Consider the following 114,389-nt stretch of genomic DNA (forward strand, 5'->3'; position numbering starts at 1 on the left):
TGCTGGAGTTAACTCTCGTAGCTGGTTGGAAACGTTCATGACAGTGTTTCCTAATCTTTAATTTTGTATTAATACGAAATCATATTGGAGGTATTGCCTCCTCGGCAGCCACCCTCCGCAGACACATTTTACGTGTCGGTTGGCCTTCCTCTTCTAAGTTGCGGCTGTCTGTAACTTTTCTGTAGCCCAAGTATTCCCATACCAGCGATTTTGCTTTCTATGATGGGGAAAAAAGTTCTGGAGTTTCATCTCCTCCAGCTATTGTGTAGCTCTGCTGACTCACTGACACTGAGCAACAATCGGTGGGGGAGGTTTGAGCCCTGCAGGTGCAAGCGAGGGATTACTCCATGCATTTTTGGAACATAAAAAATAGCTAATACCTTGGTGACGGTATGATTACAAATTTTTGCGGTTTCGCAACTTTGGCGTTTTCATACCACGGTATACCTTGAAACCAGTAATCGGCACATGCCTAGTGGCATCCAATCATCTTTCTTCTGTGACTTTAAATGTGTTTGGACCTCTAGCCCTATCAAAGGCAGCCAATGAGTTAACTAAAGTGCTATGTCCTTAAAGTAACCCCCCAAAACCATCATCTGCTTCTACTAAGTATGCTGTCTTTGCTGCTTTGCCCTACCTACAGTAAAGTAGATCACTTTTACGGTTTTATTTGACAATTCCATTGGAATCCAACAGTGCAAATATTACACTTGTCAGTAGCATTTCTTTGCGAATTCTAAACAGAAGGGTATAAAGGATTTAAAATCACATTTTTGTAATGCTCTAATACTGTACTGTCTTATTGTCTGAAAGACAACTTTTACATTGAGCACCCTGATAAAAAATTTCTAATGTTCCCCTGTTTATATGCATCATTATAAACTATTTACCTTTTGGGGACTAATATTGTAGGAGAAATCGCAGGCAAATTAAAGTGTAAAATGTAAAAGTACTGATGTTTTATTAGTCCTCAAAGGGCAAATGAAAAGACGGAGCTTTTGTTACTGTATAAGCCTTTATTTGTAAAAAGTCTGTTGTTTGAATGATAACCCTTTTTTAATACCACATACTTGAACACCTTGTATTTGTAAAAAAAACACATTTTGTTCAAACACCTTAAAAAGCTGATTGACACCATAACATTAATTTGCACTGACAACAAAAGGAAACCAAAATACAATATCATACCACACAAATGTTGATTTCCATGGGTACCGATACTCCAAATGAAACCAAACATCTCATTAAACAACTGAAATAAGCGCCCCATTGTGAACAGAAACAAAAAAATGCAGTTTTTCTTTCAGTGCAGTTATAGCAGATGAATTACATTTTCCTTCTCATGGTGAAACAACAACAAGAATAACAATTCATAACAAATGTAACAAATACAACAAATAATAAATTAACACAGGAATGAAGCAAATCATTTTCTAATGTTTAGTCCAAAAAATGTAGGGGCTCGTTTGGTTGATTGTGTATGTGTGTGTGAGTGCGGGTGTAGGCGTGGGCGTGTGTGAGTGCGTATGCGTGCATGTGTTTTGCCAATTTCTATCAACAGTGTTGAAGTGGTCGCTTGTGAACTGGTCTCCCGGCTCCAGCAAGTGTCACAGAGGGAGCCACTGTGATGTGCAACCGGGAAGCTTCTGGCAAGTGTTGCCATAAAGCAATCAACAACACACCATAATAAGCAAAGGCAGCTCCTTACAGGGAAACACACTGTGCAATCACATGGCTTAAGTTGGACGCTACAGGTGGAGCATCCTTTACATCCTTTGTAGCTGAAGGGTGACTGAAGTTATGAGCATGCTGAACCTGATCAAACCACCATTCCAAATTGTGGTTTACTTTGTACAACAAGCAGGAGTACTATGTATTCAAATGAATTGCAACATGTACATTCCATGTTTACATTTGATCTTATTTATATGTTTTTATTAAGAAAGGTTTGTTGAACAAGATTTACTAGAGCTGGCTGTAAAACAAGTGCAATTTGAGCATGTAAACACTGGATTCTTCTTAGTCCGCCTGTGGTGATGAATCAAATGATGCAGGGAAAAAAATGAGGACTAGGTCAAGAAAATAAACCTTCTAAGAGGTCAAGTCATGCACAACAAAATTGTGGTGTACACAAAATAATGAATGCACCAACTGAAGTTCTTCCAACAGTGAGAAGTCTGCATGTCAGCCTTGGTCTGGGCTTTGGTGGATGAAATTTTCCTGCTTTATTTCTAGTCGTGCTGGTTTTAAAGGGTACTCTCAGCTGATTATGAGTGGATGATTGCAATCCATTAAGAAAACTTTTTTTGTTTTTGTTTTTAATGTGTTCTTAATATAACCCCTTGACACCTCATTAAAAAATTAGATATAAAAACCTTTCACTTGTGAGTAATGAAGCATAGACTTAATAATGTATTGACGGGTCAGATCGGTCATGCGCTGCGCCTCGCATTCAAGTAGGGGGCCGCCCACATCAAGAGGAACTATTCACAGACACGAGCATGCAGCGATCTAATGCCGGATTTTTGTTGATAAAGTACGAAAGCTGTACCGCATACACACAGGAAGGATTGTCTCAGGAGTGATTTGTTCGAGGATTCAAGGTAGTTATTATATAATATTTTTCGTACCATACATTGCATTTTGAAATGTGGGGGAAAAAATCAATGGGAGAAATTAGCCACTACTGCATTGGCATCTTAGTTCACAATATTTACGTAAAATAAATGCTCACTCCACATTTTTTTGTTTTGTTTTGTTTTTAACCAAGAATCGAGACTGTTTACATCCATATCTATAAAGAATTCGGGGATTTAAGTATTTTTTTTCACAAGAATTTTCACCGGAAAAGCTCTGTTTACACCAGGCGGTTGCGAGCTACATTCACTAACAGACTAGCATTGTACTTCTACATGCTTACGTAAAATAAATGCTAACTGCATGTTTTTTTTTTTTTTTTGCTTTTAACCAAGAGTCAAGACTGTTTATGTCCATATCTATAAAGAATTCGGGGATTTAAGCATTTCTTCACAAAAATTTTCACCAGAAAAGCTCTGTTTACATCAGATGGCCGCTAGCTACATTTACTTACAGACTAACATTGTACTTTGACATATTTACGTAAAATAAATGCTAACTGCGCGTTTGTTGTTGTAGTTGATTTTAACCAAGAATCGAGACTGTTTTATATCTATAAAGAATTCAAGGTTTTAAGGATTTATTCAAAAGAATTTTCAACGAAAAAAGCTTTTGTCTGTGATTCCACTCGGTCAGCTTTGACGGCCTCGCCAACAATGCAGGCCCCCTATTGATCGGCCCCGCGTCCCATCAATACATTGTGAAGTCTATGGCTGAAGTTGAGAGTTAATTTACTCATTCAATGCCATTGACAGAGATAGACATCAAATATAATTTTCAATTTCAACTAGAATGACTGGCATCAAGTGGTCACGTTTCACTGCCATTGACAGCGATAGATGGCGAAAATACATCATAAACTAATGTATAAATAAATCTAATCTGAAATGTCACTAATTCGTGGCAATAGGCATCAAGGGGTTAATTGCATTTTTTAACTTTTTGGTGTGTTAAAGGTCCTAGCCCAGGGTCCTATTTTCATATGCCATCTAAATCTAGACCAGTGCAAGTCTGTACCAAGTCAAGGACTGTTTTGGAACAGAACAGATTTGGTAATTTCGTGGACAGGCTTGCAATTTGGAAAAAGGGCAGGGAAACCTTGGCAACAATTAGCAGGCTTCTTCACGTTCCCTTCAAAACCAATTGTCCTCTTTCTGACGCATGACGAAACCGGTTTGCTCGGTGGAAAGTTGACGCGAACTTGCTATGCAGAAATCAGAAATGAAATGGACCGCGTGATTTGCATCATGATGACTGCCTAGAATCTTACCATTAAACCTATATCTTCATAGATATCATTAATATGAACAGTGTAATGTGTGTTCCTGAGAGAGAACTACACTAACCGCCTCGTTTGTCGTAGCGTGTCTTTTCCACGAGTACAGTACCTGCGTTTAATGGTATAACCTGATTTATACATTTTTAAAAAATCGTCAATGTAACAATTGCGTCATTTTTGACATGACAACATTATTCTAGTTATTTTCTTTGTGGCCTCAATTGTGAAAACTGATCTTTACAGGACTCATTACTACATTGGAAATACTGTAGCTCAATATATTAACTTCTGCACATGTTAAGTTCTATTGTTGGCGAGGGAGCAGCTGCACTACAACTTGGCTACGTACCTTGCTCAAGGGCACACATGACAGCTATTTTTTTTTCTTTTTGAGGAACAGGAAAGAACATCCCACTCGCCTTCTTAAGGCATATCCTGCTCCTCTAGCCTCTATAAGCCAGCTTGGCCATAATGCCCTTTGTTTTCTAAAAAATATATACTGTACATATTTATGTATAAATTAAAAAAAAAGTGATTCAGTGATTAGTTAATGGTTGAGGTAAACACTGCAAGTACACTGTGCTGAAATTTCCTGTAAATCCCACACTTTTTTCTGATGTGGTGGCTAGGGCCAAGTACAAATAGAAAATTTCATTCAAGTTGACGCCATCCCATTTGCTGACAGTGAGCCAAAGCCTTAATTCAACATCCGCTTTGCACTTGGGAGGTAGGGGAAAAGGCTAACCTCAACAGTCTCCACAAACTCCATCACTGTGAGAGGACTTGTTGAATTCTCCATTATTTTGTCAACACTTGACTTTTTTCTTTTTTTTTTTTTGCAGAAGTTTGCCAATGCTAGAGAAGCTGTCCATGCCATTAGCAGTGAGGCTAGTTGGTATTTACGAACTGCCATGTTTTTGTTCATGCATTAAGAAATATTAAGTGAAAGATATCATATGTACAGCACAATTCACATGTAATTACACATATACACTAGAGGCAAGAAAAATTCACATTGAACTCAGATCAGCACCCCCCCCCCCCCACGCACACACACACCTTGAACACATGTTAAATGAAACGTACTGTATAAGCTCTCTCTTGTATAATCACAAGTATTAATAGCTAATCATCAAACATAAGGTTCTCACAGCTTTTAGGATGAATGTGCTAACTCTGCACCCGGAAAGCCAAGACAGGTGAATATCATGTGAAGCATGCAAGGGCTGCTTTTGTTAATGTAAAGGAGAGTGGAACAGTTGATACTTGAGTTATTTTTAAATACAAACACAAATACTTTTCTTCTTACATTGCATCTGTAGAGAGAACTGAACTGTGATGTAAACTGTGCCTACAGAGCTCAGTCACACTAGCAACATGGTCACCTGAAAGAATTTACATGGTTGTGCATGCCTGTAATGATTATGTTAAATTTGACATATGCTAGGAAAAATGTTTATCTTATTTGCTGCTTGAACAAAAATGATCAATATATTATGTTGGGCATTAATTCTATTATTATAATCATTAATGACATTATGTTAGATAAAACACATGTTTTTAAGAGTGGGAATTTCTTACGGGAGACTTTCAAGTTACCCTCTCTTCAAAATGCAGTCTTTACAATTAGTACAAAAATAAAAAAAAATAAAAAAAATTAATCTATATATTATGTTGGGCATTAATTCAATTATTATAATCATTAATGACATTATGTTAGATAAAACACATTTTTTAAGAGTGGGAATTTCTTACGGGAGACTTTCAAGTTACACTCTTTTCAAAATGCAGTTTTTACAATTAGTATGGTTTACAAGATGAATATATCAGCATAAAGCACCATGAAAGCAAGAATAGTGTTAGTCTACAAACTCCTCACAAATCACTTTTTTGTTATTGTTTGCCATCCGGTATTTTATTTTGGGAACTTCCTCTGCATGCATCTGCTCTTGGGGGATATCTTAAAAAATAAATAAATAAAAATTGTAAATATATATATATTTTAAGGGCTTAAAACTATAGTACTATCATAATTCGCGTTATTTTTTAATCTTCCGTCTCCAATCTTTGTCTTGTCTCTCTATGTTTGTTCCATATGTCTCCTGAAATATCATTCTAAAACACTACATGGAATCAAGTATTGAGCGATACCTCTTCATCTACCCTCAGGTGCAACATCAGTGACCTCTGACCTCACAAATGTTCTTCTGATTGAAGGGACACACTTCGACATAGCGTATTAAGTCCTTCGAGATGAAGTGAAAAAGGGGAATGATTCCATATGTTACATAGATTTCATGTCCTGCGGGTGTAATATCAAAGTGTTGCAATGCCTTTGTCCATAAAATAGTGTTTAGTGGGTCTAATGCTCCTACAGATGCAATTGAAGGAGATGATAATTTTCTGCTACATAGTCCAGGCCCTCTAGATGTTTCACCCCTGTTTAAATGTCTTTTGTGGGGACAGAGCACAGCAGACATTAATGAATATTTTCCACTCTGAATCAAAATCAGAGGCTACATTTTGCATTTAAAGAGCAGAACAAAACAATACAGGACAAGGTTTGACTCATTTCAATTTGAGGAAAAATAACTATTCGAATCACGCTCAGTATTATACTTGTGGGTTTGTATGTTTAGCTTCGAAATGTTTTATCCATCTGTCATGTCTGTGAGACTTCCAGTTATGCTGTTCAACAAAACATTCAATACTGAAAAGATGCTTAACTAACAAACCATGAAAACTACATAAAACTCTGGCCTGAAACGTCAACTCTGTCGAATATAAAAACATACCTGGAACATATTTACTGTGGGTCTGTTCCGACGAATCACAAAAAGCAACACATCAGTCCCTTACAGTCTGCCCCTGCACCATTTCCTTTTTCGCTAACACAAAGCAGGATATGGCGTCAATTTACGCTGCATCTATAGAGCATGTAACTCAATCAACAAGAGGAACTAAAACAGTACAAATATACTCTCATGGTAATACCTAATGATAAAATGTACACAATGTTATTTTTCTCCAAACAATCAAAATGAGTAATGTAAAACTGTAACTTTGATCTCAAATGCCCTAGCTTTAGAACATTTTCCAACACTCTGAAATCACAGTATTTTCCAAGACAAATCCTATCTACAATAATTAGCACTTGTTATAAACCATTAAGGATAGCGGCGCCCTCCCATCACCTGAAAATTGAAGTTTGCCTTGACTCTGGTGCACAAAAGTGGCGGTCAAACATCATGTGATTAATGTCTGATCAAGAGAACGCTACCACTTCAAATAAATGTAAAGTGAAAAAAAAAACAAGTGAGGAAAAACACATATTTCCAAACAAGGTTGCTGTACATGGTGGAACCAACCACAGATTTTCGTGCACTTTGTATCCAAGGGCTACATGGGGAGAGAAAATCGGGAGATGGGGGAGGTGTTCAAGGACCTTGCTCAGCTGATGCTGCCGCTGATTTCATGAGCTGCAGATTGCAATGAGAATCAATAAAAAGTCAATGGGGGCATTTTCTCTCCCTTAAGAGCCCACGTTTCTTTTTTTCCCCCCTCTTCATTTTCCCACTTTTTGTAGCAAAAATATCATGCAGTCTGTAGTTCCAAAAATCCCTGCGGGGATCTTTTTTTTTTTTTTTTTGTTCATTTGTTTGTTTCAGGAGGCAAAAGGAACTCAAAGCCTTGAAATGCTTCTCACATTTTTTCCCCCAAAACATTCAAGTCATCCTATTAATACTTTGTACAGAAAAGTCCTTCAGGTTTCGCGTGTGTATATATAAATATAATATACTGTATAGAAATATGCATATACATATGTTCAACCTGTATGTGTATACATATTTTGGAACTGTATCAAAGCCAATTTAATGTGCTCTCAAAATATGGCCCATAATTCCTAATGGGATGCACATCAATTCACATAGTACAACCAGTAGATTAGGTTGAAAAATCCAAAAGTGATAGGGAATATGACCCGGGACCACTTGTCAATGGTGCTTACATCTGACAGGTTTGGGATTTTCAACTTGAGCTTGGATGAGCGCCGCCGTAGTCGGCAGTTGGCCCGGCTCCTCATAGCGCTCCGATCCAGCGAATGGTGACTAAAGCCATCTCGAGGCGTCATGGGCTTCCTGAATTGGACCCCAGAGCTGTCGAAGGACATGACGGAATTCCGAGAGTCACTAACGCTGCTTCCCACGTCGGACGGCATCACCTCGTTGTTCATTTCCAAAGTGGTGAGGAGAATGTTGCCGTACGCGTCCACCTGGGGTTAGAGGCCGAGAGACAAAAGCATCAATGTGGGCAGTTGTCAAAGAAGATGGCAAAACATCCAATCATTATTAAACTCCACAAAATTCCGCACCCTGGCACCCATATTGGTAGGGAATTATATTTTTAGCATGCCAAAAAATAGGTTCGCATTAAGACATACACAGATGGAGTCAAACACTGATTCCAAAAAAGTTGGCATATCAGAGGTGAAATCAGTAGTATGTAAACGAACACACCAATATGGCTGTTTACAGTAGTTCTTAGCATAACAGGATGTGGTCTTGAATGAAGACCAAATTGGGGTAAGTGGGTTAAATCCTCTTCAACATGTAATTTTGAGTACAGTCAGGAAATATTGACTTTAGAATTTAAAAACAAACAACAACAAAAAACATTAAAAATATACAGTGCTGGCCAAAAGTATTGTCACCCCTTCAATTTTATCAGATAATGCTCAACTTCTCCCAGAAAATGATTGCAATTACAAATGCTTTGGTGGTAATATCTTCATTTTTTTTGCTTGCAATGAAGAATCACAAAAGAGAATGGGAAAAAAATTAAATCATTATCATTTTACACAAAACTTAAAAAATGGGCCGGAGAAATGTATTGGCACCTTTTAAAAAATAATGTGATGCTTCTCTAATTTGCGTAATTAACAGCACCTGTTACTTGCCTGCAGCACATAACAGGTGGTGGCAATAACTGAATCACACTTGCAGCCAGTTAAAATGGATTAAAGTTGACTCAACCGCTGTCTGCGTCATCATGTGTACCACACTGAGCATGGAGAAAAGAAAGAAGACCAAAGAACTGTCTGAAAACTTGAGAAGCAAAATTGTGAGGAAGCATGAGCAATCTCAAGGCTACAAGTCCATGTCCAAAGACCTGAATGTTCTTGTGTCTACAGTGCACAGTGTCATCAATAAGTGTAAAGCCCATGGCACTGAGGCTAACCTCCCTAGATGTGGACGGAATATAAATATTGACTAGAGATTTCAACAAAAGATTACGCAGATGGTGGATAAAGAACCTCGACTAACATCCAAACAAGTTCAAGCTGTCCTGCAGTACGAGGGTACAACTGTGTCAACCTGTACTATCCGTCGCCGTCTGAATGAGTTAGCCAAAACTTACCTGAGAAAGCCAAAAACGCTTTGGAAGAATGTTCTCTGGTCAGATGAGACAAAAGTAGAGCTTTTTGAGAAAAGGCATCAACATAGAGTTTACAGGAAACAATAAAGCCTTCAAGGAAATGAACACAGTCCCCACAGTCAACCATGGCAGAGGTTCCCTGGTGTTTTGGGGTTGCTTTGCTTCTCCTAGCACTGGACTGCTTGACCGTGTGCATGGCATTATGAAGTCTGAAGACTACCAACAAATTTTGCAGCATAATGTAGGGCCCAATGTGAGAAAGCTGGGTCTCCCTCAGAGGTCATGGGTCTTCCAGCAGGACAATGGCCCAAAACACACTCCAGAAAGCACTAGAAAATTGTTTAAGAGAAAGCACTGGAGACTTCTAAAGTGGGCAGAAATGAGTCCAGACCTGAATTCCATAGAACACCTGTGGAGAGATCTGAAAATTGCAGTTTGGAGCGGGCACCCTTCAAATCTCACACACACCATATAATTGTTTGCATTAGTCTAACACATTCATCCAACTATAGTTTAGGCAGACTTCACTCCATGCCCTTGTACACAGTAAAGTGAATCACCTTATCAGGGCTCATGAGGGGGAAATGGAAAAATGGTACCGTTTCTCAAAGGCACCGTCTAACTGTTTGCATTACTCTAACACACGTAATACAATCAATCAGGGAATAGTATTATTTTTCATATGTACTAAATAAATAAAAAATAAAATAAATAAATAATAAAAAAATTAATAAATAGCACACCATAGATTAATGAAAAGAAGCAGAATAGATACACAACGCCATCTTATCACAGAAGCCCAACACGTGCGTCACGAGCAAGATTGACGCACCAACTATCGCAATCAGTTCTCCTGGCCACTCCAAGGACAAAGAGCAGGGCGCTCTATTCTAAAACAAGTAGCGTCCCGACCAGCCAGGATAACAAAGTTGATAGCGGGCGCTTGGGACGTCAAGACCAGCGTTGGTCGGTGTGGCAACCACGTCCCGTCCACGCACGAACCTAAACCGCCCAAAACCGGCCACAGAGGGATGATCCCGAAACAACACCAAGCCACACCTTCGGCCCGGCCCACTCCACCGCAGCCTTCAAAAACACTGGACACTGAGATAACAAACAGATTTTGCAGCTCGGAAACATTTCCTATGTAGCCTTGTTTTGGATTTAGCATTGTTCCTCTGTCATCTGTTTTTGCCTTGTTTTTGACCATTGTCGACGAATAAATTGTCAACCTGTTTTCGGTGAGCCTTCTTCAAAGTTTTGGAACACCGAGTCAGTACAAAGGGGTAACACAAGAGGTGAACGCGTGGAATTTCAGCCCTCCCGGTTGACTCACGGAAGCGGTAAGCAGCGGAGCACCATTTCCGTTCGGCTGTCGCCGTTTCCGTGCAGCTTGTCCGGGGGGGGCGAATTCCTTCAGTCTAAAGGTTATGCTACCAAGTATTAGGCTGAGGGTGCCAATACTTTTGTCCAGCCCATTTTGGGAGTTTTGTGTAAAATGATAATGCTTTTTTTTTCATTCTCTCTTTGTGTTTTTTCATTGCAAGCAAAATAAATGAAGGTATTACTACCCAAGCATTTATAATTGCAATATTTTTCTGCGAGAAATTGAGCATTATCTGACAGAATTGCAGGGGTGCCAATACTTTTGGCCAGCACTGTATATTTTTTCAATAGACACATTGTATTTGAAAAGTATAGGTATTTTCACACTTTATATGGCAGCTGACTATTCTGGAATCAGTTTGGCAATTAAACAACTTGAAGCAAAAGAATGATAGTGAGAGATGGCCTACAGCTTATATGATTTCTAAATACATGTACCCCAACTTTTCTTTGTTCCTCGAGATACAGATTTCTTCGCTGTGTAAATGACCTGAAGGTGTTGGTTTGAAACGGCACGGAAATGGAGTCCTTGCAATGTGAAAGAAAAATGAAGAGAACATTAAAACGACTATCAAATACTGGCAAATAGGCACATTTTCATTTGATTACACAATGCATTCATGACAGAAAAGCTTAGCATTAGTACTTAGACACAAAAAACAGGAGGCGTCATTCAGTCTAACCATTCCAGCTGAAATTTGGTCAATAGAACTAAGCCTTATCATGATGTATTTTGTCAAGTATGTTAACTACAAGGTAGCAAGTTGAGAATGAATGAAGCCAACAGTGACAACCACCTAAATAAGAAATGAGAATGTTTATACCACCGTCGGGCTCAATGAATAGCTATCTCAGTGAAAAGGGGCGCTGCTCGATAAAAAGCAATCAGTGCTTGAGAGAAAAGCAATGGATGATGGTTGGTGAATTGGCTGTGGTGGCAACACTGTGCTTCGACAAGAATACTGTCATTAGCAACATAAAAACAGTAGCTTTCACAATTATTCAAATATACTTTTTTTTTCAACTTAAAGTCTGACTGACGTAGTAAAGTCAAATCTAAGTGAGGCAGCAGATAGAGATGCGAACCTGTTCCCTCAGGCGCTTCTCTTCGTATCGTGTGCGCTCATTGTTGACTTTATTCAGCCTTTCATTGATTTTCTTCTGTTGTGCCGGGCCTCGGCCAAAGAACACATAATTTACAAAGGCATATTCCAGCAGGGCCAGGAACACAAACACAAAACAGCCCATGAGGTAGACGTCGATGGCTTTCACGTAGGGGATCTTTGGGAGAGTCTCCCTAAGGTGGGTGTTAATTGTTGTCATGGTGAGCACCGTTGTCACACCTGAATGCAACATGCAGAAAAATCAGTGTAAATGACATTTTTATTTAATCATACCCTCAGTCGTATAAAGTTCCAGTAGATAATTGGCAGGGTAAAATTAGTATTGCACCAATACCAATACTAGTATCGGAAGGGACCATGGTATGGCACTTAAATGCAGGTATCAGCATCTGCCAGTACCAAGAAATAATTCGCCAATGCTGTGCAATATGTACTCTTCAATATTTAGTTTCTAACAGCCGGTCGCCCTTCCCAAGATGGCCGCCAGTTATAAGCGCTGCTTTGAAATAAGCAGCGTTTATTGCCCTTCCCAAGATGGCCAACGATTACAAACACCGCAGAAGAAGAAGAAAGCCTAGGTAAGTTTTTAGTCTTGTAGGTGTTGCTGAATATGCTCTACAGCAATCATATTTTTGATGTATGGCCTATATTATATATTTTTTTTCAACCGCTGTGCCGCGGCACACTACTGTGCTGTGGTGTAGTGTCTGGTGTGCTGTGGAAAATCATCCACTTTCACCTAATTGATGTAAAATTGTTTTTGGAAAATGAATCCGCAAATGCGCAAAATTTGATGTCTTTGCTGTCCAGTGGCCAGTAATCATGCAATATTCTTCCATATCAGTAGGTGTCAATTGGTTAGAGTGACCAGACGTCCTGTTTTGCCCGGACATGTCCACTTTTTACATCCTGTTCTGGGTGTCCGGCGGGGTTTTATAAATTAATGAAAATGTCTGTTTTTTTGACTGACGATTTGCACAGAATACTACGGTACTGTCAGGCCTGTGATGTTTTCCCAAAGAACCTGCTCAGTTGTTAAGACTTGTGTTCAATACGTATTTAATCAAATTCTCATGTACCTAAAAGTGTAATTACCGTATTGTCCGGAATATAAGACGGTGTTGTTTTGCATTGAAATAAGACTGAAAAAGAGAGGGTCGTCTTATATTCGCGTTCTGGATATTATACCCATTCATGACGCTAGATGGCGCCAGATATCATTGAAGCAATGTTCTGTCATGACAGATCTCCGCTACTCTCCCCATTCACGACGCTAGATGGCGTCTTATATCATTAAGGCGATATTTTATTGCAATGTTTTTCCCTTTTCAGATTTGTTTCAAGACTACAGTTCCAGTTAGACTTCACTTTGATGGTTAATGCAGTTATTGCAATTTTGTTGTTTTATCACAATAGATTGGTTTATTTACATTTCAAAAACCAGAAGCCATTCTTTTACGAATGTGATTGCACTTTAGTTTACATATTTAAATGTTCAGATATTAAGATTTCAATGAGGCAAAATAACATGCTTTTTCTCTCAATTATATTGTTATAATTATTTGTTTCAGATGTACTGTAATTATTTTCTGTATAAAAATTAAATTGGTGTTCAAAAAGTCAAAAATGCCTTCAATTTTCTTTAGATACAAATTTGCGCATGCGTGTGCAGTCACAGACTGGATTTATCGTGGCGTCAACTGTCAATTCTTATTCACAAACAAATCTTTGTCATGACAGGAGCTCACAAGCTATTTTATGTACACTTGCTTAACTTACATTTCAGCAACTGTTTACTTCAGTCGGAGATTTGTACTGGTGTGATCTGTAAAATCCCGTTTGGTGTAGCACCGTTACGCTGCCGATGATTGTAAACTTTTAAGTGAGGTAAGCCGTGCTAGGCGTTATGGGATATGTAGTTTTGAAGTGCTGCGTTTGGAAACAAGCTGGTTGAATTGGTTTCCTGTTTATTTCGGTTATTGTTTGCGTATAATCTAGAACATTGAATGAGAATAATAATTGCGTGGAAATAACAATTGGTCAATGACAATTGTAGTGGTAGTCTTGAGGCTATGGTTTAAATTTACATTATTTCACTGTAAAGAGAAATGATTATTTTGTTAAAGCTGGATTTTCTACAGAAGAGGTATTATTTAAAATATTGTTTCAGATTATTTATTTGTACAGTAAGAATTGAAAAGACAGCTATTATTTTTTTCAAGGATTTGCCAATACAGAAGAGGTCATTAAAAAAAAAAAAAAAATCACTATTTAATTCCAGTGTTTTTTTGCGTTATTATTTTAGGAATAAAAAAGCCTGTTAGGTAACCTCTACGAATTGGAATTTGTGTTTTTGGTTATATAGCTATTATTTTTTTAATAAAATTGAATTTTTGTATCAAGACGGAGGAGGCACACTTTAAATATATTAAAGTGATAAGGCATCTTTGAGTGAACTTCAAGTAAATTGAGTATATCGAGGCCGGGCCGGGTGTCCTCTTTTTTGGAAATCAAAATATGTTCACCCTACAATAGGTAGCTAATCACTTTGTTTATTGATGCGTAAGAGATAGAGTGGCATTGGGGCTAGCGGTAGCAGCTAGCTAGCGAAACTGTAACGGTGACAGCGATGGTAAAGGTTTTTTAAAAGGAAAGAAGCTAACTTAGAACTGGAAAAAAATAATTGAAAATTGGTCAAAAGGAAACGAGAATCTCAGAGAGTCTGGTCTAAGGCAATAAGTGAAAGCATTGGGATTTACGCTAGAATGTGAAGAAGAACTGAACATAGCGTGAACAAGCCACACTGAGTGAGTAGGAATACGATTATATAATGTTTTTCTTTGTGTTTGTTTGTTCTCTTTTCAATGCATGACTTTATATTGTATTGTCAGTATTGTCTACAGAAATTCATTTTTACATTTTTTGCTGGTGGCTTGCCTTGGGATTTTTTAGAATAAAAAAGAGGCTCAAGAAGGGTTAAAAAGACTGGCCTATACTTTAAATGTTGGATATTCAAGTGAGTATTTAGTAATTTCGTATGAAAAGGGAAAAAAAATGTTTAAAAAAAATAAATTAAAAAAATGTGATATCAGCTGATACGACACAGCCGGGTAGCAAAATCGGTATCGGTGCAACACTAGGTAAAATTTCCTTCTTACTTGCAGTATAAAACTGACTTTTTTAACTTATTGCCTGCCATTGACAATGATAGACATCCAATCAAATTAAACTGGCACAATGAATGCTCATCTTTCAGTGCCATTGACGGCGGTAGACATCCAATTCAGGGACGAGGGGGCGGATGCACGAATGTTCATTTCGGCGAAATGAACAAGGCGAAATGGATTGGACGTGTAATGCTGTCAATGGCAGCCAATTAGGTAATACAGTGGTATGAAAAATTATCTGAACCTTTTGTAATTTCTCACATTTCTGCATAAAATCACCATCAAATGTGATCTAATCTTTGTCAACATCACACAGATGTAAAAACAGTGTCTGCTTTAACTAAAACCCAAACATTTATAGATTTTCATATTTTAATAAGGATAGCATGCAAACAATAACAGAAGGGGGAAAAATATAAGTAAGTGAACCCTCTTCCAAAGGAGACTTATAGAGCAATTGAAACCAAAATTTACCAAAAAAATTAAGTCAGGTGTGTGCCCAATCACTGATGAGTGGTTTAAAGCTGCCATGTTTACTATAAAACACACACCTGGTGGGAATTGTCTTGATGAGAAGCACTGTCTGATGTGCATCATTACTTGGTCAAAACAGCTGTCTGAAGACCTGTGATCATGGATTGTTGATTTGTATAAAGCTGGGAAAGGATACAAAACCAGCTCTAAAAGTCTGGATGCACATCATTCGACAGTCAGAGAAGTTTTCTACAAATGGAGAAAGTTTGGCACTGTTCTCTCCCAAGGAGTGGCCGACCACCAAAAATGACGCCTAGAGTTCAGTGACTGCTAAAGACGAACAGAAATCCCTGGCACTTCATAGGAGGATTCCACGGAGGAAGCCACTGCTGTCTAAAAAAAATTTGTTGCTCGTTTAATGTTAGCAAAAAGGCACTTAAACACTCCACAGAGGTTTTGGCAAAATATTTTGTGGACTGATGAAACCAAATTTGAATTGTTTGGGAGTAACACAAAACATCATGTGTGGAGGAAAAATGGAACCGCTCACCAACATCAACATCTCATCCCCACCTGAGAAGCATGGTGGAGGAAGCTTCATGATTTAGGGCTGTTTTCTGTCTCAGGGCCTGGACAACTTGCAATCATTAATGGAAAAATAAATTCAAAAGTTTATCTGGTTGTTTTTTTGCAGAAAAACCTGTGGCCATCTGTCATACAGTTGAAGCTAAAAAGAAGATGGATGCTGCAACAAGACAATAATCCAAAACAAAGAAGTAAATCAACTTCAGAATGGTTTCAGAAGAACATAATACAAGCTCTGGAGTGGCCAAGTCAAAGTCCAGACTTGAACCCCATTGAGTTGCTGTGCCATGACCTAAAGACAGTGATTCATGCCAGACATCCCAGGAATCTGACTGAACTACAGCAGTTTTGTAGAGAAGAATGGGCCAAGATTAGTCCTGATCAATGTACCAGACTGATCTGCAGCTACAGGAAGCGTCTGGTTGAAGTTATTGCTGCCAAAGGTGATTAAAAGTGATGGTTTACTTACTTATTTTTCCTCCTTCTGTCATTGTTTGCATACTATCATGTTTAAAATATGAAAACCTATAAATGTTTTGGTGATTTTAGTTAAAACAGACACTGTTTTTTCATCTGTGTGATTTTGACAAAGATCACATTTGATGGTGATTTTATGCAGACATGTGAGAAATTCCAAAAGGTTCAGATTTTTCATACCACTGTATATGAAATTTCATGCATTTAAATGTACTATAATGCATGTAAATTAACTCATTGACTACCATTGATGATAATAGACGTCAAATCCATTAGAAGTGGGAGGGTGGCTGGGAATTAATGAATGTTCAATCGCTGCCACCCTCCTACTTCAAAGGGATTAGACGTCTACTAGTGATGAACTCATTTAATTTTGCAATCACTCAATTACAGCCAATGAGTTAAAACGGAAATATGTTGAATACAAATAATATAGCAAGTTAGAAATTTGTAATAATTGCCAGTGTGGCAATGTGGTTCTTCTAGAGGTGTACATTATCATACATATGGATGTACAATAACTTACCCAGGGCCACCCGAGCTGCAGAGGCATCATAATTGATCCAGAAGGAGACCCAGGATAAAATGGTGATCAAGATAGAGGGCATATATGTCTGCAAGATGAAATAGCCAATGTTCCTCTTAATCCTGAAACTTAGCGAAAGCCTCGGATAAGAACCTGTAAGCAGAAACAACGAAATGGATAAGATCAGGGAAGAGTGAGAAGCGGAAAAAGGGGAAAGTGTTAAGAGCTCCCAACTCTGAACTTGACAACGTGCAGGGTAGTCATTTCTCCGTTTGTTCAGATGGAGCACTTAATTTCCCCAAAGCGATGGATTCCTTTCCAGGGACAAGTTCGATTCCAATTAAACATGGCACAAAGTCGCAAACACGGCAGATTTTTCTGCAAGCCCCTATCTCAGCAGGCCGCTCCAGCATCCCTCTGAGACTTGTCACAGTGAGCTGCTCGCTGTTTCCCTCTCGCTCCCTCTGTCCTCTAAACATTACTGAAAGGCCATTTTAAAAGGTGATTGCAATGCATGGCTGCAAACTAAAGGACAAAATACATGCTTCTAAGGATGTGTAGTGTGTTTGGTCATTTTAGCGAATATTTCGCTGAGAAAAGTCAAATACTTCTGCCACTATTTATTTATTTATTTTTTTTATCACAGTTAGATTTAAACAAGCAGGCACATAAAAATGCTGATGCAAAAAGCAATAAAAGCAACCAGGCAAGAACTCTCTGCTTCAGCTATATTGACTTATTTATAGTTTGCAAACTCAAAAGATTACTCTAAATATAGTTAGATCCGACACTAAACTCTATCTATGGTTTTACTGCAAAATTTTACTTCAGAAAAGCATTGATATAAGCATAAAGGATTCAACTAAAAGAAAAAAAAATGCTTGCATGAGTAGCTCACAGTGACGGATGACCTCATCATTTTCAGATTGGTGTAAATCTTTTAAGGAATCAATAGTTTTTGCATATGTACTTCATCAAATGGGAGACAAACACACAAGCATCACCCAAGAACATCTGAGATTAATTCTGGCAATTAATGCTCATGGATTTCACTTAACTAAAAATACGAGTACTGTATTTTAAACCTACTTTTGTCTCCTTTTCAGTGCCGATAGGTTATCTACGGTGCAATTCAATAGGAATAAGCATAATATGCCTCCCCCAACTGGTTTATTTAATAGATCAAAATAACACTGCTTAAAAACAAACAATTTAGCAATAGTAAATGCAGAGTACTAATAGATAAAGATGCACCGATACCAATACCAGTATAGGCTTGGGGTGGGGGTGGGGTGGGGGGGGGGGGGTGATCCAGCACTAAAATGGTGGTATTGTTATTGGCAAGTACCAACAAATAGGGCACCGATACCATTTAGCAGTCCAGTATTATAACACTTGCCCGCAGCCTTCTTTCTCCTGATGCTCACTACACTCTGTTGTGTGATCACACGTGCATCACTTTGCATGCCAAGCAGCTATCGCTATTGACCTGCTCCAGACCAATGACAGCGGGCCAATAGCCGCTCTTAACCAATGCTGGGGCAGCTTTTTCATATGGAAATACAAACATATACAAGCTGAAACTAGGAGAGGAAAATGTTGGCGGTCTGGAAATATTTCAGCATAGAATCTCCAAGTACAATGGCTGCATGCAAGACTTGTGGCCTGAAAGTTTTGAAAAGTGGAGTTAAATCGCCAGTTTTAATACCTCGAACCTGATAAAACATTTGAAGACGAAACATGTGAACGAACACAAAGAGTTTGAGGCTGCAATGGCAGGTCTGCTATCCAGAGGAATGGGGCTGGACCGGAGCAAAAATCCCTGATAAGTTCACTTCGTCTACTTTACTTTTATTGTCTTTTACTGAAAGAAATGCTGCAGTAATTTGAGACCTGTTTCAAAAGTAGGGTTGCCACCTTTCAGATATAGAAATAAAGGATGCCCCCGTTGCGCCCAAAGCCGTACAGGCGACAAAAAAAGGGACAAACTCCCAAACTCCTAAAATGCATAGACATGTATCTATTTATATTAGGGCTGTCAAAATGGTCACGTTAACGGGCGTTAATTAATTTTTTAAATTAATCACGTTGAAATATTTGACGCAATTAATGCAGATGCCCCGCTCAGAGAGATTTAAATGACAGTACACAGTGAAACGCTCACTTGTTGAGTTTTATGGAGTTTTGCTGCCCTCTGCTGGCGCTTGGGTGCGACTGATTTTATAGGCTTCAGCAACCATGAGCATTGTGTAAGTACTTATTGACATCAACAATGGCGGGCTACTAGTTTATTTTTTGATTGAAAATTTAACAAATTTTATTAAAACAAAAACATTAAGAGGGGTTTTAATATAAAATTTCTATAACTTGTACTAACATTTTTCTTTTAAGAACTACAAGTCTTTCTATCCATGGATCGCTTTAATAGAATGTTAATAATGTTAATGCCATCTTGTTGATTTATTGTTATAATAAACAAATAGTCCTTATGTACCGTATGTTGAACGTATATATCCATCTTGTGTCTTATCTTTCCATTCCAACATAATAATTTATAATATGGCATATTTTATAGATGGTTTGAATTGCGATTAATTGCGATTAATTACAATTAATTAATTTTTAAGCTGTAATTAACTTGATTAAAAATTTTAATCGTTTGACAGCCCTAATTTATATATATATATATATATATATATATATATATATATATATATATATATATATATATATGTATTCCGTATCGGTTCAATACGAAACACAACTTTTAATTCCCAATTCGGAACAATTCCTTATTTCAAAGGACGGGTGGCAAGCCTATTCAAAAGTGCTGTAGAAGTAATCAAAGTAAGCTAAGCTAAGTGGCTAAGTGTGTGTATGTCAGAGAGAGAGTCTCACTCGTGCGCTGTATGCATTTGTAGCTATAGATCGAGTTATGTTGCTGCTGGTGCACAAAGAGAGAGGCTATTACAGAGACAGGATCCTGTGGTCAATTATTATTACTTATAATTTCATGAAAACTGCACTGTTTGGCCTTTGAGAGCCAAAACTCAGGGTTTAAAAATGTTTATTCAGTTCATTCATTGTAGTTTTACTTTGTTACTGTTGGGCTGGTATTATAGCCTACATGTTTTAATTTCACGAATTTAGCACTAATTTGGCATTTGAGAGCCAAAAGTCTATTTAACTTTTGTCACCCATACCAGATATGGAATAAAAAGTTCGACTGGATTCACTTTGTATTAGTCTTTTTCCTGTTTCACAATGGTAACCAGCAGCCTGACAAAACCTCGATAGCAATGATTTCACATACAAGTATGTAGCTCTTCATTTATATATATATATAACGAAGTGGTATCAGTATCGGCCATTACTGCACAGCCAAGTATCGGTATCAGGGCACAAAAATGGTATTGGTGCAACACTACTAATAGATTTAATGAGTAAAAATCAGAGGTGGGTAGAGTAGCCAAAATTTTTACTCAACTAAGAGTAGCGTTACTTCAAAATAATATTACAAGTAAAAGTAGTCATCCAAAAAAATGTACTCAAGTATAGGTAAAAAAGTATCTGGTAGAAAGTAATGAGTAGCTTTGTGAGTAACTGCTTACAGTGTGATATTTTTTTCAAATGGTATGTTTTTTTAAGTACAAAATCATCTGTATGAACTGCTAGTAATATACTCCATTATAACCTATTACATTACCATATTAGTCCGGAAAAAAATTAATAGATAAATCATTCAAATCCTTTGTATGTGGGAAAAATACAAAGAAAATATAATTAATCTATAAGTGTAGACAAAATGAACTCATTACAACTATGAACAAAAATCATCAGATTTAAACTAGAAACATTGCCCATCCATAGCACAAGTGTGCTCTTTAGCCGAGAAAAAAAAAATCCTACCATATTTTGAAAACAGATCCATCGGTGTCAAATAAATCGCTGCCAAATTAAAACTTTGAGAACGTTTCAAACAAATCCGCGCTTTCAAGTAATGTTGACTCTATGTCAAATCGTTTAATTTTTACAGCGCATTAAAGACGCCATGTGATTGAACAGGTTATATGACTTAATGCGAGTGTATCATTATATCTAATTAGTATAATGGAGCCATGTGAATATTGCTGTGATATATTGGTGAAACTGGTAGAGCCACTGTCGACATCTCAGGCAAAAATAAAGTCAAAATGAAGAATTAAGAGGGAAAATGTAACAACTAGTGTAGCCCTAAGTAGCGGAGTAAGAGTAGCATTTCTTCAGAAATCTACTCAAGTAAAAAAGAAAAAAGTATGGCTTGGTAAAACTACCCCTGAAAGTACAAAAACTTACTCAAGTAAATGTAACAGAGTAAATGTAATGCGTTACTACCCACCTCTGGTAAAAATATTGTCAGAAAAATAATTTGGTAGAGATGGAGGATAGTGTAGTTCCTCCCTTGCGTTTAGTCAACATGCAGGTAAACCATGCTTTGTGAGGGCCTAACCAATATTTGTCTATTCATATTTCAACTTTAGGAGGGTCAAGCTAGGTGTGGGGAATAAATCAATTTTATGAATTATTTTGGGTTTGCGGATGATAAAAAATAGTGAATTAATCTTTTCTATGTTGTTTGTTGCCAAAATGGTAATGAAGCAAACAATTTATCAACAGATTACTCCATAATAAAGACTTTGTTTCTTTTTTAAAGTTATTACTTTGTATTTTGGGGGCTGACATCACAAATAGGGGGAGAAAAAAAATGTACTGCACTTTCTTTACATTCTATTTTTCAAACCCTTCATAAGGCAAGTGACTGTTTTTGGAAATTAAAAAAAAAAACAAAACACACTTTGGGTCACGTATGTCACAATATTAAAATTTGCTATTCATATGTGGCCTACAAAAAAATGATGTCCACATACTGTATGTCGACGCCAGACCACAATTATAATTGTTATTTTTGTTCCAGTTTTTCAAACAAGGCAGCCCATCTATACACTTACAATATTTAACTCCTCAGTGTGAGTTGCCTTTTTTTGCCACCTCGGCTGAACGCTTAGCCTCATAAAGAACTGGTGTCCAGACCAGCTGTGAATCCTCAGGTTTCAGTGCCATTGACGGATGTCCAATTCGTTTTGATTGGCAGACTCTCAGTCACAACGCATTAGACATCTAGCTCATACGGAGAGTTTGAGGCAGGTGGGGCAGTGTGTTTCATTGCTGACATTGCGTTTCGGCCTCATCAACATATTTTGGCCCCCCTCCCACAAAAGTCAAACTCCGCCTATGTTCTAGCGCCATCAGTGGCAGCTAATCAGTTCAATGCGTGCCATATAAAACGGTTAAAGCAAAAATATTTGCAAGTGATCAAACCTCTACATTTGCCATTTTTACTTTTGTGAACATGGTGTACAATTTTCATCAAAGCTGTTAATGGCTTACCTGTCGTGAACCTTACTTCCTTGGACACCAAGCGGATGTCCACGATGGAGAACTGAGGTAACTCTAACTTATCGACACCCGTCACAGCGCTGTCCCCTCCTTGCCAGAAGAACACAATGTCATCTGTGGTGTATCCATCTATCACATGATCCAAGAAGAAAATGGAAAACAAAAACACATGCTCAAGAAATAACCGTGAAATTTAACAATGTATCTCATGAAATGTGCACTGTACTGATAACTACTGGAGGTTCCTCTGATAAATGATGCACTCTGGTCTAACCTGATTTACTTCTGGGCAGATCCCTTGACTTTTATAAACCATTACACTGAGCAACCATACTACATCCCAGAATTACTTCATTGAGACATTTGTTATTACCGCACAAGCCCAAAATCTGTGCAAAACATACTGTCTGCTGTAGTTACTCACACTGGAACTAGAACAGACATACTGTATTTGGCATCCACCCACACATTAACCACACACTCCACCACATAGTTTGTTGCTAGTCAACATTGCTTATTTCCTCATGGATGAGTGCAAAACTCTTCTCATAGTATTGAATGACATGTAGAAGCAACCTTTGCAAGACCTTGCATGCATGTGCTTTTGTGTTTGTTAACCCATTATGGGGCACTCATTGGCGGCCATTGACAGCGCTAGTCATCAAATCCAATTTGAGTCAAAATGGATTGGAGGTCTAGCCCTGTTAATGCCACTGAAAGACAATTCTCACAGCTTAAATTAATAAGAGGTATGTCGTTGTTAATAGCAAGCAATAAGTTCATAGTAAATATTTGTTTTATATTTTTTCATTAAAATACTTTTGGCCAGCAGTGTGCATGAACTGTTGTTATAACGATACTCTACAATAACCCATTGCAGAAATGCAAAAAAAAAAAAAAAAAAAAAATCATTTAATTCTGGCAAGAGAAAAAAAAAAGAAATGAAGCATTGTTTGTCCAAAGAGCATAAGTGCCCTCTAGTGGAGAAAATAGTTCCTAGTTTGACTAGTGAATACTTCCTTCACAGTTACTATTATAAAATTAAAAGGATCAAATCTCCGGTTTTCCGTGGTCATTCGGTTCCAAATAAAGAGAGAGGTTTAAATCCGCGCTTTCGATTCATGTTGAGGGCTGCGCTCTATGTTAAATGCTTCATTTATTACGGGTCTTTAAAGGCGCCACGTGATTGAACAGGCTGGCGTGATCATAGAAGAACAAGCTTGTGTCAGATTGGTGTAATGGAGTCATGTGATTATTGTTGCGACGTCTCATTGGTGAACTTGGTAGAACTACTCTTGGCATAGCTGGCAAAAAAAATAATAAATCTTATACGTAGAATAAAAAGGAAAAATGTAATGACTTGTGTAGCCCAAAGTAGTGGCGCAAGAGTAGAGTTGTTTTCTTCACAAATGTACTCAAAGTAAAAAAGTATGTCTTAAAAAAACTACTCTTAGAAGTACATTTTTCTCAAAACGTTACTCAAGTAAATGTAACGGATACATTTAACATGTTACTACCCACCTTTGGTGTTTATATATGTGCATTAAATATGTCTTTAATACATTCTCGATGTATACGTGATGTTGTAAGATTCCAAATCCCAAGACCGTCCCTGAATGTAAACACGGATTGCACATATGATATTTGAACATTTTTTGTCGCAGGCAGTAACGTTTCTACTGTTAAAAAACGCAAACCTCCGGTTATTAATGTACACATGATGACGCATCAAACGCAGAATTCGAAAATCTTCACTTTGGTCACATTTTTTAAAAACTCTCGTTTTTAATGCCAAAAATGTGCTTCTACGTGTGGATGATAGGCCAAACCATAGAAAAAGTTTTTTGGGGGAAATACCCTGCTCCATGTAGACAAGGTCTCAGAGTGCTTCACTTTAATACCTTCCAATTGTTTAAAAAAAATGTATATATTTTAATATTATATCAAATATTAATCGCACTCCAACAGTCACACGGGAAACATACATCACTTCATCAGCCCTTTAGTATCCTAGCGGAACAAGAAATGTACTATATCAAGTTTGAATGAAAATAAGTGGTCTTAGGTTTGAGGTTTGTTCTTTTTTCCAAATTATGTGTCTGCAGACCGTCCTGGATTGGAACAAAAACACTTTGCTTTTCATACAGGATGGTCAACCATCCCCATTCTGTGACACCCTTTCCTGCCTACCAACCAGCATGAATATTCATCAGCATGTGTCAGTTGGCAGTTCTGCACATTTTCAGCTTGAAGTGCAATCAAAAGTGATCACAGTTGTAGATTTATGTCCGTGGGCAATATGCATTCACTGCAGCCTGGTCTCTCAGTGCAGTTTCACTATATTTTACCTTCTACTAGCGACATACAGACTCGGTAACATTAAATTCAGCTAGGGACTTTTGAGTCAATAGTATTCAATCTCTCTCTGGATGGAAGTTGCTTCATCAATCAAGCTGACAAAAGTGCACTATCAACAATCGCACTGAAATCCCAGTAAGCATAGGTATGGACATAATCCTGGAATGTTTTAATTCATGACATATCTACATTTTGTACATCCCAAGGCTAAAGAACAGTCAACAAGAACAACAAATATGGGTCATATTGAGCTAGTAGAGTGATTGATATCTTCATCAATCTTTACAAGATTGATAAAATATACACATTTATTATAATCTTGGCATGTGGATTGATTCATATGTCCAGTGAATGTAAAATGGATAGAGGCATGGCGTTTGACCGTTATAGCATTGATCCACAAATGCGAAATAAAAAGCAATAATGTCAGATCTAAATCCTGGAAACATTCTCTCAATTCAACATCATTCCATTCAGACACAATAAAAATCACCACTATTGGTAGTGTAATGCACGCTAAGAACAAACTATAGTGTACCATACTGTATATTGATTTTTTCCCTTCTTCTTCATGCATCTATATCAGGTTCAAAATGGGACAAAATCTACGTACTATAATCACCACTTACTACTTGTACAATAGGTACATTTTTTGCCAAAGGTTGGAGAATTTTTTGTAAGTATTTGGGTGTGTGTGGTGTACGTAAACAAAGACTGTATAAACTTCAGCATTGTGGGCAGACTGTTGTGTTATCTTGCATCTTAGACTGAAGGTACATTGCTTTTTTTTCTTTGCATACATTGGCATTTACCAACTAGAAGTGTAAACAGACGACATATACTGTGTAGTGGTTTAGTTTGCAATAATGGAAAACATGCCATCATTCATAAGTACAGTATGATGGTTTCCGTAGCAGTATTTTTCTGGCATTAACTGGCATTAACTTACAGCTTTCAATTTCCAAAGTGCAGTTCTGTTCATCAAGAGGGTATCTCCTCAGGTCCATCATACAAGCAGCAGTGGTGGTTATTCTGCGGGGTAAAGGAGAGAAAACAAATTTTGAAAAGGTTTGCTAGATTTGTCTACAAATATGAGTACAAGTCTTATATACATTACTGCAAACTAAAGATGTCCCGATCGATCGGGTCCGATCACGTCATTGTCAAAGTATCGCAATCTGCAAAAAAATGTCGGACATGCCTTTTTTTTAATATATATATATATATATTTTATTTAAATCGTTTTCTAATTGTATTTAACGTTACAGACAAAATGTCTTACACTCATCCAGAGTAGTTCTGGCTTAAAATAGGGCTATCAAATTTATTGCGTTAACGGCGGTAATTATTTTTTTTTAATTAATCACGTTGAATAATTAACGCATGCGCTGCACAACCCACTCACGCATTGTCGCGTTCAATCTATAAAGACGCCGTTTTACCTATAGATAGCGCTAAAAGGCAGCGTATAATGAGTAGAGAGCATTTTGACAGCCTTTGGAGCCATTTGTTGTGGCTAAAGCCTTACAATACCTCTCTCAGCAATTAAAAATAACGTGGGAGGCAATGTGGGGAAGACAGGTAGCAGTTGATCATTTTCTTAACGCCCTATGTTCTTTCCCAACGCAGAGAAGATATATCAATTGGTGCCCCTACGCACAGTCATGGTTGCACTTCCCATCATGCATTTGGGCAGAAGTTAAATGGCTGCAGAATCATTTACTGACAGCTCAACAAATACACTAGATGGCAATATTTAGTCACAATATACAAAGTCACATTTATCCTTTAAGAATTACAAGTCTTTCTATCCGTGGATCCCTCTCACAGAAAGAATGTTAATAATGTAAATGCCATCTCGAGGATTTATTGTCATAATAAACAAAAACAGTACTTATGTACTGTATGTTGAATGTATATATTCGTCCGAGTTTTATTCATTTTGTTCTTAATGCATTGCTAAAATGTATATGATCGGGAAAAATTATCGGGAATGATTGGAATTGAATCGGGAGCACAAAAAAAAAGCAATCGGATTGGGAAATATCGGGATCGGCAGATACTCAAACTAAAACGATCGTTATCGGATCGGGAGCAAAAAAACATGATCGGAACAACCCTGCTACAAACCCTAGCAAAAAGTATGGAATCACCTGTCTCAGAAGAGCACTCACTCAGATATTTTATTATGTAGAAGAAAATCAGATAAAAAGCTTGAAAAAATTGTGAACAGTTGAAAAGTGCGACTCTTTAGCATTCAGAAACACTAAAAGAAATAAATAAAAAGCATTGTGGTGGTCAGTAAATGTTAATTTTATAGAGCAAGTGCAGAGAAATATATATGGAGTCACTCCATTCTGGGGAAAACAATATGAAATCATGAGAAACAAACAAAGAAATAACAATCAAAATACTTCTCTAGTATTTAGTAGCACTGTTGCATGATGCACTGTCATCTTGGAAAATAACATATTTTCAATTGAAGGGATAAGAACGCTGTCTAAAATTTCAGTGTAGACTTGTGCATTTATTGAAGATTTAACCACAGCCATCTCCCCAGTGCCTTTGCCTGACATGCAGCCCCATATCATCAAGGACTAATTTTGATGTCTTTTTCAGGCAGTAATCATTGTAAATCTCACTGGAACAGCACCAAACCAAAGTTCCAGTATCATCACCTTTTCAAGAGTCAAGAATCTGCATTGGACAAGGTGTCAAGGGTCAAGAATTTGCATTGGAATCTGGAATCTGCATGCTTGTCCGATAAATTTAAGGCCCATGCTCAACTGCAAATACTTTCACACACCCACACAATTTCTAAGTAGAGTTGTCTGTTAATGACTTTTTAACCAATAACTGATATCCTGATGTTGTCAACTCGAAAAATCTGATACCAATATGAAACAAATACCAGTATATGCAGTCATGGACGAAACATATTATGGCTAATTGTATTGTGATTCCCCACTGGATACTTAAATTGTCAGGAATGCGGGCAGGCAGGTTGTGAGGACCCAAATGCAGGGAAACGAAAAAGGCAGCGAGGCAGGTGGCAGTGAACTCAAAGAACGTTTTAATAATAACTAACAAAAATCACAAAGTACAAACAAAAGGACTGTGGATCAAAAGGCAATGTTCCAACAAAACTTACTTAAACGGAGGGACAGGTACACTGGGGCTTGGACGGGACTTGACTTCAACGTTGACAAAGACACTGACATTGACAATGACGCAACAAGGAATGAAGAGAAACTGGGAGCTTATATACACACACGCAGACAAGGGGTAACGAGACAACGAGAAACAGGTGAGCACAGGAGGATGCAAGTTCAGAGATAAACTAGAAGGCACAACAGGTGAAATTAATAGGCAATCACGGGGACACACAAGGAGGAAACCAACACAAAACCTAACATAAATAATGATAAATGTAACAACTTCAAGGTTTTCCAGTAAACATTCTGTGTAAAATAAGGAAACAACTTCAACAAAAGTTATAGAAAATGTGCCTTTATTGCTCCACTATATTTATTGTTGGAATCAAAATAGTGCAGACATCAGTTTTTTGGATCAAGTGCAAGTGCAAAATGCCACTAAGGCACTGCCATATCACATATGGCTCAGACAGTGCTTCTGGCTCAAAATAACAACAAAGCCACTCAGCTTCAGTACAGTGAATGAGGTATGTAATTAGTTTGTAATTCATTATTTTTAAAAATCATTTATTGCTAATTTAATTTTTGCACCACGAATGCTTATTGTATGCACACATAACAAATCCCAAACATCTTAGTTTAGAGACATTTAATGGTCAATAAGCATAACTGCTGGGCTAGGCTGTGACCAGCCCCTGAACAAAGGCAGATGCTCAACTACAACTCTAACAAACTACCGGTAGCTAAAAAAAAGTTTCTTTAACTGTCAAATTTACACAATTTTTAAAGCCTCGCATATTTAGTTTAATGCTTTATAATGCTTTTGAAGGCCTGAATTTTGACAAAATCCATTTAATGATTTTTAATGCTTTCTAATGACCTACATAAACCCTGGCTTTACTCTTCACTTTCACTCATTGGCCCTAGGAAGCAGTTCAAGGTTCAGTGTCTTGCACAAGGATTGTGGGCAGACAGAGCTGGCATCAAAACTGACCGTAGGATTACATGAAGACCTGCTTTCGCAACTTTTTTTGTGATGGAGTTGTGTCAAAAATATGGTTTGCTATCGTTGTAGTATTTAATGAAACTTTTAAATAATGTGCAGGAGGTTAAAATCCACTTTAAATGTAGCTTGGTCATATGTTGAATGTAAAAAGTTTTAAACCACTAGTGAAAACGCAATGATTTTGTGATTAATAATTATGTTAAACTCATTGGCTGCGATTGACGGGGATAAACATCCGTTCCACGTGAAGTGGGAGGGTAAGCGGCAAATGACAAACGATCATTGGCTGCCACCCTCTCAGTTCAAATGGATTTGAGGTCAACTAGTGAGAATGAAGCTGAACAGAGAAGTGAGAGTATTTTCAAGCCTAAGCCATGAGCACATCTTGTTGTTTGAGATTGATGCAATGTAGAAATAGGACTAAATCGAGACCCAAGCATCGATGCTGATGATATCAGGAGGCGAGAGAAGAAGCCTAGTACAGGAAATGTGTGTGACCGGTGTGCGATATCTATTATTCACAATGACACTGAGCTGCATTCTGCTGCACAAGCATTCTGCTGCTCAAACTGCATTTGTTACCACTCTGTTGTGGTACACCTCCCTGCTGCCTTCACAGCACTCCTCCGCTGACTGCATACAGTGGGGCGACACACTGCTGATTCACTGCGAGAGGAGATAACATCAGGCCTAATTACATAAATCTGAGAGGTCACTTGGCAATTAAACTTCCCATGTACAAAGTTGCAAAAAAAGCAACATTGCCATTTATAACATAGGTTACTTTTAGTGTGCTTAAAGAAGCTATAGTGGATGCAGCAACACAACCAGAGCAACTGAAACCAAGCATGGTAAGCAGTAATGCTGACAATTTATTGTTTTAAAATTGACAATTTGATTTCAGACAAGTGTTTTTTGTATTATTTTGTTTTTTGTTTTTTTGTTTTTTTACAGTGGATGTAGTATTCTGTAATGGAAAGCTGCATTTAAGGCCTGGGAAATTAATCGATTTTATGAATTGATCGAGTTTTCTTTTTGTTTTTTATGTTGTTGCCAAAAAGGAAATCTAGCAACCAATTTTTAACAGATTATTTCATGAGAAAGTTACTACAGTTGTACCTCAACATACAAATTTAATTTGTTCCAGGACGTTGTTTGTAAGTCGAAAAGGATTTTCCCATAAGAATACATTATAATTCCATTAATTTGTTCCACAGCCCCAAAACCAACACTAAATCCTTAATAGATACTGCTCTTACTATTGCAAATAGCAATTACAAAGAGCAAAACAAATAAATTATGAATACAAATCAGAATAATAATAATGATATGAAAATAATAATAATAATAATAATAGTACCTGTATTAATGTAACGAATCAGGTTCTAATGTGGCAGACTTTTTTTGCTGTACCTGAACGCTCCACGGAGCTCACGTGACGGTGAGCAAGAGAGCGCGGTTATATTTTACTTTGTGTATTGATGCTGGCGTTAGTGTCGCACAAGTTGATGGAATAAATGATTAGAAACCTGAGGAAGCTGGCGATTTCTTTGGCGTTGTTACCGTAATAAGAATTGTCACCTTGACTTATATAGACTGGCAAACGGAGGAGGACCGCCGGCCGAGATCGACATTCTACAGCTGTATTGTGGACCCAGTTCATGGATGCACAGACCATGCTTATATTTTGCTATCATTTACATCTTCATTTCAATGGTAAGCGTCACCTTTTCTCCACCTGCCCTAACCTTTTTGGATCCAATGTTGATTTCTCTCATCAGAAAATCAGCCGTCCATCCGTCTTCTGGCAAAACAAAGAAATTGCGGCGCTGTCAAAATCGTCGTATTTCGAGTATGTCGTCGAATGTAGAAACAAATGGCGAGTCAAATTTTACGTCGGATGTCGAAAAGATCTTGTGTCGAAACGATCGTATGTCGATGTACCACTGTATTTTGTATTTGGAGGCCGACAGCACAAATAAGAAGAGAATAAAATATTAAAACTTAACTTTTGCAATCAAATTAAATCCTTTCGTTCAACAGTTTACATTTTTGAAAACCCTTTAGAGGGCAAGCTACTATTTTTGGTAATTAATATGTCCACAATACAGTATTAATATTTGGTATAATAGTGTTGCCTACATGACTCAAAATGTGATGTCCACATACCGTATGTGGATGCCAAATCTCATTTATAATTATTTTGTTTGTAAAAAATAATAAGCATTAATTATATATATGAAAAAACAGAATAAACATATTTTAGGGGTAAATGAAATAATGAATTGAAAATGAAAAAAATAAATTAATATTTTTTTTTACTAAAAAAATAAAGAAATTAAAAGGATTTAAAACCAGAAATTTAATCTGGTTATAGCCCTGAATAACACTATTTGACAATCCCCCTTTTGATCCATCTTTTGTCAAATTTCATAGTATTTAGACATAGACACAGATGGCACCAGACTTCCAATGTATGTGCAGTTATACTCATCAAACAGATCCATTTATTGTATTGTTTCTGGTGTGGAGGTGGACTCCAGACAAGGAAGACAGTGTCAGATGCATGAGCAACACTTCTGACACCTACACAGTCTGCTGATGCAGCTTACTTGCTGAGGGAATAGTGGAATATATGCAGCCACCTCATAAGAACTTCAATAAAAAATTACAGGAAAAAAAAACAACATGACGTGAAAACAGAAAAACAATAGTAATTCTGCCTAGTTTTGCATGCTAGAACACATATACATTACACGGTAGAGGTTGACTGATATATGGACCTCTTTCCAATATCGATTGACCAGCCGATTAACCCAAAAAAATAAGGCTGATAAAAAGGATTTTGATCAGGAATCTGTGTGGGCAACTGTGGCCGCCCGACTGGCAGTGACTGACCCCGGAAAGACCTGCAGCAGCTTGAAGGCAGGCTGCTACAGGAAGCTTCAGCCTCGCCTGTTTTGTAAATATTGTAAGATTTGTGTTTTGCATGAGAGAATATGCAATGTGGCTTTAGCCTCTTAAGGTGTTTACTGAGTGATCCTTACACTCTAAATGTAACTCGTAGCATTAGCTTGGCATTCGCGTTAGCATTAGCTTGAGCATGGCACGCATTCTCTCAAACGCACTCTCACTTGTTTTCGTCTTGTCGTGATGTCCTGGTGGGTTTAATTATTTGAAAATAATGTACTGTTCCTGCTGAGTGTGTATACTGTAATTTTTGGACTATATGCCGAGCGGCCAATTTGTTGATTTATTTGGGTTAATAGGTAATACTTAATTTGACAGTGTCGTCATAAGACCGTCATAATTGTGACATGACACTATCATGGGCATTACTGAATGCTTATGACAGACATCATTAAGTGTCATCCGGCAAATCATGTCACCAACTCCATTTATGTCCAGCTCTGATCCAAATAACACTAAATGACGTCTTTTATAAACATTCATTAATGCTAAAGAGGCAGCAATGGTTAGCACGTCCGCCTCACAGTTCAAGGGTTCAATCCCGGGCTTCGGCCTTCCTGTGTGGAGTTTGCATGTTCACCCTGTGGCACCCTGCCTACTGCCCGTAGTTAGCTGGGATAGGTTCCAGCACCTCCTCGCCCCTCGTGAGGAAAAGCGGCATGGAAAATGAATGAATGAATGAATAATGCTAATGACAACGTCATGTCATAATTGTGATTGTCTAATGACAGTCTTATGGCGCCACTGTCAAATAAAGTGTTACCAAATACCATAACTAGCAATTATTGAAACAACTGGAACAGTAACTGAAGAAATAAGCATAGAACATGAATTTTGATGGTTATTTACATCAGTAGCGCTGCAATTCATGCTAGGAGGCATGTTGGACAATAACAGTGTTGACTGCAGGTGGCAGCAAAGGTTGACTGTCTCCCCCAAGGGAGCAGTGATGGCCAAATAAAGCTTATTGAAGCAATGACGCTTTGCTGCCAATTGGTTCAAAGCTTCATAGTGGTTCATTGGGTCTTATAATAGTCATATGATGCCGCTGTCAAATAAAGTGTTAGCGGTTAATATCTTTTAGTGTAAATATCTCATAATACAGTTAGGACGGCTGTGGTTTATAGTCCAGTGTGGCTTATCTATGAACAAATGTCGATTTCGTGTCAAATTTGGTGGATGGCAACTTATAGTCAGGTGCGCCTTATAGTGCGAAAATTACGGTAATCATAAGAAGATGTGCTGCGTTTGTTGGTTTGGCAGCACTAGACTGAATTTAAGTCTCAGGTCATTTGTGTACATTTGAAGCTGTTGAAGCAATTTTAAGAAAGAAATTTTACAATTTTCTACGTGCTTTGAAAAAAAAAAAAGTATATCGGCCTCAAATATCTGCTTACAAAATCGGCTCTGGATATCGGCACTCGGCTGAAAATTTTTTTAGATATCGGCATCAACTTTTGAAAATCGTATTTCGCTCGACCTCTAGTACATCGTTCAGTAAATTGTAAACATGTGTAATGTATCGTTGCTGCAATGCAATTGAAAGAGGAACACTAGGAAGAGAAAGCGGAATAAATACAATGGGGTAATATAGTTAACCTTCAAAAAGGCTGCCTATATATAACAGATAAACATAGTAGATAGGGAAAAAAAAATATACAAAATGGATAAGGTCAATTTTGCATTATAATTAGTCACACCATTTGAATATATTATATAAAGTGGATTTTCTTGTTTATGCACTACTCCTAAATGTCTTGTTATGGTGGGCGAAAAAATGGTCCTGCGGACAGATTCAAGGTCTTGATGCAATCTGTTAGTAACCATTATGCACAGAGTGATAATAACAAACAAGCACCTCTGCAGATGTTCAGAGGAAGAGCTAATGCCAGAATTCGTATCAACAAGATTCCCCTTTCTTGCAGCACACAATCAGTGGATGTGCAAGTGCAGGTGTAATCCCATTTTCTTCTGGCTCACATCCAATCTTCTCGGCTCATGATGGTACTTTTATGGCTCCAATGGAACCTTGCGTACCCTGAGTGGTGCAGGTGGGAATCTTAATTCAGATTACGAAGCAATGGGTTTTGGGGGCATTTTATCAGGATCTTGTTCCATTTTCCGCTTGCTTTATTTTAGACACAGAGTACAACGGGAATTCGAGTGGGATTAAGGCAAGGCTCACCTTTGAAATAGCGAGTCATGTATGTAGTAATGAAGTGGAACTGGAATTTGTTGTAGTGTCACAGCAAAGCTCAAGCCTTTAGCCAAAACTTAAATTTCCTGTCTGTTTTGTATTTTTTGGTGATTCTGAAATGCAAATGTTATTCCTAAATTATACCTACTGACATGTTCGTGTTTGTCTTGCTTTGGGTTTATTGTGTTAAACAAGCTAAGCTTTGGTTGTGAAATTGATTAGCTTTTTACAGACCTCTTCGGGCAGAATTGCTCGCAATTTAAGAAGCAATTCATTTACTTTTGCTTTGAGGCTTACATATTCAAGACAGTGACAACTAGAATAGTCCGGGGATGTACGAAGACTTGATATATCTTGGGGCTCATTTAATGTTTGGTCCTGATCAGAGGTGGGTGATAACACGTTACATTTACTCCGTTGCATTTACTTAAGTAAATTTTTGAGAAAAATGCACTTCTTTGAGTAGTTTTCCGAAGCCATACTGTTTACTTTTACTTGAGAAGATTTGTGAAGAAGAAACGCTACTCTTACGCCGCTACTTTGGGCTACACTAGTCGTTACATGTTTCCTCTTCATCCTATATATTAGATTTTACTTTATTTTTTGCCAGAGACGCTAATAGTGGCTCAACCAGTTTCACCAATGAGACCTTGCAACAATAATCACATGACTTCCTTATGCCAAATAGACTCAAGCTTGCCGTTCTATGATCACGCCATTCTGTTCAATCATGTGGCGTCTTTAAAAAAAACTACAAACTATATTTTACATTGAGTCCTGCCGTGAACATGACTCGAAAGCGTGGATTTTACACTATCTCCTAGTTTTATTTCACATCGATTGACCACAGAAAACAAGAGATATGACCCTTTTAGTTTCATATTAAAAAAATTGTTTTCTCCACTAAAGGGCACTCATGCTCTTTGGACTAATGCTTCATTTCTGTAGATTTTTTTTCCTTGCCGGAATTCAATGATTGTTTTTTTTTTTTTTTTTTGTATTTCTTTGGCTTAATGTGGTTATGTAATAGGTTATAGTACAGTACAATAAATTACCGTTGTCTAAAAAAAAAAAAAAAAAAAAAAAAAATCAAACATCATGAGCAGCTACTCACAGTGTTACTCATTACTTTAGTATTCTTTTCACCAAATACTTTTTTTACTTGTACTTGAGTACATTCTTTGGATGACTCTTTTTACTTTAACTTGAGAAATATTTTGAAGTAACGCTACTTCTATTTGAGTAAAATGTTTGGCTACTCTGCCTCTGGTCCTGATATACAGTGGCATGAAAAAGTATCTGAACCATTTAGAATTTCTCACATTTCTGCATAAAATCACCATCAAATGTGATCTGATCGTTGTAAAAATCACACAGCTGAAAAACAGTGTCTACTTTAACTAAAACGACCCAAACATTTATAGGTTTTCATATTTTGATGGGGATAGTATACAAACAATGACAGAAGGGGGAAAGATAAGTACCGTAAATGAACCATCACATTTAATGTTTTGTGGCTTCAACCAGACATTTCCTCTAGTTGCAGATCAGTCTGGCACATCGATCAGGACAAATCTTGGCCCATTCTTCTCTACAGAACTGCTATAGTTCAGTCAGATTCCTGGGATGTCTGGCATTAATCGCTGTCTTTAGGTCATGCCACAGCAACTCAATGGGGTTCATGTCTGGACTTTTACTTAGTCACTCCAGAACATGTACTTTGTTCATCTGAAACCATTCTGAAGTTGATTTACTTCTATGTTTTGGATCATTGTCTTGTTGCAGCATCCATCCTCTTTTTAGCTTCAACTGTTCCTGCAAAACATACTGATAAACCTTTGAATTCATTCTTCCATTATCGATTGCAAGTTGTCCAGGCCCTGAGGAAGCAAAACAGCACCAAATCATGATGCTCCCTCCACCATGCTTCACATTGGGGATGAGGTGTTGATGTTGGTGAGCTGTTCCATTTTTCCTCCACACATGACGTTGTGTTTTACTCCCAAACAATTCAACTTTTGTTTCCTCAGTCCACAAAATATTTTGCTAAATCTTCTGTGGAGTGTCCAAGTGCCTTTTTGCAAACATTAAACAAGCAGCAATGTTTTTTTTTTTTTAGACAGCAGTGGCTTCCTCCGTGGAGTCCTCCCATGAAAACCATTCTTGGCCATAGTTTTAGATAAAGTTTAAGTGTGCACAGAGATATTGGACTGTGCCAGTGATTTCTGTAAGTCTTTAGCAGACACTCTAGGGTTCTTTTCTACCTCTCTGAGTATTCTGTGCTGAACTCTTGGCGTCATCTTTAGTGGACAGCCACTCTTTTTGAGAGAAGGAACAGTGCCAAATTCTCTTCATAGGTAGACAACTTCTCTGACTGTCGATTGAGGAACATCCAGACTTTTAGAGATGGTTTTGTATCCGTTCCCAGCTTTATACAAATCAACAATTTGATCACAGGTCTTCAGACAGCTCTTTTGACCAAGCAATGATGCACATCAGACAATGCTTCTCATCAAGACAATTCTTACCAGGTGTGTGTTTTATAGTGGACATGGCAGCTTTAAACCACTCATCAGTGATTGGGCACGCACCAGACTTAAAATGTTTGGTAAAGAATTGGTTTCAATTGCTGTTTAAAGAGCATACGACAGGAGAAAAAATGTTTTAAATAGCATTATTTTGTGAATTAGAACCATATTTTGAGAGGATTCGACTATATACAACAATTTAGCAAAGCGCAGATGACGAGAAATGAGTTTTTTTAATCTGCCGGTTAGCCACGCCTACCTTTATAGGGCTCTAGCGTCCCCAAAAGGTGGATGACGTCAGCGGGAGACTGGGCTCAATCGGTTTTACTATTCAGCCCGTTGAGGGGGAACTAGTCACAACGAGGAAAACGCGACGAAGAGAGCTGCAAAATGTCATTGTTTCTCTCTTTACTTCAATATTTTTACAGGATATTCTTTTTGTCCAAGTATTTTCCCCAATTGCTAAATAAATGGCATGGTCATGACAAATAACAGTCTTGTGCTGAATGGAATATGAAATAATAAAAATGCACTTATTCAGGACGACATGGCAAAATTACTCCATAATGGTCAAAACTGACTTCACCTTTACTGTCGCACCTCCCAAACGATATTTTATGACGCCTAAATCGGACATATGTCATTTCCCGGCACAACACCGGCTTCGGAGAATGTAAACAAACCAAAAGGCATGACAGTTAGCCGACATGCTAACCCGAACCGAGTGATGTTTCAAAGTCTTCGAAGCGGAAAATCACACATAAATAGCCTGGATTTACTGACATGACGACTGGGTTGTCGATTGTCTTTGCGGATCGGCAAACCGCCCGGCGGAGAGCAATTTACATTTCGTTCCCTGGAGGAGGGTGGCTGCAGTTGTTGTGCAGCTAAAGTGCTGCTAATGTGCATGAGGAAAGCTTTTTACATGCCTATCAATGATCAAACGTAAGTAGTCCTTTATTTAAAGAAAGTTTGTAGTGTTTACTTTGTAATCGCTGTATTCGTATTTGAGATAATACAAAACAAGATGTTTACTCACTTCCTCGTAAATCCAATGGTCCCACAGTAGTAGGGCTTGTTTTGGCCAATATCCACGGTGAATGGGAACCTTTTGAAACTCCAAAATGGCGCACATGCCTCTCCCTCATACAGCAAGATTTTTCTGTAGCCGTTTGGCTGGCGTGATGCGAAAAACAAACGCAATAATCTGCAAAATCAGCTGAATCCTTAGCCCTCGTACACAACAGTACGGCCGTATAGTGAAGAGGATGCCTTCATCCGTACACGTCACAGCGCCCTCCTCCTCAATGCAAGACTGAAGCCGGAAGTCACTCATTTTCGTGGCGAGGGATTAAAAAAACTAAATATATATAGCGATCGCTTCCACACACATCCAAGCGGTCCATATCATTCAGGAGCATGTATTATGAAATAAACATGCTTTTTCATGTCACATGCACTTTCAGTGTCCTTAGGCAGAGGGTTCACTCACTTATTTCTCCCCCTCCTGTCATTGTTTGCATGCTATCCTCATTAAAATATGAAAACCTATGAATGTTTGTTGTTTTAGGTAACGCAGACACTGTATTTTCATCTGTGTGATTTTGACAAAGATCAGATCACATTTGATGGTGCTTTTATGCAGAAATGTCAGAGAGGTTCATATACTTTTTCATACCGCCACAGATGAGATTTGACTTCCTTGGTCTCTGCAAATAAACCTAAAGGTGGCCAATGAGTTAATGATTGCTTCAAAAGAATAAATAAAAAAACAAAAAAAATGTAAATTTTCGAGCATGATCCGCCACAGCAATGGCATTTTTATTTTTTTGTTTTTAAGATGGGACGTTTATAGCCTTCTAAAGAGTCATAAAAAGGAAAAAAAAGAAACTTTTTCCTATTCCATCTCTTTCTTTGTCAGAATAAATTCAGTAATTCGGGGCGTCTACACACTGATTGTCACATTAATAATTCATCCCTTCTTGTGATCCAAACCTTGTCACTGCCATTTTATTCATAGAACAAAACAATATTTCCAGAGTCCTTCACTCCTTTGCAGCGCTTTCATTTTAGAGACCCGTGGAAAAAACACAAAAAAGCTTGTGAATTAATTCAGATTTTGATGGAACCTAATGACACTGTTAGTTTTAGCATCCCAAAATGGATCTTAGATTTGTTTATCTGTGCATTTTTACCGTTTACTCACTTTTCAGGATGATTGTAAAAATAGAAAATTATGTTTTCATTCACCACTTTTCGTTCCGCAGCACATCATGCATCAGACATCATGATCATAGCGTTTTTTTTTTTGTTTTTTTTTAGTTTATGTCTGTTTGTTACCTCAGCCCGTACAAGACGGTGCCATCGGGGTGCAGTCGGATCATCCGATTTTTTACTGTCACTCCATGTAGAAAGGATTTCTTGTCATTAAGGAAGTAGGTGTCTGGGAGCCAAAGCTGATCTGCGACACGGTTATCCAGTGTCAAGTTCAGGTTGAGCTCACCATAGGCCAAACGTTTATCTCGCCAACTTTGCTGGAAATACATTGTGATGGTATAGTCCTGGAAAATGAAAATAGAAAAAAATACATTTATGAGTATGCCTGCTTCACCCAAACAACAAACTACGAGTTTTCCCGTTCCAAAATTCCGGCATATTTGCCAAGCTTAATGCACTTATAAAATGATTCACTCGGGAGCCTTCACAGCTCCACGGCCATTTAATGTCCTCCATGTCTTCAAAACAGGTGCCATTGATGACTCCCTTGAGTTCGGGAAGGATAAATAAAATCACACAGAGCCAGGTTGGGTGAGTAGGGAGGTGGCTGCACCACACCAATATGTTCTTCTCAGCTAGGAACAGTGCGCAGGCGTGTTGTCATGGTGAAGCAGCCTTGACTTGTCCTGCCACAACTCTCAACTCTCTTCGTGCACTGAACAAAGCAAACGTGATCTCTTTGTAGAAATGCTAGTTCATGGTCTGGTTCACAAACTGTCGTAAGGGTAAACTCGTAGTTTTTATTTTGAGTTGAAAATATGACATATACTGACATCAATCTTTGGACTTTGTGGACACACATTTTACATACAGGGTGTTTCATTCAGAAGAAATGCTAGAGATATTAGTAGTGATTGAGGACAGCTGGAAATAAATATGAGTTGGTAGATCAGAGGCATATCTGTGCATCATTCTAGAAATCAACAAACTACATAGGTATTTTGTACCCAACATAAACTAAACAATTACTGATTTAGCATGTTTATTAAAAGTATCTATCACAATAAGGCATTATACATATAAAAGATAAATGTATACTACTGGAGAGTTGTCCGATAATGGCTTTCCCAACGATATCCCGATATTGTCCAACTACAAAAATCTGATATGGTTATCAAACCAATACCGATATATGCGGTCGAGGACTTAATATATTCATTACTTTTCAATTATTTGTTCTTCATTTAATTGTTGCACCATGAATGCAAATGGTCTGCTCACGTAAGAAATCCCAAGCATCTTAGTTTGGAAACAGCTAATGGTCAGTAAGCATAACTGCTGCGCTAAACTGTGACCAGCCCTTGTACAAAGTCAGAAGACTTCTACATTCACTTTGAAGGTAACATGCATATTGGCCTAAAACCCATACTGAAAAACCAATGTTGATATTATCCAACATCATTTTGAAATGCTTTTCTCGGCCGATATTATCGGCTACCTGATAATATCGGACAACTCTACTAGTACAGTGGATAATTTGAGTGTGCCATAGGTCAGATTATTATCCATGAGATAATAATAAAACTTGATGTGACACAACTCAGCTTTATACGCTCGTGCCAAAGGGCTTCAGAGAACGCAAAAAATCAAGTACTAATGCAACTTCAATACAATTTGAAGGCAACATGTACCATGTTCCCTCAGTTAGAGACTCACCATGTTTACTTCTGAGATGGAGTCGATGCTGGCTATGTTGATGCTCATCCCAACAATGACTGGAGCACCTGAGGAAACAAAGAAGCAACCATTATAACTAAAAAAGCTGGAAAAACTGTACAGTGCAATGTAAAAACAAATAATAGCGAGATGATCTCTGTACTCCGTCTTTTGTGTGCATTCATTGTTCAATTTGGACAATTGATTTAACTCATTGGCTGCCATTGACGATGCTCAACGTCCAGTCGATTTGAGGTGGGAGGGATTCCACCCGCTTAAATGGATTGGACGTCTAGGGATAAACTTTAAAAAATAAAAAAATAAATCACAGCAGAAGGATTAAAAGAGCCAGATTATTCGACATCCATATAGAAAAATAAGAGATAAATTACTCTGTGGCTCATGGAACAATGTAAAAACTACAGGTCGACCAACGTGGGATTTTCGAATGCCGATGCTGATACCGATATCTAAAAAAATTTCTAGCCGATTGCCGATATCCAAAGCCAGTTTTGGAAGCCGATATTTGAGTCCGATATACTTTTTTTTTTTTTTTTTTAAAGCACGTGTATTATGAAAGGCAGTTTTTTAAACAAAATGCTTCAACAGTTTCAAATATGCAATGATGACCTGAGACTTAAAGGTTTAATTTGGACTAGTACCACCAAACAAACGAACACAGCACTTCTTTTTATGATTATACACACTCAGCAAGAACAATTAAAAAAATAAATAAATAAAAATAATGAAACCCTCCAAGACGTCAAAACGAGATGTAAACAAGTGAGAGTATGAGAGGATGCTTGCCATGCTAAAGCTAAAGCTTACACGAATGCTACACCTACTGTACGCAGCGAGTTACAATTAAAGTGTAGGGATCACTCAGTAAAACACCTTATAAGGCTAAAACAACATTGCATATTCGCTCACGCAAGATTACAAAAAAAAAAATCTGACAATATTTACAAAATAGGCAAGCCTAAAGCTTCCTATGGCAGGGTCCTTCCGGAGTCCTACCATAAGTCAGCGGCGGCCACAATTGCCCACACAGATGCCTGATCAAAAGCCTTTTTTATCCGCTTAATCGGTTTATCGGCCAATGGCCAATGTTAGAAAAAAGTCCAAATATCGGCCAGCCGATATATGGGTTGACCTCTAGTAAACACATGCAGTCATCCATGCAGAATCAAACATATGGTACAAATGTATGTAAAGCAGCAGCAAGAACAAACTATGCCTCATTTACATGATTGCAGTACATCTTGTAAACAGATATGCAGAGCAATTTGCTTACGTGTACTGTAAACACTTAAGCCCTTTTAAATATTCAGACAACTTGTTTTTTCACTCTGAGCGTGCAATGAACTTGCAAGAAAGCAACTGTAGCTGACAATGATGCTATGTGCTCAACACTGTCGCAGTCATCAACATCATCAAGATAAAACGTGTGTTAGGTATTTTAGTGAGAAACATGAAGTCAATGCATATTATTTGCTTTTCTGGACCACATAAAATGATGTGGTGGACTTCATAAGGTCCAAGGCCTTGAATCTGACACATACAGTATGGTCGAGACAAAATATTTGTTTGTTTGACTGCTGTATTGGACATTCCTAACTTATTGGCAACCATTGACATTACCGCAATGTCCAATATATTTTGACTGGGGTTCAAATTAGTGCCAGAGAAGTTTTGTGTTCGCCCAAAATTGAGTCTGCGAAAGTAATTTTTGTTCTTGCAAAATTATTTTTTGTGTGCGAAAATATTTTTTAAGCTTGCAAATTTTTTATTTTTATTTTTTGCCAACACTAATTTGTGAGTGCGCAAAATTTTTTGCAAGTGTAACATTTTTTTTTCTTTGCCAATGCAATTTAATATATATATATATATATATATATATATATATATATATATATATGTATATATGTATATACATATTTTATTTTTTTTTACAAATTGTGCCCACCATGTCAAAACAGTGCCAAAGAGAGCCAAAAGAACATGGCTTATTAGCTACCTAGTCAGCCTAAGGCTGTACGGGGCATGGTGTGCCCCAAAAAATGTTTTCTCAAACAAAAAATAAATTTTTGCAAGCACAAAAAAATTATTTTTGGAAACTTTTAAGAGCGCAAATTAATTTTACCAACGTAGGTTAACATGAATTGTCTGTAGCTCTAATTTGGCTTTATAGCCCCCCATTTAAATTGGATTGGACGTCTAGCACCGTCAAGGTCAGTGAAACATGATCGCATAATGCCAGCCAGTTCAACTGGTTTTGATGTCCATCACAGTCAATAGTAGGGAATGACTTTACATTGAACTTGATCCAACTACTAATGTGGAATTTTTCCCAAACCTCTGTCAATCTTTGCAAAACAAAAATAATCGCACTCTAATAAATTACTAGGGACCTCTAATTTGTTTGGATTGGTGTTAGTTGTAAAGTCCTGACATGTTGTCTCATGTCCTATATTCCTATTTTCTCCAGGGGCCTCAGTCCTTCCAGTTATGAATGCCCTGAATCTTTGTCAAATTCCCTGACCCATCTCTTTGCAACCATGAAGGAAAAGGGAGAGGAAAGTAGAGCCATTTTCCATTGCACTTTGTGAAGGCAACCAGTAACCGTTTTCCCCAGAGATGTCAAAGTACATTTATTCGTTAGATGAAGAGGAAGCGAGAAAGCAAAGTCTCACTCTCTGCATATTTTGATGGCGCTTTGGAGGAACTGATTCACGCTTTGCTAGTACAGCTTTTTCAAAATATGCCTGCGCTTCACTTGTGGCTCGAAGGTCAGCTTGTTTTGAAAAACGTCAACAAATACATATGTAATACAATTACCAACTGTAATGATTCATACTAGTAATCTGAAATATTTGTTTTAGAGTTGATAGGCCCTCAAAACAAATGTTGGCTGCAAAGAAGGAGCACTATGTTAGGTTAGATGGAAATGCCAGTAGGATTACAATGTCGTTTCCAGACTAAGTCAATATGTATATTCAAAATCAATCACTTTGATTAAGGAGCAAGACGTTAACTTCATCTGTTACCTCGACATTGTAATCACCAAAATAGCCCTCAACCACAAGTGATCAATTCAAAGCCAAATGGTAATTATCTAATTGATCTCAATATAAAATGGAATACAGGTACTTTCACTATGATGACAGCTGTAATTTGTTTTTGTAAAAACCCGGGACACACTTCATTAAAGGTCAGACTGATGATGTTTTGATGTAAACACTGAAACAAATTTAAAGAAGTCTAACTTAATTAACCCAGAAGTCTCTCTTCTCAACAGATTTCAAGAAATAAACAAAATGCCTATTTAGGAACATTGATAAAGTGGTTATCTTTTAATATAAAATAATATTGTGTTTATTGCACTTTTTTTTGGTTTATACAGCTCCTCTAACCTCTAGCCAATTCAATTCAACGTGCAGCAAGGCAGAAAAGCAACTATGAATGTTCATCCACCCCTCCCAGTCAAAATGGATTAGACATCTAGTGCCGTCAGTGACAGCCAGTGAGTGCCCTGTAAAGGATTAAAAAATAATAAAGTAAAATAATAATTTGTGCATGAAAGGGTTATTTTGAAATCATGATAATTGACATGACAACCTCTATTTTTCTCATCAAAACATGCAAACAAAAGTGGAAACTTTTCAGAATGAAAAGTCACTCGTCCCTCTGTCTGTATGTCTGTTGTGGAATGTTCTGAAGTAAAAGTACTTTGTTTTTGTACTTAAAGGGGAAGTTCAGAATTTCTTAAATTAGGCTTAATCTTCGAGTTAGCGGGGGTTTAATTAGTCGGTGGAGTTGATTTCAACAAATTTCGTGCAGTTTCTCAGTTATTTGTTCGTTTCAAGGCTCAGGGGTGGCTAAGCTAGCGTGAGTCAATGGTACCATTTTAGCATGCTAATAAAACACAAGATATGCACGCATGAGAACCACCAATGACCCATGCAACCAAGTGTTGGCTATGTTTTTAGGATAAAGTTATTAAAATGTACCCATACATATCAATAATTGAAGTATGAACAGCAACATTTGTTATCCAGGAAATAGTCTGCAGAGCGGAATGATATTTTTTCCACCTGTGTGTTTATGTCATAACCACAGTTTACATTGTTCTTCTTTGTTCATAGAGAATTTGTGGAAACTTTCCTTTGCCCATTTCTTGTGTTTCCACAGCCTCTAAATGAACATTTCACCATCTTGCCGTTCTTCAGTCAAGACACAGTAGACTGATGCTGCATTCGAAGATGGTGGGAAGAAGGAATTTTCTAACCTCCAACCAGGAAAAATATAATCGGAACGCCACTCGAACTTGGAGGCCCTAGTCGGGAAAAAACAAAAAAAGTACCCCAACTTCTCGAATTGCTTCAATCTGACGTCACGCGACAAAATGGCGCTGCCCGTCGAAAAGCAGACCGTCAATAGTAAAACTAAGGAAGGCAGTTCACAGAGTGTGCTATTTACCTTAGCCGTCGTTTTTCCTCCACTATTTGATCGCTTACGAGAAGGCAGGTTGGCTGGAAGTCAAAATGTCTTTTGATGGCCAAAATAAAACCCAATTTGTCACGATCAGCCATCTTGCTGTTTACATTCACTTGGAATGCTTTGACGTCGCAACTGGTACCATCTGAGTGGGATAAGTCCGACTTCCCAGCTTCTTCAAATGCAGCATGAGCACGAGTGGCCGAAGCCCTACTCTCTATTGTGGTCGGATTACACATCTGAAAAAAAAATAGTCCTGCAGAATAAAATGAATTACGGCAGTTTGGTGTGACATTGTTTTGGTCCCATGGATTTTTGGAACAATGAACTGCATTTTGAATTTATTTGACTATGTTAGTTCTGTTAATATTGTTTTTTTATTGACATGCTAATATGGGAACATTGACTCGCGCTAGCTTAGCCATTCCAGAGTCCTGAAACTGACAAGTAACTGACAAACTGCACTAAATTTGTTTTAAATCAACTCCACCAACTAATTAAACACCAGCTAACTCGAAGATTAAGCCTAATGTAAAAAATTCTGAACTTCCGTTTTAAGTACATTTTTGTGTATCTGTACTCTACTTGAGTACAAATATGAAGTGGTTCCTTTTACTCTTACTTCAATTTTTACAGCATGTGCGTATCTGTACTCTTACTCCACTACTTTTCAAATTGTCGCCTCCATTACACGTCACTTTTGTTTTTTGTTTATCTTCATTGTGAATTGATAGTTTCGTTTTCATGCCTAACTGCTAAGCCCTGTGCAGCTAATTGAGCACCAGGGGTAGCAACACGAGTACAAGCAAGATTAGGCAGGTGAACAAGTTATTGAGTAACAACGAGCAGCATGCCTTCAGATGGGTGGGTGATGCACAGTCTTGTACAGTTGGTGGGGTTATGCACTAGACTAGAGCATGAATTATTTCGGGAAATCCTGCGGGTCACGGGACGGGAATAATAATCAACGGGAGCGGTAACACCTAAATTGATGATGATGATTTTCACCTGTGTTAAAAAACCTAGAGGACCGAAGTGTTCATTTTTGCAGTTTTATTTTTGTGGCCCAACACTGTCTCGACTGGCGTTGGCACGTCAAAAATACTAATCATTCCAATATACCAAGTTTCCAACACTTCGACTTCCGGTTCCATCGACTTCCATCGGTTAAACTGGAGGAGGAAGGTGCAAGTTATTAGAAAACTTCTTGAGAGTGAAAAGCGACGGTGCCAGTAAAAAATAAGTGTCGTGTAAAAAATTTGTGGGTCTAGTAGTAGTGACTTGGGGACGAATCTCAATTCGATTGTAAACTGCATCAAACATAGTAATCTAAAAAAAAACCCAATCCATTTACTTTCCTAATGACCAACTTTAAGGTGTTAAAAAAACCGGTAGTGGGAATAATTTTGGCAGGACGGGACTGGGAGTAGTTCTACAGGAGTGGGACGGGAAGAGATTTACTTTTTGACTCAACCAACTCAACAATTGGGATGGAATGAGAGTTTTTCTCTGGGTGAAGGAAGGAACGGGTGTGAAAATCCACTCCCAATTCATGCTCTAGTATTCACCTGGTAGTTGCTTGCAATCCGCCATTAAGCTAAATTTTGAGCTTGTTAAGCTTCTGTTTACAATTTGGTCAATTGTATTGTTTTTTTTTTCCATTCTGCACAGTTCTGAATAAAATTGAGCAGTTTTTTTTCTGAATTTTCTGGTTCTTTCTTTCCATATTGGCTCCGATCTCATATACAGGTAGTCTCTGGTTTACGAACGAGTTCCTTCTTTGCACTGGCGTTGTAACACGTATTTACGCGTAAGTCAGCATTGACCCTTTAAATGCCTCAAAACACCCTTTAAATTAAAAAAATATATATACTGTATAAATCCCAAGACATATATTATACGTCATTGTAGTCCTTGCCAAGATGTTGGAGCTAAATCCTAGCTAGACAGTGAGCAAAGCTCCGAAATTACGATGTCAGACTTCCGTGTGGTTTGCTGACTTTATTAAGCTGCTCATGATATCGACACTTGCAGAATGAAACTGAAAAAAAAATGAAATTAAATCAGTGCCATCTTCAATAACAGCAATTCCCAAATTTGGGTTTGCAAGTAGCTGCTGATACAGCAATAACAAACGATTAGCATGTATCAGTTAGCGTCCGCGCATCATCAAAAACAATCTCATAAACTCGCCCCAAGTATTCGACAATAATTAAAAAACAGTACAACAATAAAGAGTACAAAAGGGGTTAAATACAGCCGTCGCCTCTGGATGCTTCACAAGCAACAAATGTGCGCGCAGGCTTTCACCTCTTCATTCGGCTGCTTCCTCGTGTGCGTGTGCCGTCACTTCTGTGTGTGGGTCGGGCGAGTGTGTTAATGCTCTCATGTGCAAAAGTACAACCTGCTCTACGCTTCCTGGTGTAAAGTAAACTACTTGTAAAGTAAATTCTAAAGCAAGCACTTTTGTGCTTTTACTTCAGTACTTCATCCACCACTGCTCTATATACAGTATGATTTAACTAAAACGAGCATGTCAGGCAGAACAACTCTGCGGGCCGTTTTTTTGCTTGCGGGCCGTCCGTTTCACCCCACTGTATACTACACTATACAAATGACTTTATAGCCCCAATTGCGTGCTGGCCTGTTGTCATATACAGTGGGGCAAATAAGTATTTAGTCAACCACCAATTGTGCAAGTTCTCCTACTTGAAAAAATTAGAGAGGCCTGTAATTGTCAACATGGGTAAACCTCAACCATGAGAGAGGAAAAAAACAGAAAATCACATTGTTTGATTTTTAAAGAATTTATTTCAAAATTAGAGTGGAAAATAAGTATTTGATCACCTACAAACAAGCAAGATTTCTGGCTGTCAAAGTGGTCTAACTTCTTCTAATGAGGTCTCACGAGGCTCCACTCGTTACCTGTCTTAATGGCACCTGTTTTAACTCAATATCAGTATAAAAGACACCTGTCCACCTGTCAGTCCCACTCCAAACTCCACTATGGCCAAGACCAAAGAGCTGTCGAAGGACACCAGAGACAAAATTGTAGACATGCACCAGGCTGGGAAGACTGAATCTGCAATAGGTAAAACGCTTGGTTTAACGAAATCAACTGTGGGAGCAATTATTAGAAAATGGAAGACCTACAAGACCACTGATAATCTTCCTCGATCTGGGGCTCCATGCAAGAGCTCACCCCGTGGCGTCAAAATGATAACAAGAACGGTGAGCAAAAATCCCAGAACCACACGGGGGACCTAGTGAATGACCTACAGAGAGCTGGGACAGTAACACAATGCGCCGCCATGGACTCAAATCCTGCACTGCCAGACGTGTCCCCCTGCTGAAGAAAGTACACGTCCAGGCCCGTCTGCATTTGGATGATCCAGAAGAGGACTGGGAGAATGTGTTATGGCCAGATGAAACCAAAATACAACTTTTTGGTAGTAACACAGGTTCTCGTGTTTGGAGGAGAAAGAATACTGAATTGCATCCGAAGAACACCATACTCACTATGAAGCATGGGGTTGGAAACATCAAGCTTTGGGGCTATTTTTATGCAAAGGGACCAGGACAACTGATCTGTGTAAAGGAAAGAATGAATGGGGCCATGTATCGAAAGATTTTGAGTGAAAATCTCCTTCCATCAGCAAGGGTATTGAATATGAGACGTGGCTGGATCTTTCAGCATGACAATGATCCCAAACACAGCCAGGGCAACAAAGGAGTGGCTTCGTGAGATGCATTTCAAGGTCCTGCCGTGGCCTAGCCAGTCTCCAGATGTCAACTCTATAGAAAATCTTTGGAGGGAGTTGAAAGTTTGTGTTGCCCAATGACAGCCCCAAAACATCACTGCTCTAGAGGAGATCTGCATGGAGGAATGGGCCAAAATACCAGCTACAGTGTGTGAAAAGCTTGTGAAGAGTTACAGAAAACGTTTGGCCTCAGTTTTTGCCAACTAAGGGTACATAACAAGATGAGACATAACAACATATTGAGATGAACTTTTGGTATTGACCAAATACTTATTTTCCACCATGATTTGTAAATAAATTCTTTAAAAATCAAACAATGTTGTTTTTTTTTTTTTCCCCACATTCTGTCTCTCATGACTGAGGTTTACCCATGTTGACAATTACAGGCCTCTCTTATATTTTCAAGTGGGAGAACTTGCACAATTAGTAGTTGACTAAATATTTATTTGCCCCACGGTATATGTATAATTGCATGTGACATACACACACATATTACCAGCTCAGAATCCCCCCAAGGAAAAAAAGGAGGGAAAATCACAATTTTAAAAAACGCACAAATGTACGCAATAGTCATGAAAAGTGTCCACACATGCAACGTCAGCCCAATTGTGATAAGTGCTGTCACGAGTTGTCGATAGTTGCTAATGTGGTTCCCGTTAGTCTGTCAAATAGTGAGTGTTGCTCATTTGGCTTCCAACCAGCTGGACACTAGATGCTTTTATCATGGACAGGCAGTATTGGCCAAGCACCCACAATACAAAATACGAATCATTGTGGGGATGTTTTGCAAAGCAAAGCTCCTCACATTTAAAATTCATATTTTTTTTCTGTCCACTTTTTTGTTGTGCTGCACACCCACATGCTTGGACAGATTCACAACTTCCAACCACAAGGGTTTCAGAAATTTGCACAGGCTGTCCTCCAAAATCAAGAGGAAGTGACCTGCAAGTGGCCAACATTTTTTACCATTTACCATTTTTCTTTATCCGAGTCACATAATTTACATATAAAAAATTCAGGGAATCTATGCGCACAAAAGTTGTATGCAATTTTTCTAGCTGTCCCATTAATTTGCATTGGGGAAAAAATGCAAATTATACAACCTATCATAAGAGAGGGGTGCTTGAAGTCACTCGCAGCAAGGGGTACTGAGGATGTTTTTAGTTTTTCCCATAAAAAAGCAGGTATTTCGGTCCAAATTTGTCATGCTTGCACGTTTTCTCCATACAAGGCGTGCACAATAGCAGTACACACACATGCTGGATAGTTTACGTACTACTACTAGGCTACTACCGTATTTTTCGGACTATAAGTCGCAGTTTTTTTCATAGTTTGGCTGGGGTTGCGACTTATACTCTGGAGCGACTTATGTGTGAAATTATTAACACATTATTATATCAATTTACATCTTATTTTGGTGTTTAGGAGTGACACTGATGGTTTGGTAAACTTGTTAGCATGTTCTTTATGCTGCAGTTATTGAATAACCCCTAATAGCTCTGTTACATTAACATAGCGGCCATGTTTGCATTTCGTTGGTAATGCATCATGTAACATTATCATACTGTACACTTATTCAGCATGTTGTTCTCTATTGTATTTTTATTTTAAATTGCCTTTCAAGATGACATATCTATTCTATGTGTTGGATTTTATCAAGTAAATTTCCCCCAAAAATGCGATTTATACTCCGGTGCGACTTATATGTTTTATCCTCTTCATTGGGCATTTTACTGCTGGTGCGACTTATACTCAGGTGCGACTTATAGTCCGAAAAATACGGTACAAAGACAGTGTTCTATTTCACCTACAGTGTGTGTTGGAGTTTTTGTATTGGAAATAAAAGTGCCCACGTATTATAAAGCAAATCCCTGCAGCTAGATGGCGCAATGACACACGAACACATTAGAAAAAGAGCCAATAAGCCTGGGTTTAACACACACGTTTCACAACACTAAAATAAATTGCACACAAATTGTCATGTGCTGTCATTTTTTTGTTCTCAATTGTTCTTTGTGACATGTTTGTGTTCTCAGTTGTTCTTTGTGACGCATAAAGGAGGACACTGTCATTGTGACGCATTCCGAGCGCACTCTATTTAGGGATGCCTGCGCCTATCAGCTTTTGTCGGACGATTCTGTGATGAACAGCAAGCAGTTTATGTGGATCTCCACTGTCTCCATCCTGCAAAATCAGATGATCCACCAGGGGCGTCCGTTGAGGGGCGGGGGGTTCTGTCATGTGCTGTCATGTTTTTGTTCTCAGTTGTTCTTTGTGACATGTGTTCTCAGTTGTTGTCGTGTGCTGTCATGTTTTTGTTCTCAATTGTTCTCTGTGACATGTTTGTGTTCTCAGTTGTTCTTTGTGACACATTAAGGAGCACACTGTCTTTGTGACGCATTAGGAGCACACTCTATTTAAGGACGCCTGTGCCCATCAGGTTCGTCGGGCAATTGCCCTGTTTACCGCGGTGTTTGCCCTCATCATCATGCTCGCCAATGTTTCCTCCGGTTGTATCCTACTTTGATCATTTGCTTTTTTGTGCTCTATTTTCTATTGGACTTTGTTAAATTTGCATACTGTTTGGCATGCTTCCTTTATTGCGCTTTTTATTAAATACAAACCTCTTCACTATTTCTGGTCTCTGAGTCTGTGTTTGACATCCACATAAACGGCTTGCAGTTCATCACACGAATATCCAACAGTGTGCCATGTTAACGCCTCCTCTGTCCACAGTTGACTTTTCCATTCGATTCCATCCATCCATCCATCCACCCACCCATCCATCCATCCATCCATCCATCCATCCATCCATCCATCCATCCATCCATCCATCCACCCACCCATCCATCCATCCATCCATCCATCCATCCATCCATCCATCCATCCATCCATCAACGTGGCCCAGTACAAAGCAAGGTGTCAGGTGGTGTTCTTAACAAACAAAAAACAACAGCTTTTTCAACATATATATTTAATCCCCAAAGTTAAGCACGCCATTGTTTCAGTATATTTTATTTATTTATAGGAGTGATTGAGTATTTGTTCATTTGCCCTTCCCAGTCAAATTGGTTGGACGTCTAGCGCCGTCAATGGCATCCAATGAGTTTGGACGTCTGACTTGAGTGGCCAAGTCAAGGCATGGTTTTGGTTCAGGTTAACAGTGTTCATTCAAGCCTTGTGTAACACGATAAGGCTGCCATTTGGATAATTACAGGCTTTATCAGTTGTCAAGGGAGTCGAGTGCTAGTCTGCCAGGGAGTGTTTGGATGAAAGAGCAGCACAGGTTTGTTTGAATCCTTCATCAGACTACTAACGTTAAACTCGACGCCATGAAACAGAAAATGTTGGTGCTCATGGAAAAAAGATAGCTGGCAAGCCAAAAGCGTGTCGAGTGAAACCACCCTGCTGGTATAATTTATTTTGTTTTTGATTCAACATTTTGGGCTATCAAGGTGCATGCTTTTAAAAATTGCTAACACATTTGCCATTCGTGGGATGGAGATTTTAAGTGCACTACTGTCTGAAAACAACAATAATAACAATCATGAGTCACACACAGGAATATAGCCACCAGAGGTCAATTGATTTTCCTCAGTGCACGCTTAAATGGAAGTCCGAAAAATGAAAAGAAAAAAAAAGAAAAGAAAGAAAGAAGTGGAATTTTCCTAGATACGGTCTCCAATGGTAACCATCGACACCATTGTAATCATTGAATGCTTCCTCGCCGAGGTCCTTCCTGTCATAATACTCACATGCAAATGCCTACTCATTTGAATATGCAAAGAAAGATTTATTTTAACAAACTGCATTTTAAAATGAGAATCATGGCCTCTACATTTTTGCTTCTTGTAAAGCCTACTGAAAATACATTTGATGGACGCCAAAGAAAACATGAGTCTTCCTCTTATAAAAAAAAAAACAAGAAAGAAAAAAAACTCAGAAAATAAACCTATTGCCTAGCAACAGAGGGCTCCATAGCAACTGTGCAGCATTTTTCCTACAGTGTTGCGAGAGAAGCATGATTTATCCAGGAGAGTGTGTTTTTTTGCTTTTGTTTTCAATGCCGACTGCACGTTATGAAACCCTTTCCGCAAGAATCGAACCAATAAAACAAGATCTTGCGCCAAATTCTTCCCCCACATTTAATACAGTGTTTCGCATCAATTATTTCTGCCTCAGCAGAGAGAAGCAAGAAAAGAATGGCAGGAAAGCAATTGATATAGCTCACGCTGTTGAACACTGATTGTGATTCAGCAAAGCTGACGTTTGAAATCAACAGCTTCTTTTGTACCACAATTTGCGGTATTGTGTTTCCGTCCTAACTCTTTCAGTGCCATTGAAGATGACAGACGTCCAATTGTTTGGCGTCCAGTCATAGTTTGAGATTTATTCAAATAAAGATCAGTCCATTTCATTCTTTTGTCCTAATCTAACCATGATTCCTATTAGTGCTGAGTGATATTGGGGAAAAAATCTGTCAGTATGTGGGTCATCTTATAACACATTATCGATATGTCACGTTATTTGATTCAACATTTATGAGAGATCTGCCCCTCATTTACTTTATTTTTGAATAGACAAACTGACCTGCCGTAAATGTTCAATGTATTTAGTAGTGCTGAAACCTAAACCTATCCAGTGTAAACAAAAGCAGCACAGTAATATATATATACAGTGGTCTGACAAAGTATCTGAACCTTTTGGAATTTCTTACATTTCTGCATAAAATCACCATCAAATGTTATCCGATTTTTGTCAAAATCACAGATGTAAAAAAAAAAAAAAAGTGCCTGATTTAACTAAAACCACCCAAACATTTATAGGTTTTCATATTTTAATGAGGATAGCAACAATGGCAAAAGAGGGAAAAATAAGTAAGTGAAGCCTAAGGAGACTTAAAGAGCAATTGAAACCAATTTTTACCAAACAGTTCAAGTCAGGTGTGTGCCCAATCACTGATGAGTGGTTTAAAGTTGCCTTGCCCACTATAAAACACACACCTGGTAAGAATTGTCTTAACGAGAAGCATTGTCTGATGTGCATCATTGTTCGGTCAAAAGAGCTGTCTGAAGGCCTACAATCAAGGATTGTTGATTTGTATAGAGCTGGGAAAGGATACAAAATGATCGATCAACAGTCAGAGAAGTTGTCTACAAATGGAGAGAGCGTGGCACTGTTGCTTCTCTCCCAAGGAGTGGCCGTCCACCAAAAATGACGCCAAAGGTTAAGCGCAGAATACTTAGAGAGGTAAAAAAAGATCCCTAGAGTGACTGTTAAAGACTTACAGAAATCACAGGCACAGTCCAATATCTCTGTGCACACATCAACTAGATGTAAAACTATGGCCAAGAAGGGTTTTCATGGGAGGACTCCACAGAGGAATCTGTGCATCATGATTTGGGGCTGTTTTGCTAATTCAAAAGTTTATCAGAATGTTTCGCAGGAAAACCTAAGGCCGTCAGTCAAAGAGTTGAAGCTAAAAAGAGAAAGATGGATGCTGCATGCTGCAACAAGACAATGATCCAAAACACAGAAGTAAATCAACTTCAGAATGGTTTCAGAAGAACAAAATATATGTTCTAGAGTGGCCAAGTCAAAAGTCCAGACTTGAACCCTATTGAAATGCTATGGCCTGACCTAAAGACAGCGATTCATGCCAGACATCCCAGGAATCTGACTGAACTACAGCAGTTTTGTAGAGAAGAATGGGCCAAGATTAGTCCTGATCGATGTGCCAGACTGATCTGCAGCTACAGGATGCGTCTGGTTGAAGTGATTGCTGCCAAGGGGGGGCACAACATATTAAATGTGATGGTTTACTTACTTATTTTTCCCCATTCTGTCATTGTTTGCATATTATCTTCATTAACATATGAAAACCTATAATTCTTTGAGTGGTTTTAGTTAAAGCAGACATTGTTTTTTCATCTGTGTGATTTTGACAGAGATCAAATCACGTTTGATGTTGATTTTTAGCAGAAATGTGAGAAATTCCAAAAGGTTCAGATACTTTTCATATCATTGTATTATTGCTCAACTACAAAGATATATGATAATTTACTAATACTTGTACCTAGTGGTTTTGACTTTTAATATTGCTTAAATTAAGTTAGCATTATATAATTAATTCATTGGCTGTTATTGATGACGAGAGACGTCCTCTACTGGGAGTACATTTTTAATGAACATTTGTTCATTCGCCCCCTCCCAGTCCAAATGGATTTGATTTCTATCTCTGTCAATGGCACTACAGGAAGAGCATGTGTTGCTATTTTTTTCCAATGTCATCCATGCATTACTTACGCACGGATGGGTTAGGGATAACTATTGAATGGAGATAGGGACATTTTGAAGCATATTGGCACCAGTGTAGCAACTGGACGCCCTCAGCTGGCCAAAATGTGCTCTACTGGAACAGGTCTATTTATGGCGATAGACATGACGCTAGAAAGTTTTATCTCGTTTTGGCGATACATATCGTCATGTTGTACAGTACTAATTCCTATTCGTCTTGATGCTTTAAGAAATGCATTCATTAAATTTTCTTTATCTATGTTTGCTTGCTCAGATTACAATTTCCTCACGAGGCCAACATAAACTGAGAGTGACAACATTCACACCCACTGGCAAATTTCCACCTGACTTAACCCAAGTCTTCCCAAATGTAAAGGGAAAAAAACCCTCAACATGTAGGCTACCATGTAACATGTACATGTCACATCAATTTCAGCGGTACATAGCCACGCACCACGCCATGCCGCCCTCGAGAACATTTTGTAATTCGGCCTCAAAGATGAAGTCATCTGCCAAATATTTTAAGATGCAGCACACACATGGCCATAGCTCTCCCAAGAGGGATTATGTAGGCAGTGGCACCATAAGGAAATTTTTGCTTTAGGCAGGAGGATGAATTGTCTTTGCTTTTACAGTACTGTAGTACATAGAGAACTTAACTGTTTTAATAGCTTATTCTTATCTTTTCTAGCATAAACTGTACTAAAAGTACTAAAAGAGCCTGTCTTTATTAACATCTCTATGGAGTCGCATATACTGTAGTATTAATAAAACATTGAAATCAGACCTTTCACGCTTTTCACTTGATTAATATATGACTCGAAGGTGGCTAAGTAATGGCAGTATAAAAAATAAAAAAAATCACAAGACTTGTATGACTGTCACGGCCCTGTCACAATGTTTCTATGGCCACACATGATAATTTACAGTGCACCTTAATGCAACACTGCACAAGATATGACAACAGCAATGTCTTCATGCTTAAAATAATACATTTTTAATCACTAGGAGCCATGTACAGTGCATAGCAAAAGATGCAGTAAGAAGTTTCTATTACTGCAGCTGCTGCACTGTGTTGGACAGAAGTGAAGATGCTGCATACTGCTGCAGCCAGTCTGGTGAAGAAATACTGGTGAATAAAGGGAAATCATTACAGCAGCTCTGACATAGGGAACAGAAAGAGCCAGAACAGAAGGCAAAAGAAAATGATGAGGTAAAGCAAGAGAGCAGAGGCAGTATATCACCACCAGTCAAAAAGACAGGGGATAAGTAAAGGTGGCCTCATCTTATCGTCCTTTCCTGTCACAAAACTCAGCGCTGATGAATGAAACCTACTAAGAGAATCTGCTAAAAAGCTACATAATATGAACATTCTTTCATGCTTGCATACACTGATTTTGTCATTGAATTATGAAACACTGCAGATATTGCCCGGGGACTTTCCAACTCATAAATCAACGTCCCACTGGAAGCTTTAATAACACACCTCGACTGCTAAAGGATCATTAAAAAGTTTATCAAGTTAGTACTTTAGCAATTTAAACAAAACACTCAACTTACTGTATGCATGTTGGACAAATAGCCATGTAGAAAGTCACCAGAAACTTTGCAGAACTTTGCACCCCTTTGGGTATACTTCATCTGTAATGTGTACCCACAATATGCTACACTAACCGTTGTTTAACAAAATTGATTTGCTGCTCTTACAATTTTATGACCATATCCGAAATCTATTTTTGTGTATATGGTTAATGTTGTCGTTGTGGTTTCTACAGTACTCTTGGGTATATGGTTGTACAGACTGGATAATTAAACTCGCACACTTGGCTATTTAAGGTAACCAACATATTGTAACCCGTGATATTCAATATTAACTGCGGTCCAGTGGTTGGGGATCGCTACTGTACTGTAAGTGTTAAATGTCAAAAGTCTTCAACAAAGGAGACAAGTCATTATGACACAACGCAACCTTTGCCAATTTTAAATTGAGGGATATGCCTGGTATGCGACGATACTTATTTTAATGTTAATGTATCCTGAACCTATTTGAAAACACTTTGGCTAAAAAAGTGTGTCAGCAATGAAGTACAGTTTAGTGATTTCCCGATCACACATGTTTGCATGAGAGTCTGAGTTACCTGATTTTGAGGATGTACAGATGTTGAGTCCCGATCCGATACTTCAGAAATGTACTAAAGAAGAATATATATATATATATATATATATATATATATATATATATATATATATATTTGCAATATGTTGCTTGTATCCATTAAAGGGGAAGTTTAAAATTTTTGACAATAGGCTTAATCTTCGAGTAAGAAGTGGGTTCAATTAGGCATGTGGACTTGATTTCAACAAATTCCATGCGGTTTGTCAGTTACCGTATTTTTTGGACTATAAGTCGCACCTGAGTATAAGTCGCACCGGCTATAAAATACACAATGAAGAGGAAAAAAAAACATAAGTCGTACCGGAGTATAAGTCGCATTTTGGGGGGAAATTTACTTGATAAAATCCAACACGTAGAACAGATATGTCATCTTGAAAGGCAATTTAAAATAAAAATACAATAGAAAACAACATGCTGAATTCATGTACAGTATGATAATGCTGCGTGATTTATGAACCACAAAATGCGAACGTGGCCGGTTTGTTAACGTAACATCGCTATGAAGAGTTATTCAGATAACTATAGCTTAAAGACTATGCTGAGAAGTTTACTAAACCATCAGTGTCACTCCAAAACACCGAAATAACATGTGAAATTATATAATAATGTGTTAATAATTTCACACATAAGTCGCTCCAGAGTATAAGTCACACCCCAACCAAACTGAAAAAAACTGCTAATTATAGTCTGAAAAATATGGTATTTGTTAATTTCAGGGCTCGTGAGTGGACAAGTTAGCATGAGTCAATAGTGCCTCCTTAGCATGCCAATAAAAAAACTATATTAACATATAGAATATAGTCAAATAAATTCAAAATGCTTTGTTCGAAATAACCTTGCGGCCAAAACAATGGCACACCAAACTGCCGTAATTAATTTCATTATGCGGGACCATTTTTTTAGATGCGTAATGCGACCAGAGTAGAGAGAAGTGCTTCGCCCACTCGTGCCCATTTTACTGGGGAGTCCCTTTTGTTCCCACTTAAAAATTCAGCGGTGAAAAAAACGAAGTGATATCACTCCGCCCTGCTGGCCTAGACAGCCTGTTCCCTGCAGAGCTGATGGATTACAAATGTTGCTGTACATACTTTAATTATTGGCATGAAATGGTAAGTTTGAATAACTTTTTCCTGAAATCATAGCCAACACAAATAAGTGCATGGTTCATCGGTGATTCTCATGTGTGCACATGTTTTTTATTCGAATGCTAAGCAGGCACCATTAACTCGCGCTGGCTTAACCACTCCGGTGCCATGAAAGTAACAAATAACTAATAAACTGCAAGGGATTTGTTGAAATAAACTCCACCGACAAAATAAACCCCTTATAACTCGAAGATGAAGCCTTATGTTAAAAATTCAGAACTTCCCCTTTTACTCAGTGATCCCCATCCACCGGGCCATTGACCGGTATCGGTCCGTGGCGCATTAGCTACCGGGCTGCAAATAGATAATAAGTAATTTAACGACCGCAAATCTGGCCTGTGCCTCTTGACTAATCGAAGTGGAGATTTACGAACATTGCCCTCTAGTGGTTGGGCACCATACTGGGGTGTTTGCACACCTATAGCAGCCCAGCCTCAGTCAATGTAAACCACGGTGTCAAACTGGTCCTCAAACGACCAACCTGGTGTCTTACATGTGTAATCAGTTAATTGCAGTCAGGTGCTGCTTGTTTTAGCAGGCACCTCATTGGTTGAACTGTCTGTGCTGGATCTGTTGGAACAAAGACCAGGACCCACTGAGGCCCTTTATGGAATCGGTTTGACACCCCTGATGTAAACAGTAACGCTAGCTCATGTTGGCTATGTGCTTCTGGCGGTGAAGTCTTTGGACAGCTTTTTTTATGGGGAAAAGGCCACCTGCTGAGACAGGAGTGGAGCCCACAACCAAGTCAATTCTGCATGATATGTGTCTAAAAGCTAGCAAATGAGGCAACAAAAGCGAATAGACTGAGAGCATCAAACCTCTGTCAGGAAATGCTGGGCAGGCAGGTGTGTGTGGACCCAAACGCAGGAAACAAAAATGCAAGGCAGGAGGCAGATGGCGATGAACTCAAAAAACGTTTTAATAATATCTAACAAAAACACAAAGTACAACCAAAACCACTGGGGATCAAAAGGGCAAGATTCAAACTAAACTTACTTAAATCGGAGGGACGGATACACGAGGGCTTGGACAGGATCTTGGCTTTTACACGGACATGGACGCTGACATTGACATAGACAATGACGCAACAAGGAGTGACAAGAAACTGGGTCATTATATACGCAGACAAGGGGTAACGAGACGAGGAACAGCTGGGTAACACAGGTGGATGCAGATTGCAGGATACACTGGGAAAACACACACAGGTGAGAGCAATGGGTAATCACAGGGACAAGTCACACTAGGAGAAACCAACACAAAACCTAACAACCTCATGGCGAACCATATTGCTAAAGCCAAGAAACCTTTCACAATTGGAGAAGAACTTATTATGCCTGCAACCAAGGATATTTGCCGTCATGTTTTAGGAGAAGCCAGGCTGCTTCAGTGTATGGTGAGTTATATTTTCTTAATGTTAGTTTTCAGCCCTGTCGTGTTATTTTATATTTACTATATTGTCTGCCACACATTGCCAGTCCGTGAAAAAAAGGGCCCACATCACACCGGTCTGTGGTGCAAAAAAGTTTGGGAACCATTGCCTTAACTCATTCACTGCCACGGATGTTCTAGACATCAAATCCATTTCAACTGGGAAGAGTGGCATTGAGTGACCATGTTTCATTGCCAATGATGGCGATAGACGATCAAACAAACGCTACCAACCCTCCCATTCAAAATGGAATGGACATCTAGTGCCGTCAATGGCAGCCAATGACTTAATACTTAAAAAGCAATACATTTCATACATGTATCAGTTCGGGGGACTTCCCTACTACAATTTATGATTTATTTACATGGATTCAATTATTCATTCAGTCAATGATAATGCTATGCATGTCCCTTCAATAATCTAAAAGATTTTTTTTTTTTTGCATGCTAGGAACAAGTGGAGAAGGACAGTCATCATCGGGTCTTTCAGCTGACACCATGTCGCTAAACTAATCTCCTGAGTAACCTTGCATGTAACCTGCAGTAAATCTTGTTTACAATATTTCACGCCATGTCCTGTCAAAGGTACATGAATGATGAAGTAAAGAACGTAGGTTTGAATCCTTCACAATTTCTGGATCTAAAATATAAACATGTATAGTAATTTATTCAAATGTGACCATCACACTAACTCTGCTGTGCGCAACTAATTAGTGTTGCTGGCTTTTGTTTTGACAAACATTCTAGTTAAAGTACTTGGATGACCTCATTTTGCATGTATGTATAATTCAGTCAACTCAAAAGAGCTACAAATTCTTATGAAAGGATCAATTAGAAACACAAACTGGTTATTAGGTGTTTGTTTATTACCATACTTTGTATTCCAAGTAACTGCAGACTACAGAACAAGGAATGCACAAGGGTGTTGATCATGTTCTGTGTTTTTTTTCTCCCATAATCTACAGTAAATTGTACGCAATTCAACTGAACTAAAAATGTCAATTTTTCAATAGAACAGATGTATAATAATTTATAAAATGAGCCGTACGAATGTTGGAAAAACAATATTACTCCACACACGGCAAATGGAAGGGCTGGCCTCAAACAGAAACATGACAGCACAGTCAAATGTGTTCGTCTTTAAACGCATAATAGGAAGGTAGAATAAAAGTCAATTTCAGCTCCCCAAAACTAACAACAGATAGTTGCCGCATATAATGAGCCATGTGTTATAATGAATCCAACTGTGCATCTACAGCGGTATAAAAAAAGTATCTGAACCTTTTGGAATTTCTCAAATTTCTGCATAAAATCACCATCAAATGTTGTCTGCTCTTTGTCAAAATCACACAGATGTAAAAACAGTGTCTGCTTTAACTAAAACCACCCGAACATTTATAGGTTTTCATTTTTTAATGAGGATAGCATGCAAACAATGACAGAAGGGGGGAAATAAGTAAGTGAACCCTTGCCTAAGGCGACTTAAAGATCTATTGAAACCAATTTTTACCATGAAATTTAGGTCAGGTGTGTGCCAAATCACTGATGAGTGGATTTAAAGCTGCCCTGCCCACCCTAAAACACAAACATGGTAAGAATTGTCTTGATGAGAAGCATTGTCTGTGCATCATGGTTCAGTTAAAATAGCTGTCTGAAGCTGCTGATTTGTATAAAACTGGGAAAGGATACAAAACCATCTTTAAAAGTTTGGATGTTCATCAATCGACAGTCAGAGAAGTTGTCTACAAATGGAGAGAGTCTGGCACTGTTGCCTTTCTCCCAAAGAGTGGTCATCTACCAAAGATGACGCCAAGAGTTTGGCGCTGAATATTTTGAGAGGTAAAAAAAAGAACCCTAGAGTGTCTGCTAAAGACTTAGCGAAATCACTGGCACAGTCCAATATCTCTGTGCACACATCAATTATATGTATAACTATGGCCAAGATGTTCATGGGAGGACTCCACTGAGGGAAGCCACTGCTGTCTTAAAAAAAACATTGTTGCTTGTTTAATGCTTGCAAAAAGGCACTTGGACACGTCACAGATGTTTTGGCAAAATATTTTGTGGGCTGAAGAAACCAAAGTTGAATTGTTTGGGAGTAACACACAATGTCATGTGTGGAGGAAAAATGGAACAGCTCACCAACATCAAAACCTCGTCCCGACCGTGAAGCATGGTGGAGGGAGCATCATGATTTGGGGCTGTTTTGCTGCCTCAGGGCCTGGACAACTTGCAATCATTAAAGGAAGAATGAATTCAAATGTTTATCTGGATGTTTCGCAGGAAAACCTGAGGCCGTCTGTTAGACAGTTGAAGCTAAAAAAAGGATGGATGTTGTAACAAGATGATAATCCAAAACACAGAAGTACATCAACTTCAAAATGGTTTCAGAAGAACAAAAGACACGTTCTGGAGTGGCCAAGTCAAAGTCCAGACTTGAGCCCTATTCAGATGCTGTGGCATGACCTAAAAACAGCGATTAATGCCAGACATTCCAGGAATCTGACTGAACAACAGCAGTTTTTTAGCGAAGAATGGGTCAAGATTAGTCCTGATCGATGTGCCAGATTGATCTGCAGCTACTGGAAGGGTCTTGTTGATTGTTCACTTAGTTATTTCCCCCCCTTCTGTCCTTGTTTGCATACTAGCCTCATTAAAATATGAAAACCTATAAATGTTTGGGTGGTTTTAGTTAAAGCAGTTTTTTTCATCTATGTGATTTTGACAGATCACATTTGATGGAGATTTTATGTAGAAATATGAGAAATTCCAAAAGGTTCAGATACTTTTTCTTCCCACTGTAAGTTGCTCTACTGCTACCAGACACGAAAACAAGTACTTGACTTTAATGTGGTGGTGTTATTACAAATCCAACAGACTCTAACACATTCTAAACTCAATCCTAGCCCTAAAACCTACCACAACACACTTGATTGCCTTTACTTTGTACAGATGTGATACATACTATTTGTTTCGTCTGCAAAACATGTTTAGGAGGGTTTGTGACCTTGATCTTATAGCGAATCGGACATTCATTGTACATTCAGTATTATATAGCTACTGTATATCCAATTTCATATGTGCTTCCTTTTTTTATCCTCAATATACATGAATTGTGTCCGTCATGTTTATGTGCAAACCTTATTTATACGCCTGCCTGTTGGGGTTCAATATCGGGATGGGTTTTTAAGTGCGCTTCCTGGTAGTAAGGCTGACGACATCTATCTACGGTACAGTATGAATGACGTTTCTAGCCTTTTTTATCTTCTAGAAACAATCGAATGGCTGTAACTTGTCCTTGGCCAGCATGTCCTGGCCCTGTCAAGGACACACCGCTCATCAATCACTGTACTTTTAAGATCAGACAGTTCGGACTCACCAGGGACGGTCGAAAAGAGGTGAAAATGCCTGGTATGCAGGTTCCTTCACCAATATCTGACCTAGGTTTTTTAGTGTTTGTTTTTCTGCAGGTTAAGTGTAATACATTCAATCAGCATTTTGAACCTCTATTTGAAAGTTGCTGAAAACAACACTCTGAATTGGAGGATAAGGTATTTCCCGTCTCCTACACGCTATCTCATACCACCTCTCCTACCCCGCTGCCTGCCAACATGCACACCTCATTTAATTCAAATCGAAAATCTAAGTGAAGGGAAAAGCGCCCAGCTTGAGCATTTTCTGCTGTGTTTCCTTTGTAATAAATCACCGTGCGTTCTCTTTTCATCAGGATAGATATCACTTGTACATGCCCCGACATCCATTCTGGGATTCTGACAACACGCTCCTGTTTTGTGCTGAATAGGCATTACTTTGGAACTGAATTACGACCGCCTGCACTATCAGCGCATATGCAAAGCGGCTCCTCCATTTGACATGTGGCAGCAGAGAGCCAGAGATGTTTCCCTGTGTATTGTAAAAGTGTGGAATGGCCTTGGAAAAACTGGCTGCCCTACGGTATATCCTTTAGTAGCTGCCAAATGCCACTGATGTCCTGCAAGTATCAGCCAGAGGTCACATGAATACTTTTCTCCAAAGCTACAGAGATGAAGAGCCTTAAGGTCATAGAATCTTTGCTGGCTTTGAATGATCACTTTTTCAGTCTAGTAAATACTCATTCGTCCTCTCACAATCATAATGGATTGGACGTCCAGCACCATCCATAGCAGCCAATGAAGCCTATAGAACAGTAAAAAGGCTGTAGATCCTGTTCCTTAATTCCAGTGTTGTAAGTAGAAATTTGGAAAAGTTATGCATGGTCATTGTAAAAAGCAACTCCGGTTCATCAATTGTCATCAATGGCAACCAGTGAGTTAAACTGCACATAAACTGAACCGATACAATGGAAATCTACGAGTGATAAACATATTTAAATTAACAGCAGAAGGATGATTGGACATTGGCGGCCACTTTAGGTATACCGACCAATGGTTGGAAACTAGATCTAGAAACTAGATCTCACAGCATCGGTGCATTTTTTCTTTGCACTCACCAAAACTGCTGAAGTTATTTTAATGCTGTATCTGTACAAATACAGTGGTATGAAAAAGTATCTGAACCTTTTGGAATTCCTCACATTTCGGCATAAAATCACCATCAAACTTGATCTGATCTTTGTCAAAATCACACAGATGAAAAGACAGTTCCTGCTTTAACTAAAATCACTCAAACATTTATAGGTTTTCATATTTTAATGAAGATAGTATGCAAACAATGATATTATTTTCTACAAAACTGCTGTAGTTCAGTCAGATTCCTGGGATGTCTGACATGAATCGCTGTCTTTAGGAAATGCCACAGAATCTCAATGGGGTTCAAGTCTGGACTTTGACTTGGCCACTCCAGAACGTGTATTTTGATCTTCTGAAGCCATTCTGAAGTTGATTTACTTCTGTGTTTTGGATCATTGTCTTGTTGCAGCATCCATCCTCTTTTTAGCGTCAACTGTCTAACAGACGGCCTCAGGTTTTCCTGCAAGACATCCTGATAAACTTTTGACTTCCAAGTTGTCCAGGCTCTGAGGCAGCAAAACAGCCCCAAATCATGATGCTACCTCTAAGATGCTTCTCGGAGGGGATGAAGTGTTGATGTTGGTGAGCTGTTCCATTTTTTTCTCCACACATGACATTGTGTGTCACTCCCAAACAATGCAGTTTTGGTTTCATCAGTCCACAAAATTTGTTGCCAAAACGTCTATGGAGTGTCCAAGTGCCTTTTTGTGAACATTAAACGAGCAACAAGAATTTTTTTAGACAGCAGTGGCCTCCTCCGTGGAGTCCTCCCATGAAAACCCTTCTTGGCCATAGTTTTACTTATAGTTGATGTGTGCACAGTGATACTGAACTGTGCCTGTGATTTCTGGAAGTCTTTAGCAGGCACTCTAGGGTTCATTTTTACCTGAGTATTCTGCGCTGAACTCTTGGCGTCATCTTTGGTGGACGGCCACTCCTTGGGAGAGAAGCAACAGCAGCGCTCTCTCCATTTGTAGACAACTTTTCTGACTGCCGATTGATTAACGTCCAGACTTTAAGAGAGTGTTTTGTATCCTTTCCCAGCTTTATACAAATCAACAATCCTTGATCGCAGGTCTTCAGACAGCTGACAGTGATTGGGCACACACCTGACTTAAATTGTTTGGTAAAAAAAAATGTTTTCAATTGGTCTTTAAGTCTCTTCAGGCAGTGGGTATTTTCCCCCTTCTGTCATTGTTTGCATGCTATACTCATTAGAATAGGAAAACCTATAAATGTTTGGGTGGTTTTCGTTAAATCAGACACTGTTTTTACATCTGTGTGACTTTGACAAAGATCATATCATATTTGATGGTGATTTTATGCAGAAATGTGAGAAATTCCAAAAGGTTCAGATACTTTTTCATACCACTGTATACATACTGGTATGGATATCGAATAATAGTGTTGCACCAATATCGATACAAGTACCAATATCAGTGCAACACTATTATCTCTTTTTTGTTTTACGATTGATTCAGAAAGCTAGAGTTGAATGCGATAGCCTCATGACACAGTTGCCCAGTAAGTAAAAGCTGAGCAGTAGGCCTATCTTGTTATGTCAGGGTGAATCCAATTCAGTCGCAATTCCACATCACTACAAAATACAAAGTGAGGGGAATATGCTATGCTGCGTGTCTTTCCTTTTCATTTTCAGTCAATTATTTGTCAATCGTCCACATCAATCTCTTTGCTGATCTTCCATTTCATGGCTACATTTGACATTTTTCCATTAGAAACAAGACCAAACTACAGCTGGGACACATATGGATCGATGGGTAATAAAATTGGAAATATCCCCAGCTGGAAGAGACAGAGGCAGGTGACCATACTTTGGTGTCATGGCTGCAGGTGGAAATTTCAGTCTGGATGGATCCAGGGGGAAAAAAACTGCTACTTATAGTCTGAGATCAGATGGTTCTGTCAAAGTCCATTTGTGCCTCACAGATAGAGTCTGGCTCTTGCATTCCAGTGGTCCTGGCACCTACTGATGCTTTTTAATGTTTAAGGTCATTAAAGTGTCACATGTACGCTAATGCTCTCTCAGCTGGAACCATTAAAGCTTAAGTGCATTGTGATGAATCTCTCGTCTAGGCATAGAAAAGCTGTCCCATTTCAACATACAGTACGATATACTTGGATACTATAAATTTACTTGAAATACAGCATGTCTCACAAAAGACGTGCAAATAGTCTGCATAGAGTTGGAGAATTTCTTGTGGATTTGATGTTTTTAACTGTGCATATTGTCTCCACTTGATGCTTTCTGTTTACTATAAGTCCAATCATCATCGCATCACATATTACAGGGAAAAAATATGACTATTTATTTACCTTTACTAACTTATTTTACATTTTTAAAGTATACATTTGTGCTGATTGGGACATTTAACAATTAATTTTACATAATAAAATGGCATAATGTGCTTTTAAATATTCTCATAGATCTTGATTGCCTCTGATTGATCACAAGTGACATCTGACTTCAAGAATATTCACCCATAAAATGATTCATCTGCTTCCCTCATAGGCTACTATTCATTGATATGTGGATGTACTGTAAGTGGCTTTGGCAAGTGTTCTATCTTATGTAAAGTATATATTTTCTACACTATTTGCTTAGGGCAAATGCTGACGCAACCAACTCAAGAGAAGCAATATTTTATTTAAGTGGTTGAGGTTTTCAACCTTAAACACTTAAGGAAGGTCATTGGGAAAGTCATTGTCAATGATGATGAAATTTATTTCCTTTAAATATTCCTTTTTTTCCCCCCTGCATAATGATGTAACCCGAATTTCCGCTTAAGTCGGAATTGACGCTTTAAGAACGCCTAAATATATCTCAAATCTCAAAATAACTATCCAAAAACAGGTATGATACGTCATTCTACTGTCCTCGCCAAGACATTGGAGCTAAGTCCTACAGTAGCTAGACAGGAGCTAAGCTCCGAAATGATGATATCAGACGTCCGTGTAGTTTGCTGACATTATTCATTTGCTCATGACATGAACACTTGCTGAATGAAGTAATGCAATGGAGTTATGTGCCACAGGCAGAGATTGAGGGGGGGAGGGCAGTTGTAGAAATCAACTCCACCGATTAATCAAATCCCCACTAACTAACTTCCTCTTTGAAATAATGACCTACGTATCAGGTAAAATGTTGTCAAACAATACAAAAAAGAATGAAATGAACAAGAATCTTACAAAGCACTTATTGCAGACACTGCATTTCGGGGTCATCAAGATGTTTTGCCCCCCCCAACACACACAAAGGTCAAACCCTGCGATGATATGTGCCTATTATAACATTTGACCTCTTGCATTTTTCTCTTACAGTGGCACAGAACACCTCCTGTAAAGTGCTCAGGATGCTAAACCTTACATATTGTGATGGAAGATGTCTGGTTTTATCACTGACACTTAGCCGAGAGGAAAAGGGGGAAGGAGCCTTAGCATCCCTTTACAAGGACAGGTTACTTGCTCCTGTAACCCAGAGAAACCCTCAGGGACTCAAACAGTCATCTCGTTCTTGGGTTTTACTCTCAGCAGAGCGATTCATTACCCTGACATTGCAATCCCAGCAGCATGCTATTTTCTCTTCTGTGCTATCTGTCTTAAAGCTACAAACGTGATCATTTATTAATACAACTTCAACTCAAACCCTTTTCGATCCTTACCCCTGCAATGCTGCACATCACATTATATATTATCCTGGCCAGTCCAAAAATCTGCTAGAATCCACATCAGCACACAATGCTTCATAAACTATAAAACTGTCAGACATATTAAATGCTTTCCAGATTTGTTATCCTTTCCATGCAAGTTTACACAATTCCCACTTAAATGGTTGTTGTGTTTTAATCGGCTGCACAACTGCAGGTACAGCATTAATGAAACGGAGCGAAAACCAATAGTCAATGGCAGATACAGTAAACTGTGTATGTCCATGTGATTAGTATCCTTGAAGATGGATTAAAAAAAGACTTTAGTTGCATAGCGACCAAACAGCATAGGCGGATCTACTATTCAGGCGAAGTATACGATCGCCTTAGGCCCCCAAACAGTAGGGGGCCCCCAACCAGCTGCCATTGCCCCAACGAGCAAGGGCTTGGGCCACCGGAGACAGCAGCACCCCCAACTACTCGTCATGTATAATTATGTCAGCGACCAAACAAAAAAATAACCAAACAAAAAAGAAAGCCATTTGACTGTGGAATTTATATTATCTCTCCCCCCACACACACGCACTACAATAGACTGTTCCACGACGACGGACTGAGTATCAGTCGCTTAGCTTCATTTAGCGCCGTTTAGCATCGCTTAGCTCCGCTTAGCTGTTCGTTAGCTTCACTGAGCTCTCCCGTGGTTTTCACGCCACTAAGCTCGCTATTTTTACAGCTCACTTGCTACTTTGCACGTCGGCTATCGTTTATTTCGAACACATGAGCATACTCTCCATGAGAGCCAAAGTGCAGTGAGGGAGAAGTTGAGAATAGGCCTCTAATGCCTCTTTTAACTTTCTTCTTCTTCTTCACACCGAACATAAAATACATGACAGCACACCCTGTGGCGAAACACTGTAGTACAGTTCCAATCAGTCATACAATTACACTCAACAGCTGGTTAGCAGCAAAAGCACGTCATGTTCGTCATATAAATAATGATTTCTGGAGTTAATCCCACATACTTCAGAATTAATATTATAATATGTTGAGTAAATACTACATAATAAAGATTCTACACTAAGAATAGCTTTCAAATAACACTCTTCATGACAAATATGATTGGTAATGAATAATTATTATAATTATTATACTACTATTAAATATATTAGTAGTATACTATAATAATAATGCTAGAATTTTTTTAAGAATTGTTTTGAATAATGTTGGAAAGGCAAAGTCAGTGTTCTGAATCTGTTTACTTTCCTTTCTTTTGCACTAGTAAATGCTATCAGCATTTAACCTCATTGTTTATTTGTGATTCATTATTGTTATTTACATGATTATTTGTACTTTAATAAAGAATTTAAGTGTTCCAAAATAGTTTTCTGAATTAATAAGCGTCAAGAAAAATTTCATTGCTAAATTAGTAAAAAAAAAAGGAAATTATTAGATTAGTCGATTAATCGTAAAACTAGTCAGCCGACGAATCAGGAGAAAATTTGTTGTTTAGGATAGCCCTGGTGTAGCAGAACATATTTCCTCCACACCCTTCTCACCTTTTTAACCCCTGACCCATGAAGAGGGCCCCTGGATATGTTCGCCTTAGGCCCCAAAATTGCAAAGTCCGCTACTGCCAAACAGGTCACTGTTATATACAGTACAATCAATCAATTAGTGTGGGGATGCCTTCCAAAAATTCAGTCGACACAGCGACACATCTTCAATTTCGCCCCCTAACGTTTACAGTTATGGCAAAAACACATCTTTTTGACCCAAAAGCCCCATTCATATCCAATGCCATAAACATTCCAAATTTAAAATTGTATCTTGTCCTACATTTCTTTTAGCTGATGCACATAATTTAAAGATATATATATATATATATATATATATATATATATATATATATATATATATATATATATATATATATATATATATATATATATATATATATATATACTTAATAAGCTAAGTATGCGATAAGGTAAGTACGCGATAATATCTCGTTAAAATCATGGCGTCTTTAATTCTGCTCTCGTGTGCTCTCGCCTCCAGTTCGGGTTTTGCTGTTTAAAAAAACATTTTTTTTTTTTTTTTTTAAATGCCTTCCTGTTCAAAATTTTTCTTCCCCCAGAAAATTTAGATTTTAGGTTTTCCAATGATGTGTCACACATGCATATAGGACAATTTTGAAATTTGGCCAAATTAGGGGTCTCAGAGCAGAACTTCAAGTCATCTGAGTGTTTTCCGCCATATACATAATATATATATATGTATATATATATATATATATATATATATAGAGAGAGAGAGAGAGAGAGAGAGAGAGAGAGAGAGAGAGAGAGAGACAAGGGTGAAAAGACAGTTTATGCTCTTGCACCCCTCTTTAAAATAATCTGCTGTATTTTAAGCCATAAGAACTGTTGTGTTTGATAGAGAAATATGTCTATATGCTGACATAACAGTTTCATGGCGCATTAAGCCCCTGAGCTATTTTTAATTTGTCCGTTTTACCCTGGAGACTCCCATTTACAGACACCGCGCAACCATTTTTGTTTCAACCCAGTCATAAAAAGGATGTAAGCAATTATATTTATTATTCGAAACGTCATTTTTAGCTCAGAATCATTAATTGATATTATTCTATTATCTAGTATACTATTCTAATATTTAGTAAAAAAATAAAATAAAATAAAAAATAAAAGACTTTAAAAAATTATTCACTCGCATATTTTGAACGTGTGAACAAATTATGTCACAATGAAAAAAATAGCGTCTGTAAATAAGTCACAGATTTTTTATTGTTACTGTCGCACTTTGACGTCTGTGATTTCTGCATCATGACCCTTGTTATATTACCATGTTTCACCCATAAAATCCCCCTCAAAATCTTGCTGTGGCCATTCACATCTTTGTCTTGACACTCGGTGATACATGCTAAGAGGTAAGAGGTAAGTACGCGATACCAGCTCGTTAAAATCATGGCGTCTTTAATTATACTCTCATGCTCTCACCTCTAGTAAGGGTTTCGCTCTTAAACATTTAAACATTTTTTTTTTTTTTTAAATGCCCTCCTGTTCAAAATTTTTCTTCCCCCAGAAAAAATGGTATATACTGTATATCTATGAATCATTTGGAAATCAAGACACATGGAAGTTGTACACAATTTTTGCCATAAACATATGGTTCCACCAAAAATTGACATAACATACTGTATGAAAAAACATATGAAAAAATTGCCCCATTACGGGGCAAAATTGAGCGCTTTGAGCGCCTTGAAAGGTGGAAAAGCGCTACACAAGTATGACACCACCACCACCACCAATATTAACAGGAAGTGACAGAAATGCCCTAAAATAATTAGGAAATGATCAAAAATGTACAGGAAATGTTGCGGAAGTGACCCAAAATTTACAGGGGTTGACCAGTCAAGTAACCGAAAAGTGACCCAAAATTAACTCATTGCCCACTTTTTACAAAGGTAGACATTCAATAGCGTACCGCACGAATGCTATTTTTAGGCCGCATGTCGCCAACTTAACCAGGAAGTGGGTCAACACAGACACGCCATCGCATTCAACTCATGTTATTGCTCCTTTTTTCTGCCTGTAATCTTTCAAAAAAAAACATACCGAGTAATCACTCCTGCTATGGAACTTGTAGAAACGACTCTAGACAGTACGACATATGAAGGATGTTTTCTTCATACGTTTCCCGAAGCCAAAAACTCGGGGGAAAAATGTGAAGAATGGATCAACTTGTGCGGACGTCAAAATACGCCAGCAAGGTGAAGCCATTTTGCCTGGCACGGCCAGACTGTTCTCCCTGTGTTTTTCCAAACACTGAGAGTATAGTCTGGGACCCACCCCATTAATGGCCTCTCGAGCAAGTACAAAATCAATCGACAAATCAGATTCGTTTATTTGCGTGACGTGTTCTTAACAAGCAACGTCACTCTTCCGCGTCGGAAGTCGTCTCCACAACAACACAGACGGCCGAGAATATGTTCCAATCCACGGTAAAATCAGTTTTAAATGACCAAAAACGCATCGACACAAGTCATTGACAGCAGTCTGTCTCGCGCTAGCCATGTTGAATAAACTCCGCTCTCCTCGTATGTTTACTTCCGCACGCAAGTTCCTCGTCCCGCCCGTCGCTGATTGGTCCACTCCACTGTCTGTTTGCTGTGGCTTGCTCCGCCCTGGAAATTTTATCCGCTTAATGGTGGCCAGACTCAATTGCTGGAACAGCGGTGAGTCTGGAGTACCAGGCTAGAAGCCATTCACATTCATATGCAGTAAACATTTTGTTGGGGCCATAGTCCTACAGAGGATGAAGAGGTAGGCCATTTTGATATTTTTCTTTGTTTTTTAGCGTGGCGTTTTGCCGTGCTGCTTCTGTCTGACAATGAATGACCAGAAAAAAAATTAAAATGGTATCTGACTGCAACTGTTGTTACCTTTTCTGTTGTAAAAACAACTTTAGTAAGGGGGAAGTGTAAATAAATTATAGAATTAAGATTTGTGATTAATGTAAATATTAAAAGTGTTCATTGGCTGTCACTGAGTAGCATTTGCAATCGCTGCACAAATATAGCAATGTAAATTACCCCCAAGAACGGGCAGAAACATATGACAACTTTAACTGAACATTTGTATGTTCTTCCACATTTTTACCAGGGAATTTGCACCAGGCACATCATTTTCTGATACAGTAGAATTGATAGATTTAGCTCAGTTAACATCTCGTTCGTACACTATTTCCATGCATTTACTATTAGGACAAACGGTAGGTTGACCTGCCCACCAACAATTGCTAACGTCATGAATATTAATGAGCGAAAGTGACGTGTTGCTTGTGGTACGCCATTCATTTAAACTGGGAGGACTGGCAATGAATACTCGTCTTTCAGTGCAAATGAAAGCACTAAAAATCTAATCTATTTTCATGTTTTGACAAGGGGCAAATGCCCCAAAATTACTAGGAAGTGACCCATGGCCCATGAACTAATATTTCTCTCTTATTGGTAACGCAAAATGTAAACGTACCTGTTTGTCTGTGAATGAATATCTCACTCATTGCCCAATTACAATAGCTGATGAACTGGAAATGCATACAAATTTTGCCAGAAAAGTCAAAACAACAAGCAACCTTGATTATTATTATGGACGTAAAACGTATTATTATATGCCACGAAATGTCATAACATATTCACCAATTGTACTGGTTCTGAAATTTTGAATACAAACTTTATTTCGATACAAATACCCAAGACCAATGTTTTGCGTTCAAATATCTTCTTCTTTGTGTAACCTTAACAAATGAAGGTTCACAGCGGGATCCAATCAGGGCGCTTTTACATTGAAACGTATCATTTCACTTTGATTGTTTGGAGCAGTCGGTTTTCCAGTTCAAAATAATTCCCATGCAAACTGCAATAACCACGCCACGTGAACTCAGTTGCCTACAGCATGCTAACATACAACAACAATGGCGGAAAATTAGGATTTTATGTATTAATGTGTTTAGAGGGGAAGCAAGCAAATGTACAGCAAATTCTTTTTTAAGTTTAATTTCTACAAAGCTTCTGTATATTACTGTGTGACCAGTTCTATATGACGAAAACACTGTGAGACCCAAACAGGAACAAAATAAATGAAAAATGACTTCTTGTATTAAAAAATAAAGGGAAAAAAAGAGTTGAAAGACCTCTTATGAAACTTATTTAACTAGATAATGAATTTCATTGCGTTACAAAATATATTCAAGATTCATTTCATGGCTCACACTTAAACATACAGTATAATAATTCCCCACTGTGCAAGCACATGTTGAGGTCATGTGTCATGGAAACCATATCGTTTGTAAAAGGCTTTGGGTGGTACCAATGTAGGCTTCTTAATAGGGCTGGGCAATGGTTAATTATTTTAGTCACGATTTATCACGTGAGATTAAATCAAATTCTCTATAGACACGTTTCCGAGGTACTTCCGCTTTACTTCCTGCTTTCTGCTCGCGCCTTCCGTTTTCACGGTATTTAACATTGACAGCAATGGCGCTGGAGTGGCATCACTCACTAAAACCCATGAAAAAACACTATGTGGAAAAACCACATCCTTCTGCCATCTCGACATGGGAAGACAACAGGAAGAAATGGCCGAGGGTGACCACAAGTAAAATATTATCGTATTTTATTGACTCTAAGGCAGTGGATGGAAACGCCAGTAGGAACCTGAAAAGCTCCAAGGCATTCCAGTACCTGCACAGCCACAAAGTTTGATGTGTCTTCATACATGAACACGGGAATTTTGTCATCATGAAGGCGGATGTAGAACCAATCCAGTGCCTCAATGCTCCGTACCACAAAGCATGGGTGCTGGTAATGAAGGAGGGAGACGTTGAAAACTGCAGGCTGTACATATATCGCGGGTCCCGGGCTTACGTGTAGTCATGCTGCCCTGTGTTATACAAAGTAGGTTCTCAAAAAATACGAAACTTAAAATCTGGCGCATGAAATGACTTGCTGCCTTAGCTATTGATATTACACTGATGATTGCAATTATGAAGTTTAATCATTTTTACTACAATTACAGCAGCTTCTGTAGCTGCTACTACAACAACACAACCAAAGTTACGGGAAAGAATGTTTTTCGGTGGATTTCTTATCAACGAAGTGATAAAAACAAACATAATATTTAGGTAGAACATTTAAATTTAGAGATGCCATTCACATTCTTGAAATATTGTCTGCTGCTGGTTTCGGATGTAAGGCGTATGACGGGTACATCCACAGTGGTGCTTAGCAGCTGGTCGGTGATAAAAATATTCCCTGTCAAACCATATAGAGTGGTATGAAAAAGTATTTGAACATTTTGGAATTTCTCACATTCCTGCATAAAATCACCATCAAAAGTGATCTAATCTTTGTCAAAATCACACAGATGAAAAAAAAAGTGTCTGCTTTAACTAAAACCCCCCAAACATTTATAGGTTTTAATATTTTAATGAGGATAGTATGCAAACAATGACAGAGGGGGAAAATAAGAAAGTGAACCATAACATACAATAACTTCAACCAGACGCTTTCTGTTACTGCAGATCTGTCTGGAACATCCATCAGGACTAATCTTGGCCCATTGTTCTCTACAAAACTGCTGTTATTCAGTCAGATTCCTGGGATGTCTGTCCTGAATCGCTGTCTTTAGGTCATGCCACAGCATCTCAATGGGGTTCAAGTCCGGACGTTGGTTTCAGAAGAACAAAATACACGTTTTGGAGTGGCCAACTGATTCTAAAGTTGATTTACTTCTGTGTTCTGCATCATCATCTTGTTGTAGCATCCATCCTATTTTTAGCTTCAACTGTCTGACAGACTGCCTCAGGTTTTCCTGCAAAACATCCTGATAAACTTTTTAATTCATTCTTCCATTAATGATTGCAAGTTGTCCAGGCCCTGAAGCAGCAAAATAGCCCCAAATCATAATGCTCCCTCCGCCATGCTTCACGGTGAGGATGAGGTGTTGATTTTGGTGAGCTGTTCCATTTCTCCTCCACACATGATGTTGTGTGTTACTGCCAAAAAATAATCAACTTTGGTTTCATCAGTCCACAAAATATTTTGCTAAAACTTGGCAAACTTGTGGAGTGTCCAAGTGCCTTTTGCGAACATTAAACGAGCAAGAATGTTTTTTTAGACAGCACTGGCTTCCTCAGTGGAGTCCTTCCATGAACACAATTCTTGGCTATAGTTTTACATATGGTTGATGTGTGCACAGAGATATTGGACTGTGCCAGTGATTTCTGTAAGTCTTTAGCAGACACTCTAGTGTTCTTTTTTACCTCTCTGAGTATTTTGCGCTGAACTCTTGGCGTCATCTTTGCTGGACGGCCACTCCTTGGGAGAGAAGCAACAGTACCAAACTACCTCCATTTGGAGACAACTTGTCTGACTGTCAATTTATGAACATCCAAACATTTAGAGATGGTTTTGTATCCTTTCCCAGCTTTATACAAATCAACAATCCTTGATCTCAGGTCTTCAGACAGTTCTTTTGACCGAGCCATGATGCAAATCAGACAATGCTTTTCATCAAGACAATTCTTACCAGGTGTGTGTTTTATAGTGGGTAAGGCAGCTTTAAACCACTCATCCGAAATTGGGCACACACCTGACTTGAATTGTTTGGTAAAAATTGGTTTCAATTGCTCTTTAAGTCTCTTTAGGCAGAGGGTATTTTCCCCCTGCTGTCATTGTTTGCATGCTAGCCTCATTAAAATACGCAAACCTATAAATGTTTGGGTGGTTTTAGTTAAAGCAGACACTGTTTTTACATCTGTGTAATTTTAACAAAGATCAGATCACATTTGATGGTGATTTTATGCAGAAATTTGAGAAATTCTAAAAGGTTCAGATACTTTTTCATACCACTGTATACATACTGTTATGGATATTGAATAATAGGGTTGCACCAATATCGATACTAGTACCGATATCAGTGCAACACTATTATCTTTTTTTTCCATGGAATTATTTTAACTGCATTAACATGCATTTAAAATAATTTATGTTAATTAATATGTGAGTTAACTCACCCAGCAATACTTCTTACACATTGTCATGAGTCTACTTGTATGTACTCTGTGTGTGTCTTTTTTCCTGTGATCCAGATTCTTGATCCAGTTTTTTTCGGGTGTGTGTTTGTTAGGAACTACTCACAGCCTCTCAAATAAAAAAAGACCCAAGAAGTAAAGGTTAACGTGAGTGCTTACAACAGAAGCAGCTGACTGATGTTAAAACTAGCCGAGACGACAGTACGGCCTCCTTGCCTGAGGTTAAAAAGCTGCAACTCTCCGCTATGAGATACTTTGTAACTTGCTGGTGCTGTTTTACTGTATCAACTGACTATTGAAATCAATTATTTAAAATTCCTTTCGAAAAGATGGGAGCACAATAATCCCCCCAAATTAAATGAATTGGGGTCTATCAGATAAATAACAGAAGGCCATCATTTTGTATGCAGCATCTACAAGAATAGTCTATAGTCGTAAACAACAACAAATACTGCTAATGTATTAGTTGACATGGATATCCAATGTGATCTGTTATCAATGCATAAATAGATGCATACATTTATATTTCCCTCAAAGTGTATTACAACAGTCAAGCAAATTTACTTATTTGTCGGTAGACCATAGACTTCATTACCTATTGGCATGACACTTCGTCATTCTTTGCGTAACGCCTTATCAGAGGGGTCTGAGTTTCATTTGGTAATAGCCGAAGACGGCACACGCTCATGTCGGATTTAAGTTTGGATTTTTGAAGAACTACGAAAGCTGTACCACATACAAACAGGAAGGATTGTCTCAGGAGTGATTTGTTCGAGGATTCAAGGTAAATATAATATTTTTTGTACCATGCATGTGTGATTGAAGCATTTATTCACAGGAATTTTCTTCTTTGTTTACACATGGAAGCGGCTAATTTTCGGAACTGAATAGCCTCATACTTGGCAATATTTACGCGAAATAAATGCTACCTGCACATTTTTATGCTTTTAACCAAGAATCGAGTCTTTTTTACATCCATATCTATAAAGAATTTAGGGATTTAAGCATTTATTCACAGGAATTTTCTACAGAAAAGCTCTGTTTACGCCAGGCGGCTGCTAGCCTCATTCGCTAACAGAGTAGCATTGTACTTCGACAGTATACATAAAATAAACGCTAACTGCACAGTTTCTTTGCTTTTAACCAAGAATCGAGACTGTTTTACGTCCATACACCATTGCTATTTTGGTCAAAAACTTATATATTATATATTGCTATTGATCCTGAAAATATAGGTGATTACCGCTGCATTTGGTGATTTTTGTGCATCTAGTGTGAAATCTGAGACTTTTATGGTCATTTTAAGTTGTGTTATACTTATATAAGTTAATTCATCTGGATTTTATAGGGGATCGAGTTATTGAATTTTTTGATGCCGCTGCTCATGGAGACTCATATATGGCTAAGGTAGGTGCCTGTTTTGGTTTTAGGTCGGTAGCAGCTTTGGTTTTGAAAATATTTTAATTTGAAGTTTTGGAAAATAGGCCACCTACGAATCGGCCTCGTTTCCTGTGTGATGTCAGGTTATGAAGTCTATGGGTAGATTGAAAACATTTGGGTATGAAATCGGAAACTGTATATGAGACAAGTCAGCATTTTATTTCTGGATACCCAATTTACAATATAATTACATTTTTGCCTCGATATATGTATACTTGCAATACATAATGTAGATCTGTAAATATAAACGTAGGTCTAACACTTACAATTCAAATCAACAAAAGTGAGCACAAAAAAATTAGGCAGGTTGAGTTAATTTATGCTGATGAGCGTGCTTGGATATAGGACGTACTAGATATCAGCTGCAGCACTCAGTGGTTTTAAGCAGGTCAATGCTGACTGCTTGTACTTGTAATGTTGTGTTCAGATGAAAGGCCTCACATAATTGTCAGCTTACTCTTTGGATTACTTTGTGTTATATATCAAAGGACAAGTGATTGCGCTGCAAATGTTTAGCCAGAACGGACAATGGAATACTAATTTATCTCCTAAAGATCACATCGCTCACGTGACCAAAATGTCCATCAGCATCTTACTACCCACTAATGTTTCAGAGATGTCGGGAAGCCAAGAGCAGTTTTGAATGCAGCCATATCATTTATAGACTTCTTTCCACTACTATTAGAAAAGGTACCACAACATAGTGGACTGACTTGGGGTTACTTAGCATGTCTCCTAGAAAAATGCTTGTTTGGTGAACCAATGAATTGAATTGTCCATATAGGTGTGAGTGTGAGTTTAAATTAGGGCTGTCAAACGATTAAAATTTTTAATCGAGTTAATTACAGCTTAAAATGTAATTAACCGTAATTAATCGCAATTCAAACCGTCTATAAAATATGACATATTTTTCTGTAAATTATTGTTGGAATGGAAAGCTAAGACACAAGACGGATATATACATTCAACATACGGTACATATGTACTGTATTTGTTTATTATAACAATAAATCAACAAGATGGCATTAACATTATTAACATTCTCTTAAAGCGATCCATGGATAGAAAAACGTGTAGTTCTTAATAGATAGATAGATAGATAGATAGATAGATAGATAGATAGATAGATAGATAGATAGATAGATAGATAGATAGATAGATAGATAGATAGATAGATAGATAGATAGATAGATAGATAGATAGATAGATAGATAGATAGATAGATAGATAGATAGATAGATAGATAGATAGATAGATAGATAGATAGATAGATAGATAGGTATTAAAACTCCCTTCTTAATGTTTTCGTTTTATTAAAATTTGTAAAATTTTCAATCAAAACATAAACTAGTAGCTCGCCATTGTTGAAGTCAATAACTACACCATGCTCACTCCCCAAAGCCATAAAATCATTTGGACCCCAGCGCCAGCAGAGGGCCCCAAACAACAAAAAACAAGTAACAAGCGGACATTACACTGCTGTCATTTTAATCTGTTTGAGCGGGGCATGTGCGTTAATTGCGTAAAATATTTTAACGTGATTAATCAAAAACATTAATTACCACCCGTTAACGTGATAATTTTGACAGCCCTAGTTTAAATGGTTGTTTGTCTCCTCTAAACGTATCTGCGACTGGATGGTGAAATGTCTGAGAATCGAGACTGTTTTACATCCCTATCCAGACTGTTTTACATCCCTATCAATAAAGAATTCAGGGATTTAAGTATTTATTCAGAAGAATTTTCAACGGAAAAAGCTCTCTGTTTTCATAAAGCGGCCGCAGCACATTCGACACATTTAAGTAAAATAAATGCTAACTGCCCGGTTCTTTGCTCTTTTGACAAAGAATCGAGACTGTTTCACGCCCATATCTACAAAGAATTCAGGGATTTAAGCATTTATTTACAAGGATTTTCAATGGAAAAAGCTCTTTGTGATGATAAGGCGGCGCTACAGTGGCTCAAAGACTAGCAGCACATTCGACATATTTACGTAAAATAAATGCTAACAGCCCGGTTCTCGGCTCATTTAACAAAGAATCAAGACTGTTTTATGTCCATATCGATAAAGAATTGAGGGATATACGCATTTATTCACAAGAATTTTCAACGTAAAAAGCTCTTTGTATGTGTTTCCACTCGGTCGGCTTTGACGGAGATAGGCCCCCTTATGTCTACGCTTTCACATAATGCTGTATGATATGTTTATAAATAACGGCAAATATTATAAAAACCTCCAATCGAAATTTTACCTGTCTTAGCGTCAGTATCGCCATAAATAGACCTGTACCTGCAATGCACATTTTGAACAGCAGATGGGAACCGATTTGTGCAGACTTGCTACGTTGATGGGATTCCATAATCTATAGTAGTACCACTAATCTCCACTCAATAGTTGCACCATTGGACCACCAGGCCAACCAAACATGAGTAATGCATGCAAGACAATTGAAAATAGCAGCACATATAATCCACATACAACACAAAAAAAAAAACAATTTATTCCAAAATCAATATTAACTAATTGAATGTTCATAACCTTATACTAAATTCATACACAGCAGAATTAAAATTTAAAACCAATCATATGTATTAGTAGATAATTAGATATATTTACATTTGAGCAACAATCTGTGTTGCTTTGCTGCTTCTTTTGACACTTTGTTTTAGATTGCAGCACTACCTAATGCATTTACCATTTGTGGCAGGTCAATTTAATATAAATTCAAATATAAAATGAGTGGTAGTGAAGCTATCATAATTGTTGTATAATTTTTCCAATCAATATAATTTTGTAATAATTTAAAATTTATTAAATTGTGGCATATCAATATAATTTTTCCCATATCCCACAGCACTAATAAGAATCATGTTTAAATGAGGGCAATAAAGATGAAGTGGCTCGATTTTTAATTTGAATAAATGTGGAACTAAAGAATTTGTGTTCTATATTTAACTCACTTGCTGCCATTGATGCCCAGCCCATTTGAAGTAGGTGGCCTGACAGCAAATAAACAAATGTTCATTTGCTGCAACCCTCCCAGTCAAAATGGATTGGACGTCTCCTAGAGATGAACTCATATAAATTCACAGGAGGACGGGGGCTAAAAAAAAAATACATGATTGGTTGTTGCATCATGATAAGAGATTTTATTTTTCACATCACACAGCACTATTTCCGCAATTAACTGCATGTTTGGAAGAATTGTCAAAGAAATGTGCACAGAGACTTGTGATCCGAGCAACAGAAGGATTCAATAAACTTGTTTAGCAGAAAGACATTAAAATTAAATTAATGCGGCAGAACATGCATGATCATAAAATTTGCAAGCACGACGGGCTTTATACTGAAGATAGGTTTCAGGTTATTGTACGATAATTTCTGGTTAGGAAACACTGTTGTAAATTTAAGTGGTGAACCAAAGACTATTGCATTCCTTGCACTCAATTAATTAACATCACACTTCATTAACATGTCCTTTCAATGAAAAGTCTGCTTTGTACAACCATTTGATTTTTAAATGCAGTTAAATGGAAAAGGTTGCGATACAAATAGTCGCGATTGTAAGGAACATCATCGCCCGTATTTCGACCCAATGCATACTATATACTTGGAATGCGTTCAGCTATTTTTCCCCTCACATATGTGTAATTAACTCATTGGATGCCATTGACAGCAATAGACGTCCAATACAATTAAAGTGAAAGGGCTGGCAGCTAATGAACACTCTCCCTTCAAATGGATTGGATGTCTACTAGTGATAGCCATTTAAAATTCACTGAAAGACAAAAAGAGCCACGTGATTAAATGTCTATCATCGTCCATGGCACTGAAATTAAAGGTGGATACATACTATAAAACAGTTATGCATTCAGCTATTTTTCATCACACTTACCATACTATAGGTATGGTAATGTGTGTGTTATAGCACACACCTCGCCACGTTCGACCCACTTTTCTAGGGACACCCATCTCTGATATGTGAACAGATGCATAGTAATGACATGGTTGCAATTACTTCAAAGTGATGTTTTGCCACTGGCATGCACTTGGACAGATTCTCCCACGAGTGACTCATAAATTACACTTTAACTTGGAAATCCACTTGATCGAAAAGAGTTTGAACCCCCAAAGCCAGAGTTACAACACCTACCTCCAAAATCGGGCCTTAAACGGATGTCATATCCCTTCAGCAACTTGTCCACGGTAGTCTTGGCCACAGACATTCCGGTGCTTCCAGTGGAGCTGGAGGAAAAAAACCAAAAACTTGAAATTAACAGACAGCTTGAACTGGACTGTTTACGGTAAGGGTGGGAAAATCTGGTGACCTTATGATACGATACGATTTGCGACACAAGGCTCGCGATAACGATGATCTCACGACATGGCGCTACAACAATTATCGCTTCATTGGTCAGGAATTCTTTCTAGGATATTCTAGAAGAGGTTTTCATCCTTCTGCTGTGAATCGGAATGAGTTTATCACTCGTAGACATCCAAAAATCCCTCCCACTTCAAACGGACTGGACGTCCATGGTTGTCAGTTGCAGCCAATGCCAGGCAACGAGTTCATTTTGGGGCATTTCGGTCACTTCCTTTTCCTTTTGAGGGATTAACAGGTCACTTCCTGTTGATTTTTGGTTACTGGAAAAAGAAGTGACTTAAGGATGTCCCCACATGAATAGGACAGGACTTAAAATCAACAAGAAGTAACCTGTAAATCAAGGGCGTAGGTTTGCATAGGGACGGTAGGGACATAACACTACCAACATTTCAGGACGCTCAAATTATCCCCACCAACTTTTAAGCAACCTTTTTTGCATTATATAATGACTTCAGTTATATAGGTCATTTAGATTGTCTTCCTATATGTTGTAAGAAAGAATTGATCCTACCATTATTAAGTGAATTACAGTACTTTCATTACGTTCAGACTTACACTGACGCCTTTTCACTTGCTGAATGTGCCAGTCCATTTTTCACCTGAAATGCACGTTTGATTAGCTGATGACTTGAAACCCCCCCACCCGACCCCACCCACCCACACACACACACACACACACACACACACACACACACACACACACACACACACACACACACACACACACACACACATCCATTCACAGCCGGACAGAAATACTACATGCCAACCCCCTTCAAAGACGAAGGATATTAGAAGTTTTTTTTTTCCGCCAGCAGCAGGCACCGTAAGTAATGTAAAAAGACATCAATGTTGCGGAGGTGGGGAACACGCCACTAATTTTGCTACTGCTACAGTGCTTCAAGTCGAATTTACTCACTGGGATTTCTTGAAATAAGAAAAACAGCTAGCTGAAAATAAGCTTAACAGACTTATTTTAAGCAAAAAGTTTGTATATTTAATCTTAAAAGAAAAATTTGTTTGTCAGAAATGTTCTTAATTCAAAAATATTGTTGAAAACATTATTTGAATGATTTTTTTCCCCTTGACTTTGGTGAAAGATGACCAACTTTTAGATGTTGGGCTCAACACGAACTCATAGTAATATTTACTTAAAGTAAGTGGAATAAGTGGAATAATCTGACGCATTAATCTGCTAACTAGCCTTTAACATTCAAAAACAGATGGAGAAAATTATTTGACTAGATTTAAAACAAAATTATCAGATTAAGACGTTATAAATTTGCAGTGTGAATGTTAGTATAAGTCAATACAGATTTATTTTGCATTAATCATTTAGCCTATCAATTAATTAGGTTGATATTAGTGAGAAATGTAGCCCTGACCCCCATTATTAACCAAATATGTTTGGTCATATTAATCTCCCGTCCCCAGCAAAAAGTGTACATGCAGGTTATGCTGTTATATCGTCCCTACCAATATTAAGACCAAACCTACGCCCTAGCTGTAAATGGCCTAAAATGAACAGGAGGTGACCTGTAAATTGACTGGCTGCGAATGCTCTGGTTTCAGTGCGATTGACCTAATGTAGTCACTATTCTAATGGAAGATTTTGGCAACAAACTGTTGGTTCCTTTTTTTTCTTTTCTTTCCTTTTTTTTTTTTTCTCTTTTTTTTCCCAATGACACCTTTTTAAAACGATATATCGATTCTTGGTGGGAGCATATCGATAACCTTTTGGGTTCAAAGTATCGCGATATATGACCTTTTTGATATATTGTCACACTCCTGGTTTGCGTTGTGATTCCCCGCAAAAGGTCTCACTGACTAGTTATTTGGACAAATTGTGAAGTTGCCCCTTTTCATCAGTTTTAAATCTGCGTTTTTCTTAATGACCACTGGGGTCTGGTTTATAGTCTCTGTTCTAGTTCCGCAAATAAGTTCTTGATAGGATTGAAGTCAGCGTTATGAATTTCTTATACAAACATTGCACTATTGCCGTACTTGCCCATCAAATTTGCTCAGTTTCCAGTCAATTACTGCTATGCTAGAAGATAAACTTTCACCACTTTACAAAAAAAATATCTATATTAAGTTTTTTTAATAAAAAAAAGCAAAAATATTCTGTATTACCATGACAATAAAGAGCCATATTCTGTATTCTTATTGATCATATTTTAAATGCTCTCATTGATGCAGTTCTTATAAATCCAATGTTTTTGCTAATATTATTGTATGTTTCCTATTCCTATTCAATGCTCTCAGTCCAAATGGGTTACACGTCTATGGCTATCAATTGCAGTCAATGAGTTAAGATTAGGAAAATATGCCGTAATTTTCGCACTATAAGGCACACCTGACTATAAGCTGCCACTCACCAAATTTGGCATGAAAACGGCATTTGTTCATAGATAAGCCGGACTGGACTATAAGCCGCAGCTGTCCTCACTGTACTGTATTATGGGATATTTACACCAAAAGATATTGACTGGTAACTCTTTAAGACCAAATGAACCACCATGAGGCTTCGAACCAATTGGCTGCAAAGCTTGATTGCTTCAAAAAGCTTCAAATGGCCATCACTGCTCCCTTGAGGTAGACAATCAACCTCTGCTGCCACCTGCTGTCAACACTGTTGTTGTCCAACATGCTTCCTAGCATGCATTGCAGTGCTACAGAAAATAAAAATTTATGTTCAATGCTAATTAATTCAGTTACTGTTCCAGTTGTTTCTCTGATAATGAGATATGGTATTTGGCAACACTTTATTTGACAGTGGCGCCATAAGACTGTCATTACACAATCATAATTATGACATGACACTGTCATGAGCATTAATGAATGCTTATACCAGATGTCATTTAGTGTTATCCGGCAAATTATCTCACTTATGAATGGATATAAAAGGTCAGAGCTGGATGGAGTTAGTGACATAATTTTCCAGATGACACTTAATGACATCTGTTATAAGCATTCAGTAATGCCCAAGATAGCTTCATGTCATAATTATGACGGTCTTATGATGCCGCTGTCAAATAAGTTGTTACATATTAACCCAAATAAATCAACAAATAAGCCGCACTGGACTATAAGCCGAAGGATACAAAATGAAGGAAAAAAGTAGCAGCTTATAGTCCGAAAATTACAGTAGTTTTAATCAATAGGGACGCACGACACTACCTTCACTGCAAAGGAAATACAAACATGTAACATTCAAAGTCCAACAGGAAAGCTAACTTTTGAATTGTTAACACAAGCCGTGGCGGAACATGTTGATAATAATGCAGTACAGTAAGGAAATTCACAACTAAAAATGAACAGAGAGTTTTGTATCATTTTAGTGTTTTTTGTTTGTTTGTTTTTAAGGATGGGAGTGCGTTAAATCTTCACTCTACCATATCATAACATGCACAGACGCGCATACAGCCCACTGTTATGTATATTTATGTCATCAGTTCAAGCAATGAATATGCAGCTGTCTGGCTTTTATGGAAGCAGTTCATCCAAAATAGTAAATGTTCCAGTCATGAGTGTGCCTTTGCATAATCTCATGCAGGGTTACAAAAATTGCTTCACACGATGCTGTCGAGACACAGGTTTGGTTGGCCGCAGCGTGGAGACAGACTATACCCAGGGGCGATATCTAGTCAGCACGAGCTTGACTGACATCTTTAACCCTCTTTTTATGTTGTTCAAGAAAAACAATTCCGCTTAGGGCATGCTTGTTTATCTCAAAGCAACAAAAATGAAAAGAAAATAATGATTTTCTCAGTTTACAAATACGGGAAATTACCTAATGTATTACAAGGTATGTTAATTACACGTAAGAGAAAAACAGAACAGTACATGTTGTCTTATTTTATTTGAAAGAATAGCTGCAATACAAAATGATATTACTTCTCCTTTTGTATATAAAATGTTTATTTATAAACCAAAAAGGGGGACTTTTAAAAAATGTTTATTTGTTTTTAATTATTAAGTAATTAATTAATAGTGTTATTCGGGGCCAACACCAGGGTGAATTTGTGTTTTAGCCATTATTATTTTGTTTTTGGTATCATTTTATTAATCGATCATTTTATTTATTTATAAAAAATATTTTTTTAAAAATAAAAAACAATGATTGATAATTGGAAAAAAAAAGATACAATTATAATTGAGACCTGGGATGCAGATATGGTATGTGGCTGCCTCACCCTTATGAGGCTAAGTCTAGTACATTACGAAAAATAGTCACATGTCCATTAAATGGTTAATATTGGTGCCATGACCTGCAGCACCTCAATAAAGACCAGCACTCCATCTCACGAGGTGGGCGTGGAATGGGATTTAACTACCAGCCGATGGAGTGGGGGGGGGGGTGAGGAGGGGGGTTGGGGGGGTAAAAATATCTCCCCTGGTGGGAAGACTTTAGCTGGCGGCCTAGTGAGGGGATATGCTGCTCAATTAGCTCGTACAAGAAGTGCAGCTGTTCATCAAGCTGGATGCTCACGCAGAACCTGTGGGTTTGACACCCAAGGGCATCATTACAAGAAAATGTTGAATGACACCTGATAAGATTGCCCCCCCATTCCAGAAAATATCTTCTAAATATGAATGTCAAAAAGAACAATTGAGCCTTGAGAGATGATTCTATAGGCTTTGGGGGACTGCAAGAAAAAGGAGCAGGCCACATGGGATGCACACAGTACATCACTGCATTTAAAAACAAAATTAATTGTCGAGGGAATTCTGCCTGTTGTTATTAGACTCTTCCAGGCACTGTGTGATTCAACGAAACCACTTTAGGGGAAAGCGGGAGTATATTTAATTACAATCAAATGCAGTGCATTTTGATAAGTGTATTGTAAAGTTGAATAAGCATGGAACATCTTTTACATCCATTGACTATGATAGGCGTCATGTGGCTCTTTTCATCCGTTTTCTGTGAATGTAAACGAGTTTATCATTTACAGTGGGAAGGTGAAAATGGATTTGACGTATATCGCTTTAAATGGCAGTCAATGAGTTAAAGTCACATTTTATACTAATGTTCCATGAATCATTCGACTATAGTCTGGCTTACTCAATCAATTAATAAGCACTAAACTCCAGTTTCAGGATGAAGTTTCCCTATATCAGGGGTCATCAACCCGTGGCTCTAGGGCCGCATGCGGCTCTTTAGCGATGCACTAGTGCCTCCCTGGAACTTTTTCAAAAATGTTTGAAAATGGAAAAAGATGGGGTCCTGGGGGAGGGAAAAAAATATATATTTTTGTTGTAATATGGTCCCTGTAGGAAGACAAACATGATTCTAATTCATTGATATTGTAATGAAGTGAAACTTGAGGCGGCATCGTACAACATAAGAGTCATGTGGTGTGTCATTCTCTATAGGATGCACCACAGGGAAAATAAACATTTAATCATGAATGCTCATTATGTATTTGTAGCCAACTTAGTCATTTTGATAGTAGGCTAATATAACTAATATAGATACAATCCGCATGTGTTACCTTCATTATAAGGCTTACATAAAGCTTTTAATTGTGTTGCGGCTGAAGACATAGTTGTTTTTTTGTGGTTTTTGTCCAATACGGCTCTTTCAACATTTTGGGTTGCCGACCCCTGCCCTATATGGATGGAAACTTGAATCATAATGCATATGATTATGAATATTGGAATTTGGTATCGAGGAGGTCTAATGGAGTGCATTGGAAGCAATGTCAATTTCACTGAGTTTACCACTGGTAGACGTCCAATCCATTTGACATGGGAAGGTGGCAGTGAATGAACTAACGTCAATGGTTAATCCTCCCACTTCAAATGGATGGAACGTCTATCGCTGTCAATGGCAGTCAATGAGTTAAAGTCACATTTTGAAGTAATGTTACTTCAATCAGTGAAATATTCTGACTGACCCAATCAACTAATAAGCACTAAAACTCCACAATCGAGCTGAGGCTTACATAGTGCATATAATTATTATTAATATTGGATTTTGGTATCGAGGAGGTGCGCACATGGTGAGCGCCACAGCGACGTCTAATAGAGCGCATTGGAACCAATGGCTCTAATAAGAAGGCCTGGGCACCCCTTTAATGCGATTTGTCACGTCTCAGCCTCTTATTGACCAATATAATCACATCAATTAGTGTGATAGGTTTTTTGTTTTTTTGAGCGACGTTTTCTTACCTTTGAACAAAGCATGCGAAGGACAAAGCTGCCAGAGCTGAGAAAATTCCACATAATTTATCTTCTTGACGACCCAACATCTCCACAAATCCTTATTTCTAGTTTCTATATCCCAACCAGTCCAGCCAGGGGGTCCCTCCAGCAAATGCACAAACTAAAAACAGGCAATGGGAGAAGAATGTCGAATAAACTACCCTACATCTACGCATGCGACGACTTCAAGCAGGCTTCTCGGTGTCAAAAATCTTAATAATTGGCCCCCCGCTATGGAAATCCGTGCAGGTCACAGAGTCCCTCGACCAAAACCAACAGATCGGACATCTTGCTCAAAAACGAGCGCAGGCAGTGAATTAAAAATGTGAAAACGAAATGCCGAAAATTTCGACAATAAGGCAGAAAGTATAGTCTCAAATCGGTGGATGGAATTTCCCGGTCCAAGTGTGCACGAGAGGCATGGTTGCAGCTGCAGCAGCGGCGCTACGGGAACCAGACGTACTGATGTCGTTACACCTTTATTTCTTTCAGCTGGGAGCGCTGGACTCAAAAACAGAAAAAAAAATATTCGCTCCTTGCTTTCCCCTCTTGTTGGTGCTGCAGATGATGATGGAGATCAGCGCACTGAAGTCACTGAAGGGGAAATGCACATTGGGGAGGGAAAAAAAGCAAGTGGCTAATATCTGATGCAGACGTCAGAGCAGCCTATATCACCCCTCTCGTTGCAAGAATGCCCCTAATATGACAACGCATGTGAGATCCCCCTCGGCTGCAAAGCTATGAGAAAAGTCCACTTGTCTCCGGTTCAGGTACAGCACTTAAATGGCGTTTGAACACCCGAACGCGTTCCACCAAGTGACAGAGATCCAACCATCCGGAGACGTTTGGTGCGCAATTATTATTATTAATTTGATTTTGTCTCTACCGCCCATCTATTTTGAAATTCTCAGCTCTGTATTTAAAAAATATATACACAGAAAGACTCGAGGAGGTGGGGGAAAAAGAAAGGGGACACATAAGGTGAAATTCTTTGCAGCAGTCAACTGTCTATTTTCTCTCAAATGTACAGTGTATGTCCACTTCCTTATAATCTGATCCCGCACACATACACACCGTTTTTGCCTTACACATGAGAAACCAGTTTTCAAGACTTATTAAAAATTTTACGCATGAACACGAGTGTAAACAACACAGCCTTTGTGGAAATGGCTAACAAGCAAGCGCGCATCACCATTCAAGGAGCATACAAGCTTGTATTTTATACAGAGGAGGAGGTTTTCTTCTGGGATCGCTTTGCTGTCCAGTTGCTAAGCAACCCCATCCAGCACTGATGCAGTTGTGGTGATTCGAAGGCTTTGCGCAAAGGCTCGCTTAAATGAATAGACCCGCTACTGTCAATGCTGTGGTGTCAGTGGGACAAGAGTAGACAGTTACCTATCTACCATGTGTTTGGTGAGAAAAAAATGACAAGGGTCTTTATTATAAGACCTAAAGGACCGTAAACTTCATCAGCATTACTCTTTGATTGATGTTTTAATATCAGATTCAACAGTCATCTCTAGGCAGAACATCCCTGTTTTTTTCCCTGTTCCGGTGTTCTGGAAAAATGTCCTACATCGGCGAAACGGCTACAAGAGGCAAATTTGACACCCAAAGTATTACCGAGCGCTTTCAACTTGGTTTAGATGCATGCAGGCAGAACATACTAAAGAATATCTTAAAGTGCGTTCGACAGGATGAAAAAAAGTCTTAAATAGCATTATTATGTGAATTAAAATCATATTTTGAGACGATTCGACTATGTACAACAATTTGGCAAAGCTCAAATGACGAGAAATGAGTGTTTTAATCTGCCGTCTAGCCACGCCTACCATCATATGGCTATAGCGTCCCCAACAGGTGGATGACGTCAGCAGGGGGAATTATTCATAACAAGGAAAATGCGAGAGCCGCAAAATGTCATCGTTTCAATCTCTCTACTCCAATATTTTTAAAGGATATTCTTTTTATCGAAGTATTTTTCCCAATTGCTAAATAAATGGTATGGTCATGACAAATAACAATCTTGTGCTAAATGGAATATGAAATAATAAAAATGCATTTATTCACTACAACATGGCAAAATTACTCCATAATGGTCAAAACTGTCGACTTCACCTTTACTGTCGAACCTTCCGAACGCTATATAATGCTGCGGCAGTTAGTCAGGCTTTTGACATTTCCCTGCCCCCCAGCTTCGGAGAATGTAAACAAACCAAAAGGCGTGACAGATAGCCGACATGCTAACCCGAACCGAATGACGTCTCAAAGTCTTATTTTCGCTTTTCCAAGCGAAAAATCACACAAAACTAACCCGGATCATGTCACACTTCCGCGGGGTTGTCGATTGTCTTCGGCGATCGGCAACCCCTGCTACTATGGACAGGAGAGCTCGCCGGGTAAGCAGCTGAAGAGTACCACAGGACAAACCGGCTGACGTCGGAGGAATGCGTAGCTGCCACATGGTCAACACGAATATAATGAAAAATAATGCTTTACTACACGCCGATGACGTAAATAAACAGCGGCGTGCAGTTGTTGTGCAGCTAACATGACAGACAGAATGTGTTTTAGGAGATCTTTTCAATCTGCCCATCCATGATGAAACGTAAGTAAAAAGTGCTTTATTTAAAGAAAGTTTGTCGTGTTTACATTGTAATCGCTGTATTCGTGGCTATTTTTAACACAAAGTTGCAATTTCTGATCAGGTAGGAAATTTGACAAAACACCGGGCACATGAAGAGGGCAATAAACCGAGTATAGTGCTCTCCCGGCGGGGGGATGTGTGACAAGTCACCGGTGTCGTCGGCCGAGTGAAGAAGGAGCATGTCAGCCACAAAATGTAAGCCACCTACGTATTAAAATGATCCCAGTATTTGACATAATACAAAACACGATGTTTAATCACTTCCTCGTAAGTCCAATGGTCCCACAGTAGTAGGGCTTGTTTTGGCCAATATCCACCGGTGAATAGGAACCTTTTGAAACCCCAAAAAGGCTCACGCCTCTCCCTGGTGCAGCAAAATTTTTATGCAGCCATTTGGTTGGCGTGATGCAAAAAATGAACAAATTAATCCGAAAAATCAGCTGAATCCTTATTCCTTCTCATACAACGGGACGGCTGGATAGTGAGAGGACTCCTTTTACCGTCCACGTCACAGCGCCCTCTTTCTCAACTCGAAACTGGAGCCGGAAGTCACTCATTTTCATGGCACGGGATTCAAAAAACTAAATAAAGATAGTGATCGCTTCCACACACATCCAAGCGGTCCATTTCATTCAGGAGCATAAAATACCGCGGAAAATATGAAAAAACATGCTTTTTGCTGTCATAGGCACTTTAAGAAAATACTTAAATGTAGTTATATCAAATAAAGACGGTTTAATTACGTTACGTGACTAATGTGGTTAACAAACACTCTGCTTTAAAGCTACCACAAGAAAACACAATGTTTAAAAGTATGAGAGGGAAATACCTGCTGAGCATTGTGTAGACGTCTCGCCGCGTAGGAAGGAATTGCAGAACACCGTCACACTTTCTTAAGGCAACAATAAGAACACACAGACAGACGAAAGCTAGAAACATTTTAACGCTGTACAGGGCACGCATTGAAATCATTGCCTGCCAATGACGGCGCTAGACGTTCAATCCATATTATGAGTGGAAGGGGCGAATGAACAAAGATAAAATGGATTGGACTCTTGGTATCTGTCAATACCACTGAAAGGTGAGTATTCACAGCCAGTCAGCCACTTCCACTTTAAATGAATTGGATGTATATTGTTGTCAACGGCAGCCAATGAGTTAAATACTAAGCAATTAAACGAATAAAATCAACTTCAGAGTGTTATTGGGGGCCATAACCAGAATATAGCTGCTTTTTTCCACTGTTTATTTATTGTTTTTTATTCATTTCTTGCTCTGTTTATTCATAAAATATTATTTGGGTTCAAGCAATGGGTGGACTCGCTGACGTGATTTTATAACCCGGACATTACGTCATTTTTGGTCGGCATCGACTGTCACAATTTTGGTCAAATCGTGTTTTTTTACAGACCCGTTTGTGGGAGCGTTCTCGATGTCGTAATTGCAGCCAATTCAAGCTCATTATGACTGTATTCAAGCACAGGCGATCCGAGCGAAGGGTACCCAGATATTAACTTGCTGGGCGCCATTCGACATCTCTGCAGCACTTGTTTTGAAATACCCTACCTTGCGCTGGTATTTGAGTCTACAGTGCCTTGCAAAAGTATTCGGCCCCATTGAAACTTGCAACCTTTCGCCACATTTCAGGCTTCAAACATAAAGATATAAAATTTTAATTTTTTGTCAAGAATCAACAACAAGTGGGACACAATCGTGAAGTGGAACAAAATTTATTGGATAATTTAAACTTTTTTAACAAATAAAAAACTGAAAAGTGGGGCGTGCAATATTATTCGGCCCCCTTGCGTTAATACTTTGTAGCGCCACCTTTTGCTCCAATTACAGCTGCAAGTCGCTTGGGGTATGTTTCTATCAGTTTTGCACATCGAGAGACTGACATTCTTGCCCATTCTTCCTTGCAAAACAGCTCGAGCTCAGTGAGGTTGGATGGAGAGTGTTTGTGAACAGCAGTCTTCAGCTCTTTCCACAGATTCTCCATTGGATTCAGGTCTGGACTTTGACTTGGCCATTCTAACACCTGGATACGTTTATTTTTGAACCATTCCATTGTAGATTTGGCTTTATGTTTTGGATCATTGTCCTGTTGGAAGATAAATCTCCGTCCCAGTCTCAGGTCTTGTGCAGATACCAACAGGTTTTCTTCCAGAATGTTCCTGTATTTGGCTGCATCCATCTTCCCGTCAATTTTAACAATCTTCCCTGTCCTTGCTGAAGAAAAGCAGGCCCAAACCATGATGCTGCCACCACCATGTTTGACAGTGGGGATGGTGTGTTCAGGGTGATGAGCTGTGTTGCTTTTACGCCAAACATATCGTTTTGCATTGTGGCCAAAAAGTTCAATTTTGGTTTCATCTGACCAGAGCACCTTCTTCCATAAGTTTGGTGTGTCTCCCAGGTGGCTTGTGGCAAACTTTAAACGAGATTTTTTATGGATATCTTTGAGAAATGGCTTTCTTCTTGCCACTCTTCCATAAAGGCCAGATTTGTGCAGTGTACGACTGATTGTTGTCCTATGGACAGACTCTTCCACCTCAGCTGTAGATCTCTGCAGTTCATCCAGAGTGATCTTGGGCCTCTTGGCTGCATCTCTGATCAGTTTTCTCCTTGTTTGAGAAGAAAGTTTGGAAGGACGGCCGGGTCTTGGTAGATTTGCAGTGGACTGATGCTCCTTCCGTTTCAATATGATGGCTTGCACAGTGCTCCTTGAGATGTTTAAAGCTTGGGAAATCTTTTTGTATCCAAATCCGGCTTTAAACTTCTCCACAACAGTATCTCAGACCTGCCAGGTGTGTTCCTTGGTTTTCATAATGCTCTCTGCACTTTAAACAGAACCCTGAGACTATCACAGAGCAGGTGCATTTATACGGAGACTTGATTACACACAAGTGGATTCTTTTTATCATCATCGGTCATTTAGGACAACATTGGATCATTCAGAGATCCTCACTGAACTTCTGGAGTGAGTTTGCAGCACTGAAAGTAAAGGGGCCGAATAATATTGCACGCCCCACTTTTCAGTTTTTTATTTGTTAAAAAAGTTTAAATTATCCAATAAATGTTGTTCCACTTCACGATTGTGTCCCACTTGTTGTTGATTCTTGACAAAAAAATAAAATTTAATATCTTTATGTTTGAAGCCTGAAATGTGGCGAAAGGTTGCAAGATTCAAGGGGGCCGAATACTTTTGCAAGGCACTGTATTTGTTTTGTTGTCTTATTGGCTCTCTGCCTACCGCTTACGTTAGTATTATTGATCCCCGTCGACCTACTGTCGCTGACCCATTGTGTTATTCTCCCTTTTCCGCAAACGCGTGTATTTTTGCTTATATTCAATAAACCCTTGAACGCTTCCCTCCATTGTTTTCTGCTATGACTTTAACATCGACCACAAATTAAACCACACATTTCTAAAGATGGACGATGGACTCTCTTCCTTGACTCTACGACCCAGTAAAAAATTTTAATTTCATTATATTTTCAGTGTAATTTAGCTATTTCCAGCCTGCTATGTTGATAATTGCGATGTTGTGTCGTGCTGTGACCCAGGAATTTAACACTTGCTTTCACATACGCCTCGTCCCGGGACTTTCCCGAACATTATACCGAGACCCGACCCGTGAAATGTCTGTGTAATATCTGTGTCAGTCGACCTGGGAAATTGCTTTCACATACAAGGGCTGCTGGTTTAAATCCCGGGAAATCAACGGTGGCGGCTTATGTGAAACGGTCTCAATTCTGTTCATTACCTTTATTGAGAGAATTTCCAGGCACAGCTGAAGCTGGTTTAATAACCTCAGTTTTGGAAAAAAATGAGTGTGTGTTGTAACCACTGTTGTTTTCATCAATGATGACGATAACGAAAATATTTCGTTAAAGAACACTTTTTTCATGACGATGACAGGAGCTAACGAGCTAAAACAAGTTTTGGAGAGACTTATACATTATGAGACGAATGCCAGTTTTCTTCTGACGAAACAAGAACGAGACGAAAAGGCTTCCGTCACATGTTCACAATGTGTGACATTTTGTATGTAGTTAGCCTGCATCGTATTAGTGTCTGGTTGTGTCAATCAATTGACATGCTGCACCTACCCTACCCTCAACTCGCTAGTGTCCTCGCCTCTCAAGATTTGTTTTCCTTATCTTGGCTAGACAGAATATGCATTGTAGCTTTAGACTTTAAAGGTCTATGCTGAGTGATCATCACACACTAAATGTAACTCGTAGCGATAGCATAGCATTCGCGTTAGCCTTACGCTAATGGCGCACGTCCTCTTAAACTTTTTTTACATACTGTTCGTGGCGTCCAGGTGGGTATGATTAATTGAAAACAGTGTAATGTTTCCTGCTGAATGTGTATTATCACCAAGTTGGTATTTTCTTTGTATGTAGACTTCACAATATGTGCTCGTCTGTCAATGTTTATTCGAATTCGAAATAGCTGAAAAATATTATTCATTTATTCATTTAATAAAATAGTATATTTCTTAATTTTACAGACAAAAACGTTTTTAGCAAACGTCGACTGAAAGTACACGAAATCAGTCTTGTTTTCGTCAGCAAAAACTAGACGAAGACAAACATTTTGAGATGACTAAAATATGACTAAGACTAATAAGTATTATCGTCCAAAGGCTAAGGCAAAATTTAAAAGTGCTGCCAAAAACAACACTGGGTAATAGACTCCACCATCAGTTGACAGGACAGCTCTCACAGACATTGCACCACACCTTACCATAGGGGGCCGACCCAGGCAGAACGTTGAGTTGGCTTTCACTGTGATAAACACAAACACACTCTGCGTTCTATTGCCGGATTTAGGTGCAAAGTGGACGAAGGTTTTACTGCATATAAGCAGGCAGGAGTGTCTCAAGAATGTTTTGGTCAAGGATTCAAGGTAATTAATATATTGAATAGCACGATGCATGCACTTTGAAACATGAAAAACAATCAGTGGATGAAATTAGTTTAACTTTGGCTCAAAAATTTAAGTAAAATGAATGATAACTGCCATTTTTTAAAATTTTATTTAACCAACAATCTAGACTGTTCTATGTTCATATCTATAGAAATGCTGGGATGTACGCATTTATTTACAAGAATTTCTAACTTAAAAAGCTCTTAGTTTCAAGACGGCTGCCATGTTGGATTATACAATACCGTAACTTTTACTTGAAATACTTTTGTTAAATGAGCAATAACTACCCGTTTTTTTCGCTTTTTTACGAAGTATCTAGACTGTTTAATGTTCATATCTATAGAAATTCCGCAATTTAAGCATTTATTTATTTATTTATTTTCAACTTAAAAAGCTCTTTGTTTTGTGATGGCCACCATGTTGGATTTTGTATCTCTACACGATAGCGGAATCCAACCTAAGTAAGTTGTGATTGTATATTGAAAAATGCTAATTTTGCTTTTGTTGTGTAAAATTAAGATGATTCTGCATGCTTTCCTCAAGTATTATGTCTCTGATGTGAAAAGTGAGTGATTTATTAGTTGTTGAAAACTTGCTCTAAATTAAAAAAAATAAAATAAAATACGTTGCTACTTTGGGCAAAAACTTATATGATATGTGAAATATTGCTACTGATCTTGAAAATATTGGTGAATATCTCTGCATTTGGTGATTTCTGTGGATCTAGGGTAAAATTTGAGAATTTTATTTATTTATTTTATTATCATTTTAATCTTTGTAAAAAAAATTTTTTTTTTAATAATCAGGATTATATTAGGGAACAACTTTAAATTTTTTTATGTCGCTGCGCATGGAGACTCGTATATGCCTAAGGGAGGTCCCTGTTTTGGTTTTAGGTTGCTAGCAGCTTTGGTCTTGAAAATAGGTCCCCCATAGATCGGTCCCGGGCCCCGTGTCCCGCATGCTAATAGTGAAGTCTATTACTAGTTGTAACCTATCCATGTTGGAATGGAAAACAACATTATTATGTATATGTAAAAATCTACTCATGCGCTGAAATCACACTTGTGTGCTCTGTATTTTCCATGATGCATTGCGCACATTGTGGTACAAATTTAATGCCAAAGTTGATCAACATCCACCCAGTGTGGAACTAAAACAAAAAAACAATAACATATAATAATAACAGGTGCTTGGAAGTTCTCTTGTCAGCAAAGAGAATGGGTGCCTCTGCAGCGTTGGTCAGACAGCTGCAGAGCTTACCCAGCACTCCATCCACGCCACCATCACCACATGAGCACCAGCGCAAGCAAACTTCTCAGCCTGTTCTGCTTCAACATCTGCTACCACAGCTAAGCCTGATTTTAAACAAAAGAGGTGTCGCATCTGTATTATATTCTTATGACTTTTTCTGCTTTCAATACTATTAGTATTAAAGTTTTATTTTTGAAACATGATAGACACTTTTCCCCCATGTTTTTTCCCTGTACAACAAAATCCAGAAGCCTTTTTAGTAAACGCAACATTTCGAAATTGGAAAACTATTCATATTATTGCTAATTAATGTACAAACATTGTGGTATATTTTGCCCAAAATTGGAACCAATGTTCATTCGCTGCCACTCTCCCAGTTCAAATGGACTGAACGTCTAAGGATGGATGAAAATAAGTATAATTGGTATCTATAACATGGGGATTCAAGCCCATGTATGTATCATGCTCTTTCCTACTTTGCTTCATTCACATGTTGCATAACACATGTGAGTTACTGGGTCAAACTAGTCCCTCTGATATAAATAGTATCACATGGTTAATGCATTGGTGCCTTCCAGTCACTCGCAATATCTTTCGCTATTCATGTCTGTCAGTCAACCCAAACTCTTCGTCTGTGATTTCATTAGTGATTTCAATAGGCACACTTGCACATATACACCTGGATGTCTTATAGATCTTCTCAAATTGCAGTAAAATTAGTAATTAGAAAAATAGATAAATACATGATAAAAACACCTGTAATAAATTAGTGGAAATATTTAGATTTATTTTATTTTGACAATGATCTGCTAGCTTTCTTCACAATAGTCTAGCAAACTGTTGACGTCTTATTTTCCCCCCGAGCTCACTACTGGTTGACCACCGTCTCACCTGAGCTGCTTGATGCTTGTGAAAAGCGATGCTTCAGGGACAATAAAAAACGTATGCGATGAGTCACCACTGCACATTCAATCATTGCAGCAGGTGTCTCCAGAGAAATACAAGCCTTACTCTCAAAATGAGAGCATAAAGACTCAGGTTAACATTCAAAACACTTAATAAAACAGTTTCTTCAAGATGCAGTGACAGCTGAAATTTCAAGTTTTTACATATACAGTGAGAAGCAGAAGTATTTGCACCCCTTGTGAATTTGCAAGTTTACTCACTTAGAAAATAGGTAGATCTGAAATTTCAATCATAGATGCATTTCTACTTATGGAAACATTATCTAAAAAAAACCCCAGAACATATTGTACGATTGTTCAATAATTTATTTGTTATTTACTGGGGTTCATAAGTATTTGTACCCCTGAGAAAATCAGTGCCAATATTTAGTGTAGAAGCCTTTGTTTGCAATTGCAGAGGTCAGACATTCTCTGTAGTTCTTAACCAGGTTTTCACATATGGAAACCACAATTTTGACCGATTCCTCGACACAAATCCTTTCTAAATCTGTCAGGTTTTGAGGCTGTCATTGAGAGAAACGAAGTTTCAGCTCCATCCAAAGATTTCTATTTGACTGAGGTCTGGAGACTGACCAGGCCACTCCAGAACCTTGATCTGCTTTTTTTTTTAAGCCAAGCCAGGTTATTCTAGCTGTCTGCTTCTGACCATTGTCAGTTTGGAAGATACAGTCAGAACCCATTTTCAATGCTGTAACTGAAGGAAGGAGATTATGTCCCAAAATCTCACAATACATGGCCCTGGTCATCCTCTCCTTAATACAGTGCAGTCGTCTAGTCCCATATGCAGAAAAACACCCCCAAAGCATGATGCTACCACCCCCATGCTTCACAGTAGGGCTGGTGTTCTTGGGATGATACTCATCATTATTCTTCCTCCAAACACTATGAGTGGAATTAACACCAAAAAGTTCAATTTTGATCTCACCTGACCACATTACTTTCACCCATGACTCCTCTGGATCATCCAAATGGTCATTGGCAAACTTAAAACGGGCACGGACATGTGCTGGTTTAAGCAGGGGAACCTTCCGTGCCATGCATGATTTTAAACCATGTCGTCTTAGTGTATTACTAACAGTAACCTTGAAAATGGTGGTCCCAGCTGCTTTCAGATCATTGACCAGCTCCTCCTGTGTAGTTCTTGGATGAGCATCCTTAGGATCATTGAGACCCTACGTAGTAGATCTTGCATGGAGCCACAGTCCGGGAGCGACTGACAGTCATGTTTAGCTTCTTCAGTTTTCTAATAATTAGTCCAACGGTGGATCTTATATCACCAAGCTGCTTGGCAATTTCCCCGTAAAAAAGTCCAGCCTTGTAGAGGGCTACAATTCTGTCTCTGCTGTCTTGCCCATGGTAGCAGTTAGATTATGACCGACTGTGGGGTGCACAGGTGACAATAATGAGCTGAAACGGGTGGTAGATGGGTGGTTACTCATGGAGGAACACAGACAACTCTTTGAGTGTCATAATTATTACTGATTCTCAGGGGTACAAATACTTATGAACCCCAGTAAATTACAAATAAATTATTTTACAAATCATACAATGTGATTTCTGGAATTCTTTTTTTAGATTTTGTCTGTATGGGTGGAAGTGCATCTATGATTGAAATTTCAAACCACTACCTATTTTCTAAGTGTGTGAACTTGCACAATTACAAGGGGTGCAAATACCTCAGCTCCTCACTGTATCTACTCCACATGGACTGTTCATCTGTGTTTCTTCTGCTGTGGACACAGTAGGAGGTTGGAGTCAGGGCTGCCTTTGGCAGAGAAAACGAAGACTGAACCACAATATAAATCACACCACTCATTGACTTGATGATGAGATCAGAGACTTTGAAAAACTCTGAAGCACTACCTCCAAGCAGGCTCCCAGCAATGGTTGTTATGCTACCGTAGGAAGCTTACACAGAGTGCTGTTGAGATTCTTAAACCTGAACCGAAATGCAACGTTGTGAATAAATGGGAGGGGTTCATGCAGGTTCCACACAAACACCACCATACAGTAAGAGTATGTATGCTGTCTTCTTCAAATATCAAAAAACAAAAAATAATCTCATCACATCTCATGATGCAACCACATAAACAGCTAGAATGATGCATCATATACATTCTAGCTCCTAGTGATCAATAAATGTCTAATACATATATATACTCCAGGATGTCTGATGGAAATTCTATTTATTATTTATGGCCAGAGAGTTGGCACGATTTACATCCATCTGTGACCATTAAATGGAATCATAAAAATGACAGATGCACCTCTTCAACATTTACTGCATGGTTTTCATGCTCGATTGTTCAACTCTGGAGTCTGATTGCTCATATTGCCTAGTACCACTGTTCCAATATAATTGGATTTTAATGAGTGCAGGTAAGTCCTGATTTGCCATGTCTTGGCCCCTGACAGAAATCAGGGATAGCAAGCCAGTTTTTCCCTTCTCAAGAATCAATATTGACAGCATGAGCACCTTGCGCTCAGGGGCACTAATCAGATAAAGGAAAGTTAAGATTGGTATCACGACTGGTACAAGGCGATATGGTCTAAAAATAAAGATCACAGATTTTTTTCACCCAGAATTTGATTTATGATTATTTTCAGATTTTCTCTCCCCTGCATTATTAAGGAGACAATTAAAAAAACACACACAAAGCGCAAAACAAGTTTAGCTCTTTTGAGGGCACTCATTCAAATGCCATTTACATTCATTCATTCAGCCCTCCCAGTCCAAATGGTTTGAACGTCTAGCATCGTCCATGGCAGCCAATGAGTTTATTAACTCATGTACGGCAGCTCCAATATCAATCAGAGAGCCCAGGTACACTACAAACATACAGGCCACACTTGTATGCCAACTTGTAATATTTTGGTTCACATGACCAGAAATGTGATGTTCACATACCTGTATGTGAACGCCACGTCTTTAAGGAATTCTGTTTTTTATTTTTATTTTTGTAATTACCAAAAATAGTCACTTGCCGTACAAAGTGTGTAAAAATAATATACCCTGAACATAAGTAACATCAATAACTTGAATGAAGTTCAAAACCTTTGTCATTAATGTATTTTTCTCCCCTGCTATTTGTGCTATTTGTATCTAATAACTTCATTAAGAAACAAACTCTTGTGGAATAATTGCTAGATTTCTTTTTTGTCTTCAAAAACAGCAACATAAAACTAACGGTAATGATGATTGTTAAATCATCCACAATAATAATTGAAAAAAAAAAAAAAAAAAAAAAAAAAAACTAATTATCAGACTATAAGCCGCTACTTTTTTCTTTAATTTTGAATCCTGCAGTTTATAGTCCAGTGCGGCTTATTTTTTATTTATATGGGTTTATAGGTAAGACTTTATTTGACAGCAACGTTATAAGACTGTCATAAGACCGTCATAACTATGACATCACACTATCATGGGCATTACTGAATGCTTATGACAGATGTCACTAAGTGTCATCTGGCAAATTATGTCACTAACTCCATTTATGTCCAGCTTGGAGCTTTTACATCCATTCAAAGTGATATAATTTGCCGGATAACACTTACTGACATGTAATATAAGCATTCATTAACGCTCATGACAGTCTCATGTCATAATTATGATTGTATAATGACAGTCTTATGGTGCCACTGTCAAATAAAGTGTTACCAAATACCATAACTAGCAATTAATGAAACAACTGGAGCAGTAACTGAAGAAATATTTAGCACAGAGCATGAATTTTGATTGGTATTTACATCTGTAGTGCTGCAATGCATGCTAGGAGGCATGTTGGACAACAACAGTGTTGACAGCAGGTGGCGGCAGAGGTTAACTGTCTCCCCCAAGGGAGCAGTGATGGCCAAATGACGCTTCTTGAAGCAATGAAGCTTTGCAGCCAATTGGTTTAAAACTTCATGGTGGTTCATTTGGTCTTATGACAGTCGTATGATACCACTGTCAAATAAAGTTTTACCAGTTAATAACTTTTGGTGTAAATATCCCATAATGCCGTTTTCGTGCCATATTTGGTGGGTGGAGGCTTATAGTGCAAAAATTACGGTAATTCATAAAAATCAGGAAGCCTACTTACTTACTGAGTGAAATGTATGCAAAGTAGTAATCCTCTATATGTTAGAAATTTAATGTAGTTATTAAATGCTCAGATGTGCCTGGATCTTATCATCTGTCCTCCTATAACTCCCCACTTTCTTAAAACATTGTGGGTGTCACATGCAAAAGCTAAAGTTGTTTTCAACTGATCAGCTTTTGTCAGTTTAGCTCACTCCTTAAAGAACTTATTATAAAGCACACAGAGACTGAAACGAACGAACGGAAGGAACGAAATCAGGAATTAATAAAAACAATTTTTTGATCCGGTTAGTACAGTGGTACCTCTACTTACGATGGGCTCTACATACAGAATTTTAGGGTTAAGACACGCCAGACGAGAAAATATTGCCTCTTGTTATGAAAGAAATTTCAGGATAAGAAAGTCAAAAATACAGTATGGCTGGTACTTGCAGTTCCCAGAGTTTACTGAACGTAACATACTGATAGTGGCGCTGCCATTGGCTATTGCCTAGCATTCCAATTGGCTAAGAGGGACGTCTACTGTATGTGTCTATCCCAGCGTCCTATTCATTCGCCCCTCGTGTTCTGACAGCTTTACTTGAGTGTATTAACTTTTATTCTTTACTCTACTCTTGGTTTTTAAAAACATTATACACAACTGTGATTATGCACTACTGCGATTTTATGTTTTTGTGCAATAATCTAATTGTAATGTGTACTTGTTACATGTTTTTATGCATTTTTATGTATTATAAAATACTTATGTCTGAATTTTGGGAGGCTTGGAACTGATTAGGATATTTACATTTACGTGTCTACTTACAGAATATTCAGGTTCCGAAACTACTTCCAGAACTAATTAAATTCGTAAGTAGTGGTACCACTCTATAGACCCTACCCACCGACATCACAAAACCACGTGCTCGCTGTATGGTTTCGCCCACTTGTCCGTCATTTTGTCTCTGTATTAGCATTGGTTTCAATTGATCGAGGAATTTAAAATGCATTTCATGGAAGACCCGGTGCTTTCTGATGCCGTAAACTCACTGGATGTGTTGCATAAAAGGCGTTATGTGGAAAAGCTTCGTTCTATACAGTCGCCAGATCCATATTTGATGCCCAAATCGATGTTTTTCGACCCACTGTCTTCGCCCTGTCTGCCTGACATCTGCTACGCTGATATTTACAATTATCTTGTCCACACAAAATCAGCCTATTCTCACGAAAATTTGAAAAACTTCAAGAGCTTGGAGGCTTATAAATACTTCGTTGCTGGTTGGGTGAAACAGGTCCTCGTCCACGAAAATTCGGCAGGAATCTATCTTGTGCTTGGAAAGGTGAGTTACGAAATTTTCAATTCAAAATCTTTTGTTCTTGCTAACATCCACTGTCAAGTCTAATGTATTTCATGTCGTTTGTCAATGGAGTTAAGGCTTTTAATGTTTATATGGTTTAGTAATAGCACTCTCACTACATACATACGTGTATGTTGTCAGCGATTAGCTTAGCAATGATCTTAATTGTGGTTATTTGTCAGCCCAAAACCCTCTAAGTATATCTTAAATGCATCTTACCAGATATAAAATGACTACTACATAGTCTGTGGTGATTTTTTTGGTGCCCAGTTTTCACGTCGAATTGCAGCCGTCCATTTCGCTCTCCTCTTTGGATCCCTCGGAATATGGTAAAACTTCAAATCTCTCCTTCCATCTTCTCTGTTAGTGCAACCAACAGCCACACACGCCTTCACCATTTTGATTATTAATGTTAAGGAGCAGAAAAACACGCCGTAAATAGGAGGAATGTACGTAGCCGTAACAGGTTAACACTATGTTTTGACGGACAATTGGGCGGTACCATTCAGGAGAGCGGAGTTGTGACGTCACGTGGGTAGGGTCTATATAGTGAAAACACAAAGGTTTAAAAAAAAAAAAAGAAAAAAACCAATTCCAAAAATAGGAAAATGCCCAAAAAGTTTTTTTGTGGTGAGTCCACAACTGCCTGTCACTGCCCTCACCTGTCCTCATCATGTCTGTAAGGGTCACATGGCATTCCATCTCCATAATGCACATGAGTGAGGTACGACATCTGATGCAAAATAGCCACTAATGGGGTACTAACATAAATCTGTAAGTGTATTACTTTATCCATGTCTCTGCAATGGTCAATGATAATTCAAATCGCATCGCTTTATTGATGGAAGTCAAATGAGTATTCAAGTATTAGGAAAGGTATGCCGTAAGGTCATAGGCGGAGTTTGGCTTTTGTAGCAGGGACGGGAAGAACAGATATTGTTTGATGATGCCGAAACACGGTGTCAGCAATAAAATTACAAGATATATGCTCGGTTAGTAGTTTAGCCCATGCTAGTAAATACAGGCATCCTAGATATATGTGTGTGAGCGCGCGCGTTTTTCTGTGGAAAAGTAGACGCCGATTTTTGCATTCCGCGAAGATATCCAATTTAATGTCAAGTTTTTCTAGTCACTCGCACCCTTGAATATGGTACTCCGGTTGTTGCTCTGTTGTACCATTAGCGCCTTTAGTGGACAAAGAGAAACACCGCTCACCATTTTGGCGCTGCTCTTTGCCGTTTCATGGTCCACATCTTCAATCCTTGGTTCTCGCTCAGCAGTTGTTGTCGCTTTTGAAAGCTTAACTCATTCACTCCCAGCCATTTTCACCGGAGCACCCCCCTTCGCTCCCAGCCGTTTTACTGGATTTTGACTGATTTTGCAAGGCCCACAGAAAATTATGTTCTATTGCTATATAAACAACCCACCAAAGAAAGATTGGACTCTCTTCTTTCAGCAGGAAAAAAAGTAAGTTCAGATATTTTTCCATTCTTTAGATATCAGCATTAGAAAATAGCTTAGTTTGAGACATTTTCCAATTTCTGATGAAAAAACAGAAATTGAGCTTTTGTAAAAGCATACATTTCAAACATAACTTTGACTTTAACACAGCTATTTTTAGCTCTTATGACCTCCCCAACATCTGAATAATGTTTTCCTTCAATAACAAACAACAAGACAAATAGAGCTTTTGATAGCAAAGTAACAATTTATTTACACATTTGAACTGAGAGATGACTCTGTTGTGGCCGCGACAGCAGGGGTAAACTTTTCCCTCATCGCTGTCTGTCTCATTAAGATGGATTTTTTTTAGTTTTTCTTTTGTGGTAACCACTGCCTCGTGGTGGAGTTTGCCTGGGGAACTTGTGTCCCTGGGGGGGAACTGGTTTGGCCGTGCGCGTTTCTGGCTGAGTCGTGGGACACTGGAGGGTGCGGGGGACGCGAGCAGCCGAGCATGGCGGCGCGGGCTCTGCTTGGTGAGCAGCAAGGACTCAGCGGCATTGTCCGCTGCACTGGTGGTCCCGGTTGTTCTGCTCGGTCGTCCAATGCCAGGCGTCCTGGGCATCCTCCCAGTTGTTCTGCTCGGTCCTCCGCCGCCTGGCATCCTGGACGTCCATTCAGTCGCCTTCCGCCGGCGCCCCGGCTGTGCGGCCCGGCCATTTGTTCCGTTGATTCTTACCAAATACGCTACGGTCCTCCAGTGGCCAGTTTTATTGCTTTAAAATGAATTTTCAGTGTTGTGCTTTGGAGCTAAGTTGCATCAGGACCTAGAGATGTCTCTTGTGAAAAAAAAGTAAAAGTATAAATACATCTTTGGGACACTGAAACAATTAAAAATGGAACATATTTTAACGTAATTCAATTACATGCAATGACAATTTCGGCCACCCCTTAACCTCTACATATGCATAAGGCTAATCTTTCATGGTTTATCAATATCGAAACAGCACATGTGTCATGTATACAGTACAAGATGTCCAGTAAAGTCTTTGTTCATTCAATTCATTGTCTTTTTCCCTGTGGAGTGTTTGGGTGTACACATTTGAGTTCTTCACACTTGCCATTCAGATGGGATGTATGTAAAATTTTCCGTGTCTTGCTATTCCCCCCTTTGTTGATGGCTAACACTTTTAATTTTCACTGGATCGCCTGCTGTAACACCCATAAATGTTTAACTTATGAAATGTGTGGTTTTGTTATTCATATTAAAAGAGCATACTTTATTTCTGCTGTCCTTGAAATGATAATGTCATAGCCTGACACAACAAGGCTTGGCACAGAAACAAAGAATATCAGCGCCAAAGCAAACATGAATTCCACTCTACTTCCAGGAATATATAATATGTAGTGGTTTATAAATAATATAATGTGTTTCAAAAAATAGCACAGTAGCATCCCCTCCTTAGTTCCTATCTGTATTCAATGTGGGATTTCTGGACAGAACTCTCGTGAGAAAGGGTTAATGAATTCCTCACACAGATAAATATTGCCATGGAAACAGCCGCGTGACTGCTTGCAGCTTGTATACACACAGGAAGGGGAAACAAAACAATGGTGCCAAAGGTATTTCAAAATTCAGAAAGCAGACGCTTTCCTGTGAACGTTGCCACATTTAATTCATTCCTATATTCTTTTCCAAAAGTCTGAAGTGTCATGTTACCTTGCACACTCACTCTTGCCGCCCTGCTCATAATCGTTCACATTCAAACTGGCACTCGGCAAGCATTTGCAAGAGCTATTGAATTAATGAATTCAATAATAGGGTGGTCCGAACATGGTAGACGGTAAATAATACCCTTCTCTGTCATTTCCTTTCCAATGACATAGTGCATGCACACCTACATGCACACAGTCTCCCAAACATTATTGCAGCAGACAATAATTCATTTACAATATGAAACAAACCCGAGGCAATGAACCTGAAGGTTGAGCTGAAAAAGTAGAAGACTGTGATGTTTTTGTCAAATTCCCAAGTCCATGCACGGTTGCATACATGTACACTTGCTGTGCACATGCAAAATTAATTCACCAATCATTATCACACAATCCTGATTTTAAAAATAGGTGCGATAGTGACTGTATGCTGTTAATCCATGTGAGCACAAGAACCTTCTTATAGTGCCATTACGCATTCCCCTAATAGTGAGTCAATAATTGAGTCTGCCCAAATGGAGTCTCTGCTTGTGTCTGCAAATACCACTCCATAGGTTGGCTTGTACAGCCTTCACCAATGGCACTCAGTTGTTGAAGGAAACATAACTATGGTTCGATTCATAAATATTTTGAGATGCATTGAAAAGCTTTTAAGTGCCGAGAGAACATGGCTTAGTGATGCAAGGAAATGCAGGTGGAGCCAACTTGGAGCATGGAATGCTCACTCTAGTATAAACAACTAGTACATTAAAAGGATTAATAGCACTGTAAATGCATTGAGACAAAAATAGATGAGCCTTGATTGTGTTTGCGTGTGCAGATTGGCTTTTTTATATTTTTCTTCATTTTGAATGAAAAGCTTTATTAGCACGATTAAAAAAATAATAGGGGTTAGGGTTGGATGGTTGGTACCTGTTTTTGGGTGACATCACTGTTACCTCCTCACGGCAGGCCCCGCCATTCCCGCACCACACACATCGTACTCCACGGGGGAGCTCCGGCAAAGGGTGGTGGGACGGGCAGCTGGGTAAAAACAGCGGTCCCACTAACCCAAGCCAAGCTCTCCTATTTTAATGCATACACTGCACTACCCTCCCGACACAATCCCATCACTGTGCTGGGTAATGGCTGCCAGTCGGGGCTCTGGGGAATTGGTGGTGCGTCCCCTCTTCCCATCCCTGAAGGCGGTTGATGGGGGCGCGGGTGGCCCGGGGGACCACCCTGGATCCCTGGGGGGGTGACGATGGCATCTTTGCTGGGCTGCGGGAGGAGGTGGTTTGGCTGGGGGTGGCCATGGCCATGGGTGGCTATCGCATGTTTGATGCGATTCACACTTGGCTGGATGTGATTGGGCGCGCCCGGGTGGGCGGCCTCGGTGCCGGGATTGGCGATGGGCAGCGTAGGGTGGGTTGCCAACGGGCTCACACTCACAAGGGATTCACACGATTACTGGGTTCTAGATCACAGGGGTGATTTGCGTACACTCCACCCTTCCCAATCACTTATCTTCTTCACCCCCCCCCCCCTTTCCCCCACATGGTGTCAACCGGAAATACATCTAGCTGACCATAGCACCAACATATTCATAGTTTGTGTAGGCGTTCAATGTACAGGGTGTTCCAAAATGGTTGACCCCATTCTAAATGCCCATATACAGGAAACTACAAGATGGAACCTAATAAAACTAAATACACTTTATGTTGAAGGTCATAAGTTTTATTGGTTAATTTTGCAAAGAAAAGTACAAATATTTGTTGGTTCTATGACAGATTTTCATAAATCGCCTGTGACTCTGTACACGTCGAGTCGGTATTCAAGCTCGTGCCAAACTCGCTGTAGCTTGTCTTCGGTAAAAGTGCAGCTGTAATTCTCTGTTTTGTTGTTTAGTTGGTGCCCTCTTTGCAAAAATTTGTGGAGAAGGCAAGCTTCACTGTCTTCGGTGACTGAGTCCGAGCAAACTCTAACACGCAAATTGCCTTTTCTTTTGATGTGAACGACATTTCTTAACCTGAAGAGATAGTAATGCCAAACGTTACACACAAAAACTTTCGTTTCTTCATAAGCTGTGAAAATTTGAGGTCATTCCAACGAAAATTGTCAAAATTATGGGCCTACGAAATGGGGTCAACCATTTTGGAACACCCTGTATTTCTTGTCATTGTTTGTGTTTCTTCTGTCTCTGTCTCCTTCTTTTCTTCTGTTCCCCCATAACTCCTTCCTGTTTGCTGCTTTGTCTTAATAAATGAGATATGTTGAATGATCACAATGGGAGTAGGTCATACTCCAATGTGAAACATTAAAACTGTTCAGGCCAACCGGACACTCGCACAAACAGCCGAACAGGACAGGTTTGAAAAATGGAAATGGACTGGATGTATACTAGTGACAAACTCATTGAAATTAACAGCAGAGAGATGAAAAAGAATGTCAATCAACGTCAATGCCAGTTTGTAATTTAAACCCATGCATAGATATTAATACTTTTAGTTACATTTTTAAGCCTTATTCATCAAGGCTAATTAAAAAGAGGTGGACTTCACCAATCCCACTCATCATACAGTAGGAGGAACTGCGGTCAAGTGTAATTACACAGCTGTAAGCAGACCATAAATGGATAATAATTTACTAGTAATTCCTTGTGGGACCTGATCCTCCGCTGTGAGTTTTTTAATTGACAAGATAGCTTACAGCTGCAAGAAGTTACAAGATTAGGCAACTATCATAGCTAATCACAGCGGCACAGAGGAGTAAGTCATTATGAAAAACAGTGGGAGGCTCTGTGGCAGTGTCAGGCAGGTACGTCAAATGATCTTATCAGGTTTGCTAAATGAGCCGTGCGTGTACGCGATTAAATTTTAGGGCTGGGAAAATACAGTATGGTGACATATGGAGGAGCCTCTGAAAGATCTTGCAAGGTTTCCATGGAACATATTCATTACGCATGGTATATTTTAGAAATAACGTCTTGGGTTGCGTTATTTGTAGTTATATTAATGAACGCATGTTTATTTGCTGCCACCCTCCCAGTTCAAATTGATTCCACATCTACTACCGATAAACTCTTTTAAATTCACATTAGGATGAAAAGAGCCACATTGTTAGACGTCAATGACACTGAAAAAGTAAAATTACTACAAAAAAGTGAATAGAATATCATAATCTCAATTTACATCACATTATACTGTATCTTTACGGTGTGCTGTCATACTAGCGTACCACCGATACCGATACTAGCAAAGGTGTAGGTTTGCATAGGGATGGTAGGGACACAACACTACCAACTTCTTAGGATGTTCAAATTGTCCCCACCAACCTTTAAGCATATAATGAGTTCAGCTGTACAGGTAATTTATATTGTTTTGTCTTCCCATATGTCGTGACAATGGAAACAACCGACCCTACAATTATTAAGTGAATTATTTTCATTGTGTTCAAACTTAAATTGACCCCTTTTCACTTGCCGAATGCGCCAGTCCTTTTTTCCCTCCTCAAACGCACGTTTGATTGGCCGATGACTTGACCAACGCCAACACACACACGCACTCTCACACAGCCCCATTAGGAATACATGTTGACAACATACCTCCTCCTCCACTCCCTTCGAAGACGAGGGATATTAGAAGTTTTTTTTCAGCCAGCAGCAGCCACTATAAGTAATTTAAAAAGATGCCAATGTTGTGGAGGTGGAAAACACACCACTAATCTTGCTACTGAAAGTCCGACCTGCATAAGAGAAAACAAAACATTAAACTCTGTGACCTTGCTGACCTGCAAAACTCGAGTAGGAAGCTGCTTAGCGAGAAGTGTCCTTCTGTTTGTGTTTTCTACTGTTAACGTTAATCAATTTATGAGAAATGTAGTGAATTCTGCTGAAAACTATTGAACGAGAGAAAAGTGAGCAAGAAGCTGCTTATTAAGAGACCGGTGCTGCATAACCTCAAATGTTGCTCACACAACACAACATAATCATAATTAACTATGTACATAAAAAGTAGGGTTGGGAATCTCTGGCATGAAGCCGATTCGATATGTATCTAGATACACAGGTTACGATTCGATTAAAAAACAATACATTTTTAAGGCCGAGCGGTTTGATAACAATTCGATACAGTTTAAGAACGATACGGTTCGATACAGAGTGAAAACGATACGATAGTAAACATTTGTTGTGTGCGTTCGTACAGTATTTTAAACATTAAAAAAATGATAAATGATTAAATTAAACAACAAAATTTCATACCAATGTTATGTTTTATTTTTTATTAAAAAATAAAATAAAAATAAAAATAATAAAGCTTACTATATGACCGTCATTTTTTTGGATGGGATTGATAATAAAATATACCGCCAGTGACAGACAACAATAAAGTGCAGTAATTTAATTATTGTATTTGCTGGTGTTTTGAACACAATAGGTAAGTAATTTAAGTGCAAACTTTCAACATAAACATCTCACAAGCAAAAAATGTTAATTATATGCAGCAGCTCTAGAAAAAGAAAACTGCTAGTGTTATCATAAATAAAAATAAATTCTGCTTTACCACTGGTATAACTGGGGAAATAAAAACATGGCATTTTAGACGGACAGGTCTATAATCATTACTTTAACCTTATACACACCAAAGTCATTCACTTATGCCTGTGCTTCCACATTTTTTTTATTCCTCATCACTGTCTACATCTTTTTTGAAGGGCAGATTTTTCTTGAGGAAGATCAACTGATCCACATGTTCATGTTTAAGTACACTGCGTTTCGTGGAAACAGTATGCCGCCCTTTCTACCATTGTTGTGGGTTAATTTTTAGGGTTACAAACTCACCATCTCTGTACCGCGTCACACTAGCTCTGTCCCATGCGAAGCGAATAGATCTGGCTGCCTTCGTCACTTCGAAGTCTGGCTTTTGTTTTCCTGGGTGCGTTGAAAATTAATCGCTGCACGTCGCTGGCGTGGTGCACAAACTGTCCATTGCTTTAGCATGTTGCTTCGTTGCCACTACTAGTTTCGTTTTGGGCTGTGAAGAAAACGCTACGGAGCGTGCGTTACAGTGGTTTTGTTAGCTCTCGCGTTGTTATGACACGCCCGTGACGATCGTGTAATGACGGCGACTACTAGCGGTTCTGCTGAAATGAATGGGAATTTGAGGCAACCACGACGGCCGTTACAATCTAAGTGCGCTGTGGGGTGAATGACTCAAGCGCAGCATGTGAGGTAAAAGCTAAAAATTATTATCATATTAAGCAGTGCATTGAACAAGGCATTAGAAGCCGATTCTTGTGCTCGCGATAGCCGAATTCTATCTCTACTATCTGGTCATTGAATATTTAATGGCTGATTACTGTTGAATGGTAACTTTACTATCGATACAGCTGTATCTCTCACCTGTAAAACCGGATATCTGGTCGTATCGGTTTATTGTTCTCAAGCTTAATAAAAAGAATGTTGTTGCCGCGAGCTACCCACACTAGCGTGGCGATCGACAGGTCAGTGGTGATCGACGTAATGAGCACCCCTCATTTAGCATATCAATTAGTTGGGTTCATATTCGTGAGAAATGTAGCCCTTAACCCCGTTCACGCAATCTGTTTTGTCTTATAAATGGTAAATCCCGAGCACAAAGTGTGCATGCAGGTTATGGTGTTATATCGTCCCTACAAATGTTGAGACCAACATATGCCCTTGGATACTAGTATCTGTATATTTGCTCATTCACTGCCAACCCTCCCAGTTTAAATGGATTGCACGTCTAGCGCTGTCAAAGGCCGCAAATGAGTTAAGCCATGTCTGACCAAGTCATGATAGAATTACTTTGCATTCGAGTATGTAGAAATGTATTATTAAAAGAAAAATATACATATTATCTTTTTATTTTAATTTCCATGCAGCCGGGTATCGGAACCAACACTGGGATCCACAAATTGGTGCAATACTAGTACATAATATGGACACTGTTTGACGATTTGACCCTCACAAAGCCAGCAGTTGCAACTGACCGCTATATGTCAAAAGACGCACAGCTGGAAAAAAAAAAATTACTGTAACCACACGTTTGAGTGTAGAACAATGAGCTAAGCTGCTGGAGTCCAGACTTTGTACTGTACATTATGTTCCTAGCTGATCGGAACTAAAGGTCACTCACAGGGGTAAGAACAGGAGACACTTGTGGGCCGCTGAAACGTAGATCTTATCAATCATGAGTGAAGTCTTTATTGCAGCCGATTCATCAGCAAAGGCTGGACATCAATCTCAAACTGAGTAAATCTTTTTTTATGGGTTGCACTGTGGAGTAGCATTGCCAGGAAATGTCCATTTTATAAAAAATATTTCTTTATCTCATACAATGCAAGGTAGCTTTATTTAAATGCTACATGTCATACAAAATTATAGTAGATGCCAGAAATCTAATCTTAACCAATTTAAACACACATGAAAAAAACTTTCTATTAAACGTGGCTTACATTTTTACTGAATGAAACATTCATTCATGGTTATGACTGGTGTCATGTCATGATTATGACAGCCTAGAACACGATCATAGATAACATTTTCAAACAGTGTAACTCAAAAAATATATATGTATATGGGGGATAACAGACAAGGCTGAAAAAGTAGTTTCTGCTCTTGCACCCTTCTTTAAAATAAACTACTGTATTTTAAGCCAAAAGAACGGTTGTGTTTGATAGAACAATATGCCTATATGCTGCCATAGCAGCTTCATGGCGCATTAAGCCCCCGAACTATTTTTAATTTGTCCGTTTTACCCTGGAGACCCCGCGCTTACAGATACTGCACAACCGCTTTTGTTTCAACCTAGCCATGAAAAGAAGGTAATTGTATTTATTATTCGAAATGTCTATCATTTTTCTCTTAGAATCATTAATTCATGTCTAATATTTAGTTTAAAAAAGACTTAAAATTATTCACTCGCACGTTTTAAACTTTTGAACAAATTACGTCACAATGAAAAAAAAATAGTGTTTGTAAATAGGTCACAAATATCTACCTCATATCTATCACTTAATTGTATTTTTTTTTTCTTTTTTTGTTACTTTCGCATTTTCCCCGATATTTTAGATGATAAATAATCGATCCAAACAAAGAAAAACTGGGGGGGAAAAAACAATTGAAAGGGTAAATATTTGAAAAATAAAATCTCGACCACTCCTTGTTGTCTGTGATTTCTGCATTGCGACCCTTGTTATATTACTGTGTTT

The 114,389-nt window shown here is 38.5% G+C and overlaps 1 protein-coding gene across 3 annotated transcripts; it reads right to left on the reverse strand.

Moving 5' to 3' along the window:
- Nucleotides 1–1,959: 1,959 nt before the first annotated feature.
- Nucleotides 1,960–89,602, reverse strand: gabrb4 (gamma-aminobutyric acid type A receptor subunit beta4). Of its 3 annotated transcripts, XM_057820973.1 has the most exons (10): nt 88,770–89,602; nt 82,365–82,456; nt 40,675–40,742; nt 39,082–39,302; nt 25,835–25,917; nt 22,519–22,656; nt 17,092–17,244; nt 11,825–12,081; nt 11,177–11,266; nt 1,960–8,189 (listed from the first exon to the last, which is right to left on the reverse strand). In XM_057820973.1, exons 1-10 carry the CDS (start codon nt 88,847–88,849, stop codon nt 7,836–7,838), a joined length of 1,536 nt encoding a protein of 511 aa, XP_057676956.1. In that variant the 5' UTR covers nt 88,850–89,602; the 3' UTR covers nt 1,960–7,835. The 3 variants fall into 3 exon arrangements, with proteins under 3 accessions (XP_057676956.1, XP_057676958.1, XP_057676957.1); XM_057820975.1 differs by lacking the exon at nt 11,177–11,266; XM_057820974.1 differs by lacking the exons at nt 82,365–82,456; nt 88,770–89,602 and adding an exon at nt 59,550–59,889.
- Nucleotides 89,603–114,389: the final 24,787 nt, after the last annotated feature.

The sequence above is a fragment of the Corythoichthys intestinalis genome, chromosome 18, assembly GCF_030265065.1.
Source record: "Corythoichthys intestinalis isolate RoL2023-P3 chromosome 18, ASM3026506v1, whole genome shotgun sequence".
NCBI lineage: Eukaryota > Metazoa > Chordata > Actinopteri > Syngnathiformes > Syngnathidae > Corythoichthys > Corythoichthys intestinalis.

Bases quoted from the DNA above. Each gene is read 5' to 3' on its own strand.
- gabrb4 (XM_057820973.1), bottom strand. From the start codon at position 88,849: ATGTTGGGTCGTCAAGAAGATAAATTATGTGGAATTTTCTCAGCTCTG. The intron at 25,918-39,081 runs GTAACAAACAGA...TTTACCCCGCAG, and splicing joins ACCGTCTTGTACGGGCTGAG to AATAACCACCACTGCTGCTT. The intron at 11,267-11,824 runs GTTCGCATCTCT...TCACATTGCAAG, and splicing joins AGAAGCGCCTGAGGGAACAG to GACTCCATTTCCGTGCCGTT.